Source organism: Schistocerca americana, chromosome 9, assembly GCF_021461395.2.
Source record: "Schistocerca americana isolate TAMUIC-IGC-003095 chromosome 9, iqSchAmer2.1, whole genome shotgun sequence".
NCBI classification, from domain to species: Eukaryota; Metazoa; Arthropoda; class Insecta; order Orthoptera; family Acrididae; genus Schistocerca; species Schistocerca americana.
This window is the reverse complement of record NC_060127.1, coordinates 80,486,000-80,630,178: the sequence shown is the minus strand read 5'-3', so window position 1 is coordinate 80,630,178 and position 144,179 is coordinate 80,486,000. Positions and strand designations below refer to the sequence as shown.

Sequence of the window (144,179 nt, the reverse complement as noted above, 5' to 3'; positions counted from 1 at the left end):
TTATTACTACTCTGCCAACGGTTGTCATACGGGTGGTGTCTGTTTTGGTCACGATATGTGTTGTGAGAATAGCCTTGTCGTGTCCAGTTATTATTTCTTTCATCGTGGAATTGTGACAGATGTGACCTGTAATTGTTGTGCTCCTGTTTCCGCGTTCCCCGATTGTCAGTGTCAATTTCCAATTCTTGTAACAGACCCTGAAAAGCTTCAATGTCATCTTTGCAACGTCCTGCTAAAATAATATGTCGTAAATGTTCAGGCAATTTGATTAAGCAAATGCGGATGAGTTCTGAGGGGCTGTATGGGTTTGAAAGATATTGATTCTTATGCAACATGTCTTCAAAATATTTCACAAGACTGGAAAATTCAGATTGTTCGAAATGTTTCATCATTATGATGCCATGTTTTACTCGGTCTTGTGTGGCTTGAGACCAATATGCTGAGAGGAAGGCATGGTAAAACTCTCCTTCACTGTGGCAATCGTGAATGACTGATCGCATTCTTACAGCTGGTTCATTCTCTAAATAGCCACACATAAATTCTAATCTGTGTTCTAACGACCAGTTGGGAGGAAAACAATGAGAGAATTGATGGAGCCATGCTTGTGGATGAATGTCGTTGCCAGAATTCTTAAATGTTTTGAATTTACGTATAGTAATGAACAGCTTATAGTCAAAGTCATCATGTCGGCGAGTCGCATATCGGTCATTGTTACGTCGTTTCGGCGGTTCCATTTCAAAATTCGATGCGCCTTGCCAATTTCTTTCATAATTTCCGAAGTGTCCGGTGTTATTATTTTGTGGTTGTTCCGTATTTCTATGTCCCTCTTCCCGTATTGGAGCGCGAGTGTCCTCTGAAATACGTAATTCTTGTATTACCTGCGTCAACTGATCTTGTACTTCCCGGATTTCTCTTTTGTACTGTGTATTGATTTGATTTTGATTTTGTTTGAATTTTCTTATTTGTTCATACTCTTCTGTGTCAGTGAAGGCTACGGGTCTTGTGTCATTCAGATCATCATCTACCTTTGTAGATAAGTTAGTTACCTGATCCGAAAGTTCGGCTACTTTCTCCGATAGTGTACTTATTTCCTCCATGTGTCTTTCTGAACCAATTTTTAGGATATCTACTGTGTCCTTTAAGTTTTCCTGAGTTCTTGCAAGTTGCGTAACTGAATCGGTAGATGCAACTGAGTCAATTTTAGCTTGCAAGGTCTCATGATTTTCATGAACAATAGTTTGCAGTTCTTTTATGGCTGCTTCGTGATTCTGTAATACATTTTCATGACGCGAAAAAATAGGTTGGAAATGCTCACAAATTTGTGTTTTTACGTCATTACAGACCTTTTGACATTTCGATTCGATGTTATGTAACTCAGTGGTTAAATCTTCACGTGTTTGTTCAAGTGTAGTGTCTAACTTTTGAAGATTTTGTTCCATTGTGTCTAACTTTTTGAGATTTTGTTCCACTGTGTCTAACTTTTTAAGATTTTGTCCCATTTGTCTCTGATTTTGTTCCATTTGTTGCATTAGTTGCAATAATAATGTGTTAGTGTCTGGAATCTGTTTCTCTACGCTTTTCGGCAGTGCATTTGCACCGGCAACATTCACATTTTGACAAGCAGAAAATGCGTCTTGACTTATTTGAGAAAACGGTGATAACCCAAAACCTGAATCTAAAGTATTTGCGAAATTGTGTCCTGTCATTTCGGATTCCTGAGGCGAGCTGTTGCCGACCGATCGATCGATAATGCTTCCCTGTTCACTGCCTGTTTCACTGTCTACACCATTGTTTGCAGCCCGCTCCATTTCCCTATGCACAATTACCAAATTACTACTTTGAACATCAGTTAATTCATTACTCGGTGGCGCTAACACACTGCTTTCATTTTCACTGTCATTTCTCAGTTTACTTTGGAGCCTAGTATTACGTTTTTCACACGCCATTATTGTCACAATATTTCACACGACAACACAGAAAAGCACAATTTGAAGAGCAAAAATAAGAGAACACATTAACATAACACTGAAAATAATATCTAGTTAATTGCAGCTGCGAAATACTTGGTGCAAATCTACATGCATGCTACAACTGTTTTACTGTACAACAATGAAAGACTGCAACTACAAAGGAGATTTTCTCTACAATTACGCGCTAGAAATAAACAAAATCTACACTAATTACACAAACTACAACAAAAGATCAGAAGATTCCAGTGAGGTATCCTCGGCTAAGGGTCGACATATGAAACTTCCCCTTTTGAACAATTACAAATGACTGTGCTTAACCTGACACACAATATTTTTTAGCGCAACGCAATCTGACTTTCAAAAAATCCCTACGAAAGAATGGCCCTGACTAACATTAACCTATACGTTTCACAAATCACTTACCTCACAAAAATCTTCGCTGCTCAAGCTACTGCAATACAGAGAGCGCCACTACTGCCAGCTAAATAAAAGATTCAAATTACTGAAGGCACTAACTACTGATAGGGATAGTTAGCAAATGAAAGATATTAATAGAGAACAAACAATGTATTTCCCTTGATATCATCATATATAAATATAGCAGTTCATGACAAATTTCAAAACTCCGCCATCTCTCTCCCCACATCCACCACTGCTGGCGTCTCACCTCCAACTGCGCAACGCTACGCGCTGTTCACATCCAGCTGCCGCTGCCCAACACTACAATGGCAGACAACAATGCAAACTAGCCACAGACTGCACACAGCACAGCCAGTGATTTTCATATTGAGCGCTACGTAACGTTGCCAATAAGAAAACATAAACAGCCTACTTACATAGAGAAAACATAAACAGCCTACTTACAAACTTGACATTTGAATTTCACAGGACGGACATATAATTAGTGAAACTGCACAGTTAAAATTTATAGGTGTTCAGATATATAGTAATCTGTCGTGAAAAGCCCACGTTCAGGATCATATTCAAAGAGTTAATGCTGCCATTTTTACTATTCGAACGGTAGCAGAAGTGAGTGATCGTTTGACGCGAAAATTAGTCTACTTTGCCTATTTTCATTCGCTTATGTCGTATGGTATTATATTTTTGGGTAACTCTTCCCATTCTTAAGGGATATTTTTGGCTCAGAAAACGGGCAGTTCGGGCAATAAGTGGTGTGAGTTCACAAACCTCTTGTCGACCTCTGTTCACGAGTCTGGGTATTTTGACATTGGCCTCTCAATATGTATATTCCCTATTGTCGTTTCTTATTACCAGTATTACTTTATTCCAAAGAATAAGCAACTTTCACTGGGTTAATACTCGGCAGAAACCAAACCTGCATTTGGATCGGACCTCCTTAACTCTTGTGCCAAAAGGTGTGCAGTATACTGCTACACCCATTTTCAATAAGCTGACACTCGAATTCAAAAATCTCAGCAGTAATCCACGCCCTTTCAAATCGAAACTAATAACTTTCCTCATGGGTCACTCCTTCTATTCTCTCGAGGAGTTCCTTGAAAAATTAAGCTAATTCTTATTGTATTGCTGCTAGCGTTTACTCAAACTTATGGACTGACTTTTGTAAGGTTCATGATCATTTATTTTATCTGTTATTACTTCTATGATGTAATTTCATGTACTGACACGTTCCTTGACCTTGGAGATTTGCTCCTCAATTTGATCCTGCGGAACTTGATGGGTAAATAAATAAATCCAGAAATACCATTAAAGATTATACAAGGAAAACCAGGTGTGCAGAGAGGACGTGGTCAACTGGAAACTGGATGGCAAGACGGAATGATTGAAGACCTTCGGATGATGGGCTAGAGGAACTGTAAAATGCTAGCAAGGGACCAGGATAAATGGAAGGAGATAAATGAATAGGTCAAGACTCCTCATGGGTTGTAGACCCCCACAAGAAGAAGAAAAAGCACGCGTTCATAAATTTTGGTGTGTTAAATCATCCGTCACTTCTCTCGACTTTCGAAATGAAGTTGTTTCCAATTGTTTGGTAAACCTGAATCTCCCCTCAATGCGGTATTTTCTGTAAAGGCCGGCCTATGCGGCCGAACTGTTCTAGGCGCTTCCTTCCAGAACCGCACTGCTGCTGCAGTCGCAGGTTCAAATCCTACCTCAGCCAAGGATGTGTGTGATGTCCTTAGGTTAGTTAGGTTTAAATAGTTCTAGGGGACTGATGATCTCACATGTTGAGTTCCATAATGCCTATAGCCATTGAACCATTTTTCTGTAGACATGTCCATTGTAAGTAAGCTGAAGCAGAGTAGCCTTCATGAGCTTACATGGTAATAACTGGAGGGAAAAACAATATATTTTCGCGATATGCTATTCAGAAACTCTACAGAACAAGCTACTGCGACAGACTACACAACGGTTCAGGTGCTGCCAGCGTCCATTCCTCATGATGGCCGAAAAGAACGAAATAGGAGAGTATGCTCCGTACAGATGCAAAAAAGGCAATAATTTTGCCCTCGCTTCACTTTGGTGTTGACCAGGGAAAGAAATGGCCAACAGCGTGTAGCGCCGGAAATGCATATCCTCCAATTTCCATCTATTGTACCATAAAGTTTTTCCTTATTTTGTTGCCAGAAGATATGACATTTCTGTGTCTTTATATATTGTAATTGTTTATGTCGATGTATAATTGGTTTGTTTTGCAAATACACTCCTGGAAATGGAAAAAAGAACACATTGACACCGGTGTGTCAGACCCACCATACTTGCGCCGGACACTGCGAGAGGGCTGTACAAGCAATGATCACACACACGGCACAGCGGACACACCAGGAACCGCGGTGTTGGCCGTCGAATGGCGCTATCTGCGCAGCATTTGTGCACCGCCGCCGTCAGTGTCAGCCAGTTTGCCGTGGCATACGGAGCTCCATCGCAGTCTTTAACACTGGTAGCATGCCGCGACAGCGTGGACGTGAACCGTATGTGCAGTTGACGGACTTTGAGCGAGGGCGTATAGTGGGCATGCGGGAGGCCGGGTGGACGTACCGCCGAATTGCTCAACACGTGGGGCGTGAGGTCTCCACAGTACATCGATGTTGTCGCCAGTGGTCGGTGGAAGGTGCACGTGCCCGTCGACCTGGGACCGGACCGCAGCGACGCACGGATGCACGCCAAGACCGTAGGATCCTACGCAGTGCCGTAGGGGACCGCACCGCCACTTCCCACCAAATTAGGGACACTGTTGCTCCTGGGGTATCGGCGAGGACCATTCGCAACCGTCTCCATGAAGCTGGGCTAAAGTCCCGCACACCGTTAGGCCGTCTTCCGCTCACGCCCCAACATCGTGCAGCCCGCCTCCAGTGGTGTCGCGACAGGCGTGAATGGAGGGACGAATGGAGACGTGTCGTCTTCAGCGATGAGAGTCGCTTCTGCCTTGGTGCCAATGATGGTCGTATGCGTGTTTGGCGCCGTGCAGGTGAGCGCCACAATCAGGACTGCATACGACCGAGGCACACAGGGCCAACACCCGGCATCATGGTGTGGGAAGCGATCTCCTACACTGGCCGTACACCACTGGTGATCATCGAGGGGACACTGAATAGTGCACGGTACATCCAAACCGTCATCGAACCCATCGTTCTACCATTCCTAGACCGGCAAGGGAACTTGCTGTTCCAACAGGACAATGCACGTCCGCATGTATCCCGTGCCACCCAACGTGCTCTAGAAGGTGTAAGTCAACTACCCTGGCCAGCAAGATCTCCGGATCTGTCCCCCATTGAGCATGTTTGGGACTGGATGAAGCGTCGTCTCACGCGGTCTGCACGTCCAGCAGGAACGCTGGTCCAACTGAGGCGCCAGGTGGAAATGGCATGGCAAGCCGTTCCACAGGACTACATCCAGCATCTCTACGATCGTCTCCATGGGAGAATAGCAGCCTGCATTGCTGCGAAAGGTGGATATACACTGTACTAGTGCCGACATTGTGCATGCTCTGTTGCCTGTGTCTATGTGCCTGTGGTTCTGTCAGTGTGATCATGTGATGTATCTGACCCCAGGAATGTGTCAATAAAGTTTCCCCTTCCTGGGACAATGAATTCACGGTGTTCTTATTTCAATTTCCTGGAGTGTATTATTTGTACTTTTACGCTGGGTCTTGCCTAGGGAAAACTATGCTATCGGACGACTACATCGATAGTTTGTGTGGAGAACCAAAGTGTTTAGGATCTTTGGTAGGGTTAACTCTGCCGCCTGGAGCGCGGGCAGAGCGGAGTCTGGCTGGAGTAGGGCGGTGGAGCAGGTGTGTTGTGTGACACTCCCAAGAATTACCGCGCTTTCGGGGTTTGACAGCATGTAATTGCGCTCGACTTGCTATGATAGTTTCTGACACGGTGTCGAGGACGGGAAGCAATAGCTGGCGCACATCAAGAGCCCGTTTCGCCTGGTAACAGTGTCGAGAAGAAGGCGCGCCAACATCCATCTCCTCGATCGACGACTTCAAAACGTCAATCAACCAACAAGGAAGACTGGAAGCACATAAAGTTTTGGAACTGTATGGCAGACCTCAGCTTTTCAAAATATTCCATTAGCAACACTAAAATACAGCAACTTAGCATGAATCTTTGTTGCTCATTGTCCCAATTGCATTACCAAGCAGGGTCCCTTCCTTTTCAGAAATGAACTCGAGTGTCGTTGAAATTCAAACGCCTGCATCAAAGTAATATCATTCGATTTCACTGCTTTAATTTCAAAGTTCAGCTAAGGTATTCATAGCTGGCTACAATATTTAGATTACACAAGCACAAATTAAGAGTGCAAGTTTTGTTACCATATTTTAGCTTACCTGTGACTGCAGCTCAGCTTGGTACGTACTAAATTTTACTATTGTTAATTGTTCAGAATCATTTAATTCAAGTTCAAAGTTAAATCTCTTATTTCTAATTTGAGTAGATTCAAGTAGCATTTGAAATGATTGTTGCAGTAGCCCAAGACTAACCTTATTTTACTGAATTTCGTAGTGCTTCAGAAACAAAGTTCACTATTAATTTCAGTCACTAAATGAACTTTTAATTTTCCGGTTTTATTAATTCTTTTGCTAAATTAAGCCAGAGTGTAGCGAAATTTATTACTTCTTACAAACATTCAGTTTTCACACAACACGTGTCAACCTTCAGTTGCCACGCTTTTAGTGCTAATTATATGTGCATTAATCTTTCATTTTCGGTTATTATAGTAGTCCATAGGTCTGGCGACCGTAATTTTCCACAAATCGCAAATATTTGATTAACGCCAATTAAATGTTAATGTAACGGCCACACATTTACTTTCTTTATTAATTTTACCCTTTCCTCAAAATTAATTTCCACCAATCTCATTTGCATTTTTCCTTTCATTTAGATGTAACCCTTTCCTCCCTCTTTACCGACAAATTAACTTCGGTGATGATTGCTCTTCCCAAATTTCCATTAGCTACACGCGGTTTAATTTTTCACTGTCATTAACGTCGATAAGTGAGGGGGAGGTTACAAGCTCTACATAGTCCTGTTCGCCACGCAATGTGCAGTGGCTGGCAGACTGGCGATGTCTGTAGACAGCCCACTCGCAGATTATCCAGCGTTGCACAATTTCTTGTTATTCCAATTGTTATTTTATGTGTAACCCCACCAGAGCCAGGCTCTGTCTGTCACAATCCAGAACAAAGGGGGAGTGATAGAGGACAAACATCTCTCTAAAAAACCTTGGTTCAGCTGGCCCTGATGATGATACCTTGTGAGGGCCCTTGCCAGGATGACAATGACGATGATCAACGGTTTTGAAGGCGGAAGACGACAACCACGTCCCAATGATGGATAAAGCGGGTGAACTATCTTCATTTAGCTGCGCCTGTTCTTCAGAGGAGTGGCTGCGAAGGGCGTCTCATTCCAGAGGAGCAGCCTATTATCGATCTCCAGGGCTTACAACCTCGGTTCCTTTACCAGGAAGGATTTGCCCAAACAACACTAGTTTCAACAACGAAGCATCATGGAATGTCGTCACAAAAAGGACACTATTCCAGGTAGTACCTCTCTGAGGGAATCCACAACTCTTAGGAGCACAATCAAGCCTATGGATTCTCTGGAGCCTGAACCTACACTACTGGCCATTAAAACTGATCCACCAAGAAGAAATGCAGATGATAAACGGGTATTCGTTGGACAAATACATTATACTAGAACTGACATGTGATCACATTTTCACGCAGTTTGGGTGCATAGATCCTGAGAAATCAGTACCCAGAACAACCACCTCTGGCCGTAATAACGGCCTTGATACGCCTAGGCATTGAGTCAAACAGAGCTCGGATGGTGTGTACAGGTACAGCTGCCCATGCAGCTTCAACACGATACCACAGTTCATCAAGAATAGTGAATGGCGTATTGTGATGACCCAGTTGCTCGGCCACCATTGACCAGACGTTTTCAATTGGTGAGAGATCTGGAGAATGTGCTGGCCAGGGCAGCAGTCGAACATTTTCTGTATCCAGAAAGACCCGTACAGGACCTGCAACATGCGGTCGTGCATTATCCTGCTGAAATGTAGGGTTTCGCAGCGATCGAATGAAGGGTAGAGCCATGGGTCGTAACACATCTGAAATGTAATGTCCACTGTTAAAAGTGCCGTCAATGCGAACAAGAGGTGACCGAGACGTGTAACCAATGGCACCCCATACCATCACGCTGGGTGATACGTCAGTATGGCGATGACGTGTACACGCTTCCAATGTGCGTTCACCGCGACGTCGCTAAACACGGATGCGACGATCATGATGCTGTAAACAGAACCTGGATTCATCCGAAAAAATGACGTTTTGCCATTCGTACGCCCAGGTTCGTCGTTGAGTAAACCATCGCAGGCGCTCCTGTCTGTGATGCAGCGTCAAGGATAACCGCAGCCATGGTCTTCGAGCTGGTAGTCGGTGCTGCTGCAAACGTCGTCGAACTGTTCGTGCAAATGGTTGTTGTCTTGCAAACGTCCCCATCTGTTGACTCAGGGATCGAGATGTGGCTGCACGATCCGTTACAGCCATGCGGATAAGATGCCTGTCATCTCGACTGCTAGTGATACGAGGCCGTTGGCATCCAGCACGGCGTTCCGTATTACCCTCCTGAACCCACCGATTCCATGTTCTGCTTACAGTCATTGGATCTCGACCAACGCGAGCAGCAATGTCGCGATACGATAAATCGTAATCGCGATAGGCTACAGTCCGACCTTTATCAAAGTCGGAAATCTGGTGGTACGCATTTCTCCTCCTTACACGAGGCATCACAACAACGTTTCACCAGGCAACGCCGGTCAACTGCTGTTTGTGTATGAGAAATCGGTTGGAAACCTTCCTCATGTCAGCACGTTGTAGGTGTCGCCACCGGCGCCAACGTTGTGTGAATGCTCTGAAAAGCTAATGATTTGCATATCACAGCATCTTCTTCCTGTCGGTTAAATTTCGCGTCTGTAGCACGCCAACTGCGTGGTGTAGTAATTTTAATGTCCAGTAGTGTATTTTGGGACTTTGAACGTCAACTCTCTGTAGAAAGTTGGGAAACACGAAGAGTTGACGATGATGGACAAACATGACGTAGCCATCTTGGCCAATCAAGAAACCAGATACCTAGATGAAGACACAATGGACATTGAAAGTTACTGGATTTATAAAGGCAAAAGGGCATTCAAAATAGGTAAGAACATGCTTGTACTCGGCAGAGCTTTTGTTGTTCATAAAAAGGTTGTCAGTTCAATTGTGGAATTCTCCAGCCCTTCTGAGAGACTTTCTATGCTAACTCACAGCTGTGGTAACAAAGAATACACACTGATCAATCCGCATGCACCAATCAATGAAGACAACAGAGGTAATCCCGAGAAAGTTGAACAGTTCTAGGACCTTCTTGAAGAACAGTTAGAGAAAATACCATCTAAGAACATAAAGATCCTACTAGGCGACTTTAACGCTCAGCTGGGAATAGAACGGCAATTCAGATCAAGAATTAGAACGTATTCTGCTCGCAAGTTGAGTAATAGAAATGGTATAAGACTCGTCAATCTGTGTCGATCCTCCAATCTTCACACAATGTCAACATTTTACAATCACAAGCCAAGTAAACAGAAGACTTGACGATCACCAGGCAATGTGTGTGGAGAGAAACATATAGATCATGTAGCAATCTCTAGGAGAGCAATTGAGGAAATAATGTATGTTTAAGTACAGAGAGGTGCCCAGTTTGACTCGGATCATTACCTCTCCAAGATCAAAATGACTTTCATCCATCTCAATAAGGCCGTTAAAACCGGAAATAAAATTAAGAAAAAAGGCATTGCGAAACTCAAAATCAATCAAAACGTATTGGAACAATACCACCAGCAACTGACATTTGAATCTCATAAATGGACAGACATTGCCTCCGAGATCCAACAAGCAGCTAATATTGCAATCCTGACAGCTAAAAAGAGAAAGCACAGTTGGTGGAATGAGGTTTGTGATGAGGTGGTGGCCCAAAGAACAAATGCCTGGAAAAATTGGAACTCGACCAGGAGACCTGAAGATTTTGATGTATTCCGTGAAGTTCGAAAATATGTAGCCAGAACTCTACGAAGGGCTAAGCGCTTGTATGAGAAACAGCAGTTAGAACAGATCGATCAGGATTTCCGGAGAAACAATGCCAGAGACGTCTATCAGACGTTCAAGTTAAATTTGAAAGGATACCGAGCCCCTAGTCTTTGTTTCAGAGACGAAAATGGAAAGCTCGGACTGACCAAGAAAAAAAAAACTGCACGATCATGTCTCGTTATTTTGAAAACCTACTTGATTGTGACGAACCTAAAGAAAGATTCCCTGTACGTGCTCCGATCCACAAACTACCCAACTCACCTCCACCTAGTAAAGAGATCAAAGTGATCATCAACAACCTTAAGAATGATAAGGCAGCTCGAGAGGATTCAATAGTGGCGGAACTACTGAAGGTGGCAAATAATGAAACTCTGGATGTACTAGTCCAACTTTTTGAGGAGATCTGGAGAACTGGGATGCTACCAACCGAATGGCGGTCAGCTTTAATCCATCCTCTACAGAAAAAAAGGCGATAAAAAGAATGTCAATAACTACAGGGGCATTTCATTAGTATCTGTTCCATATAAGATTCTCTCCAAAGCAATACAGAATAGAAGGTCATCTTGACCAACCGATTGGGGAATATCAAGCTGGTTTCCTAAAGGGCTGTTCTTGCCCAGAACAGATCTTTAACCTGAAGAACATCATCAAGTACAAAAAAGTGAAGGAAATAACTGTGTGGTCATGCTTGTTGATTTTCAGAAGGCATATGCCTCCATCGACCGAGAGGCATTAATGAATATTTCGGAAGAGTTTGGGGTGGATAATACATCAAGAAAGCTGATCAAACAAACTCTCACTAACACAGGGTCAAAAATAAAATTTATGGGTGAGATCTCAGAACCCTTTACAATCAGAACGGGCGTAAGACAATGAGATGGACTCCTTTTCAACTGCGTCTTCGAAAAGGTCATTCAAAGGTGGAGAAGGTTGTTAGCCCAAGAAGAAACAAATAAAGAGCGGTTCAGACTTGGTTCTAAGAAGAAAAGGGTGTTGTTGCTTGGCTTTTGCGGATGACCTGACTATTTTTGCTAGCAACATACAGTCAGGAATCGACAAGATCAATAGGTTGACGGAAATTGCTGAAAAAATTGGACTCAAGATCTCTATTCAAAACACAAAATATATGACGAACATCTGTGATGGACCTGAATGATGATCACCAATCTGGAAAAAATCGGACGAGTTAAGAATTTCAGGTATCTCGGCGAAGTCATCCAGGAGAATGGATTAGAAGAAGAAGCAATTAATGTCAGGATGAGGTAGTTAGACTAGACATATCAGCTGACAAATAATACTTATAACAAGAAGTCTGTCAGTATAGGGACCAAGTTCCAACATTATATGGATAATCGTAGGTAATGGACAATGGCGAATGAGAGAAAATGGGAACTTGTACAGCAAGACAGAACCTATCACAGCATCCATTAAGAAGAGACGATTGTTATTTTACAGTCATCTCATAAGGATGGACGGTGACCGACTAACAAAAAGAATATGGAGTTTCATCCAATCTAAGAAAACAAGGCCGAGATGGTTCGAAGAATGTGAAAAAGATCTTAGGCAGATTGGTATCTCAGAGAGAGAAATTCCTGACAGGAACAAATTTAGAAGATTAATGAACAACTACCAATGTTTTAAAATGGCATCAACGTCCAAAAGACGGAGAGGACCTTTGTCCGAAGAGCATAAGCAGGCACTTCTTGGTGTGCTCAGAAGATACTGGCAGGAAGTAAAAGCTCGACCTAGATACTAAAATGAAATTGGTTGTTACCACGCAGTCCATAGAGGTTCAACTCGTAGTTTGATGGAAATTGCTGCAAGTCGTTCAGCTTTTATACTTAGCAATCAGACCCTCAAACCACCACCTTCGCCTTAGGGAATAAATGGCATTTGGACTGTCATCAGTCAACTCAGATACCGTAAAAACTACAAATTCCATACAAATACTCGTACCCTGGGACTATTTTTAGAGCTTATCATCTTCTACACCCGCGCCTGGCCTCTAAGGATGGGGGGAATTTTACCCCACCGTAATTTGTTTCAACATAGCACGTCACACTCGCGTCAAGATTGGCTGAAATTGGAACAGACACTCCAGAGTAACACTTTCACACAACCGCATTCCAACCAACACTAAACTTATGGTGCTGGGGATACATTGTCCACACTGTAACTTCCTCCTTGTGGTATGGGAAGTATGGGAAGTATCTGAACAGATCAAAATTTAAAATACGAACATACAGATTTTATTGGTACTGTGCATGAATGATCTTGTTTTTTGCATTTTAGATCATTGATTGTAGAATAACTTATTACATCAACGATCGCTAGATACATAAAATATTCACAGTACCGATTTCGGAAAATAGTTGCCGTTTTTGGATGTACTTCATCCACAGAAAGCTTCGTACAGACAAATAAATAGGCACTTTGAATATCATAAAGTTGTTTAACATTCCAATGAATGCACATATCGTCCTACTGCATTAAATATGGATATGGAAGAAAAAGGGGGGGGGGGACATCTCCCAGTCCCTGAGCGGAGAAAATCTCCAACCCAGCCGGGAATCGAACCCGGTCCCCTCGGATTGACATTCTGTTGCGCTGACCTCTCAGCTACCGGGGGAGGACATGGATAGAAATAATATACACAATAAGATTATTTCCATAAATTACATCAAACAGATTGTACTTACATGTAATCACACTATGGTTTAAAATGTCTGAGCAAAAGTGCTCTCGTCAAACAGAAATGTCACAGGAATAAAAACTATAATGTAAAAGTATAGCATGATAGCCAACCAGATAAAATACTCCGTCAAATACACTAATGGCCATTAAAATTGCTACACCACGAACATGACGTGCTACAGACACGAAATTTAACCGACAGGAAGAAGATGCTGTGATATGCAAATCATTAGCTTTTCAGAGCATTCACACAAGGTTGGCGAAGGTGGCGACACCTACAACATGCTGTCATGAGGAAAGTTTCCAATCGATTTCTCATACACAAACAGCAGTTGACCGGCGTTGCCTGGTGAAACGTTGTTGTGATGCCTCGTGTAAGGAGGAGAAATGCATACCATTACGTTACTGTTAGCAGAATATGGAATCGGTGGGTTCAGGAGGTTAATACGGAACGCAGTGCTGGATCCCAACGGCCTCGTATCACCAGCAGTCGAGATGACAGGCATCTTATCCGCATGGCTGTAACGGATCGTGCAGCCACGTCTCTATCCCGGAGTCAATAGATGGGGACGTTTGCAAGACAACAACCATTTGCACGAACAGTTCGACGACGTTTGCAGCAGCACGGACTATCAGCTCGAAGACTGTGGCTGCGGTTACCCTTGACGCTGCATCACAGACAGGAGCCCCTGCGATGGTGTACTCAACGACGAACCTGGGTGCACGAATAGCAAAACGTCATTTTTTCGGATGAATCCAGGTTCTATTGACAGCACCATGATGGTCGCATCCGTGTTTAGCGACGTCGCGGTGAACGCACATTGGAAGCGTGTATTCGTCATCGCCATACTGGCGTATCACCCAGCGTGATGGTATGGGGTGCCATTGGTTACACGACTCGGTCACCTCTTGTTCGCATTGACGGCACTTTTGACAGTGAACGTTACATTTCAGATGTGTTACGACCTGTGGCTCTACCCTTCATTCGATCCCTGCAAAACCCTACATTTCAGCAGGATAATGCACGACCGCATGTTGCAGGTCATGTACGGGCCTTTCTGGATACAGAAAATGTTCGCCTCCTGCCATGGCCAGCACATTCTCCAGATCTCTAACCAACTGAAAACGTCTGGTCAATGGTGGCCGAGCAACTGGCTCGTCACAATACGCCATTCACTACTCTTGATGAACTGTGGTATCGTGTTGAAGCTGCATGGGCAGCTGTACCTGTACGCGCCATCCAAGCTCTGTTTGACTCAATGCCCAGTGGTATCAATGCCGTTATTACGGCCAGAGGTGGTTGTTCTGGGTACTGATTTCTCAGGATCTATGCACCCAAATTGCGTGAAAATGTAATCACATGTCAGTTCAAGTATAATATATTTGTCCAATGAATACCCGTTTATCATATGCATTTCATTTTGGTGTAGCAATTTTAATGGCCAGTAGTGTATAATGACAACCGCAAGATCGCTTAGGACCAAGAGCGGCATAATAGAGCCGCTACCGTCAGACTAAACGGCTAACACGCCGAGGCAGCCACGAGGGGGACACGAAAACAGATTCGCGGCGTCTAGCAGGAAGTAATCGAAATACAGACACTTTAAAGAAAATGAGGCATTTCATGGACAATTTTAAACATTACTGGTAACAAACAGGAAACAGTGTATGAAAATCACTACATAACGTGAACAGTCTTTTTCTACAAAAGGAAATATTCTTCGTGTAATATACAGAGAAAACATTAGATTGGAAAGAAAAGCGATGTTTAGGAGACTACATTGAGGAGAGTATCGCCAATCAGACAGTTTTCCTTTGCGGCTCTATAGATCGAAAAAAGTCTTTGTTGCGTAATTGCAACTGTTCTTTAAGAATGAGACAGTCCTTCAGAGATAGGTGTTTAAAAATTTCTAGCTCTTCTAAGATGTTAAGTTCAAAGTCGTTTCCTGTCTGAGTGCAAGATCTGGACGTCTTTTACATCTTTAGGATGATGCCCTGTGACTAATAAATGATCAGTGAAAGATGAATTATGCCTTTTTTCCATAGAAGGTGTTCCTTGACTTTTATCGAAATAGTTCGGCCTGTTTGCCCTAAGTAACAGGTTGTACAATTGTCGCACATAATTTTATAAACACTAGAATTTTGCAAAGGGGAAAGCATAGGTTTCGAACCCGCCAGGTTAGCCGAGAGCGCTAACGCGCTGCTTCCTGGACTCGGGTAGGCGCGCCGGCCCCGGATCGAATCGGCCCGGCGGATTAACGACGTCGGCCGGTGTGCCGGCCAGCCTGGATGTGGTTTTTAGGCGGTTTTCCACATCCCCCTAGGTGAATACTGGGCTGGTCCCCACATCCCGCCTCGCAGACATATGAAGACTTTCGTACTATTCCACGGATTACGCAAGTCGCAGACAGTTGGGGTACACTGATTCCGTCGCGGGGGGTACGAGGTGGCGGCAGGAAGGGCATCCGGCCACCCCTTCCACTAATATTGCCAAATCCGGTTAACCATGACGACCCTGCCCCGCTGCGGGAAAAGGTACAAGCGAAAGAAAGAAAGCATAGGTTGCAAGTCATGCGTGATGTTATTTTTTAAAAGATTATTAGTTTGTTTGTTTTGTTGTGGTTTTAGGGCGCAAAACCGCTACGGTCATTAGCGCCCGGTCTGTGACTTAGGAAAAGCTAAAAAAACGAAACTGGAAACCAGCAGCAATGGGAGCAAAACTTAAAAAAGTGGGGAAAACCAAAAACAGAAGGAAAGCTTAAAAAAACCACTATAGAAGGGAGGTTGTTTGTCCCCAAAAAGAGCTTCAAATTACTGACGTCATCTCACTGGCACTAATGAACTCGAGAACGCGATCGGCTGATCGCATGTCATCTGCTAAATTGGAAGAGATATCTAGTTGAAAAGGCAACTTTATAGCTATATTTATTTTTAAGCAGACGCTGTATTTCGTAAGAAGAAACTGGTCCCAGAAATGGTACAGAGAGGTTTTTTTTTTTCTTTTCATTAGGTTCATTATTAGAAATGCCTGGGATGGTGATTCTTTTCTGTTTTCCTACTAAAAATATTATCTACTATGGAAGGGTCATAGCCATTGTTGACTGCAATAGTTTTAATCTGGCGGATTTCAGATTTGAGATTTTCGCTAAAAATGGGGATGGAGGTGGCTTTATGAATAGACTTTTTTATGAGAATGTGGGTGTGATTTTCTTGTCATACCAGGAATGCCACTGAAATCACACATGAATGCTGTGTTTCATACAGTTGTAAGATACACACATTATGATGTGAGGCAACAACCTTGATCACATCCTCATATATATCAATTGGTAAATACATACTCCACGCAATATTACATCAGTGTTTTCTTTCTAGCTAACATAATCTGAGATTGCTTTCCTTTGGAGTGCTCCACTGTGTATTGTGACTTGACTTTTACGATAGTTTCTGATTTATTGCGCAGTATCAAAACTGCTGTTATGACCCCACTGAGGTCAACAACTTCCAAACCTGAGACAAGTAATTTTTGTCATTCTAATATTCAGTACACTAAAATCCATGTAAATCAACAATTCTGGCCTTTGTAAAAAAAGTTAATATTTATTGTATAGTGTAATTTGTGAACATGGTATAGAGTGGGATAACGAAGCACTATATGTAGGGAGAAGGCAGAAAAGAGTTAACTGAAGAGGGAGACAATGAAATAGAAGTATAGAGAGAAGAAGAGCTTAGTTCAACTTGCAAAATCAAAACACCTGTACGAAGTGAATATCAGTGTGGTAGTGCAGCCACTGGAGAGAAGTATGTGATTGCACCGAATGGTCAAGCCAGCAGCCATATTCCTCCTGAAATGCTACAGCCACTCGGCAAGTTTGCAACAGCTAGGGGCTACAAAACTGTAATACTGAAATGTGGAATCAATTGCATTTTAAGAGTTGAATATTACAGGTTTTTGGAAAAGTTAAATGTTTGTTTGATAGAGGAGAATGAGGGCTTTCAAATAAGCCATGTCACTCTTGAAACAAACAGTTATTAATCATTTCATTTGTGTGGCCATATTATCCATAGATGCTTTACAATTCCTGAGGGTATTTTCATTCTGTCATTGCAACTACAAGAAAATGCGTGTTTTTTTTTTCACCTGATGCGTTTCACTTTATTGAGGTAAACCATCACCAGTAATCTGTAATTAAAGATATTTATAATTTGATTTGTTTTCAAGGTCGAAAAACAGCCATTAGCAATGTGTTGCTTTTTACTTGTGATTTCCGCATGTAGACAAGAAATCAAGCAGGAATCACAATAAGTAAAATGCAACATATTTTCAATGAATTGTTTTTCGGTCTTACGCATAAAACATGCTTGCAGCCTATGGAATGCCCTTACTTGTCTCTCGCAGTGCCAGCATCGCAGGTGTGACCAAAGCCCTGCTCGGCCAGCAGGGACAGCAGTGACAGCTTGTTGCTGTCTCGGATGCGGCCGGAGCACAGCGGCTTGCCAGGTTCCTGCAGCTCATCTCACATGGAGAGCACCACTACTGTACTTCACTAAAAATGGGGATCGAGGTGGCTTTATGAGTATACTTTTTTATGAGAATGTGGATGTACTGTAGTGAAAGGTATAATTTGATCAGAACTGGTTTCTTTACGGAAGATATTGGAGCTAATTGGACCATTGAAATAACTCAAGTTTATAGAATCACAGAATTTATTGATTATATCACAAAGTACCATATATTAAATAAATTTGATTGTCCAGTTGACCAAGTAGCACCATTTTAACCTTCTCATGTCTGAGTGGACGGGAACACTGGACACCGGATATGGTCCAGACTGCTGATCAGAACTGGTTTCTTTACGGAAGATATTGGAGCTAATTGGACCATTGAAATAACTCAAGTTTACAGAATCACAGAATTTATTGATTATATCACAAAGTACCGTATATTAAATAAATTTGATTGTCCAGTTGACCAAGTAGCACCATTTTAACCTTCTCATGTCTGATAATTGACGTGGATGGGAACACTGGACACCGGATATGGTCCAGACTGCTGATCAGAACTGGTTTCTTTACGGAAGATATTGGAGCTAATTGGACCATTGAAATAACTCAAGTTTACAGAATCACAGAATTTATTGATTATATCACAAAGTACCGTATATTAAATAAATTTGATTGTCCAGTTGACCAAGTAGCACCATTTTAACCTTCTCATGTCTGATAATTGACGTGTACGGGAACACTGGACACCGGATATGGTCCAGACTGCTGATCAGAACTGGTTTCTTTACGGAAGATATTGGACCTTATTGGACCATTGAAATAACTCAAGTTTACAGAATCACAGAATTTATTGATTATATCACATAGTACCGTATATTAAATAAATTTCATTGTCCAGTTGCCCAAGTACCACCGTTTTAACCTTCTCGTGTATGCTGATTGACGTGGCCGGGAACACTGGACACCAGAGATGGTCCAGACTGGTGATCAGAACTGGTTTCTTTACGGAAGATACTGGAGATAATTGGACCATTGAAATAACTCAAGTTTATAGAATCACAGAATTTATTGATTATATCACAAAGTACCGTATTTTAAATAAATTTGATTGTCCAGTTGACCAAGTAGCACCATTTTAACCTTCTCATGTCTGATAATTGACGTGGCCGGGAACACTGGACACCGGAGGTGGTCCAGACTGGTGATCAGAACTGGTTTCTTTACGGAAGATATTGGAAATAATTGGACCATTGAAATAACTCAAGTTTATAGAATCACAGAATTTATTGATTATATCACAAAGTACTGTATATTAAATAAATTTGATTGTCCAGTTGACCAAGTACCACCATTTTAACCTTCTCATGTCTGATGATTGACGTGGATGGGAACACTGGACACCGGAGATGGTCCAGACTGCTGATCAGAACTGGTTTCTTTACGGAAGATATTGGAGCTAATTGGACCATTGAAATAACTCAAGTTTATAGCATCACAGAATTTATCGATTATATCACATAGTACCGTATATTAAATAAATTTGATTGTCCAGTTGTCCAAGTACCACCGTTTTAACCTTCTCGTGTCTGCTGATTGACGTGGCCGGGAACACTAGACACCAGAGATGGTCCAGACTGGTGATGACGCATGGCTGATGCTGACAGCAGGTGACGCAGACTGCAGATCCAATTGGTGCAGGCCACAGGCGATGACGGCTGTAGACGTGGACGTTGAAGATTTGATGTCGGATGTAGGCGGTCGAGGCTGGGGGTTTCCCAGGCTGTCAGTTGTGACGTAATTAGATGGCGAGGCCAGCGCCGTCTCTGGCTGTAAAATGTGCTGGCCGTACGCTGAGCCTATAGGAGATGTTACCATACATCCACGCATAGAATTTGCTCCATTGACAGCCATATCCAGTTAATTGTATTTTCGAAGTGCAGAATTCACCAGTGCAGCGTCACACCGTCGTTCTGGAGGTGGAATAAAAAAGTTCTTGAAATTTGAATAAAGCAACTTGATGACTGGAACTTTCGGTGGATCGGCAGCTGGAGCGTTCGATGCAGCGTACGGTATTAAATATCTGTCACTCTTTTCTGCAGTGCCTGTAGATTTCGTAGCGGCGGATGTTAAAAACCTGATCTGGTCCTTACTAGGCTGAGCCTCGAACAGGTCGTAGATTACTAGCCACTCCGCAAATTCGGTCATTTTGAGCACTGGTGATCGACTCTAGGGCGGTTGCCGCAGCAACGCGTACCGCCGCCAACAATCTAATACTGAACTCTGATCCTTGAGTTTATTCCGTTGTTCCGAAATCTGTTATTTTTCTCCGAGTTTGCAGTAGTCCACCTGATAGCACGAAATAGCGCCGTTCGGTCTAACCGCGACGAAATAATCTGTTCAAACTAGCAGTGGTAACACCGAATTAAGCGCTATTTTCGAAATGTCTCCCTACAGTACAACATTTCTTATCATCGCCATGTGATGTAACCACATACAGGGCGGTCCATTAATCGGGACCGGGTCAAATATCTCACGAAATAAGGGTCAAGCGAAAAAACTACGAAGAACGAAACTCGTCTAGCTTGAAGGGGGAAACCAGATGGCGCTGTGGTTGGCCCGCTAGATGGCGCTAACGGACATCAACTGCTCCTTATTAAATAGGAACCACCATTTTTTATTACATATTCGTGTAGTACGTAAAGAAAGATGAATGTTTTAGTTGGACCACTTTTTTCGCTCTGTGATAGATGGCGCTGTAATAGTCACAAACATATGGCTCACAATTTTAGACGAACAGTTGATAACAGGCAGGTTTTTTAAACTAAAATACAGAACGCAGGTATGTTTGAACATTTTATTTCGGTTGTTCCAATGTGATACATGTACCTTTGCAAACTTATCGTTTCTGAGAAGGGATACTGTTACAGCGTGATTACCTGTAAATACCACATTAATGAAATAAATGCTCAAAATGATGTCCGTCAACCTCAATGCATTTGGCAATACGTGTAACGACATTCCTGTCAACAGTGAGTAGTTTGCCTTCCGTAATGTTCGCACATGCATTGACAATGCGCTGACGCGTATTGTCAGCCGTTGTCGGTGGATCACGACAGCAAACATCCTTCAGCTTTCCCCATAGAAAGAAATCCGGGGACGTCAGATCCGGTGAACCAATCCACCTGTCACGAAATACGCTACTCAATACCGCTTCAGCCGCACGCGAGCTATGTGCCGGACATCCATCATGTTGGAAGTACATCGCCATAATGTCATGCAGTGAAACATCTTGTAGTAACATCACTAGAACATTACGTAGGTAATCAGCATACGCTGCACCATTTAGATTGCCATCGATAAAATGGGGGCCAATTATCCTTCCTCCCATAATGCCGCACCATACGTTAACCCGCCAAGGTCGCTGATGTTCCACTTGTCGCAGCCATCGTGGATTTTCCGTTGCCCAATAGTGCATATTATGCTGGTTTACGTTACCGCTGTTGGTGAATGACGCTTCGTCGCTAAACAGAACGCGTGCAAAAAATCTGTCATCGTCCCGTAATTTCTCTTGTGCCCAGTGGCAGAACTGTACACGACGTTCAAAGTCGTCACCATGCAATTCCTAGTGCATAGAAATATGGTTCGGGTGCAATCGATGTTGATGTAGCATTCTCAACACCGACGTTTTTGAGATTCCCGATTCTCACGCAGTTTGTCTGCTACTGATGTGCGGATTAGGCGCGACAGCAGCTAAAACACCTACTTGGGCATCATCATTTGTTGCAGGTCGTGTTTGACGTTTCACATTTGGCTGAACACTTCCTGTTCCTTAAATAACGTAACTATCCAGCGAACGGTCCGGACACTTGGGTCATGTCGTCCAGGATACCGAGCAGCATACATAGCACACGCCCGTTGGGAATTTTGATCACAATAGCCATACATCAACACAATACGACCTTTTCTTCAATTGGTAAACGGTCCATTTTAACACGGGTAATGCATCACGAAGGAAATACCATCCGCACTGGCGGAATGTTACGTGATACCACATACTTATACGTTTGTGACTATTACAGCGTCATCTATCACAAAAAAAGTGGTCCAACTAAAACATTCATATTTCTTTACGTACTACACTAATATGTAATAAAAATGGGGGTGCCTATTTAAAAAAAAACGTAGTTGATATCCGTTTGACTTATGGCAGCGCCATCTTGCGGGCCAACAATAGTGCCATCTGGTTTCCCCCTTCAAGCTAGACGAGTTTCGTTCTTTCTAGTTTTTTCGTTTGATGCTTATGTCGTGAGATATTTGGCCCAGTCACTATCAATGGACCACCCTGCATATCGTTATTGGCTCTAATACAATGAGCGTTCCATAGTCGGAAGACATAGGTAGTTTAATCTGATTTACCATTTCGCTTACGCACATTCGGGATTTCTTAGATGATAGAACTCAACACGTTGTTCTTAACTCGACGAAATCCACAGATGTAAAGGTACTTTCTGGAGCACTCCTATTGTGTATTAAAGGGCGCATACTAAACGGTCCAGTCACATTAATATGACCACCGCCTGCATTCCACGTCAACGTCCATTACCCACTAACAGACAGCAGGTGGCAGTACTAGCAGTGAAGGGTATACGTAAAGCATGTCTGGGAGAAACAGAACAGACTTTCTCGTAATGCGGAAATGAAGCGACTTATCTGACGTCCAAAAGGGCATGATCATTGGTTTTTCTGACCAAGGGTGGAAGGATTTTCGAAACAGCTAACATTGTAAACTGTTCGAGTATCGCCACAGTTAAAGCATGTCGTGCAAGGGAAAATAACACTTTCCAAGAGAGGCAATGAGGAGGTTGTGGTGCATCACCGACCATAGATGACATAGGTGAACGACAGCTGTGGAGAGGTGTATGGGCGAATAGACGTGCAGCTGTTGACCGAATGACAGCCAGGTGAACCAAGGGGCTACCAACGGTGTCTTCCCAATGACCATTACCAGCCATGGGCCTCCGTAGCAGTTGCCTCGTTCATGCACCCATTGTATTGTATTGTATGTTAACCAGGGACCTAGAAACGACGGGGAGGCTCTGTCCCCGCCGCAGCCGCAGTGGTCCACAACCCCACGACGACCACCGCAGTCCACTTCGCCCCTCCGCCACCTGTGACGTCACTTGTGATAAGTTATCCGTTATATTCAAAGGACGTCCGTTGGGATTCGTTACGTCACATACAAAGGAAATTATATATATATATATATATATATATATATATATATATATATATATATATATATATTTTTAATTTATCAGCATGATTCTTTCTCTCAGGGATATTATCTTTTCTTATCACTTTTACTTACGTGCATAAGTAAATATGAAACGGGTTCTTGAAGGGCCTCAGTTATTCATGTACCAACTCTTTAGATTTTGAACGTGATGACTAAAATATAGTTGCCGTTAACTGAATTCAATGTAATTTTTTTAATCTCTATTTATTGATTGCAAAGCAAGGCTTGAGAGAATTTCGATTGTTGCCGTGTGTAACATTACGAGTCAAGACAGCTGTAACGGAACTTGAATAGCGTAAAGTTATCGTTAAAAACGCACGCCGCGCGATTTGTTATGATTTGGTCGGTCATAACAGTAGTAACATGCTTTTGAATACAATTAAAATACAACGGCGATACCTGTTTAGCGTTATTGGAAATAATATGTAATAAATTAATGAGTAAGGTAGCCGATCCTATATGAAGAGGTAAAATTGGGCATATTAAGGTGTTTTGCTTTATATCGACTAAGCCGATGATACGGCGTCCTTTTTTTTCCGTTTACTCTTAGAAGAAAAAAAGAAAACCAGTAACGAAGTGCTATTTGTGCGTTGTGAAAAATATAGGGGCGAATTTTAAATAGCTACAGTGTATAATCAGACTAACAAATGGACATTCAGTTACGCGAAATAGCGGACAGTGTAGTGTGGTCATTAAATTGAGTACACCTATAGGGCGGTCAATTCCAGGATAAGTCTATTCGCGTCTCACGAGGCACGCGGTATTGAGACCGGTTTTTTTTATTATATCACGGAGAGCGGGCTTCAATTTATAAAAAGGAGAAAAGCTGTATCATTATCATTGACTGTTGGTGTTATGCAACCAAAACTGTTCATCAAAGGGTTTCGGTGAATGAGTGGTGAATGCGAAATGAAACTGAGAACGAAGTTATGTTAAATAAAGCAGAAGAGACAAGACAGTTTGGTCGTATCTGTTATTATTCCATAAACCGTAACATTTATTCTCGTTGTACGAAGCCTTTATAGACGATCGTTATGGCAATTTGCTTTGAAGGGATCTCGTTACGAGTTAAGTTTTGGGGACCTGGTCAACAGGGGATAGTTCGTAGTTCTTAACTACTGCAGCTATTCAGGAATCAGGTGCTACCGTGACCGTTGTGTGTTGTCAATGGCTTAAGGTCATCATATCTCATGCTCTAAGATTGACGCGCCTTTCCTCTTGGTATAACGGTGTCTCACGGTAACCACAACGCCGACGGCGAAGGAAGATACGGTAGAAGTGGCGCCACAACGTGCGGCTCGATCGAGGAGGATTGCTGCATCGAGTCGAGTGTCATCCGTATTCACGAACCCTAGAGTTGGAAAATATTGCAGCAGTGGAGCGGCCAAGATAAAACTTACTGAACTCATGGAATCTGTATAGTTTAAAAACGTGAACTTTCACGTAAATTAATTATCTGTTGCAATTTAAAAAGGTTCTTATAACGAAATCTCTCGCATTTACATTTACTGTTAACACTGAAAAATAAATTAATACTGCGGCGCGTAATGGCCGACCAGAGGCTGCATAGGAAGATGAGCTTCTCGCAGCGCAAATTACTGAAAAAATGCTTATTAAAAATAGTTAGCCACTGCGAGCATTTGAGGTGACAACTATTACAAAGAAATTCATTTTGTAATAATAATAATAATAATAAGTTTATTTTAGTAATAAATACAAATAACTTACATAAAATACGTGTAGCCGCTCAATGGCTGCCTTCCGTATAGCGAAACAAAAAGTGTGTGTACCACAAAATACGTCCTCCCTCCTCGGCCGTACAATCGCGTCTCTTCCGATCCTTTTTTATTTTCGTAGACATCAAATAAAGCTGCTATCGCTGCATATCAGTTGTTTCAAGAACATTAACTATACCTTTTACATTAATTATATTCATAAAATATGTAAACTACGATTTACAACCGCTAAAAATGTCAATGTTTATGTGACGTGCCGTCACTCGCCCCACACCGAACCCGGGGTTATTGTGCGGTTCGGCCCTCGATGGACCCCCCAGGGAACGTCTCACACCAGACGAGTGTAACCCCTATGTTTGCGTGGTAGAGTAATGGTTGTGTATGCGTACGTGGAGAACTTGTTTGCGCAGCAGTCCCCGACATAGTGTAACTGAGGCGGAATAAGGGGAACCAGCCCGCATTCGCCGAGTAAGATGGAAAACCGCCTAAAAACCATCCACAGACTGGCCGGTTCACTAGACCTCGACACAAATCCGCCGGGCGGATTCATGCCGGGGACCAGGCGCTCCTTCCCGCCCGGAATCATGCACTCATACTGACTGTCGTTAATCGGTGATGAAGGCTAGAATTTGCACGCCAGGCTCGCAACTGTACATCCACTGAGTGGCGAAAGACGGCCTTTCAGATGAATCACGTTTTATGCTCAATCGCGCAGTTGGCGTGAATGTTGTGAAACGTCTGAAGGCAAGCATCCTGCGACAATGGTCGGGATGTTCCAGGCTGGAGAGTATTCCCTGGTTGATCTCGTCATTCTGCACCCGCCAGGGTAGCCGAGAATGCCAATACTCTGCTTCCTGGACTTGGGTAGTCGCGCCGCCTCTGTTCAAATGGCTCTGAGCACTATGGGACTTAACATCTATGGTCATCAGTCCCCTAGAACTTAGAACTACTTAAACTTAACTAACCTAAGGACATCACACACATTCATGCCCGAGGCAGGATTCGAACCTGCGACCGTAGCGGTCACGCGGTTCCAGACTGAAGCGCCTAGAACCGCACGGCCACACCGGCCGGCGCCGGCCCTGGATCGAATCCACTGGCGGATTAACGACGAGGGCTGATGTGCCGGCCAACCTGGATGTGGTTATTAGGCGGTTTTCCACATCCCGAAAGGTGAACATCGGCCTGGTCCCCACGTTCCGCCTCAGTTTCGCAGCTCGCACACATCTGAATACATTCGCACTATTCCATGGATTACACTAGAAGCAGACAGTTGTGCCGGCCAGTGTGGCCGTACGGTTCTAGGCGCTTCAGTCCGGAACTACGCGACCGCTACGGTCCGCAGCTCCGAATCCTGCCTCGGGCATGAATGTGTGTGATGTCCTTAGGTTAGTTAGGTTTAAGTAGTGTTCATCGGAGGTGAGGGTATCATCTGGAGTGCCCCAGGGAAGTGTGGTAGGTCCGCTGTTGTTTTCTATCTACATAAATGATCTTTTGGATAGGGTGGATAGCAATGTGAGGCTGTTTGCTGATGATGCTGTGGTGTACGGGAAGGTGTCGTCGTTGAGTGACTGTAGGAGGATATAAGATTACTTGTACAGGATTTGTGATTGGTGTAAACAGTGGCAGCTAACTCTAAATATAGATAAATGTAAATTAATGCAGATGAATAGGAAAAAGAATCCTGTAATGTTTGAGTACTCCATTAGTAGTGTAGCGCTTGACACAGTCATGTCGATTAAATATTTCGGCGTAACATTGCAGAGCGATATGAAGTGGGACAAGCATGTAATGGCAGTTGTGGGGAAGGCGGATAGTCATCTTCGGTTCATTGGTAGAATTTTTGGAAGATGTGGTTCATCTGTAAAGGAGACCGCTTATAAAACACTAATACGACCTATTCTTGAGTACTGCTCGAGCGTTTGGGACCCCTATCAGGTCGGATTGAGGGAGGACATAGAAGCAATTCAGAGGCAGGCTGCTAGATTTGTTACTGGTGGGTTTGATCATCACGCGAGTGTTACGGAAATGCTTCAGGAACTCGGGTGGGAGTCTCTAGAGGAAAGGAGGCGTTATTTTCGTGAATCGCCACTGAGGAAATTTAGGGAACCAGCATTTGAGGCTGACTACAGTACAATTCTACTGCCGCCAACTAATATTTCGCGGAAAGACCACAAAGATAAGATAAGAGAGATTAGGGCTCGTAAAGAGAAATATAGGCAGTCATTGTTCCCTCGTTCTGTTTGGCAGTGGAACAGGGAGAGAAGATGCAAGTTGTGGTACGAGGTACCCTCCGCCACGCAACGTATGGCGGATTGCGGAGTATGTATGTAGATGTAGATGTAGTTCTAAGTTCTAGGGGACTGATGACCTCAGATGTTAAGTCCCGTAGTGCTCAGAGCCATTTTGAGCAGGCAGTTGTGGTACACTAATTCCTTCTCGGGGGGTACGGGGTGGCGGCAGGAAGGGCATCTGGCGACCCCTTCAAATTAAAATGCCACGTCCGGTTAACCAGCAGACCCCGCAAGTCGGGATTAATGCATGGAAAGAGAGAGAGAGATCTCGTCATTCTGGAATGCGCGTTAGGTCGCCATAAGGATGTCTCTCTCCTTGAGGACCATGTCCACCCCTTTTCCTAGGCATTAAATCTGTGGGCTGTGTAGACATTATCGCAGATTATGTGCATCCCCTCATGCATGATATCTCCCATGATGGCAATGGCTCCTTCGACCAGGGTACAAAGCCAGACTAGTGCTACAGTGGTTTAAGGAACATGATAAAGAAATTACATTGACTTATTGGCCTCCAAATTCACCTGATCTGAACCCGATGTACTGCATTTGGTGGTTTGAAGAGCATCAGGATGAGCTAATGTATTCCGCTGGCCATCACTATCCCCTGAGTAAAACGCAGTCGAGAGTCTGTGGGACTCCCTCGACTGGGCTGTCCGTGGCATGGATTCTCAACTGAGAAACCTCGAACAGATAGTCACCACAACACTGGAGTCAGCATGGCTCCACATCCCTGTGGGTCCCATCCAGAACCTCACTGATTCACTTCCCGCAGGTCTCATAGCAGTCCACGCTGAAAAAGATGGTTATTCTGGCTTTTGACAGGTGGTCACATTAACGGTTCTGGACGGTATATTTGCAACATATACGCAGTACATTGACCAGCCAAAATACTGTGCACACTTGCTTAATAGCGTGTTGCTCTACCCTTGGAAGCAATAAAGCAATGTAGCATTGGCTCATTGGCTTAACAAATCCTTTTTAGGTTCCCAGAATTATTTACCTACAGCCATGTCCCCCCCCCCCCCCCTCGCCGTGCAGGTGGCCGTACTGGTTAACCGGACGTGGCATGTTAATTTGAAGGGCCAACCACAACAGAGGGGTATCTGTTGAGAGGCCAGACAAAACGTGTGATTCCTGAAGAGGGGCAGCAGCTTTTCAGTAGTTGCAGGGGCAACAGTCTGGATGATTGACTGATCTGGCTTGTAACACTGACCAAAACGGCCTTGCTGTGCTGGTACTGCGAACGGCTGAAATGAAAGAAAACTGGCGTTCTATGGATCGGAGGGTGGAATGTCAGATCTCTTAATCGGGCAGGTAGGTTAGAATATTTTAAAAGGGAACTGGATATGTTAAAGCTAGATATAATGGGAATTAGTGAAGTTCGGTGGCAGGAGGAACAAGACTTTTGGTCAGGTGAATACGGGGTTATAAATACAAAATCAAATAGGGTCAATGCAGGAGTAGGTTTAATAATGAATAAAAAAAATAGGAGTGCGGGTAAGCTACTACAAACAGCATAGTGAACGCATTATTGTGGCCAAGATAGACACGAAGCTCATGCCTACCACAGTAGTACAAGTTTATATGCCAACTAGCTCTGCAGATGATGAAGAAATTAATGAAATGTATGATGAGATAAAAGAAATTATTCAGATAGTGAAGGGAGACGAAAATTTAATAGTCATGGGTGACTGGAATTCGAGTGTAGGAAAAGGGAGAGAAGGAAACATAGTAGGTGAATATGGATTGGGGCTAAGAAATGAAAGAGGAAGCCGTCTGGTAGGATTTTGCAGAGAGCATAACTTAATTATACCTAACACTTGGCTCAAGAATCATAAAAGAAGGTTGTATACATGGAAGAATCCTGGAGATACTAGAAGGTATCAGATAGACTATATAATGGTAAGGCAGAGATTTAGCAACCAGGTTTTAAGTTGTAAGACATTTCCAGAGGCAGATGTATACTCTGACCACAATCTATTGGTTATGAACTGTAGGTTAAAACTGAAGAAACTGCAAAAAGGTGGGAATTTAAGGAGATGGGACCTGGATAAACTGATTAAACCAGAGATTGTACAGAGTTACAGGGAGAGCATAAGGGAACAATTGACAGGAGTGGGGGAAAGAAATACAGTAGAAGAAGAACGGGTAGCTCTGAGGGATGAAGTAGTGATGGCAGCAGAGGATCAAGTAGGTAAAAAGACGAGGGCTAGTAGAAATCCTTGGGTAACAGAAGAAATATTGAATTTAATTGATGAAAGGAGAAAATATAAAAACGCAGTAAATGAAGCAGGCAAAAAGGAATACAAACGTCTCAAAAATGACATCGACAGGAAGTGCAAAATGGCTAAGCAGGGATGGCTAGAGGACAAATGTAAGGATGTAGAGGCTTGCCTCACTAGGGGTAAGATAGATACTGCCTACAGGAAAATTAAAGAGACCTTTGGAGAAAAGAGAACCACTTGTATGAATATCAAGAGCTCAGATGGAAACCCAGTTCTAAACACAGAAGGGAAAGCAGAAAGGTGCAAGGAGTATATAGAGGGTCTATACAAGGGCGATGTACTTGAGGACAATATTATGGAAATGGAAGAGGATGTAGATGAAGATGAAATGGGAGATACGATACTGCGTGAAGAGTTTGACAGAGCACTGAAAGACCTGAGTCGAAACAAGGCCCCCGGAGTAGACAACATTCCATTGGAACTACTGCCGGCTTTGGGAGAGCCAGTCCTGACAAAACTCTACCATCTGGTGAGCAAGATGTATGAAACAGGCGAAATACCCTCAGACTTCAAGAAGAATATAATAATTCCAATCCCAAAGATAGAAGGTGCTGACAGATGTGAAAATTACCGAACTATCAGTTTAATAAGTCACAGCTGCAAAATACTAACACGAATTCTTTACAGACGAATGGAAAAACTAACAGAAGCCAACCTCGGGGAAGATCAGTTTGGATTCCGTAGAAACACTGGAACACATGAGGCAATACTGACCTTATGACTTATCTTAGAAGAAAGATTAAGGAAAGGCAAACCTACGTTTCTAGCATTTGTAGACTTAGAGAAAGCTTTTGACAATGTTGACTGGAATACTCTCTTTCAAATTCTAAAGGTGGCAGGGGAAAATACAGGGAGCGAAAGGCTATTTACAATTTGTACAGAAACCAGATGGCAGTTATAAGTGTCGAGGGACATGAAAGGGAAGCAGTGGTTGGGAAGGGAGTAAGACAGGGTTGTAGCCTCTCCCCGATGTTATTCAATCTGTATATTGAGCAAGCAGTAAAGGAAAAAAAAGAAAAATTCGGAGTAGGTATTAAAATCCATGGAGAAGAAATAAAAACTTTGAGGTTCGCCGATGACATTGTAATTCTGTCAGAGACAGCAAAGGACTTGGAAGAGCAGTTGAATGGAATGGACAATGTCTTGAAAGGAGGATATAAGATGAACATCAACAAAAGCAAAACGAGGATAATGGAATGTAGTCGAATTAAGTCGGGTGATGCTGAGGGAATTAGATTAGGAAATGAGACACTTAAAGTAGTAAAGGAGTTTTGCTATTTGGGGAGCAAAATAACTGATGATGGTCGAAGTAGAGAGGATATAAAATGTAGACTGGCAATGGCAAGGAAAACGTTTCTGAAGAAGAGAAATTTGTTAACATCGAGTATAGTTGTAAGTGTCAGGAAGTCGTTTCTGAACGTATTTGTATGGATTGTAGTCATGTATGGAAGTGAAACATGAACGATAAATAGTTTGGACAAGAAGAGAATAGAAGCTTTCGAAATGTGGTGCTACAGAAGAATGCTGAAGATTAGATGGGTAGATCACATAACTAATGAGGAGGTATTGAACAGGACTGGGGAGAAGAGGTGTTTGTGGCACAACTTGACAAGAAGAAGGGACCGGTTGGTAGGACATGTTCTGAGGCATCAAGAGATCACTAGCATTGGAGGGCAGCGTGGAGGGTAAAAATCGTAGATGGCGACCAAGAGATGAATACACTAAACAGATTCAGAAGGATGTAGGTTGCAGTAATTACTGGGAGATGAAGAAGCTTGCACAGGATAGAGTAGCATGGAGAGCTGCATCAAACCAGTCTCAGGACTGAAGACCACAACAACAACAACAACAACTATGTTACTCAACTCCTCTAAATAATGTGTTGGTGTTTCGTGGGCCCTGCTAAATAATGGGTTGGTGTTTTGTGGGCCCTGAACTGGTGCCCTATATCTCGCCAGATGTGTTACATCTGGTACAGACCAGGTGAATTTGGAGGCCAATAAATCAATGTAATTTCGCTATCACTCCCCTAAAGCCACTGTAGCACTAATCTGGCTTTTTGACTTTGGCAGTTATCCTATTGGAAGGAGCTGCTACCATGAGGAGGGATATCAGGCATAAAGGGATGCACAAAATCCATAGTAATGTCCACACAGCCCACAGATTATTACCACAGATCCATGGAAATCCAGGTGAATATCCCCATGCCCCTAAAGCCGCGCGTCTGTGGTGCAATACTTGTTTCACGCATTACGAAATAGTTTCGCTTTCTGTAACTATGCACTAATGTCAGCTGTTGGCTACACATGAAAATTTGTGACGGACTGACACACGAACCCAATTTTCCTGCTTATCGCAAGCTGTCGCCGTAACCACTTCGGCTATCCCTGCACTCCTCCAGGACGGATTCCAACTTCCATATACCACATAATGACATCTACATCGACAGCTACATCATGCTCCGCAAGCCACCTAATGGTGTGTAGTGGAGGGTATTTTTGGCACCACTATCTGATCCCTCCAACCCTGTTCCACTCGCGAATAGTGCGTGGGGAGAGTGATTGTCGGTAACAGCGCTTATGCGTACACAATTCGTGATTTCCGCACAGGAAGACAAATATTATATCGTCATTATAACCCAGTGAGGCATGGATACATCATCGATGGCTATAATGTCTGTCTTTATACAGTGTCTGTATGTTGACAATACAATGTCCTCCGTATAGGCATGCTTGTGTGTAAACACAGAAATTGTAGCCCTCACAAATTAAATATAGCAACTGGAGCATTTCGCTACTCTACATATTTCTATCTAAGAGCGAGTGTGTTCGTTTCGCACAGATTTTATCTGCCCACAACAATTTCAAGTAGACTTGCCACACAGCTGACGTAGTACAGGGAGACAATTTCTGGCCAGGTAAGGGAACCGATAGTAGCATGCGCGGCAGTTATTGATCAGCAACGTTTGGAGAAATTTCATATCAACCTTTATGTGGAAATATGCGGACGTGGAGTAATAAGATACTCACAGCACCATAGCGGTTGGGTTGGGTTGTTTGGGGGAAGAGACCAAACTGCAAGGTCATCGGTGTCATCGGATTAGGGAAGGAAGTCAGCCGTGCCCTTTCAGAGGAGCCATCCCAGGGAAATCACGGAAAACCTAAATCAGGTTGGCCGGACGCGAGATTGAACCGTCGTCCTCCCGAATGCGAGTCCAGTGGCACCATTAGGACTCGGGCTATGCGTGAAGGGCGGTATCATAAATTAGTCCAAAACTAACAACATTAGTATCGAACCAATGCCGTTTGGGGTAGCTAGGGTGATTGGTGACGGTACTGGTATCATTTAACCCAAAGGTGTAGTGGTTGACCTGTGAAGCTCGTATTAGAAAAGCAAACCATTTTGAACCGCTCGGAGCAATTTGAACCAAAGTAGGAGAACATGACGTAACATTGGGATTAGTTAGAAGCTGATTATCTAGGAGCTGATCCTCCTTGGTACACAAAATGGGTCAGAACACTGTTGCAGAAACAACGAAACAAACATGCCAAATTTAAAGAGACGCAAAATCCCCAAGATTGGTTTTTTTTTACAGAAGCTCGAAATTTAGCCCGGACTTCAATGCGAGATGCTTACAACAGTTTCCACAACGAAACTTTGTCTCGAAACCTGGCAGAAAATCCAAAGAGATTCTGGTGGTATGTGAAGAATGTTAGCGGCAAGAAACACTCAATGCCTTCTCTACGCGATAACAGGAGATACTATCGAAAACAGTGCTGCCAAAACAGAGTTACTAAATACAGCCTTCCGAAATGCCTTCGCGAAAGAAGACGAAGTAAATATTGCAGAATTCGAATCAAGAACAGCTGCCAACATGAGTAATGTAGGAGTAAATATCCTCGGAGTAGTAAAGCATCTTAAATCCCTTGACAAAAGCAAGTCTTTTGGTCCAGACTGTATACCAGTTAGGTTTCTTTCAGAGTACGCATTAGCTCCATACTTGACAATCATATACAACCGTTCGCTGGACGAAAGATCCGTACCCAAAGACCGTAAAGTTGCTCAGGTCACACCAATATTCAAGAAAGATAGTAGGAGAAATCCACTTAATTATAGGCCCATATCATTATCGTCGATATGCAGTAGGATTCTGGAACATATATTGTGTTCGAACATTATGAATTACTCGAAGAAAACGGTCTTTTGACGCACAGTTAACATGGGTTTAGAAAACATCGTTCTTGTGAAACACAACTATCTCTTTATTCACATGAAGTGTTGAGTGCTATTGATAAGGGATTTCAGATTGATTCCGTATTTCTAGATTTCCAGAAGACTGTCGAAACTGTACCATACAAGCGGCTTATAGTGAAATTGCGATCTTATTGTATATCGTCGCAGTTATGTGACTGGATTTGTGACTTCCTGTCACAGAGGCCACACAGTTCGAAGTAATTGACGGAAAGTCATCGAGTAAAACAGAAGTGATTTCTGTCGTTCCCCAAGGTAGTGTTATAGGCCCTTTGATGTTCCTTATCTATATAAACGATTTAGGAGACAATCTGAGCAGCCGTCTTAGATTGTTTGCAGATGACGCTGTCGTTTAATAAAAAAGTCAAGCAGAAGATCAAAACAAATTGCAAAACGATTTAGAAAAGATATCTGAATGGTGCGAAAAGGAATCCGTTAAACTTCGGTTGAACGATAAATCAGTCAAATATAAAGGCCGTAAATTCAATTAAATACCTAGGAATTACGATTACGAACGACTTAAATTGAAAAGAACACATAGAAAATGTTGTGGGGAAGCTTACCCAAAGACTGCGTTTTATTAGAAAGACACTTAGAAAATGTAACAGATCTACTAAGGAGAATGCCTACACTACGCTTGTCCGTCATCTTTTAGATTACTGCTGCGCGGTGTGGGATCCTTACCAGATAGGACTGCCGGAGTACTTCGAAAAAGTTCAAAGAAAGGCAGCACGTTTTGTATTATCGCGAAATATGGGCTTCCATAAGATAGCACGCAACTTGAATAATCGCGGCAGCGGGCTAGTAAGCATAGAGCCCGCTGCTGTCGCCCACCTCCCTCCCCGCGACCGCCAACAAACTCACAGCAGCCGTTAGGTTAGGTTAGGTTAGTGTTTTTTAACGTCCCGTCGACAACGAGGTCATTAGAGACGGAGCACAAGCTCGGGTTAGGGAAGGATGGGGAAGGAAATCGGCCGTGCCCTTTCAAAGGAACCATCCCGGCATTTGCCTGATACGATTTAGGGAAATCACGGAAAACCTAAATCAGGATGGCTGGAGACGGGATTGAACCGTCGTCCTCCCGAATGCGAGTCCAGTGTGCTAACCACTGCGCCACCTTGCTCGGCACAGCAGCCGTAATTAGGTGTATTTGGACAACTGCGATCGATATTATCGGAAATATTCTAGAACTTAATACATCCCAGTTAATTAATTAATCTAGTGTAGTACTTCGTGACGTTGTCCAAACATCGATATCTTGTCCTACAGACCTTCACAGGTCAACTGCTACGTCTTTGGAGCAAGTATTTCCTCGTGATGTTCTGGGTTATCGGACATTTGTGATCACTATGTCTCAAGTTCGTGGTGTTGGAGAAACGTCTACAATTTTTTTTATTGATAATTGAATTGAAATGTGATAATTGATTGAATGAGATTGAAATGAGATAGGATTTGGGATGGACATCATTAAAACACAGGCGTTTTTCGTTGCGACGGAATCTTCTCACGAAATTCCATTCACCAACTTTCTCCTCCCAATGCGAAAATTTGTTGATACCGACCTACATAGGGAGAAACGATCACCACGATAAAATAAGGGAAATCAGAGCACGTAAGGAAAGATGTAGGTGTTCGTTTTTTCCGCGCGCTATACGAGATTGGAATAATAGAGATTTTTGAAGGTGGTTCGATGAACCCTCTGCCAGGCACTTAAATGTGATTTGCAGAGCATCCACGTAGATGTAGGTTTAGAAACCGGGCAACGCTGGTTAATCAGCTGGTATGATATCTGCGAGGGCATCGTGAAAAGTAAAGCCTCCGAATTTTTTTACATGAAAACTGTTGAAGCTTGCCGGCCGGTGTGGCCGAGCGGTTGTAGGCGCTACAGTCTGGAACCACGCGACCGCTGCGGTCGCAGGTTCGAATCCTACCTCGGGCATGGATGTGTGTGCTGTCCTTAGGTTAGTTAGGTTTAAGTAGTTCTAAGTTCTAGGGTACTAATTACCTCAGAAGTTAAGTCCCATAGTGCACAGAGCCATTTGATCCATTTTTTTGCTGAACCTTTTTAAATAAAACAAACGTTATTAACACTCTACTTGTTTATTCTTCATGTCTACATATTTGCAGCCGTCTGCCTCTAGAGGGCCGAGAATCCTACCGTGTTACACGCTGGTGTGTACTTATCTATGTCTGTGCATGAGGAACAGCGTGTTGTAACAGAGTTTCAAATTAGAATAACTCGACGACACATGGAGCACCCTCTTCTCTCTTCTCCAGTGTGCCAGTACCAGAACTCACACGAATGCCGAGACATCTGCAACAATCCGTCACCTTGGGTTCCCATGTCATCGATCATCCTCTATACAGTCCCGAGTTGGCGCTATCCGATTTTCGTCAGTTTCCAAAACTTAAATCAAACCTCCGAGGACTTCACGTTGATAGCGATGAAGCGTTGCAAGTAGAGGTGAGGTTGTGCCTCCGTCAGGAAAGTCAAACATTCTGCAGTGGCGGTATCAAGAAATGTGTCTCTCGTTGGGAGAAAGGTGTTCGTCGCCAAGGTGAGTACGTTGAGAAAAATACGAGGGGCGTTTGAAAAGTCAGTGAAAAACTAATAACTACTTCAGTGTTTGGGGTAAACCTTTTTTATTTTTCGACATAGTCTCCTTTTAAACTTATACACTTCGTTCACCGTTGTTATAATTTGTTGATCCCATCCGAATAATAGGAATAGTCCAAGTCTGTAAAATAGCTATTAGTTGCTGCAGTGACCACCTCGTTCGAATAAAATCTTTGTCCCGCCAGCCATTTCTTCAAATTGGGGAACAAATAGTAGTCCGAGGGAGCCAAGTCTGGAGAATAGGGGGGATGTGAAACGAGTTGGAATCCTATTTCCATTAATTTTGCTACTACAACTGCTGAGGTGTGTGCTGGTACATTGTCGTGATGTGAAAGGACTTTTCTGGGGTCCAATCGCCGGCGCTTTTCTTGCAGCTTGGTTTGCAAATAGTCCAATAACGATGAGTAATATGCACCTGTAACAGTTTTACCCTTTTCCAGATGGTCGATGAGGATTATCCCTTGCGAATCCTAAAAGATAGTAGCCATAACCTTTCCGACCGAAGGAATGGACTTCGCCTTTTTTGGTACAGATTCTCCCTTGGTAATCCATTGTTTAGATTGTTCCATGGTCTCAGGAGTATAGTTATGTACCCATGTTTCATCCACAGTGACGAAACCACGCTTTAAGTCCTGCGATTTCTTCCTGAACAGCTGCAATCCATCATTGCAACGCTCCACACGATTCCGTTTTTGGTCAAGCATGAGCAATCGCGGAACCCATCTTGCGGATAGCTTTCTCATGGAATTTTCAAACGCCCCTCATATGTAGCCATGAAGAATAAAGGTGTAGAATGTTAATCTGTAAGTAGTCTGTTTATGTTTTCTTATTGGCAACGTTACATAGCGCTCTGTATGAAAAATCACTGGCTGTGCTGTGTGCAGTCTGTCGCTAGTTTGCATTGTTGTCTGCCATTGTAGTGTTGGGCAGATGGATGTGAACAGCGCGTAGCGTTGAGCAGTTGGAGGTGAGCTGCCAGCAGTGGTGGATGTGGGGAGAGAGATGGCGGAGTTTGGGCATTTGTAAGACTGGATGTCATGAACTGATATATATAATATGACTTTTGAACAATATTAAGGTAAATACATTGTTTGTTCTCTATCAAAATCTTTCTTTTACTAACTGTGCCTATCAGTAGTTAGTGCCTTCAGTAGTTTGAATCTTTTAATTAGCTGGCAGTAGTGGTGCTCGCTGTATTGCAGTAGTTCGAGTAACGAAGATTTTGTGAGGTAAGTGATTTGTGAAAGGTATAGGTTAATGTTAGTCAGGGCCATTCTTTTGTAGGGACTTTTGAAAGTCAGATTGCATTGCGCTAAAAATATTGTGTGTCAGTTTAAGCACAGTCATGTATAATTGTTAAAAGGGGACGTTTCATATGGCGACCCTGCCAGGATACCTCCCTGGAATCTTCTGATTTTTTTCTTGTAGTTTGTGTAATTAGTGTAGCTTTTATTTATTGCTAGCACGCAATTATAGAGAGAATTTCCTTTTTAGTTGTAGTTTTTCATTGTTGTACAGTAAAACAGTTGTGGCATGCATGTAGATTTGCAGCAAGTATTTCACAGCTGTGCTTGCAATTAACGAGATATTATTTTCAGTGCTACGTTAATGCGTTCTCTTATTTTTGCTCTTCAAATTGTGCTTTTCTGTGTTATCGTGTGAAATACTGTGACACTAAAGGCGTGTGAAAAACGTAATACTAGGCTCCAAAGTAAACTGAGAAATGACAGTGAAGACAAAAGCAGTGTGTTAGCGCCGCCGAGTAATGAATTAACTAATGTTCAAAGTAGTAATTTGGTAATTGTGCATAGGGAAATGGGGCGGGCTGCAAATAATGGTGTAGGCAGTGAAACAATTAGTGAACAGGGAAGCATTATCGATCGATCAGTCGGCAACAGCTCGTCTCAGGAATCCGAAATGACAGGACACAATCTTGCCAATACTGTAGATTCGGGTTTTGGGTCCTCACCATTTTCTCAAATAAGTCAAGACACATTTTCTGCTTGTCAAAATGTGAATGTTGCCGGTGCAAATTCACTGCCGAAAAGCACTGAGTAACATGTTTCAGACACCAGTGCATTGTTATTACAGTTAATACAACAAATGGGACAAACACAGCAAAAGCTTCAAAAGTTAGACACAATGGAACAAAATCTTCAAAAGTTAGACACAATGGAACAACACCAGAGACAAACACAGCAATAGTTAGACACAATGGAACAAAATCTTCACACCACGCTTGAACAAACACGTGAAGATTTAACTACTGACTTACATAAAATAGAATGGAAATGTCATAAAGTCTGTAATGACGAAAAAACACAAATTTGTGAGCATTTCCAACCTATGTTTTCGCGGCATGAAAATGCATTACAGAATCACGAAGCAGCCATAAAAGAACTGCAAACTATTGTTCATGAAAATCATGAGACCTTGCAAGCTAAAATTGACTCAGTTGCATCTACCGATTCGGTTACGCAACTTGCAAAAACTCAGGAAAACTTCAAGGACACAGTAGATACTCTGAAAATTGGTTCAGAAAGACACATGGAGGAAATTTACGGAACAGCCACAAAATAATAACTCAGGGCACTTCGGAAACTATGAAGGAAATTGGCAAGGTACACCGAATTTTGAGATGGATCAGCCGAAACGACGTAACATTGACCGACATGCGACTCGCCGACATGATGACTTTGACTATAAGCTGTTCATTACTACACGTAAATTCAAAACATTTAAGAATTCTGGCAACGACATTCATCCACAAGCATGGCTCCATCAATTCTCTCATTGTTTTCCTCCCAACTGGTCGTTAGAACACAGATTAGAATTTATGTGTGGCTATTTAGAGAATGAACCAGCTGTAAGAATGCGATCGGTCATTCACGATTGCCACAGTGAAGGAGAGTTTTACCATGCCTTCCTCTCAGCATATTGGTCTCAAGCCACACAAGACCGAGTAAAACATGGCATCATAATGATGAAACATTTCGAACAATCTGAATTTTCCAGTCTTGTGAAATATTTTGAAGACATGTTGCATAAGAATCAATATCTTTCAAACCCATACAGCCCCTCAGAACTCATCCGCATTTGCTTAATCAAATTGCCTGAACATTTACGACATATTATTTTAGCAGGACGTTGCAAAGATGACATTGAAGCTCTTCTGGGTCTGTTACAAGAATTGGAAATTGACACTGACAATCGGGGAACGCGGAAACAGGAGCACAACAATTACAGGTCACATCTGTCACAATTCCACGATGAAAGAAATAATAACTGGACACGACAAGGCTATTCTTACAACGTAAATCGTGACCAAAATAGACACCACCCGTATGCCATCCGTTGGCAGAGTAGTAGTTACAGAGAAAGATCGCATTTCCATAGTAACGAATACGACAGAGATAAACATAGAAACAGACAATATGGGAACCAAAACAATTATTATCAAGGGAGACAGAATAACTTCAGGCGCAACAGTTCATCGCGCAGTTACGATTCAGGGAGAAATTCTCCACCACGTGAGCAACAAGAAAGAAATTATGGAATCTACCTACATGCTGACAGACGATATAATCGTAACGACAGACCTGAATTTCATCAGAACTGGTGGGATTCAAACAGAGCAGGGCACTCTCGACAAGATGAATTTGTAGAAGTTAGGTCTCCTAATCCTAACGATGCGCGCCAACAAAGGAACAGACAATGACTCGCACTGCAAGCAGCCACGTGCGCTAACCTTAGGGAAATTTTAGTATTCGTTACCGACGTATACCGCATGATAATTTCGTTCAAGTTGAAACTCTGCGTACTAGGAAGGGTAAATGACTGCATCACTTTTAACATGTAAAACTGTTTATTGAGAGATAATCTGTTTTTTTAACTTAATTTTTGCTACAAAATTTTTCACTTTACATTACTAGTATGCTTTGTCAGACTTAGAATCTGTTAAGATGTAACAATGTTTGAAGTTAAATATCCAGTCAAGAACCAAGAGAACTTATTTAAACAGAAATTACGAATGCATTGTTATTGTGAACAGATGACACAGTGTTATTGTGTGTCTACATTCTTGCTTGTTAGTTGCACGATTACGTAATGACTATAAGGCTCACATACTTAGAACATTTACCAGTACTGCTAATGAGATTTTAATGCAACATTTTGGTTTACTTGAAAATATATTCTGGATTTAAAGTACTTTCAGTGAGATACCAGATGACACAGTGGCTAGCTTATGTGACAGCTACACGATTTTATCATGACGCTACTAATGAGTGACAATTTACAATGTTGCTTTTGCAGTGTTTCTGTTTTATATCTGCACAGTTTTTCTGTATTATTCTGGAAAGAAAAACATGTTTTAGTAGTAACTTTTGTGGTATAGCTACAATGAGACTGCTGTTACCGTAGCACAACAATACGTTACAGCACAGTACTTTCTTCATCACGGCAATAAGCGTAATAACTAAGATATCTATAAGCAAAGCATTTCACTTTTGTTTATCATGAGGTAAGTACATTGGCTTCTGCAGAACTTAGCTTTCGGAGGACAATAACTACGACACTTCCACAGAGATTATCTTACAGCAAGACGCACATTTAGCGCTACAGGTCACGTATTTGAGTGATTGATTTTGTACTTAAATCATTTATTTTAAAGATATTTGAAGTACAATGATACAAAGGTTTTCCGTGATACATTTCATTCCATTGCTGTAATCTGTAACACCTGAGGGTATAATTACATTAATCCTCAGAGGGGTACATGTTTACTTTGCGTACCATGTGTTTGGCAAGCACAAGGAGCCCTAGCTAATATGGTATTTGCTTACACAACTTTACACATCGGTACCATATTCCTCTAACACATAAATTACACAGCTATCTGATCATTTAACTGAGAGATAAACTTTTTTAATACATCAGTGACACATGTTTACACAATTACACAGTTGGATAAATTCAAACTTATGAAACTGTATTTTGTCTGTACGTTGTGAACTGTTCATATTTTTTCGGAACCATTGTGATACTATGAGAGCGTTGAATGATGTATTTGGTAAGGAAGCATGATTTTAAAGTACGTTTGAGTTAGATGACACTATTGAAATGAGCAGAGAATATTTTTTTGGGTTTGAAATTGTTGGAGGAAGCTACGACGTTTTTGAGATTTGACTGAGGTGTTATGCTGTTATTATTACGACGACGATGTGTATTATGCTGCTGAGGTATGTTTATGATTAATAAGCTGATGCTATATCAGTTATTTGATTATGCTATGTATCTGTTATGATGAAATATTGAAGAAGTGTCGACGAATATGTATATGTGTAATAAGGTAAGGAATAATGAGTAGTGGTTAGGGACTCTGGCTTGTGTTAAAGGATGTTGGAAACCAAGAATCGTACTTTAAGAGTTATGAAATGTATGTATATGCGTAAATGTATCACAACGCCGACGAAAATTTTTTGGACACTGTTATATATATAGGATTTTGTTTCTACACACTTGCAACGCAAATTCTCGACCCGTGAAATTTTGTATATGATACTGCCACTGTAGTGCAAACTGGTGTTGTAAATATTTTGGTAAGATAGTTAAGAGACCTTCACGTAATGCGTCGTGGACACAACGCATTACGTGGGCAGCTGCGCGACAGTCGCCTGGAAAAAAGCCATTAGTGTGTGCCTTTCAGAGGCACAGGTGCGAAAAAAAGAGAGACCATTATCCTCGCTATTGACATTTCTTTGTCGAAAGCATCGCAAATACGACACGCTCAAACTTGAAAACATATGATTATACTGTGGAGCTCTTAATTTATGATATTTACTAAAATGCCTAATGAAATAATGAGAAACATTTTTACATCTATTGTCTTTCTAGTTGAGAGATTGCTCAATTTGTTTAATATCTAGTTTCTAGCTGCCCTGCAGCATTGGTTAAAATAAAATTTTATAGATGTACTAATATAGATATTTTATGCTTACAGATCCAGTAAATACTAACTTTATGATGTACTTAAAAAAATGAAGGAACACAAAAAGACATTTCCCTTCACAGGAATTGCATACATAATTTCCTTTTCAAGTACATGGTAATATTTTTTTATAATAAGTTGTTGTGGTGCACCACTTTAATTACATAGACACTAAGATGTGACATAGATATTAGACATGGCAATCTTTACTGTAATGTTTTCTTCCAATTGAGCTTTGTCATGTTTAGATATAAGTTATTGCATTTGCTGCTGCTCTTTGCCAGGCATAATGTTACTGAATTTGACTTTGTATTACTCTGTTAAGCCAGTTTTACTACTGATTTATTTTTATTGTTTGCTGCACATTGCCTTATATTAGTTGTAATATTGCAATTGCTTTGCTAATTTCTATAATGCTTCTGGCTTTGCCAATTTGCATTTTTGTGTCATTGTGGTTTGTGTTAATTTGTTATGTGCTGCTGCATTGCCTCGTCCCTTGGTATATATATCTGGGCTCAGTAGATTTAAGTTAGCTTAAGAGGGGGTAGACCATATAAGAAACTGACTATGGACAATAGGGAAAGAATGCATTGAGAAGTTATATGAAAAAGATTTGGGCCAAAATGAGTATTGTACACTGAGAAATAATTATTTTGAAAGAAATATGAATAGAATACAGAAAGTAGGTATAGATAGGACTTTTTGGGAATAATGATGAATGAAGGGAGATCTCCAAGAAGTAAAGAAAGTTTTGTTTGCAAAATACTGCAGTAAAACAGACCCTGTCCTTTCCTTTTGTATTATTCTGCTATATGTTTGTGTACCCTTGTGTATTTGTGTTCATCCTGTATTTATGTGTTTATCTGATACGATTTATGTTGTAGAATTTTTCTAAAACTCAGCTACATTCACTATGATGAGGAATACTGTTATCCTCAAATATAATTTGCATTAATAATGTGTTATTTACTTTGTAAAGATGTTTAGACATTATTTATCTGTTCTGTTTTTTGCTCATGTGTGAAGTTGATGTTTCAAAAGTTATTCTGATGTTTTATGTAGGTACTTATAATTCCTGTAACACTGATGTATATATTATTTCGATTCTTTTGTAAAGCCTGTATTACTACAAATGTTATCTGTATTATTATGTTTTTAATGATGTTTTCTGTATCTTTGTAATTGTATTCTCAAGTTATAAAATTGTAATTGACACCAGTTCGTCAAATTAAGTAACTTGTAAGTTAAATTTCACTGGTCATAGTATATGGACAATATGTGTCAAGTAGGGACTGATAGTGTTTGCACATGTGTTAATAATTCAGCAAGGGACTGATTAACAGCATTGCTGGTTCTAAGGACAATTCCAAAAACTTTGTGCGTGCACAAGTGGTGGTTTATGGACTTGCTATATTCTCCGCAAGACTCTTCGATGGTGATTGTGCACCTGCACAGTCACAACAGATGGCTGCTGGCCATCTCTATAAGGACTACAGTGGGTCTGCATCTTTGATGACCCACCAATACCATTATTTCTACCAGGACTACAGTGGGTCTACACCTTTGCTGACTCACCAGTACCATTATTTCTACAAGGACCGCAGTGGGTCTGTACCTCTGGTGGCCCACCAATACTACAATCTCTACCAGGACTACAGTGGGTCTGCACCTTTGATGACTCACCAATACCATACTCTCTACCAGAACTACAGTGGGTCTGCTCTTTGATGACCTACCTACCAATATTCTTCAAAACTTCGACTGACTCTGAAGTGAGTTTGCTCTGTTGTGGCCCATTACCTGTCAGCATATCAAGAGTCAGCACTGTCTTTCCGTTGGAAGGACAACACTACTTCTTCAAGACTGCATGGAAATCCACTACTTCCATGTGCATTGTCTTTTACTGCTCAGACTTTGAGAAAAAAAAAACCACTGCAATTTTACTGTGAGGAATGATCAGGACTGTCTTTAAGGACTGTGAGAAAATTTTAGCTTTTGACCAACATTGTATCAATAAGTGTGTGCATTTGATTTCTTTGTTATTGTAATTGTGAAAATTTTTTTAACAAAAATGTATTGGCCAGTGCCCAAAACAATTTGTAAATATTTTTGTGGGGAGCATGGGGGCTATGTAAGTAGACTGTTTATGTTTTCTTATTGGCAACGTTACATAGCGCTCTGAATGAAAAATCACTGGCTGTGCTGTGTGCAGTCTGTCGCTAGTTTGCATTGTTGTCTGCCATTGTAGTGTTGGGCAGATGGATGTGAACAGCGCGTAGCGTTGAGCAGTTGGAGGTGAGCTGCCAGCAGTGGTGGATGTGGGGAGAGAGATGGCGGAGTTTGGACATTTGTAAGACTGGATGTCATGAACTGATATATATAATATGACTTTTGAACAATATTAAGGTATATACATTGTTTGTTCTCTAGCAAAATCTTTCATTTGCTAACTGTGCCTATCAGTAGTTAGTGCCTTCAGTAGTTAGAATCTTTTAATTAGCTGGCAGTAGCGGTGCTTGCTGCATTGCAGTAGTTCGAGTAACGAAGATTTTGTGAGGTAAGTGATTTGTGAAAGATATAGGTTAATGTTAGTCAGGGCCATTCTTTTGTAGGGATTTTTGGAAGTCAGATTGCGTTGCGCTAAAAATATTGTGTGTCAGTTTAAGCACAGTCATGTATAACTGTTAAAAGGGGACGTTTCAAATCAATTTAATTTTATTCAGGAAGTTTTAACAGTTTTCACATAAAAATGCGGAGGCATTGCTTTTCGGCTCGCCCTCGTACTTAAATACGTACTCTGCAAGGCGCATTAGAGTGCGTGGCAGAGGGTTCTTTGTACCACCGCCTGTCCTCGCGTGAGATACACGCTCTAGGTACCATACCTTAATTGTTGCGTAGTATGAGGCCAATGTCGGAACTAGAAACGTTCTCAATAGCGTCTCGCGAAAATATTTCTTCCAGCTGTGTATTACTGTAAAAGCGTACGGAGAATTAGCTAGGTCAGGACACAAGTCAGGAAGACAAAATGGTAGATATCGAAATAGATAACAGAGCGATAGAAAAACAATTAAAATCACTCAAAAGAGGAAAGGCCGCTGGACCTGATGGAATACCAGTTCGATTTTACGCAGAGTACGCGAAGGAACTTGCCCCCATTGTTGCAGCGGTGTACCGTAGGTCTCTAGAAGAGCGTAGCGTTCCAAAGGATTGGAAAAGGGCATAGGTCATCCCTGTTTTCAAGAAGGGACGTCAAACAGATGTGCAGAACTATAGACCTATATCTCTAACGTCAATCAGTTGTAGAATTTTGGAACACGTATTATGTTCGAGTATAATGACTTTTCTGGAGATTAGAAACCTACTCTGTAGGAATCAGCATGGATTTCGAAAAAGACGACCGTGTGAAACCCAGCTAGCGCTATTCGTTCACGAGGCTCAGAGGGCCATAGACACGGGTTCCCAGGTAGATGCCGTGTTTCTTGACTTCCACAAGGCGTTTGTTACAGTTCCCCACAGTCGTTTAATGAACAAAGTAAGAGCATATGGACTATCAGACCAATTGCGTGATTGGATTGAAGAGTTCCTAGATAACAGAACGCAGCATATCATTCTCAATGCAGAGAAGTCTTCTGAAGTAAGAGTGATTTCAAGTGTGCCGCAGGGGAGTGTCGTAGGACTGTTATTATTCACTACATATATATATATATATATATATATATATATATATATATATATATATATATATATATATATATACAGGTGCAATGTGCTGCGAATACACAGAGACAAAGATTCTTTATCATTTAGCTACAATATAGCAGGTCAGCAACTGGAAGCAGTTAATTTCATAAATTATCTGGGAGTAGGCATTAGGAGTGATATAAAATGGAATGACCATATAAAATTAATCGTCGGTAAAGCAGATACCAGACTGAGATTCATTGGAAGAATCCTAAGGAAATGCAATCCGAAAACAAAGGAAGTAGGTTACAGTACACTTGTTCGCCCACTGCTTGAATACTGCTACCGATGTGGGATCTGTGCCAGATAGGGTTGACAGAAGAGATAGAGAAGATCCAACGATGAGGAGCGCGCTTCGTTACAGGATCATTTAGTAATGCCGAAAGCGTTACGGAGATGGTAGATAAACTCCAGTGGAAGACTCTGCAATAGAGACGCTCAGTAGCTCGGTACGAGCTTTTGTTGAAGTTTCGAGAACATACCTTCACTGAGGAGTCAAGCAGTATATCGCTCCTTCCTACGTATATCTCGCGAAGAGACCATGAGGATAAAATCAATGGGATTAGAGTCCACGCAGAGGCATACCGACAATCTTTCTTTCCACGAACATTACGAGACTGGAATAGAAGGGGGAACCGATAGAGGTACTCAAAGTACCCTCCGCCACACACCGTCAGGTGGCTTGCGGAGTATGGATGTGGATGTAGATGTAGAAGAAACGCAATACAAAACACCACATACAATGAAACAAAAACCTGGCGTCTAAACGCATGGAAACAAATGCAATACAAAAGTCCAGACAAGAGACAGATGATTTCACAGATCGTAACACACGAAAGTGAAACGGCAGGAACGGTAGTAATTCAGCTTCTCCAAGAAAATGGATATTGAAATAAACGAAAGGCGCCGTTATTACACATCTCGAGATGGAAGCGTGAGCCTCACGTTTCCCATAATCGCAAAGTGACTGACATACGTAATTTTACTTTCAATTTTGTCACGAGGGCCGAAAGTGATAACAGGATTTCCTGCCACAAACACTGAGATGGGGGGATCATGCTTGCATCTCGGGATATTCAATAGCGTTGCGTTTCGTTTGTTGCAAGCGTTAATTTCGCCTTGCAATTTCTCGGCATGTAATTGACGTATTGTAAGGCAACCAACGCCATTATATTATAATTTTTCATATTCTTGATTGCATAAGAAATAATATGGTGTGTCCATCTAAAAGACATAAATTTTTGTTGAAACTACTATTTACTGCCGGTCTGTGTGGCCGAGCGGTTCTAGGCGCTGCAGTCTGGAACAGCGCGACCGATACGGTCGCAGGTTCGAATCCTGCCTCGGGCATGGATGTGTGTGATGTCCTTAGGTTAGTTAGGTTCAGGTAGTTCTAAGTTCTATGGGTCTGATGACCTCAGCAGTAAAGTCCCATAGTGCTCAGAGCCATTTGAATTTGAATATTCGCTTACGCTTTAGAACATCTCATAGTATTTATTTTCATGAGCCCCGGTCTTATATTTGTGTCATACAGAAAAATTCGGCATCCTGCAACTGAGTCAGGAAATCTGTTCCGGCGTAGAAGACAAGCGCCGACACGACGGACAGGAATGGCAGAGCAGAAAGGGCTGTGAAGTAGACGTCGGCCAAATAGTACGCTGACCGACCCCTGTCCGCCCCCGGTAGCTGATTGGTCAGCGCGACAGGATGTCAATCATAAGCGCCCGGGTTCGATTCCCGGCTGGGTCGGAGATTTTCTCCGCTCAGGGACTGGGTGTTGTGTTTTCCCAATCATCATCATTTCATCCTCATCGACGAGCAAGGCGCCGAAGGGGCGTCAAATCGAAAGACTTGCACCCGGCGAACGGTCTAGCCGATGGGAGGCACCAGTCACACGAGCGACCCCTGTCTAGCACGACACGGAGACAGCTGCGGCCTCTAGGCGAAGAGAACATAAGCCGCGCCGCCTGGTCCCGGCCATGTTGAAAACTAAGCCGTTCTACCAGCTCTGAAGCAGCGACTTAGGAATTGTGTAATTTCACTTGCATTAGGCACTGTCTACACTGGTGAGACTCCTTATTTGTTTGTCGCCATTTGCTTGCGATACAACACTGTAAATTCTCAAAGTTAAGTACTATCATTTATATTACTGTAATAAAAATTCATTGATACGATTTGTTTGAATTGTTGTCTGGCGACGCGGGAAATCAGGTTTCCTAGGCACCCCATATTCGACAGAGACAACAAAATCAATCCTGAAGTGTGCAAAAGCACATCAAATGGTTCTGAGCACTATGGGACTTAACTTCTTAGGTCATCAGTCCCCTAGAACTTAGAACTACTTAAACCTAACTAACCTAAGGACACCACACACATCCATGCCCGAGACAGGATTCGAACCTACGACCGCAGCAGCAGCAGCGCGGTTCCAGACTATAGCGCCTAGAACCGCTCGGCCACCTCGACCGGCGCAGTAGCACATCAGGAAGTAACCATAGTACCGTGTATGTGTGTCACAACTGGGTAGCTTGATATTTACCAGAATTTCCCTCTGTTTCCTTTTCCAGCTGAACTGCATGAGGAACATTCTGATCGCTGGACTTCTGGAGCGAGTCTTCATAATAGAAAATCGCTTTACGTCGTACAACTGTTGTCGTGCAATCAGTGTCTGGTTTATTAAAGTCTTGTTGGTGGTTTGGTCTTCAGTCCTGAGACTGGTTTGATGCAGCTATCCATGCTACTCTATCCTGTGCAAGCTTCTTCATCTCCAAGTACCTACTGCATCCTACATGTACATCCTTCTGAACATGTTTCGTGTATCCATGCCTTGGTCTCCTTCTACGATTTTTACCCTCCGCGCTTCCCTCCAATACTAAACTGATGACCCCTTGATGCCTCAGAATGTGTCCTACCAATCGATCCCTTTTTCTAGTCAAGTTGTGCCACCAATTCCTCTTCTCCCCAATTCTATTCAATACTTTCTCATTATTTATGTAATCTACCCATCTTATCTTCAGCATTCTTCAGTAGCACTACGTTTCGAAAGCTGCTATTCTCTTCTTGTCTCAACTATTTGTCGTTCATGTTCCACTTCCATATATGGCACCCTCCATACAAATACTTCCAGATATGACTTCCTGACACTTAAATCTATACTCGATGTTAACAAATTTCTCTTCTTAAGAAACGCTTTACTTGCCATTGCCAGTCTACATTTTATATCCTCTCTACTGCGACCATCATCAGTTAGTTTGCTCTCCAAATAGCAAAACTCATCTACTACTTTAAATGTCTCATCTCCTAATCTAATGCCCTCAGCACCACCTGATTTAATTCGACTACATTCCAGTATCCTCGTTTTGCTTTTGGTGATGTTCATCTTATATCCTCCTTTCAAGACACTGTCCGTTCCGTTCAACTGCTCTTCCAGGTCCTTTGCTGTCTCTGACAGAATTACAGTGTCGTTGGGAAACCTCAAAGTTTTTATTTTTTCTCCACGGACTTTAATACCTACTCCAAATTTTTATTTTATATCCTTTACTGCTTGCTCAATATACAGATTGAATAACATCAAAGATAGGCTACCCTGCCCCACTCCCCTCTCAACCACTGTTTCTTTCGTGCCCCTCAACTCTTATAACTGTCCTGTGGTTTCTGTACAAATTGTAAATAGCCTTTCGCTCCCTGTATTTTACCCCTGCCACCTCTACAATATGTCAACATTGTCACAAGTTTTTCTAGGTCTACAAATGCTAGAAACGTAGGTTTGCCTATCCTTAACCTATCTTCTAAGATAAGTCGTAGGGTCAGTATTACCTCACGTGTTCCAACATTTCTACGGAATCCAAACTGATCTTCCCCGAGGTCGGCTTCTACTAGTTTTTTTCCATTAGTCTATAAAGTATTAGTGTTAGTATTTTGCAGCCGTGATTTATTAAACTGACAGTTCGATAATTTTCACAGCTGTTAGCACTTGCTTTACTTTGGATTGGAATTATTATATTCTTCTTGATGTCTGAGGGTATTTCGCCTGTCTCATACATCTTGGTCACCAGATGGTAGAGTTTTGTCAGGGCCGGCTCTCTCAAGGCTATCAATAGTTCTAATGGAATGTTGTGTACTCCCGGGGCCTTGTTTCGAATTAGGTCTTTCCGTCCTCTGTCAAACTCTTCACGCAGTATCGTATCTCCTATTTCATCTTTATCTACGTCAGCTTTCATTTCCATAATACTGCCCTCAAGTACATCGCCCTTGTATAGATGCTCTACATACTACTTCCACTTTCCTGCCTTCCCTTCTTTGCTTAGAACTCGTTATCCATCTGAACTCTTGATATTCATTCATGTGGTTCTCTTTTCTCCAAAGAACTCTTTAATTTTCCTGCAAGTCTTATAATGATCAGAAAAGAGAAAGCAACTAAACAAAAATGTTTCACTTCACAAACTGAATAAAACGCGACGTAGCATAGGCCCAGGATACAGAAAGAATGTAAAAACGGCGCTAGCAAACAACGCAAAAAGGCAGTGAAATGAAGGTTTTAAGAACACTCAGGAAACGATGAAAGAAGGAAAACGCAAATATCTCAAGGTTAATGAAGGATTTCGTTATCTGAAAGTGTTTAAGGGAAGTGGTAGTTTCGTCATATGGGAGATCGAAATCAAAATTTTGTTTTCCTACGGGAGATCTTTGTGACATTGTGGGTGATACTGAACCACTTGAAAAACTTGACACAGGAAAAGAGAAGATATGGCACCAATGGGACAGCAAGAAGAGAGCGTATATACGGTAACGAGAACAATCAACTAAAAGGTAAAACCACGTGTGTTGCGTTGTGAAACTACCAAGACTATACGAGAAACATAACTGTAATGTACGGAAGAGACGCTTCTCAAAGACCTCAGCAGTTATTCTAACGTCACTTCACCTATCTGTTCTAATACCTTTTTGGGTATGACCAAATTCCAGTTCTCATCTTCTACCATATGGCATTTAAATTTAGTGTAATATGTCGCAAATGCCGGAACTATAAAAATTCTCAATAGCATTTCGCGAAAAGACGTTTTCTTCCAGCCACGGAGAATCAGCTAATGAGGAAGGCGCAGCTGAATTAATTTGCACTTAGCTTTTTGATGTTGAAGTGCTGGTGATTTCTGCCAGTCTGCTGTTGCTGCTTCTTGTGCAAGTTTATAAAAATAGCATGTAGAAAGAGGTTTGTCGTTTGTCTTCAAATAAAAAGTCCTGGCCATCATGTCATTTCCCACCATATGGTTTACTTCCAAGTCCTCATACACTTTTACCGCTGGTTACAATATTCATATGTATTAGTGATGACAAAAGGTTTTAGAGCGACCCTCAAAACACGTCCACTTCCTACCATCCCAGAAAACCAAATGAGTCGTCTGCACGAGACGTCATGGACTTCGTGAAATCTCCAGGTTCAGGTTGAAGTTGTTATTTTGATTTTTGTTTAGAAGCTTTTGAGACAGTTTAATATCCTTACAAAAACTAAAAAAATGTGAAACTTACAGGGTGAGAATAACGCTTACAGTAACTACTGGCAATTATTTACGAGAATATAGTGTTTATATTATGTTGACAGTGGTAGACGTAATTTGACTTCGGCGTATTTTCCACTCTGATTGCTAAACAGGTGTTTTGCAGTTTTGTGTTTTTCTACAAATGGGTTACATATGTTTTATGTTCCATATCAGGCTACAAATAATAAAAGTAATTTTGTTGTGAGCAGTTTTGTGAATCAATGACGCTTTTTAATTCGAAATTACGCCACAATTTTGAGATTTAGCTATTTTCTATTCGGGATAGAACTGACGTACGCTAGAAAGCACTTCAGTGCCTTTGTCTCCTAAGCTTTCGGATGAGACAAAGTTTCAAAAGATGATTTAATTAATAATTTAGCAATATTGCACAATTTGTAATTTTCGTCTTTTGGTTCGTTATTGAAATTAACATGGTTATTTCTAAGGTGTCAGTTCTCAGAGGTTTGTTCTCATGTAACATACGTTTCGTCTGATAAAAAAATTTTTGTTTTCTTGATAACTGTGTGGTTTCAAATTTGCTTGAAGATAATGTTCGAAAAGCTGTAACATCCATCATATATTTCTTGTATATAGAACTTTTATAGGGTGTCTTCAAATGTTATCTGTCGAAATAGTGAGTGAACAGGTTGAACAGATCCTGAAGATAAACTAGAAAGTTTTACTGAATCTGCCGATACCATCTTCATAATGTTACATAATTCAAGATTCTTATAGCAACTAAAGCAATTACTCTACAGAATATAGCATTTGAATTAAATCAATTCCAATCAGAAGGTATGACAGATTCTATTTTTCCAGACGAATTCAAAAAATTTCTCGGGTATAGGATTCATTAGCCAATAGTGAGAAGTCTACGGCAAATCTAAATGCAAGGCTCGTAAGAGAAGGCTAACGACCGAATCGTAATTGTCAAGGAGGTAGTCTTACCTTTAAAGTACGTTTTAACAAAAATAAAGGAAAGGATCCGTGAGTGACAGATTTGCACTTTTTGCAGTAGAATGCAATAATCCTAACAAAACAAGAAGTTGCTGTATATGTAAGAAATATAATCACAGAGAAGATAAATGCTACTACAAAAACAAAAAATCAGAGCAAGAAACAAAAATGAGACCTTTCAAGCACTGTCCTCACTGCAAGAGGACAAACAACCATCGTTATGTTAATAACAGAAACAACCTCACAAAAGCAGCATTTTTCGGCTTTGAAGTAATCAGAGATCAAGCTATTGAAGAGAAACAGAAAATAAGACATCACTGAAGATGATAAGAGAGAAGTCATCACTGAAGTGACATAGGAAGAAGACATGAATAAAGGAAAACAGCAAAGGAGACTCTGCATTTCATGCATATGAATGCAACAAAGAAAAAATTTCTTGAGAAGCTAACAAGAAAGAAGAAATAGTGATGGTCGGTGATAGTGCTCCTGCAGGACATATGTGTTATGAAGTGGGCAAGTTAAAAATGTGAAAGACTATGACAGAGTTGTAAAAGCTGCCAAAGAAGGTGGATCAATGAAGATAATAGCACCAGGGAACTTTGTGCGTGAAACCTGTATCCTCAAGGACGTTGTGTACGATCTTTGACTGTACATAAGTAATCTGATATCTGTGAATGCCAGGCATTTCACTGAAAATGATTTCAGATAATATGGCATTAGTTACTGAGTCACTTGATAGTGCCAAAGAATAAATCACAGAACTACAGAAACAAGGAGGCAAAAAAGGACTAAAAGTAGCATTTGAAAAAAACACATTTCGTGGCAAATATCAGTGATGCTGCTGAAAATCTAAAAACTTTTGAAATTCATACCAACACAATATCTAAAACAGTTTTAAATATCTAGGTAAAGGGATAACAAGCAAAGCAAGAGGAAAGATAACCATATAAAATAGAGTATGTAAAATGGAAATGGCACTCCAATTGACCAAAAACATATAGAACATAAAAACTTTGTTCTGGAACACAAAATTAAGACATTATCAAACAGTGGTAAGGCCTGGAACACTGTATACAGAAGAAACACTTAAACTAACAAGATTTTTGGATCTCGAAAAACTGCAAAAAGTTGAAAGAAGAATTCTAAGGAAAATACTGCGACCTAGAAGTGATACTAATGTTGGATACAAATTAAGATCAGAGGGCTTTATTTGAAAATGGAAAGTCGAATTGATATGATGAGGAAAAGAAGATCACAGTTTTATGGCCACATACACCGAATGGATAGCAACAGACTGACCAAGCAGATCTTTAAATTACTAAAAAAAAAAAAAAAAAAAAAAAAAAAAAAAAAAAAAAAAAAAAAAAAAAAAAAAAAAAAACAAAAAAAAACAGGAAACTTTTTAGAGAAATAAATAGAAAAGGTAGGATGTCAGAAAAGAAAGAGGTCTGAAAGAGGTAGAAAGTGGTCCCAGGAAGTAAAGGGACGACAAGAGATGAAGGAAGTGTGGGAGCCACGAAAATTAAAGAAGCAAAACCAAAATCGATTTCTCGTACCCTCCAAAAGAGTTGTTCGGATAAATAAAAAAAAATTCTCAGTTATGTTTGGCAAACATTTAGTTGGAATTTATAAAGAGAAAATGCACATTTTAGAAGCGTCAAATCCAACAAATCGATTTATGAAATGTCAATTAAACCAGGAATGCAGTCACTTCTTGCAGAAGGAGGACAGCAGAATGGTGCAAGATGCTTGGTCATCAGGCACAATTCAAGAAAATGTCTGATGGGGTTCCAAATAGTTCATGCTCAGCACAAATATTGTATGAAGCTTGTGTGAGAGCTGAGCTAACAAGAAAGCCATTTTATACTGTAAGAGAAAAAGTGACAATACCACCTCAAACAATACATACTGTGTTTTTGTAGAGAGATACATCCCCTGTATTTAATGGATACATATACTACATGAGGATGTTAGATGATTTCATTCTGTTTCTGTAACCTCTTTGTTAAAATATAAGCCAGTGGCTGTAACATTCATAAGAAAATATATGCTGGACAGAGAAAATCAGTACAAGAATAATATGTGATGAAGATGGTGAGTACACTCTTTGTGATTTTAGGAACTGAAGTGAAGAAAAACGAATTGTGCTGGACTGTAGTAGCCGTTATAGTCCTCAATGGGAAATCAGTGAGACTTTATCTGAATAAGAAATGAGCAAGAAAATAGCTATGATCTTTGACAGCTAACTGAAGAATGATCTATGGGAGAAGCAGTGATCTCAGGGACACATTTATACATCTACATCTACATGATTACTCTGTTATTCACAATAAAGTGCCTGGCAGAGGGTTCAATGAACCACCTTCTAGCTGTCTCTCTACTGTTCCTCTCTCGAACGGCAAGCGGGAAAAACGAGTACTTAGATTTTTCTGTCGACCCCTGATTTCTCTTATTTTATCGTGATGATCATTTCTCCCTATTTAGGTTGATGCCAACAGAATGTTTTCGCAATTGGAGGAGAAAACTGGTGATCGAAATTTCATGAGAAGATCCAGTCACAACAAAAAACGCTTTTCTTTTAATGATTGCCACTCCAATTCATGTATCATGTCTGTGACACTATCTCCCCTGTTTCACTATAATACAAAACGAGCTGCCCTTCTTTGTACTTTTTCGATGTCATCCGAAAGTCCCACCTGATGCGGATCCCACACCGCACAGCAATACTCCAAAATAGGGCGGACAAGCATGGTGTAAGCAGTCTCCTTAGTACAGCTGTTGCACCTTCTAAGTGTTCTGCCAATGAGTCGCAGTCTTTGGTTTCCTCTGCCCACAATATTATCTACGTGATCGTTCCAATTTAGGTTATTTGTAATTATAATCCCTAAGTATATAGTTGAATTTATAGCCTTCATATTTGTCTGAGATATCGCGTAATCGAAATTTAGCTGATTTCTTTTAGTACTCATGTGAATAACTTTACACTTTTCCTTATTCAGAGTCAATTGGCACTTTCCACACTTTAATCAATAGAAGTTCAACTATCAATTAAAGCGTTACAACTGCAGAAAAGTCTCTTCGGAGACCAGATCTATCAGCACTTCAAACTTTTGGATCAAGAATTTCTACGAAAACATCTAGGCCACTTGAAGAAACTAGATGAAAGAAGTAATCCCTAATTCCTGTTGCGTATGCTCCAAATAGCTGCAGACGGTTTGATGTAGAAGGAAGAAGTATTGCTGTGTTAAGAGATCCAGAGCCTGAAAACGATAAAAGAAACCATAGAGAAAAGTTGTTACGGTATTGGTTGTCAGCGGTTTTTAACTAGAAAAGAATGCAGACTTTAACAAATAATTCAGCTCAGTAGTAAATGTCTATTCACTAAGATACGTAATTGTTTGTTACGGCAGTAGAGAAAAATTTTGATATGAGAGTGTCTGATGGAAAAGGAAATTTGATGAGGAGATTTTTATGAAGATACTCGCAGAATGTCCGCTTCCGTAGCTGAGTGGTCAGTGCCGTAGCTGAAGGGTCGGTGCACATGACTGCCATGTGGGGGATTCATGTTCGACTCCTAGTATTGCCAGGGACTTTCCCTTGCTGAGAAGGATAGAATGGGACGCTGATTGCGAATTCTTTGACATCAGCCGTATTAGGTATAGATATACCGCCTATTAGTAAGACATGAAAATTTGTGGCGAAACGAATCTCGAACCCAGATTACCCGCTTTTTCAAGAGCAGTTTCCTTAAAAACTTCGGCTATCTGTGCACGCTCCCCAGGTCGATCCAAAGCTCCATGTTGTTGTGGTGGTCTTTAGTCCTGAGACTGGTTTGATGCAGCTCTCCATGCTACTCTATCCTGTGCAAGCTTCTTCATCTCTCAGTACCCCTCAACCGAGCGAGGTGGCGCAGTGGTTAGCACACTGGACTCGCATTCGGGAGGACGATGGTTCAATCCCGTCTCCAGCCATCCTGATTTAGGTTTTCCGTGATTTCCCTAAATCGTTTCAGGCAAATGCCGGGATGGTTCCTTTGAAAGGGCACGGCCGATTTCCTTCCCAATCCTTCCCTAACCCGAGCTTGCGCTCCGTCTCTAATGACCTCGTTGTCGACGGGACGTTAAACACTAACCCCCCCCCCCTCCCAGTACCTACTGCAACCTACATCCTTCTGAATCTGCTTGGTGTATTGAACTCTTGGTCTTCCTCTACGATTTTTACCCTTCACGCTGCCCTCCAATACTAAATTGGTGATCCCTTGATGCCTCAGAATATGTCCTACCAACCGATCCCTTCTTCTAGTGAAGTTGTGCCACAAACTCCTCCCCAATTCTATTCAATACCTCCTCATTAGTTATGTGATCTACTCATCTAATCTTCAGCATTCTTCTGTAGCACCACATTTCGAAAGCTTCTATTCTCTTCTTGCCTAAACTATTTATCGTCCACGTTTCACTTCCATACATGGGTACACTCCATAGAAATACTTTCAGAAACGACTTCCTGACACTTAAATCTATACTCGATGTTAACAAATTTTTCTTCTTCAGAAACGTTTTCCTTGCCATTGCCAGTCTACATTTTATATCCTCTCTACTTCGACCATGATCAATTATTTTGCTTCCCAAATTGCAAAACTCCTTTACTACTTTAAGTGTCTCATTTCCTAATCTAATACCCTCAGCATCTCCCGACTTAATTCGACTACATTCCATTATCATCGTTTTGCTTTTGTTGATGTTCATCTTATATCCTCCTTTCAAGACACTATCCATTCCGTTCAACTGCTCTTCCAAGTCCTTTGCTGTCTCTGACAGAATTACAATGTCATCGGTGAACCTCAAAGTTTTTATTTCTTCTCCATGGATTTTAATAGCTACTCCGAATTTTTCTTTTGTTTCCATAAAAAAATGAAGAAAAATCCATACTCCAGTCCAGTGAAGTAACCACCAATTTATGGACTCAACACTGAATTTATTGTGTACATCACATAACATCACATTTTACAAAACTAGGCAGCGTTAAGTACATGGACACCAGAGGAGATGCAGTCTGGGCTGCGGTTTACTGCTGATGTTGACAGAAGCAGAGCAGGCGACGCAGAGCGCAGCTGCAGACCTGATGTTGACTGGAGATGTTTAACATCACTGTGGCCCCTTCCTGGTTTACTGGGCACATTTTTGCATAGTTGGTTTCTTCTCCAACACCGCATTCAAATTTTCCGAGCTGATAGTAACATGTAGGCAAATGGAATTGTCTTGTGTGACGATTATACGTCCGTCGTGCGGAATCCGCTATGTATCCGACCCCCTCATGTTCTGGAGGAAGGATCAGAAAATATTTCAAACCTGAGTGAAACTTGACAAACGGAAATTTAGACAAAGAAGTTGGCCGAGCTTCCGGTATTAACCATTGAACACTCTTTTGCCGTGTAGTTTTAGATTTTCTAACAGGCGATATAAAAGCGTCGATTTTGTCCTTGTTTGATACAGATTCGAAGAATTTAGAATAAACTGTAGACTGCATGACTCGCCCTGGAAATTCTGCCATTTTGTAGATCAACCGCCTATTGGTTACTATAGTAACACACTCATTGTCAACAATAGCAGACTGTTTGCTGGTCCAGTGGCCATTCCGTCATTGCTACCTCGGATAAATTCTAGTGACCGATACCACCCGTCGGCTTTGACCAATGACGTCACACGTAAGGCAAAGATGCTGCAATCGACAATCTATGAATGTAACGGACCATACTCGTAAACAAACGAATGGAGCATGCCGTAAAATAATACATTTAACGAGACTATTATTTAAGCGCGAATTTCATTTTAACGAGTTGAAAATGACTGAAATAAATAAGAACACGAGAGCAATTACGAGTGCGTACATTATATTACATTTTCCACACGTACTGCGAAAACGATGTAAATAATGAACCGTCGAATAGTTGGAATCGGTAACTAGAAGCAACCTATGTAGGAGGTCATTTCTAGTTTCGGATTCCAGTATTACTGTTTGTTGCACAAAAATCTTATAACATATCAGAAACTTGCTTAAAAAATGAAAATTTTTACACACATTACTGCGCACGCAAAGAAATAAAACACAAAAATGACCAAATCCTGGAACCGACAACTGTACTACACGAATGTCACACCAGGTACAGTAATTCCAAAAAAACACTCAGTAACGCTGATACATGAGGAATGAAAGTAAAAACAAGAGCAGTATGCTGAAAACATGGAAAAGGAAAACATAAAAGTGGCTCCATAAAAACAAACTTACCGCATATGAACTTCCAAAGGAGTCACAGATTGAAACTGACACGAACGTAATAAGGACATAACAAGAAATAATAGTGTTAGAAGGTGAGGCTTTAACGAAAGAAGCAAAATCCAGAAGAACTAATGAAAAAAATAATAAGAAAGAGAAACTGCCAGGCACGAAAAAGGTACAGCCCAAATCATTTCCTCCCTACCACCCGCCCTCAATCAGACCCAAAATTTTAAAATTAAAAGAAAAAATGAAACCACGAGTCAATCACATAAACCCTCCGGCAGAGACACAGCAATACCCCTCGGCGCACCATTGTAACCAGAAAATATTAAAACGACAGAAAAACCTCCCTACAGAGAAACCAAAAAAGTAGCACTCGCACAATACAGAAACATAAAAAAACGCAACGTAAAACAAGAAAAAAGTATCAGACCCATCAACAACTAACTAACAAAACGAGGCTTGTACATTTTGCTGACTACTTTCATAAAGGCAAGAAATAAACAGTAACCTTTAGGGATACTCTTCCCCCAACAGTATTAATCTAAATGACCTTGCAACACTGAAATCCTTCTCTTTCCCCGACCGGCAACAGATTTTACAGCCCTCCAATACCCCTCGATAGTATTAGTACATGCATCCGTCCTGTAATCTTTAAACTGAATATTTTGATTCACGACTAAATGAGGATAACACCTTTCACCCAACCCCATGTACGCAGCAAACCCATCCGACATGACTACAGAACCTTCTTCAACATATTCTTCTATTAAAGATGTCAAGACTTCCTTTGTCCAATTTGGTACAACTCTAAATACAATATCAGCACAATCTTTCAAAAACTACTACTCCAAAAACCCAAAGCCCAACAACCTCGTGCCCCCTTTCGTACTTTCTCTTTCCAAAATGTGACTCATCTACTTCAACTATAACCCCCGCCCCCCGCACCCCGCCCCCAGTGACCCCCTATACTTCATAAATTCCCCGCAGACTTGTCTACAAAACGAGAACCTGTCGACTACAGTGCCACACGTAACCCCTGCTTCGTGCATGACAGATTTGCAAGAATATCGATCTTTCGAAGCACATCCTTCTGCGTATGGATCTCCATAAGTTATTTCTTCTGCACCTCCACGGAAATTCGTGATAGCCCAACCTTCGTCAAAATCATATAATTTCCACAGACACTGCACTTGCAAAATTCACCAATGACGCCCAATGATTGCAAAAAATTTATTGTTGATTTACTGTCACTCATTTTGTGCAGCAGAATTTTCGCAGTGAAAACAACTGACTCATCCATAACGAACAGCGTGAGAAATCCAGACCTTATAAATCACGAATACTTATAAATCACGACTACTTTGAGTAATAAAAGATGTCTAAAACAAATTACTACATGAAAACAAAACAATCTAAATCGAATTTTTAAAATGCTCGCGTAACGAGGAAATCCAGAGAAATAATTTAACGTTCATCGACAGCAATCTGCGGCACAAACAAAATAACATCACACATTACGTCATTGGTCAAAGCCGACGGGAGGTATCGGACGCTAGAATTGACCCGCTACCTCTGTTATTTCTCACTGTAGCTGCAGCAACCCGCTCTTTAAGAGTAATTAATACCGATTTATCTTCGGACATTAAATAAATTAGTTCACAGACCAGTTCTGAAACTGAACTGTGAGGAAGCTTTCTAATCATTGTAGACAGAGCAGCCAAAATTTCCCTGACTACAAGACGCCTCTGCATTGTGATGCCGCGTGACGGATGAAACCGCTGTTGGTTGTGATTCCCCTAGTAGACTGAGTCGCAGGTGAGCGGACATCCAAGTGTCGTCTGGTATAAGCTGGTGGATTCACTTCACGACATCCCTTTCACACGTTCATTGGACTGACCATACGTTAGAAGTGTTGAAATGAGTAATGATATCTTCTTGTACGAAAACTTCGTTTACGATTCTTTTTGTTGGGTTAACAGGACTGGAATGACGTGTACTGTAATTTATTTGCACCATTCGAGGTTATGACAAACTTACGTCACTTATAAATCCACACAACCGGTTCCGCAAACTTTGAAGTTGCTTCATCTGGTGCAAATATCTGTACAAAATATTTTTTTTAATTAATGCATTTGTAAGTTACCTGAAGAAATACAGCTACAGCGGACCATCGCATATTTCATTCAGTTTCATTTTAATAGTTTTAACAAATTTATTTAAAAAAAACTGTTCGCTGTATGAACTGACAAGCAATCATGTATAATCGAGGAATGATTTAGAATATGACACGGCAAAGGAATGTATTCGTGATTCTGCCAAAGTTATTAGTGGCTACGATTCAGGGACCGTCGATGTTCATGAAAATTTTAGCTGAATGCTGAAGGAGAAAAAAAATATACTTCAGGAAAATAATGTGGAGTGTAGTCGTGGATCCATAAGAATTAGTTAGAGAAAATGAAGTGAAGAGAGATTTAAGGGCGACAGCCGTTGCAACATGAACACTTCATTTCGTTTCTCAAAGTTAATGTAACAGAATATCCTATATTAGTGTTATATGTTTATTTAACAGCTCTCTCAATATTTCAGATACAAAAAATTTATCCTCTCAGAAGCCTTGTATAAAGAATGTCTGCTTTTACCAGGCATCATCAAGGTAAACGTTGTACTCCACAGTTTATGAAGATTATTCGCCTTCTTTATTTTGTTGTCAAGGAGTTTATGATCATTTTGTACGATCGCTTCGTATCATGAATGAAGAACCACTCTACGTCTTATGGAACAGGGCACCAGCATATACAAGCAGTGCGTCCGGAGCACGGCAGCTACACCAAGCGGGGGAAGTCCACCTGGCGAACGACTCCTTCGTTGGCCACACACACTGAGCCAGAGCGACCCTCCCGGATGACTCGAGTCAGCGCTTCGGCGATGAACTCAGGCCTGCAAACAATCGGCACACACCGTCAAAGTGTCATATGTATGCCGCTACAGTCTACAGCTTACTACCTACATCCATGTACACTGTGAGGTGTCAGGTCAGAGGGGTGTTCTGAACACAATTTCGACACAAAGCAGCTCAATGGGCTGTGGAGTGGAAGGGGTAGGCTAGCAATAGAACAGTACATCACCATTGACTAGACACTCATTTATTGAACACACAAGTCAGTTATTACTCAAAAGGAACAATCAGTACAAATTACAAAATAATATTCTTTTCCTTTAAGTCACACAAATATTTAAACAGGCAAATAGCAATCATTTAACTGAAAGCCTTTTCAGAAAGCAAGACTAGAAAATTTGAATGTTGAGTTAAAATCATATTTAAATAGGCTCTGACCGAGCACATATTTTAAAACGAAATACTTCCTTTAAGGAACCAGCGATCAAAATTAATTACATAATCCTCAACAACCATATTACATCAAAAACATTTAAGATTAAACAGTAATATATAACATCCGAGAGCTGCAGACCCAAGTTTGAAGCAGCACGTTTCAGATGGACTGCACTGCAACAGTACAATACAAGTCCCTCAGAGGATCTCCCCAAACAGGAAGTTATGGCCGCAATCGAGAAAATATCAACATCATTCCATGTACAGATCTAAAACAAACTAAGAGCTCTCTTAAGTTTGCTACAGTTAATTCCCTTTCAACATGACATACATCACAAGTCTAGCCCTAGGACGGCACCGACACCCCGCAATTTAGCACACGAAAAACTACAGCGATGCACTCATCACGTATCCTTACAAAATCCAAGAACAGAGAGCCAGCTCCCCAATAGCGGAACATTTAACCACGCGCAGCGCGCGGGTTTGCGGGATGCTGATCTCGCCCTTAACCTCAACACCAGTTCAAATACTAGTCAGCCTACAATCTTGAACCACCATACACATTCCTTCAGTTACTGCATAGAAAGCCAATGTGATAGGCAAACAGAGCACCATATGACAAAAGCTTACGCAGTTTCCTTACTAGACAACCCTTATGAATAGTAGCCGTAATTTTTTTTTTAAAACGTGAGCAACCCACAATCAAAAGACAAACAACGCCAATCATAAGGACAGTAGCACATAAGCAAGTAGCAATGGTAACTTCTGGTTAGATTGGCTACAAATCAGCGCGTGATTTAACACACCCGAGAACAGTCTTTACAACATAACCATCAATACAATAGCAAATTACTCACACGTGTACTCCCCCACGATTTCGATTCGCAAAGCCATAGACAAAACGTGGAGAACGTATCACTTAGACCAACATAATGGTGCTCCCTCAGTTACCCCAAATAACTGACTCTCTTAGTTGCACAGCAAAGAACCAGACCTAATGAAACCACCACAGTTTTCGCCTCTAAATTGTCACAGTACAAGTGGGACACAATCACAAATGCAATTTTACATCAGCAGTTCCCGTATAGTCAATACAAGCGCCTGATTTTCACCCGTTTATAAAGGCAGGCAGCAACATCGTACGGAAAAGAGCGTAGACAAGAGCTCTTCCCAATTCTCTTCTCCGGAAGCAGCCACCGCAACTCTCGGGAACCACTGGGACATCCAATGCAAAAATCGTTACTCCTTCACACAAATTACAGGACGTCCGCTTCCCGCTGCTTGCTACGGCTCCGTTCAGAGCCAACTTGTGTATCTCCATGCGATAGGTCCGGTCCCACACTCGCTGCGTCAACCCGACAACCGTCTTCCACCACGTCCTAGAGCACCCTCCCCCCCCCCCCCCCCCCCCCCAGGCCACAGGACCTCGGCTCGTTACTCCTCGCATAGGCCCTAGAGGGCGCTGCTTACCGCCCTGACTGTGGCAGGAAAGATGAACCACCAGAGTGGCACTATCGATATGAGCCACCACGGCTCACACTGGTTTACAAAACTAAAGCAACAAACGGAAATTTTGCAAGGTTGCGTTTATTTTGCCATAAAACAGTGTAGACAAAAATGTTCTTCTTTTTCCAACTTAACGGATTTTCACGCAGATTCCGACAACTCGTTAAGGGGGTCAGTATGGAGTGTGACCACCTCTGACAGCAATACAAGCTCGACAGTGGCTCGACCTGCTGTGAATGACGTCATCAAACTTACGTTGAGGCAATAACGCCCATTATTCCTGCAGAGCTGCTCGCAAGCTTTGGAGAGTGGGTAATGGATGCTGATGAGATGCAGCCTCTCTCCCTAGCGGATCCCAGTCATACTGCGTGGGATGCGTGCAACATTTTCCTTTTCCGAGAAAACATCAACCACCCGTTCTCTAAGAGGTCACCGAGCGAGATGGCGCAGTGGCTAGCGCACTGGACTCGCATTCGGGAGGACGACGGTTCAAACCTGCGTCCGGCCATCCTGATTTAGGTTTTCCGTGATTTCCCTAAATCGCTCCAGGCAAATGCCGGGATGGTTCCTTTGAAAGGGCACGGCCGACTTCCTTCCCAGTCCTTCTCTAACCCGATTAGACCGATGACCTCGCTGTCAGATCTTCTTCCCCGAACAACCCAACCCTCAAAGAGGTCGAGCATTATCATTCATCAATATCTACATCTACATACATACTCCGCAATCCACCATACGGTGCGTGGCGGAGGGTACCTCGTACCACAACTAGCATCTTCTCTCCCTGTTCCACTCCCAAACAGAACAAGGGAACAATGACTGCCTATAAGAACCTGTACGAGCCCTAATCTCTCTTATCTTATCTTATCTTTGTGGTCTTTCCGCGAAATACACTCCTGGAAATTGAAATAAGAACACCGTGAATTCATTGTCCCAGGAAGGGGAAACTTTATTGACACATTCCTGGGGTCAGATACATCACATGATCACACTGACAGAACCACAGGCACATAGACACAGGCAACAGAGCATGCACAATGTCGGCACTAGTACAGTGTATATCCACCTTTCGCAGCAATGCAGGCTGCTATTCTCCCATGGAGACGATCGTAGAGATGCTGGATGTAGTCCTGTGGAACGGCTTGCCATGCCATTTCTACCTGGCGCCTCAGTTGGACCAGCGTTCGTGCTGGACGTGCAGACCGCGTGAGACGACGCTTCATCCAGTCCCAAACATGCTCAATGGGGGACAGATCCGGAGATCTTGCTGGCCAGGGTAGTTGACTTACACCTTCTAGAGCACGTTGGGTGGCACGGGATACATGCGGACGTGCATTGTCCTGTTGGAACAGCAAGTTCCCTTGCCGGTCTAGGAATGGTAGAACGATGGGTTCGATGACGGTTTGGATGTACCGTGCACTATTCAGTGTCCCCTCGACGATCACCAGTGGTGTACGGCCAGTGTAGGAGATCGCTCCCCACACCATGATGCCGGGTGTTGGCCCTGTGTGCCTCGGTCGTATGCAGTCCTGATTGTGGCGCCCACCTGCACGGCGCCAAACACGCATACGACCATCATTGGCACCAAGGCAGAAGCGACTCTCATCGCTGAAGACGACACGTCTCCATTCGTCCCTCCATTCACGCCTGTCGCGACACCACTGGAGGCGGGCTGCACGATGTTGGGGCGTGAGCGGAAGACGGCCTAACGGTGTGCGGGACCGTAGCCCAGCTTCATGGAGACGGTTGCGAATGGTCCTCGCCGATACCCCAGGAGCAACAGTGTCCCTAATTTGCTGGGAAGTGGCGGTGCGGTCCCCTACGGCACTGCGTAGGATCCTACGGTCTTGGCGTGCATCCGTGCGTCGCTGCGGTCCGGTCCCAGGTCGACGGGCACGTGCACCTTCCGAGGACCACTGGCGACAACATCGATGTACTGTGGAGACCTCACGCCCCACGTGTTGAGCAATTCGGCCTCCCGCATGCCCACTATACGCCCTCGCTCAAAGTCCGTCAACTGCACATACGGTTCACGTCCACGCTGTCGCGACATGCTACCAGTGTTAAAGACTGCGATGGAGCTCCGTATGCCACGGCAAACTGGCTGACACTGACGGCAGCAGTGCACAAATGCTGCGCAGCTAGCGCCATTCGACGGCCAACACCGCGGTTCCTGGTGTGTCCGCTGTGCCGTGCGTGTGATCATTGCTTGTACAGCCCTCTCGCAGTGTCCGGAGCAAGTATGGTGGGTCTGACACACCGGTGTCAATGTGTTCTTTTTTCCATTTCCAGGAGTGTACAAGTTGGCGGCAGCAAAATTGTACTGCAGTCAGCCTCAAATGCTGGTTCTCTAAATTTCCTCAGTAGCGATTCACGAAAAGAACGCCTCCTTTCCTCTAGAGACTCCCACCCGAGTTCCTGAAGCATTTCCGTAACACTCGCATGATGATCAAACCTACCAGTAACAAATCTAGCAGCCCGCCTCAAAATTGCTTCTATGTCTTCCCTCAATCCGACCTGACAGGGATCCCAAACGCTGGAGCACTACTCAAGAATAGGTCGTATTAGTGTTTTATAAGCGGTCTCCTTTACAGATGAACCACATCTTCCCAAAATTCTACCAATGAACCGAAGACGACTATGCGCCTTCCCCACAACTGCCATTACATGCTTGTCCCACTTCATATCGCTCTGCAATGTTACGCCGAAATATTTAATCGACATGACTGTGTCAAGCGCTACACTACTAATGGAGTATTCAAACATTACTGGATTCTTTTTCCTATTCATCTGCATTAATTTACATTTATATATATTTAGAGTTAGCTGCCATTCTGTACACCAATCACAAATCCTGTCCTGCGTTTCGCAGGATCGATGCTTTCTAAAGCCGTGCTGATGCATGGACAGCAACTTCTCTGTCTCAAGGAAATTCATTATATTCGAACTGAGAATATGTTCGAGAATCCTGCAACAAACCGATGTTAAGGATATTGGTCTGTAATTTTGAGGATCCGTCCTTCTACCCTTCTTACATACAGGCGTCACCTGCACTTTTTTCCAATCGCTCGGGACTTTACATTGGGCAAAAGGTTCGCGATAAATGCAAGCTAACTAAGGAGCCAATGCAGTAGAGTACTCTCTGTAAAACCGAACTGGAATCCCATCAGGACCTGGCGATTTATTTATTTTCAACCCATTCAGCTGCTTCACAACCCCAGGGATGTCTATCACTATGTCCTCCATACGGGAACTGTACGAGACTCAAACGGCGGTATGTTTGTACGATCCTCCTGCGTGAAAGATTTCTCAAATGCTAAATTTTAAATTTCAGCTTTCGTTTTGCTGTCTTCCGTTGCCAGGCCAGACTGATCAGTGAGTGACTGGATGGAAGCCTTCGACCCGCTTACCGATTTTACGTAAGACCAGAATTTCCTTGGGTTTTCAGCACGATCTTTTGCTAAGGTATGACGGTGGTAGTGGTTGAATGCTTAATGAGGTCTGGGTCCACACCATCTCGCAACAACCGCACATGAGGTACCAAGATTTCGTCGTGATACCTAACAGCAGTTAAACCTTGCCTATTCACCTGTACAATTTCATGAAAAGTTGTTTGAGTGGTCAACATAATCCCTGCCCACACCATTAGGGATGCTCCTTGGTACCGTGTCTTTCCACAATGTTTGGGTCCCGAAATCGTGTTTCACATTCCCTCCAGATACAAATGCTTAGAGAATAATTCTCCAGACTAAATCAGGACTCATCTGCGAAAAGAACATTGGACCACTGTTCCACCATCCAGTGGCATGCTGACGACTCCACTCTAGACGTTCCCTTGTGTGAAGACGCGTCAGAGGTAGACATACAGCAGGTCTCCAGCAATAAAGGCCAGTGTGCCAAAGCCTTCTGTACACCGTTTGCCTCGCTATAACACGTCCAGTGGATGCTGCGAGGTCAGACGTCAGTTACCGTGCAGCACTACGGCGGTACCTTCGCACCCTTACAACCAAATAACAGTCCTCTCTTTCTGATATCAAACAAGGATGCCCCTGGCCTGGTCTTCAGGATACTGTTTCATTCTCCATAAACTGGCGCCACATCCGAGGAATTAAGCCATCAGGCCACACCAGTTTCCAACTGTCCTGCTTCCATTCTTTTTATGACCCTCCACCACAGAAAGTTTGGCAGGCGTCTTCTTTGTGCCACATCACCCTGTCTGTGACTGTATACACAGCGATTGTGGATGTGGGGCTAACCAGCACACACTACCCCGTTTGATAGGTGCCCTGACGTCATCGTTGGTCGTGGTTGTCCGTTAATGGGAATTACACTTACCGTGCTTAACAAGATTGTACAGACATCTCTTGTCACCTTGATGATTATACCATGAATTAGACATAAAACAACCAAACAGAAGATTGTTGCTTTAATTTTGGACACCATTGTATATGTTGTTGTTGTTGTGGTCTTCAGTCCTGAGACTGGTTTGATGCAGCTCTCCATGCTGATCTATCCTGTGCAAGCTTCTTCATCTCCCAGTACCTACTGCAGCCTACATCCTTCTGAATCTGCTTAGTGTATTCCACTGTATCCATTGTATATAACTCAGGGATAACCAACAATGTTACAGTAAAATATACATGTTACAGTAGTGCTGAAGTGGGCAAATCTTTCAATTACGCTGAAATCTATCCTGTGCAAGCTTCTTCATCTCCCAGTACCTACTGCAGCCTACATCCTTCTGAATCTGCTTAGTGTATTCCACTGTATCCATTGTATACAACTCAGGGATAACCAACAATGTTACAGTAAAATATACATGTTACAGTAGTGCTGAAGTGGACAAATCTTTCAATTACGCTGAAATCCTAAATCTGTCTTATTGCAAAAAGAGAAAATCAAATGGGGGAAGTTCTGCCACTGGATCTTAGCAGCGAATGATCGAGGAGCCTACTGCTTAATTACCAGCACTTATTTGGCTGTTTCGCTTCACATATTGAATGTACCTTCAGCAAGACAATTCACCATCCCACTGCCTACAAATTCCTACTTGCACAGAATCTGCTTAGACCTGACATCGAGAAATTTCGCTGTATGGTTACCATCACTGTCGCTGTACCATCGCCACATTCTCATGATCACCATCACTGTATCATCTCATGTTCTGCGGTAACTCATCTTTACGAAAGAAAGTCTTCATTGTACAAAAACGTGCTGGGAGAATAATGTGTGGTGCTCACCCACGATCATCTTGTAGTCATCTATGTAAGGAGTTGGGCATTCTGACTACTACTTCACAGTACAGTTATTCCTCCATGAAGTTTTTTGTAAGTAATCCATTACAGTTCAAGAGGAGCAATGAGGTACACAATTACAATATCAGAAGGAGAAATGGCATTCATTACTCTACATTAAGGTTGCCTTTAGCAGAAAAATGGGTCTACAATGCAGCAACAAAAATTGTTCATCACTTACCAAGTGATAACAAACTGAGAACGTTTCTCCTTGGCCGGCCAGGGTGGCCGAACGGTTCTAGGCGCTACAGTCTGGAACCGCGCGACCGCTACGGTCGCAGGTTCGAATCTTGCCTCGGGCATGGATGTGTGTGATGTCCTTAGGTTAGTTAGGTTTAAGTAGTTCTAAATTCTAGAGGACTGATGACCAAAGAAGTTAAGTCCCGTAGTGCTCAGAGCCAGAGCCCGTTTCTCCTTGACAACTCCTCCTATTCTGTAGAAGAATTCTATTATTGTACTGTGTAAGAGGTGGTGACTAGGAATCACTAACTCACATCTGTATATCTTGCTTTCTTTTTATATATTAAAAAACTTCTAAATTTTCAGAATGTAATGGTATGTACAAATTAATTTGCAATATGAATGTATAGTGACTTGTTAGATGTCATTATGATCTGTTGTGCTAAATGAGCTATGGAACATGTTACTCACTAATTAACTCTCCATCAACATCACCATCAGCTTACCACACTGTCACAATTATTGTCACCACACTGTGATCATACTATCACCATCACTGTCGCTATTGCCATCACTTTGGCATCACCATGCTATCACCATGTCCATGTTTGTCACTATCTCCATCACCCTGCAATCAGTGTACCATCACTACAGTCAGAATCGTTGTCACTGTCAGCACACTTCTGTCACTGTCACCATCAATGTCACTGTCACCACAACACTGTGCTATCACTATCAACATCACCATCACTATCATCTTCTTCATCACTGTCACCACCACAATCACAGTCATCGTGTGTCACCATACCATGACTGTCACCATCACCATACTGTGACCATATTGTCACCATCATCACCAGCATGCCATCACTGTATCATCAACAACATGATCACTGTCACTGTACTATCATCGATCACTGTGACTGTTGTCATGGAATAACTATAACATCACCACCAACATGACCTTCACTGTTGACATCTTTGGCACTATCATTATCACTCATTGTCACCATCACCATCACTGTACCATCACTGTACCATCACTGTCACCATCACCAATACTGTCACTGTCACCACCACAATGACCACCACCTTACCATCAGTGTATTGTCCTTGTCAACATCGCCATCACCATCATTTTTGTCACTGACACTGCACCATCATCATCACTGTCATTGTTACTATCACCACACAATCACAATACCACCACCATCACTGTCAATGTCACCTTCACCTTCACCATTACTTTCATCATTGTCGTGACTGTCACCATCACCAATAGCATACCAGCACTGTATGACCTCAGTCACTATCATCAACACTTTGACTGTCAGTGTCACTGTAACTGTCACCATCAGCATCACCCTAAAGTCAGGGTACTGTCATTGTCAACATCACCATTACTGGCACTGTTACTGCACCACCATCATCAATCTCACCACACCATCACTTTACTGTCACTATCATATTAACATCACCTTCACCATCACTATCACCACCACAAACACTCTCACTCTCACCATCGCCATTGCCATTCCATCACTATACCATCACCATAATCATACCATGACCACACTATCACCATCATTGTCGCCATCACCGCCATTTTTTCTATTTGCCTCAAAAGCAGCAACTTGGATGCAGTTAAACTGCATGGGTGGATGTGTATGTGGGGAAACTTAACACACTGGGAAACTTAACACACTTCTATAGGGTATAAGGGGCAGTAGACTTTTTTTTAGTTTTAAAGTTGGCCAGTCTGGGGAGGGAGGGGCGGGGCGGCCAGACACCCCAGGCCTATGTATAGTCTCCATCCATCTCTCTTTTTCATTTCCATTGTCTCCTCTTTTGCTCCCACTGCCACTATCTCCATCCATATCTCTTTCTCTTTTACTGCCACTGGTTCTCAATGGCCTTCACTATCTTCTCTCTGACTCCCACTGTTATTGTCTGCATCCAACTCTCCTTCTCTTTCACTTCCACTTTCTCTCTTACCATCACTCTTTTTTTTCTCTCTCACTGCCACTGTCTCTCTTCCAACATCACTGTGTCTCTGTTACTCTCATTTAGCACCTGAAAGCGCCAATATGTTCGCATCCCAAAATTTTTGATAAGTAAGACAAAATGACGATTGAGGCAGCTGGTTCCCCACTTTTTTGCCACTGTCCTCTAAAAAGAAACATATCCGCCTTCCTTGTTCTCTGACAGTAGCATTTTTCAGCTGGTTCCCTCTTTTCCCTCTTAAAGCAGGGTGTGCTGTTTATATAAAATGGTCTGTAGATCAGTAAAGTTTTGAGAGTTTCAACAAAGATAAAGAGTCAGCCGTCAGCTGCAAGTAATATTGCAGGCGTTGTATCTGGAAAACCTTTGGTTATAGCATGTTCGTGGAATGTTGCATTAAGCAGATCTTTCATTGGGCTAGCGACATGAGGGGCTGCCCGTCTTGCATGAAAACAGTGGTTGCCATTTAGCTGCGCTCTTCCAAAGCCGGAGTCACAAGCTGCACAAGGAGGTCTCGATGATGTGCAGATGTCACGGTGCACCTGGCATGCCCTCTGGGTGATTTTCTTCAAAGAAGAGCGGGCTGAGAATGAAGGAGTCTGTGAAACCACACCACACAGTCACATACGACGAGTGCAATGGTTCTTCATGGACGACACGCAGTTGAACAGTGCCCCAAATTCTGTACTCTGTGTATTCATCACCCCCTGACGACAATGAGGTTTCAGTTGCTGTACCATATGGATCTTGTATGGGTACTAGTGTAAAATAGATCACAAAAATTCCCGCACTGTTGTCCGGGAGGCAGAGAATTCTTGTGACACTGCAGGGGCACTAGCATTACCTGGGCCACATGCTGCATGGTCAGTTACAGCAACAGCAACTTCGTCGACAACTTTCTCTGAGATAGAACGTCTACCTCTTCCAGGTGCCACCCAAGCTCATCATGAGTTCGGTTTTCATTACCATCTGCTGTAAAGCATTTAATGATATCAACCTCTCCTCAGACCTTTCAGTCAGCGACACTCTCTCAGTGCAGCACAGTAACTGGTCCTGTTCTCATAAAATAGCGCACAGGGTCTCTTCTTGACGGTTAGAGCATGTCATATGACAGTGTGGATGTCATAGAGTCATACAAACAGTCTACAGTGTCAAATTTGCACCTCCTGTCCAAAATTGGAACTAATTTTTCCAGTGTAAATCGATTCCGCATTCTCGTATTAGCATATCTGCCAAGTTTTGCAGTCTTACAGCCCACACTGGACCTGTGTGAGTAGCTGCACTTTGATTATATCCACCCGGTACGAATGGAGCTTGCGACAAAGTCACTTCATTTCACACTGAATGAAATGGAAGTAGGTTAAGCGCAAGCATAAGAATAATGGAAGAAACTTGTGCATTCGGAGCAGCAGAGGTACAACGCCACAGGGCTACCACACAGTACCTGTTGATGTGAGCGGCAGACAGGAGTTGGGCCAGAGGCTGCTTGATGTAGTCGTGCATCAGGTGTTCCAGAGAGTCCAGCAGCAATGGTGACTCAGTAGGGCCCGGACACAGCGCCACCACAGACACGCCCGTCTTATCCGTGTACGTGGCATCCTGTAACAGGGCGACTTTAACGTTCTATGTACAGTGCAGAACGGACGTCTGAGGTCATTTCTACTATATGATCCTAGTAGAAGGCACAACTGCTAAAGCTGTGTCATTCCCCGCCCCCCCCCTCTCCCTACCCGTTCATCCCCTCCATGAAATTATCTTTCTAGATTTTTTTTCCCCACAGATTTAGCGGATTTTATAACTTATGTAAGTTGGTTTGGTAGAAGTCAAGCATTGTTGAAACTTGTGTGAGGTATAACAAATATTATTATGAAGTGCATTTGAAAGTGAATACAGACGTATAGAAAAGGAGAGTGACAAAACCTGCAGAATGGCTGAACAAAAATGGCTAGTGGACAAATTGAAGGCTGTCTGTAAATGTGTACTTGACTTGGGTAAAGACTTATGCTGCCTATGGGAAAATTAAAGAGACCTTTCGGGAAAAAAAGAGAGGCAGCTTTATCAGTATCGAGGGCTCAGACAGAAAACTAGCACTTAGCAAAGGAAGGAATGCTCAAAGATGAAAGAAATATACATGGTGTAAGAGGTATAAGTGCAGATATTTATGTTGGTGACTGAAAACAGTGTACTGAACAACAGTAGATCTGTATTCACTTAATTCACAGAGTAATACTTGTAATTATTAGGAGTACTGCGTTGTTAGGTTGGTTAGTACCTCCAGGTGCATGTGGCAAGACCAAGTGATAAGTGGCTGTTTTTCCCCTAGTAGCAGGTCAGGAGCTGATCTGTGAAAGCGTGGATGTAAAATGGTTAGACTATACTGACAGGCGTAGTCCACTTGGTGGTGCAGTGACAACCATGCAGAAAACATCATGTTTCATGTGTCGTGTCTGTGGGAAAACAGCTAGACACAGAGGAAAAACAACTATCACCCTGAAGTGGGTATATATTAAGGTACCAATGATCATAATATTTGTACTTACACCCTCAATACGTTCTACACAAGGGATATACAAGGGTAAACTTGAGAGCAATATTATAGGAAGAGAAGAGGAAGCACGTGAAGGTGTGATGGGAGATAAGATACTATGATAAGAATATGACTGCGCATTGATGGACCTAAGCCGAAATAAGTCGCGTGGCATACATTACATTCCACTAGAATTATTGTGATCTATGTGAGAGCCAGAAAAATCTACTCCACCTCTTATATAAGATACGCTATGTGATCAAAAGAATCCAGACACCTTGAAAGGGTCCTGTAGCCACCTTTCATTAGTCCGGTAGCCCATTTTCATTACCATTTCTCTTTCTTTTCCTTGTTCCTCTATTCTCTTTACTCTCATAGTGGTGTGATTGAATGAATGTGGTTGTGTGTCACGTTGCTAGACGGTGGCGTAGTCTGCTGCAGAAAGTCTGCGATAGTCGTACAGATTCAGCAGCAGTTGCACAGAATAGCCAACTCTCGTAGTGGTCAAGTCGGCAAAGAGGTTTCCGCTACTTGTGAGAAATCCACCTGCGTTAGGTTGGTGGCGGAAATGGCATCTTGGGGTTTTCCGGTCCACGCGGAGCGTGGAAGAGGCTGGAGAAGTGGGAGGCAGTCTGCCGCCGGTACGGGATGCGTCCACTGCTGTGCTCCAGTCGAAGAAGGGTGAGTTAGACTGACCGCGTGGCGCGTTGTTACTTGGCGAGGGGAGAGCTGTTAGCTTTTGGTCTCGCTTTTCAACTCTGAAAGATTGCTTTGCCTTGTCGCAGCAAGGAATGCAAAACTTTGGCAGGTGCTTCACTTAGTAAATTTCTATAGCAGACTTGGATCCGCCGGAAGAGCGCCACACAAAGGTGTCGATAAGAAGTGAGCACTCGCTTCTGTATGAATGTCTGTTTGCCTTCAGCTTTCATCTTTCTAAATATTTAGAGCCTTGCCTTCTGGTAAATTTTCCTTACTTTCCGTGTCTTTCGTCCGTGGGGAGCCAACCACGTGGTAGAACATTATAGTTGTTGGGCTACCGGCATCACTAACTGTCCGATCGCATGTTTGTTTTAGAAAATGTTAACATGATTGTATGATGTGATATTGTTGGAATTTGGCACTATACCTAGAAATTGTGCCTCCACAAACCACGTGTTATCAGGAATCGTGTACATGCCTCACATCCTTAGTTTAGGAATAAATGATTTTATCTACAATTTTCTCTTGTGTTCCGAGATTACGTTTTTGCGCCTAAGCCACTCACCTCGTAGCTTTCCCATTAGCACATCCAATGCGTTTCCTTATGCACAGGTCCAGTGATTAGTCTCCTCTTGTATTTTATAACAAACGCTTTAGATTAAGTCATATTTTCAGGTGTGTTGCTGGGAGCTGATCTTATGCAGTGTTCATGCATTTCCTATTTTATTTTAAATGTTTGATTTTCGTGAACAGCGCACGGGCAATACTAATAATTACATCGTATCCGCTGTGAGCGACCTCACAACGTATGCATTTTTTGTGAGTTTTTGGTCTGTGATCAAATTAATTTATTTTCCGACTCGACCAAATCTTTGATTAGTTGTGTGATTTGAGTCGGTGGCGACCCTATTCTTCTCACGTTGATTTCATAAGCAATAAGTATTTCCATTCCCAATAATAAGGAATAACCCGTAGTAACGTGGTTAGTTACACATGGCTTACCCTGCTCACGGATTTCGGTAAACCAGAGATCTTCTGATGCGCAGTGAGGATTAGTTATTTTCAGTTGGATGTGCTAATTGGTATATTGTTTTTCTGTAATACAGAATTTATGTGAATTTATGATATAGGCGTGCATTTTCTTACATGTTTTATTTTGTATATGTATTACTGTATAGACATTGTGATTTAGTATTCAATTGTGTTACAAGTTTGGGTTGATTCTTGTCCTGTGGCGTGTACCGGTGTCATATAGTAAATCTTGGGTGCTTTGTGGGGACTGTGAGTCCATTAGGAGACTTTGGCATTATTCTTGTTGTATTTTGGAGCACGGAGTAACTATCCTTATGATGGAGACGCGTAGCTGTTCAGGGAGCCGCGATCGGAAAAACCTGCCAGACAATAACCCTGAACAAGGACGAGGTCAAAACGTCGAGTCCGACCAGGAACGAAACGCGGAAAACGCAAGTACAAGTGTTGTCCATCCTGAGCCCACTGTAGTGATTTCGAATCATTTGATAGATTCAAATTCATTACAGGCTATGCTACGACAATTACTAGACAGTAATAGGAGACCTATCGAGGAAGTGAATAAAAAACAAGCAGAAGAAAATAGGAGGCATATCGAGGAAGCGAATAAAAGATTGACTAGTGAAATAGTACAGGGTGTTGGGGAGAAACTGGCGATCATTGACCAACGCATCTCCGCCTTAGAAGAGGGGCAGCAAGTCATTAGCAAGCAGGTGATGGAGCAAGAAGAAAGGTTCGCTAGGAATATACGCATACTAGCAGAACAATGCCAGAGTGAACAAGCGGCTCTTGAGTCCCGAGTAGGACAAAATTCCGCCAGGGATCTCCGCACGTTAGCAGAACAATGCCAGAGTGACCACGCGGCTCTTGTGTCCCGAATAGAGGACACTGCGGCTAAGTGCCCGGTCCACCTTAGCGCGCAGGTAGAAACCCTCAGCCAGGCGATAATAGCTCTCGAGCGAGAGCAAGGGCTTACGCAAACAAAACAAGACACGGCCCACCGAGAGATGCGAGAAGAAATAGCCAGGATCTCAGACGCAGTGGCGCGTAAATCTGACAATAATAGGGAAACGATTACCTCGTCATCAGCGGATGCAGACGAAATACGGTCGATAACGAAATGTCTGCGCGGACAGTGTGAAATAAAAATACAACAAAGAGGGGTTACCGAGGCAATATGTGAGCGCATTGCCCGTTTAGAACTTCACCTAAAAGGGTTAAAGGCCCATGAAGTTGAAAGAAATGAACGAAAGGGCCATTATTCCGACGATGATACCGGGAACGAAGGCGAATTTGATCATCGTTATGATCACGGATCTCGTACCAGGTGGGAACGGCGCGGATCCCCTCAGGAACGTTCGCCAAGGGAAACTCACGAATTTGACTTTAAACATTTTCTGACGGTGAGGAAGTTTGAAGTCTTCCGTAAATCGGCTACGGGGATTCACCCGCGGGCCTGGTTACAGCAGTTCGAGTTCTCCCTTCCTCCTACGTGGCCCAGTGCGCACAAGATGGAGTATATGTGCGGCTACCTCGAAGGTGAGTCAGCGGCGCGGATGAGGTCAATTGCACGCAATTGCTACACTGTTGGGGAGTTTCGACAACACTTCCTGTCGATCTATTGGTCAGTGGCAGCGCAAAGTCGTGTAGCCACCTTTCATTAGTCCGGTAGCCCATTTTCATTACCATTTCTCTTTCTTTTCCTTGTTTCTCTATTCTCTTTACTCTCATAGTAGTGTGATTGAATGAATGTGGTTGTGTGTCACGTTGCTAGACGGTGGTGTAGTCTGCTGCAGAAAGTCTGCGATAGTCGTACAGATTCAGCAGCAGTTGCACAGAATAGCCAACTCTCGTAGTGGTCAAGTCGGCAATGAGGTTTCCGCTACTTGTGAGAAATCCACCTGCGTTAGGTTGGTGGCGGAAATGGCATCTTGGGGTTTTCCGGTCCACGCGGAGCGTGGAAGAGGCTGGAGAAGAAGCAGGAGGCAATCTGTCGCCGGTACGGAAAGCGTCCACAGCTGTGCTCCAGTCGAAGAAGGGTGAGTTAGACTGACCGCGTGGCGCGTTGTTACTTGGCGAGGGGAGAGCTGTTAGCTTTTGGTCTCGCTTTTCAACTCTGAAAGATTGCTTTGCCTTGTCGCAGCAAGGAATGCAAAACTTTGGCAGATGCTTCACTTAGTAAATTTCTATAGCAGACTTGGATCCACCGGAAGAGCGCCACACAAAGGTGTCGATAAGAAGTGAGCACTCGCTTCTGTATGAATGTCTGTTTGCCTTCAGCTTTCATCTTTCTAAATATTTAGAGCCTTGCCTTCTGGTAAATTTTCCTTACTTTCCGTGTCTTTCGTCCGTGGGGAGCCAACCACGTGGTAGAACATTATAGTTGTTGGGCTACCGGCATCACTAACTGTCCGATCGCATGTTTGTTTTAGAAAATGTTAACATGATTGTATGATGTGATATTGTTGGAATTTGGCACTATACCTAGAAATTGTGCCTCCACAAACCACGTGTTATCAGGAATCGTGTACATGCCTCACATCCTTAGTTTAGGAATAAATGATTTTATCTACAATTTTCTCTTGTGTTCCGAGATTACGTTTTTGCGCCTAAGCCACTCACCTCGTAGCTTTCCCATTAGCACATCCAATGCGTTTCCTTATGCACAGGTCCAGTGATTAGTCTCCTCTTGTATTTTATAACAAACGCTTTAGATTAAGTCATATTTTCAGGTGTGTTGCTGGGAGCTGATCTTATGCAGTGTTCATGCATTTCCTATTTTATTTTAAATGTTTGATTTTCGTGAACAGCGCACGGGCAATACTAATAATTACATCGTATCCGCTGTGAGCGACCTCACAACGTATGCATTTTTTGTGAGTTTTTGGTCTGTGATCAAATTAATTTATTTTCCGACTCGACCAAATCTTTGATTAGTTGTATGGTTTGAGTCGGTGGCGACCCTATTCTTCTCATGTTGATTTCATAAGCAATAAGTATTTCCATTCCCAATAATAAGGAATAACCCGTAGTAACGTGGTTAGTTACAACCTGGCTCAAAATGACTTACAAGTTCGTGGTGCCCTCCATCGGTAATGCTGTAATTCAATGTGGTGTTGGCCCGCACTTAGCCCTGATGGCAGCTTCCGCTCTCGCAGGTCAACCAGGTTCTGGAAGGTTTCTTGGGGAATGGCTGCCCATCCTTCACGGAGTGTGCACTGAGGAAGGTATCGCTGTCCATCAGAGAGGTCTGGCATGAACTCGGCGTTCCAAAACATCCCAAAGGTGTTCTGTAGGATTCAGGATTCTGTGTAGGCCAGTCCATTACAGGAATGTTATTTCGTGTAACCACTCCGCCACAAGCCGTGCATTATGAACAGCGTTGAAAGATGCAATGGTGATCCCCGAATTGCTCTTCAACAGAGGGAAGCAAGAACGTGCTCAAAACATCAGTGTAGGCCTGTGCTGTGATAGTGCCACGCAAAACAACAAGAGGTGCAAGCCCCCTCCACGAAAAACATGACCAGACCATAACGACACCGCCTCTGGATTTTACTATTGGCAGTACACACGCTAACAGATGATGTTAACCGGGCATTCGCCATACCCACACGCTGCCATCCCATCGCCACATTCTATACCGTGATTCGTCACTCCACACAACGTTTTTCCACTATTCAATGTTTAAGCTCCTTATATCAAGCGAGGCGTCGTTTGGCATTTATCGGCGTGATGTGTGGCTTATGAGCAGCCGCTCGAACATGAAATCCAAGTTTTCTCACCTCCCGCCTAACTGTGATAGTATTTGCAGTGGATCCTGACGCAGTTTAGAATTCCGGTGTGATGGTCTGGATAGATGTCTGTCTATTACACATTATGACCCTCTTCAAGTGTCGGCGGTCTCTGTCAGTCAACAGACCAGGTCGGCCTGTACTCTTTTGTGCTGTACGTGTCCCTTTACGTTTTCACTTCACTATCACATCAGAAACAGTGGACCTAGGGATGTTAAGGAATGTTGAAACCTCGCGTACAGACGTATGACACAAGTGACACCAAATCACCTGACCACGTTCGAAGTCCGTGAGTTCTGCGGAGAGCCCCATTCTTTTCTCTCACGATGTCTAATGACTACTGAGGTCGCTGATATGGAGTGCCTAGCAGTAGGTGGCAGCTCAATGCACCTAATATGAAAAACGTATGTTTTGTGGGGTGTACGGATACTTTTGATCACATAGTGTATATGAGACAGGAAAGATACTCTAAGAACTCAGGAAGAATGTGATAATACCAATTTCAAAGGAGCCAGATGCTCACATGTGTGAACACTGCCAAACCACCAGTTAAATAAATTATAGTTGCTAAATACTGCCACGAATTTTTTTACTAAAGAATGAAAAAACTGATAGAAGCCAACCTCGGGGAAGGTCATTTTGTGTTTTACAGATATTTAGGAACCCATGAGGCAATACTGAAGAAACGACTTGTCCTGTAAGATAGGTTGAAGTGAGGCAGACCTATGTTTATAACAATTCTAGATTAGCAGAAAGTTTTTCACAATGATGACTGGACTACACTCTTTGAAATTCTAAAGGTAGCGGAGTTAAAATACAGGGAGAGAAGGGTTATTTACAAGTTGTACAGAAACCATACTACTGTTGTAAGAGACGAAGGATATGAAAGGTAGGGCATAGTTGGGAAGGGAAAAATACAGAGTTGTAGCCTATCCCAGTGTTATTAACATGCATTTTGAGCAGGAAATGAAGGAAACGAAGGATACATTGTGAAAGGGAGGCAAAATACGACAATGAAATAAAAATTGTGAGGTCTGTCAGTGTCAACGTAATTCTGTCAGAGGCAACAAAGGACTTGGAAGAGCAGGTAAATGAAATGGATAATGGCTTGAAAAGAGGTCGCAAGACTAACATCAACAGAAGTAAAACAAGGGCAAGAGAATGTAACTGAATCACATCAGGTAGAGTGACTAGGGCCTCCCGTCGGGCAGACCGTTCGCCGGGTGCAAGTCTTTCGATTTGACGCCACTTCGGCGACTTGCGCGTCGATGGGGATGAAATGATGATGATTAGGACAACACAACACCCAGTGCCTGAGCGGAGAAAATCTCCGACCCAACTGGGAATCAAACCCGGGCCCTTAAGATTGACATTTTGTCGCGCTGACCACTCAGCTACCGCGGGCGGACATTACATCAGGTGATGCTGAGAGATTAGGGAATGAGAAACTAAAAGAAACAGATGTGTTTTGTCACTCGGGCAGCAGAATAACTGACAACGAGGGAAGCAGAGAGGATATAAAACAAAGACTGACAACGGCACAAAAAACATTTCTCAAAAAGAGGAGTTTATTAAAATCTAATATGAATGTGTTAGGAAATCTTTTATGAAGGTTTTCATCTGCCGTGAAGCCTTGTATGTCAGAGAGACGTGACGATAAGGAGAGGGAACAAGGATAGAATAGTAGCTTTTGAAATGTGATGCTATGGGTTGGATGCGTACACCGAAAAACAGATTATGAGGTGCTGAATCGAATTGGAGAAAAAGAAATTTATAGTACAATTTGACCAAAAGAAGGGATCGTTAGATTGGACACATTTGAGGCATTAGCAATCGTCAATTTAGTATTGGAGGCAAGTGTGGGTGGTAAGAATTGTAGCAGAAGATCAAGACTTGAACATAATAAGCAGATTCAAATGGGTTATGTTGTAGCTAAGCAGAGATGAAGCGGCTTGCATAGTCGGCATAGCCTAGTGTGGAGAGCTGCATCAAGCCAGGCTACAGAGTAAACACCACAGCAACAGAATAAATAACATATTTTATGTTCTCGTCGTAAAGTACGAGGGCAGTTCAATAAGTAATGCAACACATTTTTTTTCTCGGTCAATTTTGGTTGAAAAAACCGGAAATTTCATGTGGAATATTTTCAAACATTCCCGCTTCGTCTCGTATAGTTTCATTGACTTCCGACAGGTGGCAGCGCTGTACGGAGCTGTTAAAATGGCGTCTGTAACGGATGTGCGTTGCAAACAACGGGCAGTGATCGAGTTTCTTTTGGCGGAAAACCAGGGCATCTCAGATATTCATAGGCGCTTGCAGAATGTCTACGGTGATCTGGCAGTGGACAAAAGCACGGTGAGTCGTTGGGCAAAGCGTGTGTCATCATCGCCGCAAGGTCAAGCAAGACTGTCTGATCTCCCGCGTGCGGGCCGGCCGTGCACAGCTGTGACTCCTGCAATGGCGGAGCGTGCGAACACACTCGTTCGAGATGATCGACGGATCACCATCAAACAACTCAGTGCTCAACTTGACATCTCTGTTGGTAGTGCTGTCACAATTGTTCACCAGTTGGCATATTCAAAGGTTTGTTCCCGCTGGGTCCCTCGTTGTCTAACCGAACACCATAAAGAGCAAAGGAGAACCATCTGTGCGGAATTGCTTGCTCGTCATGTGGCTGAGGGTGACAATTTCTTGTCAAAGATTGTTACAGGCGATGAAACATGGGTTCATCACTTCGAACCTGAAACAAAACGGCAATCAATGAAGTGGCGCCCTACCAAGAAAAAGTTTAAAGCCATACCCTCAGCCGGTAAAGTCATGGTTACAGTCTTCTGGGACGCTGAAGGGGTTATTCTGTTCGATGTCCTTCCCCATGGTCAAACGATCAACTCTGAAGTGTATTGTGCTACTCTTCAGAAATTGAAGAAACGACTTCAGCGTGTTCGTAGGCACAAAAATCTGAACGAACTTCTCCTTCTTCATGACAACGCAAGACCTCACACAAGTCTTCGCACCCGAGAGGAGCTCACAAAACTTCAGTGGACTGTTCTTCCTCATGCACCCTACAGCCCCGATCTCGCACCGTCGGATTTCCATATGTTTGGCCCAATGAAGGACGCAATCCGTGGGAGGCACTACGCGGATGATGAAGAAGTTATTGATGCAGTGCGACGTTGGCTCCGACATCGACCAGTGGAATGGTACCGTGCAGGCATACAGGCCCTCATTTCTAGGTGGCGTAAGGCTGTAGCATTGAATGGAGATTACGTTGAAAAATAGTGTTGTGTAGCTAAAAGATTGGGGAATAACCTGGTGTATTTCAATGCTGAATAAAACAACCCCTGTTTCAGAAAAAAATGTGTTGCATTACTTATTGAACTGCTCTCGTATTAATGATATGTAAGTTATAAATTACAAATGAAAGAAAATTTACTAGAGTATATCCACTTCCATGAAATGTGTTTTACTATCATTTTATTATTCATTCCCTTGAGGTGAGGATAAGATATGCTGATTATGTTATTAAAGTAAAGTTCAGCAGTTGTGTCGCATTCTATGGGCAAAATAAGGTCACCGGCCAAAAGTTACTCACCCTTAGAGAAATCATCACAAGCATCATTTAGTACCGTGGAATTCCGCCCCTCGAGCTGATAACCGCCGCGCTTCGGCTACGAAGTGAGTCGGCAATGTTGTGTCGGTGCGGCGGATCCAAGTAAAGCCCCGCGCAGAGGATTTGACCGCTCGGTTCCACCAAATTGCGGGGATGCTGATGTCAGACTTTTACTCCGTTCCAACATGATCGACAAGCTTTTATGGGTTCAAGTCAAGTGATTTTGCAGGCCAGTTGATATGTAATAGGGTGGGGTAATGTTCAGAAAACAAGTCACATATTCTTCCGGCCCTATTGACCCTGCTGTTGTCGTCTTTGTGCGGCTGTGTAAGCAATGGCGTCTTGCGAGGTCACTAACTCCAACTGTTCATTGCATGCACTTCCTGCCGCAATATTCTGTCGCTAAGGTAGGTATTACGCTATCACATTTCTTTAACAAAGAAATATGATCAAATTTCTTTGACGAACATCTTTGACATGGCGCTAAAAAGCAGTATTACACTGTCATCACATTTTTCGTCAACGCTGAAGATGGCGGACAATAACAACTTGCTATTAAGCACTGTAGTTGCTTGTATCACAATTACATTGTGTGTGCATTTGGAAGAGAAACGTCGGAAAAAAAGGAAGCGTACTTGGTTGAAACCATGGATTTTCGTCGAGATAATGAAAGCACTCAGCGAAAATTATCACATTTGCAGTGGGGCCGTCAAATCTTAAATAAATTACTTACACTATGTAAGTAATCAAAAGTATCCGGCACCCACAAAAACAAACGTTTTTCATATTAGGTGCATTGTGCGGCCACCTACTACCATGGAACTCCATATTAGCGAACTCAGTAGTCATTAGACATCGTCAGAGAGCAGAATGAGGCACTCCGCGGAACTCACTAACTTCGAACGTGGTCAGGTGATTGGGTGTCACTTGCGTCATACATCTGTACGCAAGATTTCCACACTCCTAAACATCCCTAGGTCCACTGTTTCGGATGTGATAGAGGTGGTGGTGTTCTGGTGTGGTCGTGTTTTTCACGGAGGCGGCTTGCACTCCTTGTTGTTTAGCGTGACACTGTCACAGCTCAGGCCTACATTGATGTTTTAAGCACCTTCTTGCTTTCCACTATTGAAGAGCAATTCGGGGATGTCCATTGCATCTTTCAACACTATCGAGCAACAGTCCACAATGCACGGCCTGTGGCGGAATGGTTACACGACAATAACATCGCCTATGGACTGGCCTACACAGAGTCCTGATCTGAAACCTATACAACACCTTTGGGATGTTTTGGAACGCCGACTTCGTGCCAGGCCTCACCGACCAACATCGATACCTTTCCTCAGTACAGCACTCCGTGAAGAATGGGCCACTATTCCCCAAGAAACATTCAAGCACTTGACTGAGCGTATGCCTACGATAGTGAAAGCTGTCATCTAGGATAAGGGTGGGCCAACACCATATTGAATTGCAGCATTCCCGATAGAGGGCGCCGCGAACTTGTAAATCGTTTTCAGTTAGGTGTCCGGATACTTTAGTCACATAGTATATGAATAGAAGAGAGCGTATTACAACATTTGCTCAGTAAATTGACTGCTCATATTACAAAGCAGAATAGTCCCTTGAGAAATGCTATATGTGTAGAAGGCAGGCTCACCGTAACACTGCGATTTCTTGCTACAGGAGAGAGCTACTCTAACCTATAATACGGCACTCGAAATACCACAGTGCACATTAACCAAAACAATTCCAAATGTGTGTGAAGCGATTTGTATAGCACTGAAGGATAAATATCTGGAGATAAAAAATGATTAGTACGCTCTCTGGGCATAGAAAACTATTTTTATTTTTGAGTAATTTAATTAATAGAATTATTCTCCTAACAACTACAAAATTAATAAAAAGTACGAACCAGATAAAGCACTTTTTAACTTGTGGCTTCCAGAGTTCAAAAATAGACAAATTATAATGGAGAGCTATGAATTTTTTTATTTTGCAGTGTCTCGTCCTCCGTTGCGGCTTGCTGGAAATCTGTTTGAATATTTACCTGGTACAGAGGTGGATGGCTGTAGCTGTGATTGTGGACATGAAGTCGCCTACAGCATAATCCACCTTCCCATCAGCACACAACTAATAGCATGTACTGTGCCCCTTGCTCCCTCCCCCCTACCCCTTCTCTCACCCCCGTAGAAGCAAGATTGTTATAAAGAGTCGAAGGAATATGTCAACTAAACTTTGCAGTCATGTTTACAAACACACTACAAACGTCAAACAGCTGTAGCGATGCCAGCAGTCTAGGCTGTTACATTTCACACTGCAGTGAACGGAAGACAAACGACTTTTACGATCAAATCTACGACGAGGCCCTAGATTTGATCATATTTCTTTGATGAAAGGCAAGGTTTGATAAAATTCCCTGTTGTTGTTGTTGTTGTTGTGGTCTTCAGTCCTGAGACTGGTTTGATGCAGCTCTCAATGCTACTCTATCCTGTGGTAGCTGCTTCATCTACAAGTAAACTACTGCAACCTACATCCTTCTGAATCTGCTTAGTGTATTCATCTTTTCGTCTCTACGATTTTTACCCTCCATGCTTCCCTTACACACTAATTGGTGATCCCTTGATGCGTCAGAACGTGTCCTACCAACCAGTCCCTCCCCACAAATTCGTTTTCTCCCCCATTCTATCAAATACTTCCTCATTAGTTACATGATCTACCCACCCAATCTTCAGCGTTCTTCTGTAGCACCACATTTCGAAAACGTCTGTTCTCTTCTTGTCTAAACTATTTATCGTCCATGTTTCACTTCCATACATGGCTACACTCCATACAAATACTTTCAGAAAAGGCTTCCTGACACTTAAATCTGTACTCGATGTTAACAAATTTCTCTCCTTCAGAAACGCTTTCCTTGCCATTGCCATTTTACATTTTATATCCTCCCTACTTAGACCAATATCAGTTATTTTGCTCACCAAATTGCAAAACTCATTTACTACTTTAACAGTCTCATTTCCTTATCTAATTACCTCAGAATCACCTGATTTAACTCGACTACATTCCATTATCCTCATTTTGCTTTTGCTGATGTTCATCTCTCCTTTCAAGACACTGTCCATTTCGTTCAACTGCTCTTGCAGCTCCTTTGCTATCTCTAACAGAGTAACAATGTCATCGGAAAATCTCAAAGTTTTTATTTCTTCTCCATGGATTTTAATTCCTAGTCCAAATTTTTCTTTTGTTTCCTTTACTGCTTGCGTAATATACAGATTGAATAACATTGAGGATAGGCTACAACCCTGTCTCACTCCCTTCCCAACGACTACTTCCCTTTCATACCCCTCGACTCTTATAACTGCCATCTGCTTTCTGTACAAATTGTAAATAGCCTTTCGCTCCCTGCATTTGACCCCTGACACCTTCAGAATTTGAAAGAGAGTATTCCAGTTAACATTGTCAAAAGCTTTCCCTAAGTCTACAAATGCTAGAACCGTAAGTTTGCCTTCCCTTAACCCATCTTCTAAGGTAAGTCGTAGGGTCAGTATTGCCTCACGTGTTCCAACATGTCTACGGAATTAGAACTAATCTTCCCCAAGGTCGGCCACTACCAGTTTTTCCATTCGACTATAAAGAATTCGTGTAAGTATTTTGCATCCGTGACTTATTAAGTTAATAGTCCTGTAATTTTCACACTTGTCAACACCTGCTCTCTTCGGGATTGGAATTAATATTCTTCTTGAAGTCTGAGGGTATTTCGCTTGTCTGATACATCTTGCTCACCAGATGGTAGAGTTTTGTTAGGCCTGGCTCTCCCAAGGCTGTCAGTAGTTCTAATGGAATGTTGTCTACTCCGGGGGCCTCGTTTCGACTCAGGTCTTTCAGTGCTCTGTCAAACTCTTCACGCAGTATCATATCTCCCATTTCATCTTCATCTACATCCTCTTCCATTTCCATAATATTGTCCTCAAGTACATCGCCCTTGTATAAACCCTCTATATACTCCTTCCACCTTTCTGCTTTCCCTTCTTTGCTTAGAACTGGGTTTCCATCTGAGCTCTTGATATTCATACAAGTGGCTCTCTTTTCTCCAAAGGTCCTGTAGCCAGTATCTATCTTACCCCTTGTGAGATAAGCCTCTACATGCTTACATTTGTCCTCTAGCCATCCCTGCTTAGCCATTTTGCACTTCCTGTCGATCTCATTTTTGAGACGTTTGTGTTCCTTTTTGCCTGCTTCATTTACTGCATTTTTATATTTTCTCCTTTCATCAATTAAATTCAGTATCTCTTCTGTTCCCCAAAGGTTTCTACTAGCCCTCGTCTTTTTACCTACTTGATCCTCTGTTGCCTTCACTATTTCATCCCTCAAAGCTACCCATTCTTCTTCTACTGTATTTCTTTCCCCCATTCTAGTCAATTGTTCCCTAATGCTCTCCCTGAAACTCTCTATAAGCTGTGGTTCTGTCAGTTTATCCAGGTCCCATCTCCTTAAATTCCCACCTTTTTGTAGTTTCTTCAGTTTTAATCTACAGTTCATAACCAATAGATTGTGGTCAGAGTCCACATCTACCTTTGGAAATGTCTTACAATTTAAAACCTGGTTCCTAAATCTCTGTCTTACCGTTATATAATCTATCTGAAACCTTCCAGAATCTCCAGACTTCTTCCATGTATACAACCTTCTTTCATGATTCTTGGAACAAGTGTTAGTTATGATGAAGTTATGCTCTGTGGAAAATCCTTCTTGAAGTCTGAGTTCCCTATTACACTATAAAATATCTTTGATACAAACATCTGACATACCGACTTCGACAAAGAAATATTATAGTGTAACACCGGACTAACAGTTGTGGATGGACCTTCATCCACTGCCTATAGCAGTTCCTGTCGGGTTTGGTAGCTGTTTCGATTCAAAACCTTTGAAACGCGTCTTCGATCCGTCTCAGATAGAACCTTTTTCCGACCACTGTTCGAATCGTGGACATGCATGTTACGCCACTGCTCGGAGCCACGTTGAACAGTCGCCCGCGAAACATCAACAAATGCAGCAGCTTCACACACTGTATGGCTACTGTCACGGCCAGACACGATCGCCCGTTTTTGCAACTCTGTTAAGCCCTTACATTTACGCATTGTTCGGTACAATATCCACTTGAAGCTCAAATGTCCCATTCGTCGCTACTCTCTTATGCTCACCTACAGGCAGAGCGTGTGCGGTTCAGACGTGACTGGAACGTTATGCTTTATGTAAAGGTTTAACGATTCATCTAGGCGTGTGCGCCTGGGTGACTAATGTTTTTTTCCGGCTAGCTTAGCTAAATTTGACTGTCTGCTTTTAACCATGCTCAGACTTAAATTACGATGGCATGCTGAAAAATAAATCTTTTGAATTTTTTATTCCGTTCTTAATTTCGCTTGAGATATTACATGTCATGCATACCTGTCGACTTTCCCGCTTCACTGGCAGAAGTTGCAATCCCATTCAACTAGACATCTCAGAATTATAGTGTGTAATATGGCTGTGTAACGTAAGTACAGGGCTATTACAAATGATTGAAGCGATTTCATAAATTCACTGTAGCTCCATTCATTGACATACGACACACTACAGATACGTAGAAAAACTCATAAAGTTTTGTTCGGCTGAAGCCGCACTTCAGGTTTCTGCCGCCAGAGCGCTCGAGAACGCAGTGAGACAAAATGGCGACAGGAGCCGAGAAAGCGTATGACGTGCACGAAATGCACTCACATCAGTCAGTCAGAACAGTGCAACGACACTTCAGGACCAAGTTCAACAAAGATCCACCAACTGCTAACTCCATTCGGCGATGGCATGCGCAGTTTAAAGCTTCTGGATGCCTCTGTAAGGGGAAATCAACGGGTCGGCGTGCAGTGAGCGAAGAAACGTTTGAACGCGTGCGGGCAAGTTTCACGCGTAGCTGTGGAAGTCGACGAATAAAGCAAGCAGGGAGCTAAACGTACCACAGCCAACGGTTTGGAAAATCTTACGAAAAAGGCTAAAGCAGAAGCATTTCTTAAACAGGAGATTGGAAAACCGATGGATCGGTCGTGGTGGAGATCATGATCAACAATTCATGTCATGGCCTCCACGCTCTCCCGACTTAACCCCATGTGATTTCTTTCTGTGGGGTTATGTGAAAGATTTAGTGTTTAAACCTGCTCTACCAAGAAACGTGCCAGAACTGCGAGCTCGCATCAACGATGCTTTCGAACTCATTGATGGGGACATGCTGCGCCGAGTGTGGGAGGAACTTGATTATCGGCTTGATGTCTGCCGAATCACTAAAGGGGCACATATCGAACATTTGTGAACGCCTAAAAAATTTTTTTTGAGTTTTTGTATGTGTGTGCAAAGCATTGTGAAAATATCTCAGATAATAAAGTTATTGTAGAGCTGTGAAATCGCTTCAATCATTTGTATACCGGAGCGTGAGAAACAGCATGGTTTAATCGAGTTTCGAATTCGGAGTGTTGGTCCACACGTGGAACATCGTCTCCTCCAGCACGGCAATGCCAGACCCCTCGAGCTCTGCGACATCTGCAGCTGTCCGACGCCTTGGGTTCACTGTCATCGATCACCTCCCATTCGGTTCAGACCTAGTCCATCCGATTTTCGTCTGTTTACTAAACTTAAATAACGCCTCTTAGGACTGCAGTTTGATAGTGATGAAGCGGTGCAATCAGAGGTGAGGTTTTGACTCCGTCAACAAAGTCAGACATTGATAAACCGGTTTCTCGTCGGAAGAAACGTGATCGTCGTCAAGGTGAGAAATAAATATTTATACGTGAAGAATAAACGTGTAGAATGTGAAACGTCTCTGTGAAGTCGTTTCATAAGACGCTTGTCGAATTCGGTACAATTGATTCACTTTACTACCTGATTTTAGCTCAATTCATGAACTCTTCCAGAAAGACTGAGCACTCAAATAAGACCTATTGAATATTGTATGTGTGTTTTAATGTGGGGTTTCGGTTTTGTTTTGTGGGAAACGCTGAGTTGGTCATCGTCTGCTGGGAGCAGACGATGTTGCTTCTCGTTCGAAGGAGAGCACAGGATGACCAACTTAGGTTTCCAATACCTGAACAGATAGGTTTACCCATCTTAGTCGAAGGCTGTGTCGAAGGCTGTGTCGAAGGCTGGTAGCTTCCGCTGCACGGGGAGCTAGGTAATCTCGAAAGAGAAAGCGGCACTCTTCGGTGAACGCTTGGTGAGTACGGATCGTAGCTTTTAAGGTGATACGAAGCAGGTTGAGTTAGGACTTCGTTATGTTTAACTGTTGAAGTACTTAAGAACTTGAACTTAGCTGAAGCATGTGAAGCGAGTTATTTTTCCGAATGTGCCATAATTATATTTCTTTAAATAGGCGATTTTTGGGTGTTTGAGTTAAAAGTGTGGAATTTACTTTGTTCATTTTGAACAACGATGAAGTAGAACTTCAAATGGTAAATTTGATTAGGAAAAGCTGGTTAGGACCACTTCAACCGTACGTTAGTGTAATACTGTGTCGAAGCGAGTATGATTTTTAATGGCTCTGAGCACTATAGAACAGAACTACTTAAACCTAACTAACCCAAGGACATCACACACATCCATGCCCGAGGCAGGATTCGAACCTGCGACCGTAGCGGTCGCGCAATTCGAGACTGAAGCGCCTAGAAGCGCTCGGCCACACCGGCCGGCATTGATTTTTAATATTATATTTTGTGGGAGTAGCTTTTGTCTTTGTGTGTCGATTTTGTGCCACGTCTTTAGTAATCAGTGACCCTTCTGGTCCACCACGGCACCGCAATAGGCTTTATTTTAACAGTTTGCTTGTTTAATGAGCTGTAATTTCTGCAAGAATATCTGTGCTTTCGTGCGCTTTCTGCAAAGCAGCACAACAGTTTGATTCGGAATGCACCAAGTGCTACAGTTCGGCCGTTTGTAAGCAGCAGACGCACTTAGTACGTTCAATAATAATCACTCAACCTCGTGCATTGGTTAAACCTCTGTTCAGAATAGTGCGTGCGCACAATCGTAATGTGAATCCCACTGAGATATTTTTATGGTATGAATGCAAAGGCGATGATAGTTTTATTGTCTCCCACCCCCGTCTTTTGTGTTTCTTCTTGCTGTAGTTAAATTGTGCTCTGTTACATTCTCACGTAATTCTTACTTAAATATTTCTAGCCAGGTGTCAGTTATGTGCAGTTAGGATGTGCAACCAAATACTTAGATACAATAAATAATCTACGTGAAAGATAAATACTGTGGTGTTGATCTTACCCGCTTCTCCGATTTCCATCCTGAATTAATCAAGTTGCTTCATGCACGACATGGAGAGCTGTTTATCTGGCTACTTAAAGAAATTTGCATACTTATAATTAAATTATTATAGTAATTAAACTAATAATTTTCCAGCTCCGTTTATTTCTAAATGGTTAGGAAGGGCTTGGGCTGGTAGCGACCCTGAATTTCTAAATTTTTATCATTATTTGTGTGAGAGAAGCAGCGAGAAATGCGAGATAACGTATATGGCTCGATGAGAAACGTCGTAAAGACAATAATGTTAAGGAACTTAAAAACTTTAGCAGATTTCACATAAAAATTTCGGAGACGTTGCTTTTTAGCAAGCCCTCCTAGACTTTTTTTTATCAACTTCGTCGTACTACAACCGCATTCTCAAAATTTTGCAGCGATTGACGTTGTCATAGATACCCTCTAAGCTATTTCGATAAGCAGCTCTTAACCCACAGTTCGAAAAAAAACTTTGAAAATAGGAAAACGAGAAGTTCTGTCAGCGCTTTTCATTAACTCTTTCACCTTGAACTTGAAAGCAACTATTTCGTTATCTGACTCCACTGTGTCAACATTTGTGCTATATTTGGCATGAGAAGAAGCTGCGAAGATTTCAAGATAAGATACAAAGCTTTCATTTAAGGCAGTGTTCGTCAAACTTTTCTGCGTAAGAGGAAAGACTTAATATGACACCTCGTGCTGCATGGGAATGTTCGTGGACGGGGGTAGGAGGAAGAGTCTAAATTGGTCACTCAAAGAATAATTCAATTCTCATCAAAGCCTGGTTACTGACAGAAGCCACTTAAACATTTTGAAAGTTCATATTATAGCGTGTCACAGGAGAGATTTTCAAGTGAAAAGAAAAATAACATATTGGAACTATATGCACTTTTATGGAGGCTTACATAGTGGCCAATTTTCTGTACCTAAGCGGGTACTGTGGCAATTGCCATCACTACAGGATCCATGTTTCTTTTTCTTATTTCCGGGCACATTCACGGTATGTGAAAGCATGTCAATAGGCTGTAGGAGACTGTTCTCCATCGGAATTTCGTATTAGGCCATATACAGGGTGTCCCAGCTATCTTGTCCACCCAAAATATCTCTGGAACAATAACAGCTATTGGAAAACGACTTTCACCGGTATCAATGTAGGCCTGGGGCCCATGAATGTACATATTTGGAAACATTCCAAAACGAAAGCATATGTGTTTTTTAACACAAACTTATGTTTTTTTAAATGGACCTCTTATATTTTTTCTTCAGAAATCCATAGCATGACAAAGCACATACACAATGGCGTTGATTGCATCGCAATATTTCCATTATATCCCGAGATATTGAGACGCGAAGTTGACGCTTGAAACACCCGACATGCGCTGCTAGCGCACGTCCTGAGGCTCAGTCGTGAACCCCATGCTGCCCATAATCGCGATGTGATTGACATGTGTAATCACACCTCCATACTTATCAAGAGGTCCGAAACGAATAATACGGTCTGCTGACATCCTGCATTAACGTCGTACATTCCAGCAGGTATTTATCCCATAGGCTAGGGGTGATGCGGTTCTGTAACATATCTGTGTACCGCAACGATAGTCACAAAGTTAACTTCGCTTATCGTTAATCCTTTACTAAAAAGGTAATGCCGTTCAACGTTAAAACTTTACTTTACTGTAGATCTAGCGCAAGTGACAGTTAATCACTCACTCGTAATAGTAAAATTCATGTTGATGGTTTTAGTGAAACGAGTAAGTGGACTAAAAGTTTTACCGTTGTTTAGGTAAAAATGTTTTGATTTGGGAAATTCAGGTAGGACATAGAAGATGAATTTAAACATGTTTAACCAATTAGTTTTATTATCACATAATTATCACTGTTATGTTTATCTAATGCCTTAAATGACAAATTGTTGCAAACAAATGTTTCTTAACATCACTGGGTAAAATGGCCCTTTTTAGAAACTTCCACTGTGATACCAGCACTACATACTAAACATAGCGTTCACATCTCATGCTCAAAGTGATGCCCATTGGCTTGCATACATAGGGTCGCTCTGCAGATGAAGGATGCCCTACTTCGTGCTACTGTTTCCTCTTTGATGGCTGTACAAGCATCAATAATGCGTTGCTTCATGTCCTCTGGTGTTGTTGGTTCATGTTGGTAAACAGCATCCTTCACTGCTCCCCAAAGAAAATAATCCAGCGGTGTAAGGTCCGGAGATCGGGCAGGCCACCTAACTGGGCCACCTCGTCCAATCCACCTACCAGGGAACTTACGGTTCAGAAGCCGTCGTGCTCGTAAGGCGTTATGTGCAGGGCATCCGTCATGCTGATACCACATGACCATTCTCCGGTTCAGGGGTACGGTGTCCAAGAGAACAGGAAGATTGTGTCGTATAAATCTGGAGTATTGTCTGCCATTTTGGATGCCATTTATAATGAAAGGTCCGATAATGGTATCTCCAATAATCCCACACCAAACATTAACTTTCCACGGACGTTGATGCTCTACCTGACGGATCCATTTTGGATTGTCTGCGGACCAATAATGCATATTACTCATATTGACAATTCCTTTGTTGGAGAATGATGCCTCGTCGGTAAAGAGAACATCTGCAAAAAAATTTGGATTAGTCAGAAGTTTTTGCTGAGCCCACCGACAGAATGTTACCCTATTGCGGAAGTCATTTCCATGAAGATCCTGGTGTAAATAAACATGGTAGGGATGAAATTTATGACGTTTAAGAATACGCTGTGGACTTGATTTCGACACACCAACTTCACGTTCAATTTGAGGTGTGCTGGTTTGAGGATTCACAGCTATGGTAGCGAGCACAGGAACTTCAGCACGTTCATCTGTGCGTGTTCTAGGACGATGTCGAGGTCTTGGATTTAAGCTTCCCGTTTCACGTAGACGAGATGTGAGACGGCCAAACATCCGGCGCGAAGGCGATGGCTTGTCAGGGAATCGTCTTCTGTACAGTCGTTCTGCCTGAACAGCATTTCGTCCACCTGCAACAGGGTACAGTACAGGTATGTAGAGTAGGGTAGAAAACAGACATATTAACTTAATAATCATAATGTTCGCTAACAGTACTATCAACAAACAAGCAATCTCAACGTATTTCCCGTCAACGTACATTCTCCATAGATCAGCAGCATTTCTACCATATCTTCATGTGTGTACATTATACTGTACAGTATAAGTTCCACAACACAACGTTTATTCACAATGTGTACTACCTCCGTGCCGTCACTAGATTACTTTGATGCACGACTACACTGGCAAGCGGTGTACTGCACGCCAAAGCAACAACAAATGGGATTCTCGGAGGGTGGTGGAGTACAGGAGTTTGCATGGGTCGCAAATCATAAACAAGGTGAAGTGGTAACTGTGGCAGTAGTGGGAACTACGTTGGACACTTGACTAGGTAGAGCCAGGCCCTGCGCGACAGGCACAATGGGTCATATAACGCATTAGATAAACCTTATTTTGGGTGTGCAGGATAAATAAGACAACCTGACGGGTGTACAACGATCGGTACTGGTTCATATTGTGTACGCAGATACGTAAAACGTGCAAGAGGGAAACCATTATGTGCTTATGAGAGTTGATGGCAGCAGACCGTATTATTCGTTTCGGACCTCTTGATAAGTATGGAAGTGTGATTACGCATGTCAATCACATCGCGATTACGGGCAGCATGGGGTTCACGCCTGAGCCTCAGGACGTGCGCTAGCAGCGCATGTCGGGTGTTTCAAGCGTCAACTTCGCGCCTCAGTATCTCGGGATGTAATGGAAATATTGCGATGCAATCAACGCCATTGTGTATGTGCTTTGTCATGCTATGGATTGCTGAAGAAAAAATATAGGTCCATTTAAAAAAAAACATAAGTTTGTGTTAAAAAACACATATGCTTTCGTTTTAGAATGTTTCCAAATATGTACCTTCATGGGCCCCAGCCCTACATTGATACCAGTGAAAGTCGTTTTCCAATAGCTGTTATTGTTCCAGAGATATTTTGGGTGGACAAGATAGCTGGGACACCCTGTATAACTACAGAGACGGTTTTAAGTAATGTAACTTATTTAACTCGAAATTATCACAAAGTGATAGAATGACTGATGATGGCTTTGTATGGGACCAAACTACTAAGGTCATCGGTCCCTAAGCTTGCACACTACTTAATCTAACTAAACTAACTTACGCTAAGGACGGCAAACACACTCATGCCCGAGGGAGGATTCGAACCTCTGACGGGGGGAGCCGCACGGACCGTGACAAGACGGCTTGACCGCGCGGTTACCCCGCCCGGCCATTGATGTTTCAAGCATCTTCTTCCTTCCACTGTTGAAGAGCAATTCGGGGATAGCGATTGTATCCTTGGACACCATCGATCACCTGCTCATAATGCACGGCATGTGGCGGAGTGGTTACACGGAAATAACATCCCTGTAATGGACTGGCGTGCACAGAGTCCTGACCTGAATCCTATAGAACATCTTTGGAATGTTTTGGAACGCCGAGTTCGTTCCAGGCCTCACCAACCGACGTCGATACCTCTCCTCAGTGAAGCACTCCGTGGAGAATGGGCTGCCATTCCCCAAGAAACCTTCCAGCACCTGATTGAACGTATGCCTGCGAGAGTGAAAGCTGTCATCAAGGCTAAGGGTGGGCCAACACCATATTGAATTCTAGCATTGCCGATGGAGCGCGCCACGAAGTTGTAGGTCATTTTCAGCCAGGTGTCCGCATACGTTTGATCACACAGTGTATATTGGTAAAGAGCTGTGGCAGATTTCTTGTTGCGTGCTGTTGAAAGTCGCCGTGTTTATTTGCAGGGTCGGCCGCCAACCTCCACAGCATGTCTCAAACTCCACGTCGACGTAGTATAGCTGAAACTTTCTGTAGTAAATAGAATTACTAGAAAGAGTAATATTTACGTTCGAGTCTCATCTAGTTATACCAGATGATCAAAAAGTCAGTGTAAATTTGGAAACTGAATAAATCACAGAATAATGTAGATAGAGAGGTACAAATTGACACAGATGCTTGCAATGACATGGGGTTTTATTAGAACCAAAAAAATACAAAAGTTCAAAAAATGTCCGATAGATGGCGCTTCATCTGATCAGAATAGCAATAATTAGCATAACGAAGTAAGACAAAGAATTTCTTTACAGGAAATGCTCAATATGTCCACCATCACTCCTCAACAATAGCTGTAGTCGATTAATAATGTTGTGAACAGCACTGTAAAGCATGTCCAGAGTTATGGTGATGCATTGGCGTCGGATGTTGTTTTTCAGCATCCCTAGAGACGTTGGTCGATCACGATACACTTGTGACTTCAGGTAACCCCAAAGCCAATAATCGCACGGACTGAGGTCTGGGGACCCTAGAGGCCAAGCATGACGAAAGTGACGGATGAGCACACGATCATCACCAAACGACGCGCGCAAGAGATCTTTCACACGTCTAGCAATACTTTTTTTTTTTTTTGGTTCTAACAAAACCCCATGTCATTCCAAGCATGTGTGTCAATTTTTACCTCTCTATCTACATTATTCCTTGGTTTATTAAGTTTTCGAATTTATACTGACTTTTTGATCATCCGGTACATCAGAGATGAGCACTCTATTTTTTCCTTGAATACAACTTTTACTTTTACTATCGAGTTGTAATATGTAATATTCACAATTATAAGTCCCCTTCGTCTTTATCGGAGCAAGAACAAAATCGGGGTCATTAACACTACATTCGACAAAAGAGATAATAAAAATCAGAGATAATGAAATGATAGTGTTCGCTTTTCTTATGCAAAGAGTAACGTTTTAGGTTCCTAAACACAGCGCAGTATCTGACACCGATATTTCCGTAATAAAAAGTGATATTACACAACGCGCGATATCTACGCAGTGGGCGAACCTGTTCTTGAACGACCTCGCCTACTGCAGATCTCATGTACAGACATGCTGCACTGTTATTGTTAATACAACGCCAGCTCAAAACACTTGTCCACAGCATCTGATTACTGCAAGACACTTCAACGCCTCTTCACAACAAGAGACAAAACAAGATGCATCTAATGCGGGACACCATCTTATACGTTTGTCCACCGTGTGGCAACATGGGCGCTTTACCACTTGAACAGCTGGTGACGTGGTAGGGGAAGCCGGCTCGCCATTGGTGTTACCTGGCAATGGCGTAACGTCCCATCTCGTGAGCCAAAAGTCTCAAGTCGCAACTAATTTTAAACACACTACAGATTATGTTGTGGTTTATGAGTCTACGCACCCATGAATGAGCCTCTACTCCATAGAAATGTTCGTTGGAAGGTTTTCAGACTTGTTTCGCCCGTTCTGCAATAACTCCCACTTGAGTTTTGCAAGACAAGCAACTAAAGGTTCAAATGTGTGTGAAATCTTATGGGACTTAACTGCTAAGGTCATCAGTCCCTAAGCTTACACACTACTTAAACTAAATTATCCTAAGTACAAACACACACACCCATGCCCGAGGGAGGACTCGAACCTCCGCCGGGACCAGCCGCACAGTCCATGACTGCAGCGCCTCAGACCGCTCTGCTAATCCCGCGCGGCGACAAGCAACGCGGTTGCAAGACTTGCAGGTACAACATTGTCGAGTGCCTACTTGTTTGCTATGAAGGCTGAGTTCTAACTGACCCCTCATAGAGATAAATATTACGCAGTATCATTGTGCCATTCTTGGGCACTCTCTCACAATATATTGACACAATATTATTGTGAGCATATGAGGGCAGCTTAACAATATTTATCTATGACACTGTAAGCTGGTCATTTCTGTAGCTCAGAGATAACCGAAATGAGTGTCCCAACACGCTGGGGTGTCGAATAGTGGCGTCAAGGGTGACACAAAACAAGTTAACTCGGAATGCAATACAAAAGAAAAGCTTGTGATAAAATTATAAAAAATACACTCCTGGAAATTGAAATAAGAACACCGTGAATTCATTGTCCCAGGAAGGGGAAACTTTATTGACACATTCCTGGGGTCAGATACATCACATGATCACACTGACAGAACCACAGGCACATAGACACAGGCAACAGAGCATGCACAATGTCGGCACTAGTACAGTGTACATCCACCTTTCGCAGCAATGCAGGCTGCTATTCTCCCATGGAGACGATCGTAGAGATGCTGGATGTAGTCCTGTGGAACGGCTTGCCATGCCATTTCCACCTGGCGCCTCAGTTGGACCAGCGTTCGTGCTGGACGTGCAGTCCGCGTGAGACGACGCTTCATCCAGTCCCAAACATGCTCAATGGGGGACAGATCCGGAGATCTTGCTGGCCAGGGTAGTTGACTTACACCTTCTAGAGCACGTTGGGTGGCACGGGATACATGCGGACGTGCATTGTCCTGCTGGAACAGCAAGTTCCCTTGCCGGTCTAGGAATGGTAGAACGATGGGTTCGATGACGGTTTGGATGTACCGTGCACTATTCAGTGTCCCCTCGACGATCACCAGTGGTGTACGGCCAGTGTAGGAGATCGCTCCCCACACCATGATGCCGGGTGTTGGCCCTGTGTGCCTCGGTCGTATGCAGTCCTGATTGTGGCGCTCACCTGCACGGCGCCAAACACGCATACGACCATCACTGGCACCAAGGCAGAAGCGACTCTCATCGCTGAAGACGACACGTCTCCATTCGTCCCTCCATTCACGCCTGTCGCGACACCACTGGAGGCGGGCTGCACGATGTTGGGGCGTGAGCGGAAGACGGCCTAACGGTGTGCGGGACCGTAGCCCAGCTTCATGGAGACGGTTGCGAATGGTCCTCGCCGATACCCCAGGAGCAACAGTGTCCCTAATTTGCTGGGAAGTGGCGGTGCGGTCCCCTACGGCACTGCGTAGGATCCTACGGTCTTGGCGTGCATCCGTGCGTCGCTGCGGTCCGGTCCCAGGTCGACGGGCACGTGCACCTTCCGCCGACCACTGGCGACAACATCGATGTACTGTGGAGACCTCACGCCCCACGTGTTGAGCAATTCGGCGGTACGTCCACCCGGCCTCCCGCATGCCCACTATACGCCCTCGCTTAAAGTCCGTCAACTGCACATACGGTTCACGTCCACGCTGTCGCGACATGCTACCAGTGTTAAAGACTGCGATGGAGCTCCGTATGCCACGGCAAACTGGCCGACACTGACGGCGGCGGTGCACAAATGCTGCGCAGCTAGCGCCATTCGACGGCCAACACCGCGGTTCCTGGTGTGTCCGCTGTGCCGTGCGTGTGATCATTGCTTGTACAGCCCTCTCGCAGTGTCCGGAGCAAGTATGGTGGGTCTGACACACCGGTGTCAATGTGTTCTTTTTTCCATTTCCAGGAGTGTATTCGTATCTTCCTTTAGTGTAACCATAAATAACGTATTAAATGACTGATAGCTATACTGAAGTCCACTATTTTGTGCATATAACTTCCAATTATGTCGCTACATGTCTCCCTCCTGCTGCTGTCCATTGGCACTCTTTATGGATCCATGTCTTAATAAGCTTTTCAAGTGGCGACACTGGGAGATTATAAACTTGTCCTTCATACTGCTTCATTTTTCATTCGTGACGTGTGTCTGTCTATTCAGAGGGAAAATACCGGGTGCTCAAAAAGTCAAGGCCGCGAGGGATTAGCCGAGCGGTTTAAGGCGCTGCAGTCATGGACTGTGCGGCTGGTCCCGGCGGAGGTTCGAGTCCTCCCTCGGGCATGGGTGTGTGTGTTTGTCCTTAGGATAATTTCGGTTAAGTAGTGTGTAAGCTTAGGGACTGATGACCTTAGCAGTTAAGTCCCATAAGATTTCACACACACACATGTTCAAAAAGTCAGTATAAATTTGAAAACTTAATAAACCACGGAATAATGTAGATAGAGAGGTAAAAATTGACACACATGCTTGGAATGACATGGGGTTTTATTAGAATAAAAAAAAAACAAAGTTCACAAAATGTCCGACAGATGGCGCTGGACAGCAAAACATCAGTGACTGCCCATGACGATCGTGTATAAAAGAAGCTATAATGAGAGAGAGAATCAGATGCGCCAGCAGTCGCAGCATGTTGACGTTACCTGAAAAGGCGCTTTTAGTGAAGCTGTATTATCAGAATGTGGAATGTGCTAGTTCAGCGTTACGATCCTATCGCCATAGGAAGGGGATTCGAACGGGTAAAGGTCCGTTGACAAACGCAGCTGTGGTGAGAATGATTTCGAAGTTCGAAGCCACGGGTTGTTTAGATGATAGACCCCGTAGTGGCTGACCGAGCACAAGCCGTAATGCTGCTGAGGCAGTTCAGGAAGAAATGGAGACTGTACCGGGTTCGTCTATGCACGGGGAGGTCAGCACTCGTGCAGTCGCACGTCGCACCAGCATTCCATACACTACTGTTTGGTTGACACTTAGGCGTACCCTCCGATGCTATCCGTATAAAATCCATAGGCATCATGAACTATTATCTGGCGATTTAGTGAAGCGGAGGGCATTTGCGGTGTGGGCATTTCAAAAGATGGCGGAAGATGACGATTGCTTGAGTAACGTGTTGTGGACCGACGAAGATCATTTCCCGCTCCGAGGGTCTGTCAACGCCCACAACTGCAGAATTTGGGCTACCGAAAATACTAGAACTGTCATGGAAACTACATTGCACGACGAGAAAGTCACGGTATGGGTTGGATTTACCACCTCTACCGTTATCGGGCCTTTTTTCTTCGAGGAAATGCGTGATTCTGGTTTTGTACTTCTACCGTGACGGGTGAGAGGTACGCCGATATGTTACAGAATCGCATCATCCCCAGCCTGGCTGATAAACACCTGCTGGAACGAACGATGTTTATGCAGGATGGCGCTCCACCCCATATTGCTAGACGCGTGAAAGATCTCTTGCGTGCGTCGTTTGGTGATGATCGTGTGCTCAGCCGCCACTTTCGTCATTCTTGGGCTCCCAGTTCCCCAGACCTCAATCCGTGCGTCTATTGGCTTTGGGGTTACCTGAAGTCGCAAGTGTATCGTGATCGACCGACATCTCTAGGGTTGCTCAAAAAACAAAAAACAAAAAACAAAAATCCGACGCCAATGCCTCACCATAACTCCGGACATGCTTTACAGTGCTGTTCACAACGTTATTCCTCGACTACAGCTACTGTTGAGGAATGATGGTGGACATATTGATCATTTTCTGTAAAGAACATCATTTTTGCTTTGTCTTACTTTGTTATGCTAATTATTGCTATTTTGATCAGATGAAGCGCCATCTGTCGGACATTTTTTTAACTTTTGTATTTTTTTGGTTCTAATAAAACCCCATGTCATTCCAAGCATGTGTGTCAATTTGTACCTCTCTATCTACATTATTCTGTGATTTATTCAGTTTTCAAATTTATACTGGCTTTTTGATCACCCAATTCTTAGTCGTATGTATGAACTTTAGGATGCAATGCTGCAGTTGTCGACAGCTCGTGGTCGTGCGGTAGCGTTCTCGCTTCCCACGACCGGGTTCCCAGGTTCGATTCCCGGCGGGGTCAGGGATTTTCTCTGCCTCGTGATGACTGGGTGTTGTGTGATGTCCTTAGGTTAGGTTTAAGTAGTTCTAAGTTCTAGGGGACTGATGACCATAGCTGTTAAGTCCCATAGTGCTCAGAGCCGTTTGAACCAATGCTGCAGTTATCTGAGCAAGAAAACAAAACCAAGCTTCTGGATGCAGTAAGAAACGAGCTTTGCTTCCTTATTTACATGTAACTAGCTTTGTGTCTGACTCTTCCTGCCTCTGGCAGTCGTCCTCACCCTTCCACCTATATCCGTTATCTCCTCCTCCCCCTCCACCTTTGTCCATTTCCTCTGACCCCTTTGTCTCACCATATCTTCCTCCCCCCAGCCTCTCACCACATCCTCCTCCAACTCCACCTCCCCCTCTTCCTTTTCCACTTCCTACCACCCCTCTATGCCTTCCACCGGCTTCATGCATCGCCCCTCCTTCCCTCTTTCTGTCCACTCCCTCCTCCTCCTCCTCCTCCTCCTCCTCCTCCTCATTCTGCCCATACTCACCACCACAACTTTTTTCAGCCATGCACATGTAGCCCCTGCAATACTATTCAATAAAGCAGGATGATACTTCTCCTGCAACATTCCCGTTATGCAGGGCAGACTAAACATCAGGGGTATGAAAATAATTTATTTCCTCCTAATGTACAGATCACCATGCAAAGAAGAGCGATAAAGCAGACCAATACTACCCCAGCGTAACACACCTGATGGCAGGGCAACCTACGTGTTGTGGCCTGGAAAACCATTTCTTGCCTCTGCCCTGCAAATCAGGTTGCTTAGGCAGGGCGATATGGTTCCCACAAAACACACCTGTTGTGAAGGCTAACTTATACGCTACGGACTGGAAAAAACACGTTTTTGCTCACGTCTCCACTCCTGTTTGTGCTAGGACGTTATACCTTGCAGTGCTGGTATTAGTGGGGCCATCTGTTTCTGTTTCAAATTTAGCTGAAATCTCTCTAGGGGTTTGGGAGGACATCCAAGACATACACACATACACTATGCTTCACATAAAAAATAACAGGTATTCAACAAAATAAATTCTAGTCTACAGGGTAAGGGTGCAACTCACTTTACTGCCACAGACAAAACTGTAAGCTTAAGAGACAAATTTGGGATAAAGTTGAGAAAAACGAAGTAAAGCAATTTTGAAACAAACTTAGTAACAAAATACAACCATTTATTCATGACCATTTAGTTTAATTGAAACGAAGATTGAATGGATATTTCCCAACACTAGATTAAACTACCATGGCTGGATAAGAAATCATTTTGCACTTTTCAGTACTTTGAATTTGTTGAGGACAAGTAAGTGGCATATGTGAAGATAAACTGCACGTTAAGACTTGTAGATTAGTATCTGTTTCATTGAGTATTTTAAATAAACCAGAAAGGAAAGCTTGTTTTGTGCTCCAGAACCATATGTGTGCAACTTTTCTATTTCTATTCAGCAAGAATACTCTCACCTATGTAAACGAGCACTCATCATTTTGCTACAGTTTTCCGCAACATATTCGTGTGTAAGTGCTTTTTCTATAATGACTAATGTAGAAACAATTAAACATGAAAGTTTTGAGAACGTCAGATAAAGAAATGCGCGTGAATTTGTTCTATAAAAAAAATGGCTTTGAGCACTGTGGGACTTAACTTCTGAGGTCATCAGTCCCCTAGAACTTAGAACTACTTAAACCTAACTAACCTAAGGACATCATACACATCCATGCCCGAGGCAGGATTCGAACCTGCGACTGTAGCAGCAGTGCGGTTCCAGACTGTAGCGCCTGGAACCGCTCGGCCATCCCGGCCGGCTTTGTTCTACACCCGAGGTAAAATTATAGACGTGTAATGCTCATCAAAGCCCAAATGTGTCATTTAATTCATAATAGTACTACAAAATGGTGCATAATTTACACGGTCCAGTCACATTACTGTGACCACATGTAAAAAGCCTGAATAATCACCTTTCGCAGCGTGCATGTGCAGAAAGAGAGTCAATGAGGTTCTGGAAGGCACGAACGTAGATGTGGACCCAGGGGGACTCCAGTGCTGTGGTCAGCTGTGCTAGGTTTCTCAGTTGAGGAGTCAAGGTGCAAGCAGCCCAGTTGAGGTGGTCGGACATTTTTTGTTTTTTTGGTCATCAGTCTACTGACTGGTTTGATGCGGCCCGCCACGAATTCCTTTCCTGTGCTAACCTCTTCATCTCAGAGTAGCACTTGCAATCTACGTCCTCAATTATTTGCTTGATGTATTCCAATCTCTGTCTTCCTCTAGAGTTTTTGCCCTCTACAGCTCCCTCTAGTACCATGGAAGTCATACCCTCATGTCTTAGCAGATGTCCTATCATCCTGTCCCTTCTCCTTATCAGTGTTTCCCACATATTCCTTTGCTCTCCGATTCTGCGTAGAACCTCCTCATTCCTTACTTTATCAGTCCGCCTGCTTTTGATGACCTCCTTGCTCCGTCCGTCATTGGTTATTTTACTGCCTAGGTAGCAGAATTCCTTAACTTTATTGACTTCGTGACCATCAATCCTGATGTTACGTTTCTCGCTGTTCTCATTTCTACTACTTCTCATTACCTTCGTCTTTCTCCGATTTACTCTCAAACCATACTGTGTACTCATTAGACTGTTCATTCCGTTCAGCAGATCATTTAATTCTTCTTCACTTTCACTCAGGATAGCAATGTCATCAGCGAATCGTATCATTGATATCCTTTCACCTTGTATTTTAATTCCACTCCTGAACCTTTCTTTTATTTCCATCATTGCTTCCTCGATGTACAAACTGAAGAGTAGGGGCGAAAGGCTACAGCCTTGTCTTACACCCTTCTTAATATGAGCACTTCGTTCTTGATCGTCCACTCTTATTATTCCCTTCTGGTTGTTGTACATTTTGTATATGACCCGTCTCTCCCTATAGCTTACCCCTACTTTTTTCTGACTCTCGAACAGCTTGCACCATTTTATATTGTCGAAGGCTTTTTCCAGGTCGACAAATCCTATGAAAGTGTCTTGATTTTTCTTTAGCCTTGCTTCCATTATTAGCCGTAACGTCAGAATTGCCTCCCTCGTCCCTTTACTTTTCCTAAAGCCAAACTGATCGTCACCTAGCGCATTCTCAATTTTCTTTTCCATTCTTCTGTATGTTATTCTTGTAATCAGCTTCGATGCATGAGCTGTTATGCTGATTGTGCGATAATTCTCGCACTTGTCAGCTCTTGCCGTCTTCGGAATTGTGTGGATGATGCTTTTCAGAAAGTCAGATGGTATGTCGCCAGACTCATATATTCTACACACCAACGTGAATAGTCGTTTTGTTGCCACTTCCCCCAATGATTTTAGAAATTCTGATGGAATGTTATCTATCCCTTCTGCCTTATTTGACCGTAAGTCCTCCAAAGCTCTTTTAAATTCCGATTCTAATACTGGATCCCCTATCTCTTCTAAATCGACTCCTGTTTCTTCTTCTACCACATCAGACAAATCTTCACCCTCATAGAGGCTTTCAATGTATTCTTTCCACCTATCTGCTCTCTCCTCTGCATTTAACAGTGGAATTCCCGTTGCACTCTTAATGTTACCACCGTTGCTTTTAATGTCACCAAAGGTTGTTTTGACTTTCCTGTATGCTGAGTCTGTCCTTCCGACAATCATATCTTTTTCGATGTCTTCACATTTTTCCTGCAGCCATTTCGTCTTAGCTTCCCTGCACTTCCTATTTATTTCATTCCTCAGCGACTTGTATTTCTGTATTCCTGATTTTCCCGGAACATGTTTGTACTTCCTCCTTTCATCAATCAACTGAAGTGTTTCTTCTGTTACCCATGGTTTCTTCGCAGCTACCTTCTTTGTACCTATGTTTTCCTTCCCAACTTCTGTGATGGCCCTTTTTAGAGATGTCCATTCCTCTTCAAATGTACTGCCTACTGCGCTATTCCCTATTGCTGTATCTATAGCGTTAGAGAATTTCAAACGTATGTCGTCATTCCTTAGTACTTCCGTATCCCACTTCTTTGCGTATTGATTCTTCCTGACTAATGTCTTGAACTTCAGCCTACTCTTCATCACTACCATATTGTGATCTGAGTCTATATCTGCTCCTGGGTACGCCTTACAATCCAGTATCTGATTTCGGAATCTCTATCTGACCATGATGTAATCTAATTGAAATCTTCCCGCATCTCCCGGCCTTTTCCAAGTATACCTCCTCCTCTTGTGATTCTTGAACAGGGTATTCGCTATTACTAGCTGAAACTTGTTACAGAACTCAATTAGTCTTTCTCCTCTTTCATTCCTAGTCCCAAGTCCATATCCTTCTGTAACCTTTTCTTCTACTCCTTCCCCTACAACTGCATTCCAGTCGCCCATGACTATTAGATTTTCGTCCCCTTTTACATACTGCATTACCCTTTCAATATCCTCATACACTTTCTCTATCTGTTCATCTTCAGCTTGCGACGTCGGCATGTATACCTGAACTATCGCTGTTGGTGTCGGTCGGACATATTGGGTTTAAATCCATGAGAGTTTGGTGGCCAGGGGAGTACGGGAAACTCATCTTCATGATCTTCAAACCATGTGTATACAGTGGGAGCTGTGTGGCACATTGCACTGTCTGGCTGGTAGATGCCATCATGCTGAGGATTGGATTGGATTGTTTGGGGGAAGAGACCAAACAACGAGGTCATCGGTCTCATCGGGTTAGGGAAGGAAGTCGGCCGTGCCCTTTCAAAGGAACCATCTCAGCATTTGCCTGGAGCGATTTAGGGAAATCACAGAAAACCTAAATCAGGATGGCCGGACGCGGGACTGAACCGTCGTCCTCCCGAATGCGAGTCCAGTGTGCTACCACTGCGCCACCTCGCTCGGTGCTGAGGAAAAACAAGCTGCATGTAGGGGTAGATATGACCCCCAGGAATAGAAGCATGCTTGTGTTGATCCATTATGCCTTCCAGAATGACGAGATCAGCCTGAGAACGCCACAAGGAAATTCCCCAGACCAGAAAGATCCATCCTCCAGCCTGGAACCTTCCGACAATTGTTGCAGTGTATTTGATTTCAGATGTTTCACGCCGTGCACGCCAATGGTCATCTCTCCAATGGACCATATGACTCAGTGGACGTCCAGTTGCAGTAGTCACTTGCAAATTACAGCCTTGGACAACGGTGAACAGCAGTCACCATGGATTCATGAATCAGGTGCCTGCTTCTCAGGGCCAAATGCAGCAAAATTTCTTGAACGATCGTTGAGGAGACACTGTTCATAGTCCCTTGATTCATGTGGGCCATCAGCTGCTCAACATACAGATCTCTGCAGCTGCCATTCACTCCTGTCATCTGTGGCTTATCGTACATCACAGTTGCCTCAGTGCTGGTTTTGGACAGCGCCTTTTTGCCAAGCACAGTATATTTTCGTCACTTTTTTCTGTTTTCTGTCTTTCCCTTAGTTTCTCTAAATTCGTAGAGGTATGTACCGTCTATGCAACTAAATGAAGACAGTTTGCAGGCCGGAGTGGCCGAGAGGTTCTAGGCGCTACAGTCTGGAACCGCGCGACCACTACGGTCGCACGTCAGAATCCTGCCTCGGGCGTGGATGTGTGTGATCTCCTTAGGTTAGTTAGGTTTAAGTAGTTCTAAGTTCTAGGGGACTGATGACCTCAGTTGTTAAGTCCCATAGTGCTCAGAGCCATTTTTTGAAGACAGTTTGTTTACTGCCTTCATTTAGTTGCATAGATGGTACATACCTCCACGACAGTATATTTTAACCACAGCAGTATGCAACAGTTTACCAATTTAGCCTTTTCGGAAATTTCTCCACCCTTGGCTCAAAAGCCAATGATCATGACCAATACACTGCTCTGTTTCCACATTACATCAATAACTGCTCTGTTTTCTGCGTCACCCCCCCCCCCCCCTTACGGACCCCGACACACTTTATACGCCCTCCACTGCTAGTACTGCCACCTGCCATCTATGAGTGGTTACTGCGCATTAGCGGCGAACATGGATGGTAGTCATATCGTAAGGTGTCCGGATTTAACAGACCTTACATGAACTATATCCATAATGACAGTACAATGCAGTATGAGATCCTCAGAAAATAATAATTACATTATATCAACAAAAGGCAATTGCACTTAATCTCACGTACCCGAAAACTAACACAACAATCTCTACCAATATATGGACAGTAGCATGAAACAAACAGGTTAAAGTGAAATGCATTATGAAGACTAACCAATCAGGTGGATAATGACATCGTAAAACTCACATTAGTAAGGGAATGGCGAGCTTCAGCACAGAAAGGGATAAGACCAGAACAATACATTATTCCTTTTAGCATAAATAAGACCGTGACCCAGAAAGAAAAAATAAAAATGTGTATTCACCCTAGAGAGATACTGATTGGCTGAAGCCATACTTGGGGACGCAGACGCGACACGGTGGGGAGATCTCATTATATAAAAGCATTTTGAAACCTAAAATTAAGGCTCTCTCTCTCTCTCTCTCTCTCTCTCTCTCTCTCTCTCTCTCGTCTCACGGTGGACCGCATAAGTGTGTGAAAATAAGCGAAGGCGTTGAGCGTTTGCTTTCTGCAAAGTGAGGATGATACACTTCATATATCATGGCGACAGATAGCAAAGCGGTAGTTAAATATTCCTGTGGGAATTTTTGCGGGCGAAGAAATTGAGCACATCACTCCAATGCATAGCTAGTGTGCAATAGCCATTATTTCGACTGGAGAAAGATTAAAATTCTACAGAACGCAGGAAAGTTGCGACTGAGTGAATTCAGTCACGTCAGAGTAGGGAATTAACGTTTCAGATCCAGCATGGAGGTAACACCATTGCAGATGCTGCTTGGTAAAGTACCATCGTGCATTAGGCCTCAGTAAATGTTGAGTCTAGATTTTGCTCATTCCAACTTGCGTACACTTTGACCATTGAATATCGAACCTACCCTCGCACTGAGTACATGAGAGTTTTTTCATTGTTTCAAAAAGTAAATTTATTCTCCACCAACTCAGTGCATTGACCAGCTACGACAATGTAGATTCAAATGAGCTGATGAGAATTTTTAATATTCATTCTTACCCGTGATAAAAAATTTTTATGTGTGGAGATACCAATTTTAATAATCATCATTTCAATATATCCAAGAATTAAATATTTTGTTACTAATTATCAAAAGTAATTGAACATGATTGTTGTTTATCACTTGACGGTTGAAAGCAACAGTTGATAAATTACATGTAGAATAAAAAAGGGAATAACTGTTTTGTCTTCCTAGAGTAGACCCCAAACTTCATTTTGGGTACTTGACAGCAGCATTTCCAATGACTTTTGTTATGATCTGCATCTGATATTAGCTGCTTTACAGGGCCAGAATGTCTGTTTGACATGCTGGGCTTGAGAAGACAGTTCAGAGGTTTTGTCCAATTGCGCGCTAAGTGGTAAGCTAAGTTTGCACACATTAGTACACTCACTGTGCAGATAGAAAGGTCAGACATATGACAGCATTAATGTGACTGGATCCTGTATAATTATACTGTACTTAGAATCAAACTTTAAAAATTAATTTTTCTTTTAAATATCATTTCTCACAATAGAACCTCATTTATTAATACACTGGTGGGAAAAAAATTAGTGCAACTTGGAAGACGATGTAGATTTTGATTCGATGATGGCATAGCATATACCACCTCAGGGATAGTAAATGTACTGATAATAGTGTCAACGCCATCCACCAACAAATAGTGTAGTGGTATTAACTACCACAGCATACGTGTCTATCTTTTAACAGGGAATTCTTACAGGCAGAAGGCTCAGTGTGGCGCAAACTTGTGAAGCAATGAGGCAACCATGTCATGGAGATGCTTTCTACAGCCAACGGAGCGATTTTGAAAGGGGTCAAACTGTGGCCTTCTGAGTGGTGGGATCGTCCTTTCAGTGAATTGCCGCACAAGTTGGACGTGCTGCGTCAATTGTGCAACGATGCTGGTATCGGTAATCACGTGAACATTATCACAAATGTAGATGAGCTTCTGGGCGTCCACACAGCACAGTATTGAACACGTAACAGTGGCAGATCGAACAGCTACCACAGCACGGGTAGGAGGGCTTGCGAGCCCTGCCGTGCCATCATGAGCTGTTGTGATCCAGTTACTAACAGTGGTACTACAGGCACACGCAGCTCTAGCCCGTCTTCCAGTCACTCCACTGTATTGATGTGCACAGCTCAACTAGTGTCGCCAGAGGATCGCACGGAAGATCGAATAGAGCGCCGTGGTCTTCAGCGACGAAAGCAACTGCATGCAAGTGATGGTCGTTTGTGCGTATGATATAGCCTGGTGAATGCTGTACCGTAGAGTGCATTCACACAGGTCACACCGGCCCCACCCCATGCCATTGTTGTTTCTGGTGGGAACGCTAACCAGCGCTTGGTAGGTGCAGAATATTGTTAGACCCGTTCTTTTGGCGTTCTTGCAACAGGACGATGACGTGTTTTTCCAATATGATGATGCTCGCCCACACACATGTCCGTAGCTCGTGGCCTAGTGGCTACCATTGCTGCCTCTGGATCACGGGTCCCAGGTTCGATTCCCGGTCAGGTTGGGGATTTTCTCTGTCAGGGGACTGGGTGTTTGTGCTGTCATTTCACCATCATCATTCGTGACAGTGGTTATATTGGATTGTGAAACGATTGGACTGCGTAAAAATTGGGACTTTGTTCAGGCGCTGAGGACTGCACCGTCGAGCGCCCCACAATTCAAACATCATCATCATCATCGCCTTCACACTCCCCGTGAAACTTAATGGGCTCCACAGGATGTGCAGCAACTTCGATTTCCAGCATGATCTCTGGACACGTCTCCAGTCAAGGAATGTGGGGTATGATGGGATGAGAAGTGACTCGCGCTACTGTCAATGAATGGATGTTACTGAACTATGTGAACAGGTCAGGCAGCTGTTCAGTGATGTATCCCAGAACAGTATTCACAATCTGTACTATCGATTGGATGCCAGACTCAGTGCCTGCACTGCCGCCCGTGGAGGATACACCATGTGCTAATATGAGTATTTCAGCATGTGTCGATATCTGGTACCTCAGTACTGCTTGTGCTATTGGTCTGTAAATGTAATCATTTCATGTACTCCACATGCACTGTTGCAACAACATATCTTGAGTGAATTGGAAACCTCTAAAAGGTAAACTGTTTGTTTTTTTCACCAGTGTATAAGTGGAAGATTGTCTCGTGAAACTATATGTATTGTGAGAGTGTCTGCCATGAATATAATTTTGGAAAGCTCTGTTCTAGAAGTACGATTTTGCGACTGGTGGTTACTTACTCCATAGGCACGGGTGAGGGCGGCGACGGCGGCCTTGGTGGAGCAGTAGACTGGCGCCAGGAAACTCGGCTCCAGGCCTGCGGTCGAGGAGACGTTCACCACCAGCCCGCCCCTGCCACCCCTGTCTCTGCCCATGTACTGGAAGGCCAGCAGCACGCTGCCGATGGTGCCCTTCTGCAAACGACAGTACCGCTGATGACAATCCTTTGATGATGAAATACACTGATGAGCCGAAACATTTAGACTACAACCCACCTTGAGCCTGAATGACACCCGGTGGCAATGTGGGCACAAAAAAAGGGCAGGAAAGTAACAGGTGCAAAAGTGAAACAGGTGATTTTAAACCTCCACCAGCGATACAAATTTACTTACAGCCATATAGCAGAAATACAACATGAATTTCCAATGCTTGCAATTTTTAATGCCCATCACTCGAACATGACATCATGTAGGTGGTCACCATTTACCTTCGCACACCTCTCAACTCTGTTACAGAAATTGGATACCGTATCCTGCAAGAATGGCACTGGAATTCCATTAAATTCTTGCCGAATTTGATCCTTCAGTTGCTGGTCGTGTGTGGTGTATCACACCGGAGGATCTGAGCTTTCAAATGACCACAAATCAAGAAATCACTAGCTCTCAAAGGTCAGCGGACCTTGAAGGCAAGGAAATGTCCCCATCTCGGGGATGAGATGACCGGGAAAGATTATCTGTAGCGCGTTAATGGAATGCTGGGAGGTGTAGCAAGTGACCCCATCTTGTTGGAAGAATGTGTTTGCGGTTACAGGACGATCACCAAGCTGCCGCACTAGGAAAAGGTTCTGTTGTGTCTAGACAAGACAGCCTAGACACAATGAGAGGAAGCCGAAAGGCACGCGCTTAAACTCACGCAGGCTGGCGTGAGGTCTGAAACAGGATACGTAATGAATGCTATAAAGAAAAGTACGTAGCTTCTGGAATACTTAACTTTAATCCACATTTGTAGAACATCGCTCTTGATGATACATTAATAGAATCTCAATATCAATTGAATTCGGCGCCTTGCTAGGTCGTAGCAAATGTAGCTGAAGGCTACGCTAACTATCGTCTCGGCAAATGAGAGCGTATTTGTCAGTGAACCATCGCTAGCAAAGTCGGCTGTACAACTGGGGCGAGTTCTAGTACGTCTCTCTAGACCTGCCGTGTGGTGGCGCTCGGTCTGCTATCACTGACAGTGGCGACACGCGGGTCCGGCGTATACTAATGGACCGCGGCCGATTTAAAGACTACCACCTAGCAAGTGTGGTGTCTGGCGGTGACACCACAGGTTCAACGTGCAAACATAACGTCCTGCATTCACAGTAACAACTTTGCCGTGATTGTCTTCAAAAGAATAAGGCCCTGTGATACCAAGCAATGATACGCTACACCACATTACCATTTTCTGATTGCGAAGTGGCGTTTCACGAAGCATTTCAGGATTTTAATGTGATAAATATCTAAAGTTTTGCTTGTTAGCGAAACCTGACACATAAAAATTGGTGCTATTGTTCACGATTATTCTGTTACACAGACCTAGGTTGGCATTCATGAGTTCCAATCATTCCTTCCAAAAGTGTAGTTTCTTTGGCAGATCATGCACATTCAGTTTTTTGCACTAAAATTAAAATCCGCCCCAACAGGCCATGAAGGCCCAACGGTACTGACCGGCCGCCGTGTTATCCTCAGCTGACAGCCATCACTGGATGCAGATATGGAGGGGCATGTGGTCAGCGGACCACTCTCCCGGCCGTATGTCAGTTGACGAGACTGGAGCCGCTACTTCTCAATCAAGTAGCTCCTCAGTCCGACTCACTGAGCTGAGTGCAGTCCTCTTGCAAACAGCGCTCAGCAGACCAGGTGGTCACCCATCCAATTGCTAGCCCAGCCCAACAGTGCTTAAATTCGCTGATCTGATGAGAACTGGTGTTACCACTATGGCAAGGTTCTTGTACTATCTGTATTTTGCATGGGTGGTACTGCAGTTCCTTGTGTAAATGCTGTACACTGCAATCAAATATATCAAGTTGCAGAGCATGGTTCTGTGCAGAAGCCTGGGACATCAGATGAGGGCTTCTTCCACTCTTGCAGCATTATCTGCTGTGTGCGAGAGTTTTGCACTTCAACCGAATTTCGCACTGTATCGCCCATTTCCTCAAAGCTCTGTACCCACACTCTGATACAATGTGCCACATGACTGGGGTAGAGCACGCAAGACTGTAGTGAGCACGAAACGCATGCTACGTGGCCATGTAGCTGTTGTTGGTTTTGCAAAACGCTTTTATAACAACAAGGTGTTGTTCACCGGTCCACAACGCCTTCTCGACTGAACATCGATATCAGGGTCAGTGGCATCGTAACGGGCTATTTCCAGGGTTGCCAAATCGCTTGTTTCACTGCCACACTTGTTATCTATGTGGAACAGAGACGAATAGGCAATCATTCTAGGGATGAAATGAAATGTCGTGTGGTGAGAACCTCCCGGCGTGTAGACCTGATCGCCTGGTTCAAGTCTTTTCAGGTGAAGCCACTTCAGTGACTTGCGCGTCGATTAGGATGAAATGATGATGATGAAGACGACACAAATACCCAGTCCCTGAGCAGAGAAAATCTCCAGCCCAGCCGGGAATCGAACCTAGGCCCCCTGGCATGACGCACTGTCCACTAAGCTACGGTGGTGGACATTCGAGGGGTGATATAACAGCAGATGGACGAAGACATTGACATAAGCAACTTTCAGAAAGGGCAGAATGTCAGGACCAGCACCTGGGAATGAGCATCTCTGAAACGGCGAAGCTGGTCAGCTTTTGGGTGCTGCTGTCGTGGACATCTATGAAAAGTGGTCGAAGTATGGTGAAACCATGAGTAGGCGACATGGTGTTATACAACACGGTCAGAACTTCGCCTGCTCTGTAAAACGGGATAAGTGGCGAACTATGGCACATATGAGGATAGAGTATAGTGCTGGTGCAGTTTCTGGATACACCTTTCAGCCAACATTGTTGAACATGGGGCTCCACAGTAGACGACCCATATGTGATCCCATGTTGCCCCAACGACATCATCCATTATGCTTGCAGTGAGCGTAGGATAGTATCGAGTTCAAATGGTTCAAATGGCTCTGAGCACTATGGGACTTAACATCTGTGGTCATCAGTCCCCTAGAACTTAGAGCTACTTAAACCTAACTAACGTAAGGACACCACATACTTCCATGCCCAAGGCAGGATTCGAACCTGCGACCGTAGCGGTCACGCGGTTCCAGACTGAAGCGCATAGAGCCGCACGGCCACACCGGCCAGCTATTAGTATCGAGATTGGATCATAGATCAATGAAAATGTGTTACCTGGTCGGATGAATCACTTCTCTTGCTACAGCAGGTCAGTGGTCATACTTGGATACACAGTCGTCCAGGTGAATTCGGTCGATTTTGAAAAAAAAAAAAAAAAAAAAAAAAAAAAAAAAAAAAAAAAAAAAGAAAAAAAGCGAGCAGGAATCGAACACGGTACCTCCAGTGCAGTAGTTGTAAGCCTTTACCGCTGTGCTACGCTGAATTGCTCCGAATATGTGTATTGTTACAGGTGTTCAAAGCACGCAATGAACTCAAAGGCTGGATTCGAACCTGCGACCGTAGCGGTCGCGCGGTTCCAGACTGAAGCGCCTAGAACCGCTCGGCCACCCCGGCCGGCCCAATATTATAGAACAAGCAGGTAATTATAGATGTATAGTTTCTGGTAATAATAATAATTTCCTGTCGCTAAATGGTCTGGTACAATTCTTCCAACTTGCGCCAGTTCGGCGACGTGCATAACCATAACCTACCCTTGTAATTCTACTGCAAAAAGGGGCCTACAGTTTAACGTGGAATCAAAACCAAATGTCGTTTCTTGCAAGCTTCCTCATCACTCAGAGGTGAATGCTAGGTTAAAAGACAAACTGAAAAATCCTTGGTCTGATCAGGATTTGATGCTGTGATCTTTCGGTTTCCAGGTAATGATGGACGAGCTGGCCTGACACTGCATCTCCTCAATATTCGCTGCTCTCTGGAGTTGTGACGGCCATTTATCTTTCTGCTTTTTCCGACAGATACCGCCACCTCCTTAGCTGGCCAACTCTTAGCTAGCCCCCATCATTACCATGAAATTTAATTCCAAACGCTAGTTAAATATAGAACAGATAACAATACATACATTACACACTTACCTCTATTTATCGTTAGTAAATTATATACAAATACCTTCCTCGTGAATCAGTCTATGTATTAGTGAAAACTGTATCAAAATCCCTCCAGTACGTCTCGAGATTAGCCCAAAAGTACAGACAGAAACTGCGTCGGAGACTTTGGTTTATATGAGGGGCAGTCAAAAGAAAACCGAACACCAGCCATATCGGGACCATGGAATGAGTCCACTCAAAAACAATCACCACATGCTTCAAGAAATTTGTCTCCCAGGTAGATGAGATGATCAATTCCTGTTTCGTAGAACGCAGTCGGCCACAATCGCACCCACACTTTTACTTCCTAGTCCGACTGCAACCGATGCCCACGCATGTCTTTCTTCGGGTCGCCAAAGATGTAAAATCATACGGTGAAAGATCTGGGGGGATGTTGCAGTGTTTCCCAACCAAACTGCTGAAGCATAGCCTTCGTCCACTTGCAGTGTCGGACGGGTGTTATTGTCCAACACGATGATTCCGTCCAACAGCATTCCAACAGCCCGAGGGCAAACGGCGATATTAACAGTGGAAAAAACCCACCAAAGAAATCCAAAGCTATTCACACAAGATCCGGAAGGTAATGATGACTTACCTTTTTGACTGTAGGGGTCCTCTGCTCATCGAGTTCCTCGACCATGGAACCATGCGCAGCGCTATGAAGACACTCTGCAGAGACTGGGACGCGCCATAAAGTCAAAACGCCCGAATGCCTTCATACGGAATCATCATGCTGCACGATAACGCCCGTCCCCACACTACCAATTGGACGAAGGCCACGCTTCACTGATTTGGTAGGGAAACACTGAAACATCCCCCGTACAACCCCGATCTTTCACCATGTTATTTTCACGTGATTGGCGACATAAAGAAAGACAGGCATGAACGTCCGTTTCAGTCGGACGACGAAGCACAAGAATGGATGTGGTTGTGGGTCCATCAGCGGCCGACCGCATTATATGAAACAGAATTGGATCTCTTAGATGGTCCCGTTGCGGCGGATGTTCGGTTCTCATTTGACTATCCCTTATAATCTCACGTTCGGAAAAGACAGAACATCTTCAACGATTACAGATTGGACATTCGTTCTCACAGGACAGGCACATTAGTATGTTCCACTGAAATGATTATCATTTCAGTCTCATCGGTTCAGGATGTATCCTGTTACCTAGTAGACATAGGGTCCGCCATGAGCCCCAATACACTATGTGATCAAAAGTATCCGGACACCCCCAAAAGCCGGCCGGTGTCGCCGATCGGTTCTAGGCGCATCAGTCTGGAACCGTGCGACCGCTACGGTCGCAGGTTCGAATCCTGCCTCGGGCATGGATGTGTGTGATGTCCTTAGGTTGGTTAGGTTTAAGTAGTTCTAAGTTCTAGGAGACTGATGACCTCAGATGTTAAGTCCCAAGTGCCCAGAGGCATTTGAACCACTATTTTGAACACCCCCCAAAACAAACTTTTTCCATATTAGGTACATCGTGCTGCCACCTACTGCCGGGTACTCTATACCAGCGACCTTAGTAGTCATCAGGCAACGTGAGAGAGCAGACTGGGGCACTCCACGGAACTCATGGACTTCGAACGCGGTCAGGTGATTGGGTGTCACTTGTGTCACACGTCAGTACGCGAGATTTTCACACTCCTAAACGTCCCTAGGTCCACTGTTTATGATGTGATAGGGAAGGGACATGTACATCACAAAAGCGTACAGGCCGACCTCGTCTGTTGTCTGACAGAGACCGCCGACAGTTGAAGAGGATCGTAATGTGTAGTAGGAAGACATCTATCCAGACCCTCGCACAGGAATTCAAAACTGCATCAGGATCCTATGCAAGTACTATGACAGTTACGCGGGAGGTGAGAAAACTTGGATTTCATGGTCGAGCGGCTGCTCATAAGCCACACATCACGCCGGTAAATGCCAAACGACTCCTCGCTTGGTGTAAGGAGCATGGGCGATTAAACAGTGGAGACACCTTGTGTGGAATGACGAATCACGGTACATAATGTGGTGATCCGATGCCAGGCTGTGGGTATGGCGAATGCCCGGTGAACGTCATCTGCCAGCGTGTGTAGTGCCAACAGTAAAATTCGGAGGCGGTGGTGTTATGTTTGATCGTGTTTTTCGTGGAGGGGGGCTTGCACCCATTGTTGTTTTGCGTGGCACTATCACAGTACAGGCCTACATTGATGTTTTGAGCACCTTCTTGCTTCCCACTGTTGAAGAGCAATTTGGGGATGGCGATTGCATCCTTCAACACGATCGAGCGCCTGTTCATAATGCACGGCCTGTGGCGGGGTGGTTACACGACGATAACATCCCTGTAATGGCCTGGCCTGCACAGTGTCCTGACCTGACTCGTATAGTACACATTTGGTACGTTTTGGAACGCCGACTTCGTGCCAGGCCTTACCGACCAACACCAATACCTCTCCTCAGGGCAGCACTCCGTGAAGAATGGGCTCCCATTCCCCAGGAAACCTTCCAGCACCTGATTGAACGTATGCCTGCGAGAGTGGAAGCTCTCATCAAGGCTAAGGGTGGGACAACATTATACTAAATTCCAGCATTACCGATGGAGGGCGCCACGAACTTCTAAGTCATTTTCAACCAGCTCTCCGGATACTTTTGATCACATAGTGCCCTGGACACGCAGCAACTGCGATTTACGGTTGTACCCAACAGCACTCCATACCATAAGAGCTTGAGTTGGTGGTGTACGTCTTGTGCGAATGCAGTCACTGGGATGGCGCTCCCGCTATCTGGAACGAACCAAAATGCGGCCATCATTTTCGAACAAACAGATCCGGGATTCTTACGAAAACACTATCTGATGCCATTTCTGTCCCCAGTGATATTCCACACGCCGTTGCCGTCTAGCGGGTTTATGCGCACGCAAGCCGCGCCATAATAAACAGCGATGGATGTCACCGCGGATAGTGTACAATGTGTTTCACTGTTGTGCCAGAGCTGAAGAGAACGCATATATGTCCTGCACTGCCATTCGGATGAAGTGTCGATCTTCTAGTTGGGATGGGGGGTGGAGGTGAGTGGTGAGCGGGATCTAGGTCGTGCGACCTCACACGTGTCGTGTTCTAAGGCCTTCCGTGAACCATTCCACGCACACTCGCTGCACTGCCTAAACATTTTGTCCCACACGAACAGCAGTTTCGCGGATGGATGCATCACATTCTCCCAAGCCAATAACGCACCCTCTTTCAAACTCAGTAGTTTGAAGGCGCGCTTCGCGCAAATATCTGCGATGCATCCTGTACGTCTACTCAAGTCACACTGATCCGTTATTTTTCAGTTTATAGCGACGAGACCTGCAGCCAGATTATAGCGTTAGGTGGTGTTGCGCCGCGATATCGATGTTGACCTTGAACACGCGGGCCGGCATGATTCAAATGCTAATCATTTCCGCAGAACATTCTAATGTACACGTCCTACGAATATGAACGTCCTATCACTAGTCGTTAAAGGCGTTCCGTTTTCCTGAGTATGAGTGTAGTATGTATAGCCTATTTCAGAAACGTTTTTCTTGCTATTGCTATCTCTCTTACTCTGGCTTTAGTCAGTTCTACAACATTAAGTGTCTTGGGGACAAATACGGGGCTATTACAAATGATTGAAGCGACTTCATAAATTCACTGTAGCTCCATTCATTGACGTATGGTCACGACACACTACAGATACGTAGAAAACCTCATAAAGTTTTGTTCGGCTGAAGCCACACTTCAGGTTTCTGCCGCCAGAGCGCTCGAGAGCGCAGTGAGACAAAATGGCGACAGGAGCCGAGAAAGCGTATGTCGTGCTTGAAATGCACTCACATCAGTCAGTCATAACAGTGCAACGACACTTCAGGACGAAGTTCAACAAAGATCCACCAACTGCTAACTCCATTCGCCGATTGTATGCGCAGTTTTAAGCTTCTGGATGCCTCTGTAAGCGGAAATCAACGGGTCGGCCTGCAGTGAGCGAAGAAAAGGTTGAACATGTGTATCTGGACGTGCTGGAAAATTGGCTCATGCCACAACTGGAGACCGACAGCGCCGACTTCATCTTTCAACAGGATGGTGCTCCACCGCACTTCCATCATGATGTTCGGCATTTCTTAAACAGGAGATTGGAAAACCGATGGATCGGTCGTGGTGGAGATCATGATCAGCAATTCATGTCATGGCCTCCACGCTCTCCCGACTTAACCCCATGCGATTTCTTTCTGTGGGGTTATGTGAAAGATTCAGTGTTTAAACCTCCTCTACCAAGAAACGTGCCAGAACTGCGAGCTCGCATCAACGATGGTTTCGAACTCATTGATGGGGACATGCTGCGGCGAGTGTGGGAGGAACTTGATTATCGGCTTGATGTCTGCCGAATCACTAAAGGGGCACATATCGAACATTTGTGAATGCCTAAAAAAACTTTTTGAGTTTTTGTATGTGTGTGCAAAGCATTGTGAAAATATCTCAAATAATAAAGTTATTGTAGAGCTGTGAATTCGCTTCAATCATTTGTAATAACCCTGTATATGAGGCAAACAATGGTGTCAGACTATAGTACAAGGAAGACCTGCTGGCCAGCCGGGGTGGCCGAGCGGTTCTAGGCGCTACAGTCTGGAACCGCGAGACCGCTACGGTCGCAGGTTCGAATCCTGCCTCGGGCATGGATGTGCGTGATGTCCTTAGGTTAGTTAGGTTTAAGTAGTTCTAAGTTCTAGGGGACTGATGATCTCAGAATTTAAGTCCCATAGTGCTCAGAGCCATTTGAACCATTTTAAGGCCTGTCAAACGGTTCTGGAGACTTACGAGGTTGATGTCGACCTCCTGCCGCCACACGCTCTCTCGCAGGATGCCCGCGCTGTTGACGACTATGTCCAGCCGGCCGAACGTTGACTTCGCAGTCCGGAAGACCTCTGCAACAGGGAGGCAGGCTCAGCGCTACAAAGAAGCTCCGATAGACACGCAGTTGTTACAGTTGTAGAGAGTAATTAGATACATCCTCGCTGGACACCATTTCTGCAGTAATGAGCTTGTTAAGGTTTAACGTTTCAAGTTAATGAATGTTGATTATATTGAGCCTTGAAGCTGCGCCTAAATATTGATAAAACTACACTACTGGCCATTAAAATTGCTACACCAAGAAGAAATTCAGTTGATAAACGAGTATTCATTGGACAAATATATTATACTGGAACTGACGTGTGATTACATTTTCACGCAATTTGGGTGCATAGATCCTGAGAAATCAGTACCCAGAACAACCACCTCTGGCCGTAATAAAGGCCTTGATACGCCTGGGCATTGAGTCAAACAGAGCTTGGATGGCGTGTACAGGTACAGCTGCCCATGCAGCTACAACACGATACCACAGTTCATCAAGAGTAGTGACTGGCGTATTGTGACGAGCCAGTTGCTCGGCCACCATTGACCAGATGTTTTCAATTGGTGAGAGATCTGGCGAATGTGCTGGCCAGGGCAGCAGTCGAACATTTTCTGTATCCAGAAAGGCCCGTACAGGACCTGTAACATGCGGTCGTGCGTTATCCTGTTGAAAAGTAGGGTTTCGTAGGGATCAGATGAAGGGTAGAGCCACGGGTCGTAACACGTCTTAAATGTAACGTCCACTGTTCAAAGTGCCGTCAATGTGAATAAGAAGTGACCGAGACGTGTAACCAGTGGCATCCTATACCATCACGCTGGGTGATGCGCCAGTATGGCTATAACGAATAAACGCTACCAAAGTGCGTTCACCGCGATGTCGCCAAACACGGATGCGACCATCATGTTGCTGTAAACAGAACCTGGATTCAGCCGAAAAAATGAAGTTTTGCCATCGTGCACCCAGGTTCGTCGTCGAGTACACCATCGCAGGCGCTGCTGTCTGTGATGCAGCGTCAAGGGTAACCACAGCCATGGTCTCCAAGCTGAGAGTCCGTGCTGCTGCAAATGTCGTCGAACTGTTCGTGCAGATGGTTGTTGTCTTGCAAACGTCCCCATCTGTTGACTCAGGGATCGAGACGTGGTTGCACGATCCGTTACAGCCATGCGAATAAGATGCCTGTCATGTCGACTGCTAGTGATACGAGGCCGTTGGGATCCAGCAGGGCGTTCCGTATTACCCTCCTGAACCCACCGATTCCATATTCTGTTATCTCTACCAACGTGAACAGTAATGTCGCGATACGATAAATCGTAATCGCGATGGGCTACAATCCGACCTTTAACAAAGTCCTCCTTACACGAGGCATCACAACAACGTTTCATCAGGCAACGGCGGTCAACTGCTGTTTGTGTATGAGAAATCGGTTGTAAACTTTCCTCATGTCAGCACGTTGTAGGCGTAGCCACATTGTGTGAATGCTCAGAAAAGTTAATCATTTGCATATCACAGCATCTTCTTCCTGTCGGTTAAATTTCGCATCTGTAGCACGTCATCTTCGTGGTGTAGCAATTTTAATGGCCAGCAGTGTATTAAGTCTGCCTGGGTAAGATGATGCAAAATGTTGTGATCAACTTTTCAGGTGTGAAAAGGAAACATTCACTTTCCGTTCGAAGCCGTACAGCCCAGAATCTGTATGATAGGCAGGCAAAATCACCGTGAGCTTCAAGACAATCGTCCCACGGATGCACCAGGTTGAAGACTCCCGTTTGGTAAAGTACCGTGTCCTCATGCGTGAAGAAGTCCGTAACTGCCTGCTGCACATCCTCATCAGACCGGAATCGTAGGCCCTTCAAGGCCATTTCTAAGGGACTGAAGGCGTCATACTCGGATTCGGTGAGGGGAGGGGGGAGGGGGGAGGGAGATGAGGAGTATAGGGCGGATGCTCGAGAGTCTCCCACTTTGAGAGGTTCCATGCCCTCTATTGCATGTCACCTCTCATTTCATCAATTTTATGAACGTCCTATGTCACTGAACGGTGGTAACGGACCAAATAAGGTTATTGTAATGAGAGTATTTGTACTGAGAGCTCAAAAATACTTTTCACTTGACCCCTATGCATGTTGGGTTACTTCCCTGTGTGGCCTGTCCGAGGCGAGCATCGGAGGACGCGGCACACTGCATTTCCGGTTGGGGGCTGCACTTCCTCGAATTCTGTGGGGTTTGTACAATAGGCTTCAGCGCCTGGCGGAACGACTGACGTCGGTCGAGTTTCGCCTACTGTATGTAGGGCGAAACGACCTGTGAGACGTCTGAGTGTCGCCGCAGTTTATGTGTTTACCGTTCCGGCACATCTAGAATGAAGACTCCTGGCACCGACTGGCTGCATTGTCCTCTTGATTCTGAGAATACTTGTGGACCATGCCCTGCTGGGTACGACTGTCTGGCGCCGGATGGCCGGTGGTCTAGGCAGGTTGTTTCCGTAGCCGGTCAAAGTACAGTGCCCTCAGCTGAATAGCACAGCCATGATGGTTCAAATGGCTCTGAGCACTATGGGACTCAACTGCTGTGGTCATCAGTCCCCTAGAACTTAGAACTACTTAAACCTAACTAACCTAAGGACAGCACACACATCCATGCCCGAGGCAGGATTCGAACCTGCGACCGTAACAGTCGCACGGTTCCGGACTGCCCGCCTAGAACCGCGAGTCCACCGCGGCCGGCCAGCCATGATGGGTCAACTTAAACTGTGGCTAGTTGACGTCATAACGCCCTGCTCGGAATTGGAGGGAACGGTTGCTATTGGCGTGAATGATGTTCTGAGGGACTGTGGGAGAATTTTGAATTCAGCACTGAATGCTGATTCACAGTTTTCGAGGGAGCTGAGCAATGTTGGCTTCGCTCTAGCGTCGCACGGGTTCTGGGACTCGGGATCTGATCTTCGTGGGAGTCGGATGGTCTTGCGACTTAGTCGCACTTTTTCGACAGAACTTAGAATTCTCTGACAGCGTTCGGGGCCAGGGGTTGAAACAGAGTTGCTGCACCGCAGATGCCGACACCTACATCATCAGAACGTTGCCTACCGACGACCTGCGACAGATTTCAGGATTGGTAAGGTATTTTGCGGCTCCAGCACTGTAAGACCTATAATTTGTATACTGAAGCCCTCAGCAGCACGCGCGCTTGCGTTGCTACAACCCCACCTTGCTTGTTTCTCCATGTCATCCCATTTGAGCTCTCACTACTAATCACGATACTACAATATTGTCAGGAGAGTAATATTTGATTGATTATGACCTCCAGTCACTATCGTCAAGCTATTGCATCACAGAGAGTAGGAGCGCCTTGTTCTCGAGCCAACTCTTATTCTCAGTTCAGAATATCCTATCCTTTAACCTACTGTTTGTGTCGATAATCATGTGCCTTTATGTTACGATGTATAATAAATCTCATTGTAATATTTAATCCGCATATCATTTCGTAGATATATGCAGAATCCCATTTCCTGTTATTTATTATGATAAAGTTCTCTTTTTTATCTGAGTAGATTACGATTTTTATTAAATTATTGTGAATGAGCACTCCTTATTTTCCCAACTATCAGCGGTCACCATGCTTTCCTTCCGTTACCATTGTGCATAATTATTAATTAGGTAGTTGATAAGGAGGGGGTCGAGTGCATGTCTCGTCCTCATGCAAAATTCGTCAGAATTAAAGAGGTTCAAACTCTTCTCCACCCCAGCATCTTGCAACTTGAGTTGGCGTAACTTTCGCGTTACAACATTTGCGATATTGGAACATTGTCCAGCGTATTCTGATGAATAGCACCATTGCAAAACAGTGAGTTTCGGCAGACATGTTGTCCCATACACATCCTTCATTCTCCGATGGATGTCTACTGCTGTTGTCCTTCGGTAGCCAAGAAAAGAATGACAGCTGTGCTGTGTCCTATCTTGCATTCCTTCCCCTACCCCCCACCCCTCACGCCTCCTCAACCCAATCCCTAGGGGAGGAATATCATTTGGACTGCCATCAATGAGCCTAGCGGCCACGAAAACTATCGATGCTAACATCGATCGTTATCGAATAGCTCCCCACGCAACCACCACCCCTAGCGGTGGTATGAGGTATTACCTTCACAATATTGCAATGGTGCGGTTTGTTTTTGCTTAGTCCAGTATTGAGAACAAGTGTGTGAGGTGAAATGACAAGTTTAATGCCGTCCTACTTCTCACCAAATTACAGCTTTTCACACAGTTTTCAACTCGACAACATAAAAACAGCGCAATGGATAACGCATCTTGCCAACATCAAAAAGTGAAATAAGTTTATACACTACAATGTTAAATATTAACTCTCCGAAAGAACATTAACACTAACCACAATATTATGAAAGTTTCATTGGAAGTTTCTTTACATTAATGCTAAGCACAATAATATGAAAGTTTAATTAGACGTTTCTTTACAAAATTACTCCTAAACATACGGTATGATGTTGGTCAGTACTACGAAAATCGTCCAATACCTGTTCAAAGGTCGGTACTATTTAAGATGACAATCAAGTCTACGGTGGATGGTTGGTCAAGTGACAAATTTGAGCGCAAGATTACCCAAGGCCGCTAGAGTTTACAGTGGATGCAAGCTGGTGAACCAACAAAGGTTATGCTTCTGCACGCAGTATTTACCTTAAGCTGCAGCGTGCTGCTGTCTGCAAGGCCGCTCACTCCCACTGGAATTCCTACAAAACTAATCTGGCCTTTGCTGAACTTCCCAGCAGAAACTTTCCCTATATTTCCCGTTATGCAAGAAAACATGTACTCAGCCCTAGTCATATTATGTGACGATATAAATGCGCTTGGTTGGAGCAGCGTGCATATTATAGTGCCCTCTTAGTTCTCGCAAGAACAATTAACTGATTTGGCTGACTCGTATCTCCACAGTTGGAGCTTAACATTGCTACTGCTAATTCTTTAGCTGGAGTGCAGCCGCTGTGATCGCAGTGTCCACACAAATTTCTTCTCTGCGTCGCACAGAACGTTAAGCGCTCTGTTCTGCACTTGACGTCAGTTTAGAGAAGACTCACCCATTACAAAATTTCTCTCTTGTCCTACTCATGGCAGAACTGCCTCCCTCCACTTGGGTTCCTTTCTCACATCACGGCTTTTTTCGACCAATAGGAGCATTCCTCTTATTTTGTAGAAACACACTCTACCAATCACAACGAGACTTCAGTATTTTTCTCCTTCGTAGTGCATTTGCACCAATCGGATATTTTGTGCCCATTCTAGGCACCTAAAGTACATTGACCCTTCCGTGTGTTGCACTCGCTGTACGAAAATGCGTCACTCTTTTGTTCGTATCCCATTGGAATTCCGAAACGCAGTTTTCTAAAGCTTCTTCTCTGCCCTTGAGCAGATGCCATCGCTACAGGCGGCCCTCCAGCTTGAATCACCTGGCCCGTGGTCGCTGTCCTCTTTCCTGCCACCCCTTTAAGTGGTTTCTGGCACAAAGCCTGTATTTTGCCTGATTGCAAGGCCATAGCAGTTCTGAATGTGGTCTATTATGGAATCAGTCAATCTTCCTCTGCCATCCAAGGTTTTCCCATCATCTAGTTTTTTCCCTTTCATAACTGATTTTAACCTTCTCAGCCTGGCACCCATTCTCTTCTGCACATGTCCTATACATTCAAGTTTGCTTATATTTACACTGTTCCCATATGGTTTGCTTTCCAAAACTTCTTTGAATGCTTTAGAGTCACCATCTCCCAGATATTTGACATAGCGAACATTATACCACTGTGAAGAGCGATGAAAAATTTTCTTCACCCCAGCAACCTCCATGCCACCACTATTACCATAATAATTAGCAATACAGTCATCACTGTGTTCATTTTTCAGCCTGCCTGTGCACCTACAGTATTTAGACATTATTGCAACATCAATAACCTTGCCAGTATCAACACTAGTTGCTGTTACAACACCATTGTTGGAGGTGTGGCCCCTTTTCTGCCACGTGCCATCAAACGCCACTGTGAGGTCACGACTGCCGTCATTTTCTTCCACTGCTTCTTCCACAGCAACCTGCATTGACTTCTGTGCTACATCTTCAACTGCAGATCCTAGTACATAATTGTAAGCTTCAAACTTTGAAGGTGCACTTGGAAGATTTAGAACACCACATAGCATATCACCAGCTGCTTTGCCCTTACCAATTGCTCGCAATCCATAAACTAACCTAATATTTACACTATAAAGTTCAGTTTTCTTGTATCCATTATTTACAGTTACTGAAACCGAACTTGGAAACTTACAGCTGTATTTACAAACACTGCATATTAAATTAAACTGGGCAGCCAGGCCAACATGGGATTCTACTTTCAGAGAAACGTTTCCATGACATTTTTTGCAGCACAAACTGTTTTCAAGAGCTTCACACAATATATTCGTATCAATGAGTTCAAAAACTTCATTCCCTCTATCAAGTAAATTATATTTCTCTTCCAAATCTCTTAGTTTTTTATGAGAAGCACTGTTTTCATTTGGTGTAAGTTCGTTCGGCAAATCAGTAATAAGTGGATTCACATTTTCCAACAGTGATGATGATGAACTGCTTTGCTTTGCTAATGAATCATTATTTCTTTTCTTTTGCCAGTTCACACGCTTTTTAAATACTTTTGCTTTAGCTCTAGGCATTTTCACTGCGAAAAATGAAGCACTAAATAACTCAACAACAACTACTTTCTTATATCACACTGTTTACAAAACAGTCCCGCCACAAAGTCAAAGAGTAACTTGAGGAAACCAGAGAGAAACATTTTCGGGCAACTAGTGTATAAATAGTCGCTGGAAACCGGGATATTTGAATTCATGTCACTTTAAAGGTACTGCCAAAAAGTTCATGGTCAGCCACGAGAGACGTGTATAACTAAAGCGCAATACCCGATCTCACAAATATATAAAAATAAAATAGTTATAATTGTAGTAGAGCTATGTGTGATACGTCATTTTAAAGAGGAAACATGGCAGAATATAATACGCCAATAAAAAAAAATTCGATTTTTTAACCCAAAATCCGATTCCGTATCCCCTTAAGTGGTTTCTGGCACAAAGCCCGCAACGCGGCTTTGCTACGTTGTTGTGGAGCTGGCTTTTCAAAACTAAAAGCAACTCGACTGGCGTTCCCTGTTCTACCTTCCGCTCAAAGACATGCATTGTATAGGAATGGTGTGTTAATTACCGTCAATTGACTGTCATCCGTTTTTGCATTCTCATAACTGTCGATTTATGTTAGGTGTCATCTTCTCATTGCGATTTGTAAAGGTCTCATGTAAGGTGCGAATCTGACCATTTATTCTGCCACCTTACAATATTTTCTGGCAAACTACTAATATACAGGCATGACACAAGTGCAAATGAAATAGTTTTTTGATAATTGATTAAGGTGTAAATAGAGATTCACATATGTAGACTTAAAATCTCACTTATCATGGAAAAGTATTAGTCTTTCCTTTGTATTTTCTTCAACAAAAACATTTTATTCAGGAGTATATATATATTTGAAACGGTAAACTTTATACGCTAATACACACAGAAAACACGATACTTAAAGTTCAATATTTTTAAATATATGATTTTCAATACAGGTTTTTGTTGATATTTAAAGACTCCAAAAATGCGAGGAAACAATAATCATAGATTAATTTTTGGGAAGTAATAATTTTTAGCGCGAGTAAACAAGCCCTTACGTTCTATAACAATCTTCAAGACTATTATTTTTCACAATACATAAACACATTCCGCATTTGATGGACATGTCTCTTATTTTGGCATTGCAGACAGATTTCCTGCGTTTTGAGGTATTCCTGACTCAACAAATTTTGGTAATTTGGTTACACTGCAAAACCTAACTTCTAAAACTAGTTGCAACACAGCTCTTCTTGGCTTTTTTATCGTATTTCACACATCATTTACATCTCCACTGTCAGAGGAATTCGCTGTATGAGGACGTCCACTTCTCTTCTCTACTGGCCCACCATCTCAGCATTGTCATTAATTACCAGTCAGTTTCACCAAACTCAGCAGGACAGCCTTCAGTCACAAACGAGAATTCATCTTCTCAGTCAGATAAATCCGGATTGCTTTCATTAAGAAATACTTCTAATTGCTCATCAATTAATATTTCATGCACTGCTATAGAGTGTAGAAATATCGGTTATTTCAGTATTTCATTATCGAAGACGAAATTGAAATGAGCAAGTATGCATTATGACCCGAGATCCACATGCGAGGACATCCAGAAATTGTGTTATTTCAAAGTAAAAAACAAAATTTATGCAAATTGAATCCAGAATAGTTAGCCAAAGATGGGTAGAAACACGGATTTTCAGTCAGTTTAGGTATAATAGTTATTTTCAAACATTTTTGATTTGTACAAGTAACCGTTTCCTGAATGCCCCTAAGTGCAAAATAACATATGAATCGTTCCTTGCAACATGCTGCGCCCTGGTTTTAAAACTAAGAACTGAAAGGTGCATACTCGCAGATCATCAGTCTATTAGTGGGAAGGACCCCTATTTATGAACAAAAGAAAATAATGAGCGAAGGTTCACATGTATGGACTGAGGGAACGAAGAGGATGGGAATGGAATATCTTGTAAGCCTGTATGACATGGAGGCAGAGGAGTCACGTACTTAAGCTTTGCAATTTCACAGCTGCTCACCTTCCAGTGACTCGGAATCCGCCACGTTGGCTTTGACGAAGATGGCGCTTCCCCTCCCGAACTGCTCCTGCAGCTCTTCAGCAGCCTTCATACCGGCCGCATCGTTGATATCTGTAAGCATCACCTGCAGGACAAGACAAAGCAAGGCAGGAGAACCAGTCAGTGAGTTAGACTCCGATTAAAATCACTTTGTGAGTGACGTTTCAGCGAGTCGGGTGGTGGGGGGCAGCCGCCAGCCAATCGTAGTTTCTTCTTGAGCGCCAGGTGTGTGCTGTGCTGCCGTTTCCTAGGTACGTCCAGCGCCTTCCCACACACTGGCAACACGGCCACCCCATTCCCCCTCCTCACTGCAACCTGTCACTCACAAAGTAATTGTCTGCTCCTGGTAGCTGAGTGGCCAGCGCGACGGAACGTCATACCTAACGCCTGGGTTCGATTCCCGGCTGTATAAGAGATTTTCTCCACTCAGGGACTGGGTGTTGTTTTTAGTTTTAGTTATGTCATGTTCAGTAGATCATTTTCCCGATTATTTTATCGATATGATGTGGAACAAGTCAGATTACAAGACATATATACACAGGAATAGCGCTAATATTAATATTACTGAAATTTTTAGTTCTAGATATGCAACTACCTTTAGAGGTACCATTTTTTTACCATTTCTGAAACAGAAACTCATCCATGGAATAGAAGGAGTTGTCCAAAAGAAGTGATTTTAAGCTAGATTTAAAACTTGCTCTGCTACCTGCCAGACACTTACGTTGTTGGGCAAATGATCAAAGATTTTTGTTGCTGAATAATGTACTCCTTTTTGAGCAACTGACAGCTTCAATAACGGATAGGAAAGGTAATTATTCCCTCTAGTGTTGTACGTATGAACATCACTGTTCTTTGCAAACTGAGATGGATTATTTATAACGATTTTCATTAGCGAATATATGTACTCTGATGGTGCAGTTAAAATACCTAACTCCTTGAAAAGGTGCCTACATGACGTCCTTGGGTGAACACCACTAATTATTCTCACTGCTTTCTTTTGTGCAATCAATGCTTTATCTCTAAGTGGTGAGTTACCCCAGAAAACTATTCCATAAGATATTATTGAGTGGAAATACGTAAAGTACGTTAGGAGGCTGATCTGTTTATTACCAAGACTAACGATTATATGAAGAGTGAAAGAAGCTGAACTTAGTTGTTTGAGAAGCTCAGTAATATGCTTCTTCCAGTTCAAGTTGTCATCGATGTGAACACCCAAAAATTTGGAGAACTCTACCCTGTTAACTGACCCCTGTTCATATGCTACATTGATTGCCGGTATGACTCTATTCGGTGAACAGAACTGGATATAGTGAGTTTTTTCAAAATTAGAGTCCACTTTCTGAGAACCACTTAATAATTCTTTGAAAGACATCCTTAACAATATCTTCAGCTGCTTTATCTGGAATGGGATTTATTATAATACTCGCGTCATCTGCAAAAAGTACTAGTTCTGCTTGCTGGACGTTAAGTGAGGGCATTCACATGAATAAGGAACAGCAGAGGAACTAAAATCCAACCATGTGGGGCTCCCTTTGTGATAGCTCCCCATTCACTAGAATTTACCACCCTCCCAACATTATTTGTGCTACTCAGCACAACTTGTTGCTTTCTGTTCATTAAGTATGATTCAAACCAGCTGCGTGTATATCCTTCAATTCCATAAAACCTGAGTTTTTCTTGAATACATAACTTTTTCGAATATTTCAGAAAATGAAGTCAGCAATGAGATTGGTCTTATTTTCAATAAGTCTGGAAAAATTCCCTGTGCCAGCAAAGCATTACATATATCGCTAAGGACTCCACTTACTAAATTGTCCTTATCATCATCATTTCATCACCATCCACATGCAAGTCGCAGAAGTGGCGTCAACTCGAAAGACTTGCACCAGGTGAATGGTATACCCGACGGGAGGCCCTAGCCACACGACATTTCCATGTTTTTTACAAAGTAATTTTAATCACATTATAGGTCACAATGTCCTACACCCCAATTGTGCTCCAAATGGTTTGTCCTCAGCCACATGAAGCGTTCAGGATCCAATTTGTACAGTACACGAGCTACTAAAACACTTGTGCACACGCAGGTATCTGCGCATTGCGGAAAGCTATCGACACACGGACCACGCTGTCGAACGTCAACGTTGAGCGTGCCCAGTTCAACGAGCTGCTGAACGCCCAGGAACGATGTGACCCGTGCGTACGGTACGTGTGCCCCAACATTGTATACGCAATCGCAACGCGCTACAGCGACAGTTGTGGGATGTTACTGTTCTTAAATCACACGGTTTACGAATCGGGTGCGTGTAAGATTTCCATGTGACCTCTACTAAAATGCACATTTCCTCCATTGACCATATGCTAGTCACTTTGTTCTACCTGTAGTACACATAAATCAAAACTTCAATATCTGTTTACATGTTTTAAGGGAAAAAGGAAAGTACCATGTTCCATCAATAATGACAAATATTGCGATACAAATTTACAATAGTTCTCCACATAAGATAAATATTATTTCATCATTCCCACATTTTAGTGATACCCTAAGGTCATTGTTACTTGATCGCTGTTCCTAGCCAGTAGCAGAATCTTTACAATATGTGAATTACGAAATTAAAAAGAAGGGGGAAAATATCTTACTGCAAGTAGTGCAAGCTGTCCTGTAGATTAAGCCAATCGAACAAACTCACTCCTCAGACAAGGGTGCACATACATTTACATAACATCGAATGTTACAGTACATACTTATATTAAACTAATAAGAAAGCATCAGAACCTACTAAAACGCGAACGCCAGAAAAAAAAATTGACATGATGGGACGGGAACCACCACATCACTACCTTGATATTTACCGTTAGCGCTAACGCTACTCTCGGCACTAAACGAACAACAATTGTTTGATGGACAATCCAAGAATGTTGCCATTTGCTAAAAGCTTTAATCTTAGTTTTGTTACTAACTGAAATTTAACTATAACAAATTGTACCAAGAGTAGTGCATTTTTGAAGGATCCTCAATGTGTCATTGCCTGCAAATGGCATACTCTTCTAATACGTAAATCCTGGAGCCTAACTGTTGCCTTTGTGAGTTGCTTGCAGTTGCATTTGAATCTTACAAGGGAACCTCCCCATCGCACCCCCCTCAGATTTAGTTACAGGTTGGCACAGTGGATAGGCCTTGGAAAACTGAACACAGATCAATCGAGAAAACAGGAAGAAGTTGTGTGGAACTATGAAAAAAATAAGTAAAATATGCAAACTGAGTAGTCCATGCCAAAGATATGCAACATCAAGGATAGTGTGAGCTCAGGAGCGCCGTGGTCTCGTGGTTAGCGTGAGCAGCTGTGGAATGAGAGGTCCTTGGTTCAAGTCTTCCCTCGAGTGAAAAGTTTACTTTCTTTATTTTCGCAAAGTTATGATCTGTCCGTTCGTTCATTGACGTCTCTGTTCAGTGTAATAAGTTTAGTGTCTGTGCTTTGCGACCGCACCGCAAAACCGTGCGATTAGTAGAATAAAGGACGTGCCTCTCCAATGGGAACCGAAAACATTTGATCGCAAGGTCATAGGTCAACCGATTCCTCCACAGGAAAACACGTCTGATATATTCTATACGACACATGACAGGAATATGTTGTCGACCCACCTAACTTGTAAACTTGGCGAATGGGTAAAAAGGTTCTTCTACCTTGCCCGATTTAGGTTTTCTTGTGGATGTGATAATCACTCCCAAAAAAGTGATGAAATCACAAGAGTTTGTCTCATAAACTGCAACAAATGAATGCAACAGTTTCACAGTCGCACAGTTTTCCCTGTGCTCTGTCAAAACATATGTTTTTAACGTTTTCAAATTTTTCCGTGTGTACACCGTCAAATCCTGCATATTTCCAAGCAAATCTGAACATGTCCTGGAACTTTGGAGAGCGAAGTTGAATGTGTGTGTGTGCCTGAACTTTGATAGAAAAGAAAATATTGAAATTTTCACTCTAGGGAAGACTTGAACCAAGAACCTCTCGTTCCACAGCTGCTCACGCTAACCACAGGACCACAGCGCTACTTGGCTGGTGCTCTCCTTAATGTTGCCTATCTTGAACATGGACTACTCAGTTTGTATATTTTGCTTATTTTTTTCATAGTTCCACACAACTTCTTCCTGTTTTCTCGATTGATCTGTGTTCAGTTTCTCAAGGCCTATCTACTGCGCCAACTTATAACTAAATCTGAGGGGGGTGCGATGGGGAGGTTCCCTTGTTGGGAGGTTGCTTAGAATAACACAGTGTCGCAGGAGAGTGGTGATTTGCGTACTGTCGTGCTGAAATAAATGTTTTAGCCACACACACAGACTGATAACCATTGGTCTGACTCTATGGCCAACATGAGTGTGGTTTTAGGTGCTTTCCTATGATCATTTAAGCAAATGGTAGGCTCGTCACTACATCCGCCAAAGAAAATATGATACTAGAATAGCTAAAGTACAATAACACAAAGAACAAAGTTTACAAAATTTGCAGAGTGTGGCAAGCATGACTTCCCTCCCTTGGGTTAACTGGCACAGAAATGGCATCCGGTGACACGTTTAAGTAAAATAAATTTGCCTAATATGAAAAACAGTGGACCCTGCACAGTGAAACGTAAGTTGGGAAAGAGAGAAATTTTATTACAGATCAGTAAGCTTTTATTCTACAAGATAGTTATAAAGTACATGGAATGCTCCAAAACAGCAATACAGATTATTGGCCAAAAATAGAGTAACAAATGATTCAGTGTGTGGAAGACAAATCCTCAAAGCTTATTTTTTACAATGTTTTCAGATGTTATGTAACATAATGGTCTACGTTTCAGTGTAAAAGTTATAAGAAGTGATATGTGGGTCACCAGAAAGATTGCATTAGCTTCCATGGGCTGCAACGTGCCCATGTTGCCACATTCAGGTGAGTATAAATGGACATGCAAGTGGGTTGCATAGCAAAGGCAGACAACTGCAGCGGAAAACAGCACGGCACAGCAATAGCCGCCGCAATGGACGAAGGATTGTTACCACAGCAGGGCTGGTCTCTGTTATGACGACCACTAGCCACGAGAGAGAGGTACAAAAACTTCAGGGAGAGGCAAAAGTCTGGATACACACCTACAAAAGCCGAAATGTGTGAGGAATCATAATGGCTTCTGGTATGGTGTATCTGTAAGTGGCCGGCCAGTGTGGCCGAGCGGTTCTAGGCGCTTCAGTCAGGAACCGCGCGACCGCTACGGTCGCAGGTTCGAATCCTGCCTTGGGCATGGATGTGTGTGATGTCCTTAGGTTAGTTAGGTTTAAGTAGTTCTAAGTTCTAGGGGACTGATGACCTCAGACGTTAAGTCCCGTAGTGCTCAGAGCCATTTGAACCGTTTTATCTGTAAGTGGGGGCGCAACTTGTAAAAGCTATGGCGACAGAGGCGGCCATCCTGAAATCCGCCATCATGGATTTGGATTACATGTTTCAAATCGGAAGCGCGTCATGTGGCACATTATTTTGAATTGTCTGTTTCTCAGGAATACACATGTGAAATCTGTTTTCAGATATCATCATTTGTATAGTAGTTACGGCTTGTTAAAGTTTAGGACATTTGTCAGAGTCGGCATTACATCATATTCATAGTATGAAGGCTTTCACAACCGGATGACGTATCTTCTGATAAACCTTCCGGGATGTAAGGTCGTGGTCCATGAAACTCTTCAGCTCCTAACGTTTCGTCCAGAGCTGCGCTGGACATCTTCAGAGGGGTGTTTCTCCTCCGGTGAAACACCGGCAAGACTCACCGGAGGAGAAACACCCCTCTGAATATGTCCAGCGCAGCTCTGGACGAAACGTTAGGAGCTGAAGAGTTTCATGGACCACGACCTTACATCCCGGAAGGTTTACCAGAAGATATTACAGCATATTCTTAATATGGCGTCCATTGCGTTGGAGAAACAATATCCGGACACCCACAAAAACAAACGTTTTCATATTAGGTGCGTTGTGCTGCCACCTACTGCCAGGTACTCCATGTCAATGACCTCAGTAGTCATTAGACATCGCGAGAGAGCAGAATGGGGGGCACCGCGGAACTCACGGACTTCGAACGTGGCCAGGTGATTGGGTGTCACTTGTGTCAACCGTCTGTACACGAGATCTCCACACTCCTAAACATCCATAGGTCCACTGTTTTCGATGTGATTGTGAAGTTGAAGTGAAGGGACACGTACAGCACAAAAGCGTACAGGCCGACTTCGTTTGTTGACTGACAGAGAACGCCGACAGTTGAAGAGGGTCGTAATGTGTGATAGGCAGACATCTATCCTGACCATCATACAGGAATTCCAAACTGCATCAGGATCGACTGCAAATACTATGACAGTTAGGCGGGGTGTGAGAAAACTTGGATTTCATGGTCGAGCGGCTGCTCATAAGCCACACATCACGCCGATAAATGCCAAACGACGCCTCGCTTGGTGTAAGGAGCGTAAACACTGGACGGCTGAACAGTGGAAAAACGTTGTGTAGAGTGACGAATCACGGTATACAATGTGGCAATCCGATGGCAGGGTGTGAGTATGTCGAATGCCCGGGGAACGTCATCTGCCAGCGTGTGTAGAGCCAATAGCAAAATTCGGAGGCGGTGGTGTTATGGTGTGGTCGTGTTATAGTGGAGGGGGCTTGCACGCCTTGTTGTTTCGCCTGGCACTATCACAGCACAGGCCTACACTGATATTTTAGGCACCTTCTTGCTTCCCACTGTTGAAGAGCAATTCGGGGATGGCGATTGCATCTTTCAAAATGATCGAGCACCTGTTCATAATGCACGGCTTGTGGCGGAGTGGTTACACGACAATGTTCGCCCCTGTTAGATGAGTGGCAAGCGCGGTGGAATGCCACGCCAATGGGTCCGGGTGCGATTCCTGGCTGGGGAAGGAGATTTTCTCCACTTAGGGACTGGGTGTTGTGTTGTCCTCATCATCATTTCATCCCCATCTCCGATGGGCAAGTCGCCCAATGTGGCGTTGAATGCAATAAGTACTTGCCCTCCCGGCCCACAATTCCGTACGCTCATTTCCATTTTTACACGACAATAACATCCCTGTAATGGACTGGCCTGCACAGAGTCCTGACCTGAATCCTATAGAACACCTTTGGAATGTTTTGGAACGCCGACTTCGTGCCAGGCCTCACCGACTATATCAATCAGTGCAGCACTCTGTGAAGAATGGGCTATCATTCCCCTTCCGCAAGAAACCTTCCAGCACCTGATTGAATGTATGCCTGTGAGAGTGGAAGCTGTCATCAAAGCTAAGGGTGGGCCAACACCGTATTGAATTCCAGCATTACCGATGGAGGGCGCCACGAAGTTGTAAGTCATTTTCAGCCAGGTGTCCAGATGCTTTTGATCACATAGTGTATCAACATGCTACCAATCGTAATGCACCAAACTTTGATCGAAACACTAATCTAGAAATTGGTTTATACTGCAGCATGTGGAATTTCCTGCGACCATCGATGGTTATTACATGTGTTGTTGATCCTATTCTGGATAAACTTGGCTTCATCAGTAAAACGTACTAATGGAAGCAAGACACTATTGTCATTTAACCAGTGGTAAAGTTCAAGTCATGTGGTATTGTCGCCAATCAGAAGACTGTGAACTCGCCTCTGTTTGAAATGGGTACAAGTTTTCTCCATGTAACGTTCACCATACACGTGTTTGTGGAACACTGATATCTGCCGAAAGTCGCCGTGTGCAGGTAGGAGAACTGCGCTGCACCATTTCAACAATATGTTGCTATTCCTGCACAGATTGTTGAACTATATGGTTAGAAGAAAAATGGGTACTTGGAAGAATACCATTTTCACATAATGTGCTTAATACTCTGGTAAACACGCTACGATCAAGAATTAGATGTGTCGGAAAATGCCCACAATATTCTGCAACACTACCATCACAGAAGCTGTATACATACACCATATCTGCATAATCTTCACTGATGTAGATGTGTGGCATTTTATCCAGTGCCTATGGAAACACTGATGACCGATACTTAATGGACAACTGCATGTTCACCAAGCTAATTTAATGGCAGGAAGACATCCTGACCAAAGGGGTTGAAAGCAACGAGGTCGGTTGAGCTAGAATGAAACATCAAAGAGGTTAGGTGGGCAAGATACATATGTGCGTGCTACTAGCCCCAATACAAGTGTACTTCAAAGGTTTTCTACGTTGGAACTCATTCAGAATATGACTATGTCCGTCCATATGAAGTTTTTGGCTTCAAATGAGCTTTCCTGTCATATCCCTTAACAATGACTGCTCCTCCTGGGACATCCTTTATTCTAATGTTTATTCACATTGCAGAGAAACGTTTCTCCTATCTGATGTGGTTGCCATTAGCTGCATGTGTCTTATGACGATCAGCAATCATATCCTTCATAGCTCACCAACAGTAATTGACTCCATGTACTAGACAAATCAGCTTTTTCTATGTCCTAGTGGAATTGCCATAATGGCAGGATTCCCTGTTGTTGTTCGTAATGTAGCACAGACATTAGGTGAAACACAGTAACTACGAACAATTGAGAAGTGACTCATGGAATTGAGAGAGCTTGAGAACTGGAAGCAGCCACCTCTGAGACGCTGACGACACTGACCTTGGCTCCCCCGCCGAGCAGCACTCTGCAGAAGGCTCCCCCAAGCACTCCCCCAGCTCCAGTCACCAGGGCCACTTTTCCTCTGAGGTCCATCCTGAAATGCAAACACAACTCTTCAGAAACCCCTCTGTCCATAGTTTGGAATTCATGTGGATGCCAGAATATCAGCATACAGGTCTCGTTACACTCTTAGAAAACTCAAGTTACTTTACACACAAATGGTTTGAATCATATTTAACAAAACCGAATGCATAAAGTTATACTAAATAAGGTCTCAAAATGCTTTTATATAATGGGGATCTTCCCACCATGTCGCGTCTGCATCGCCACGTATGCCTTCAGCCAATCACCGTTTCGCTGTAGGTGAATACATTTTTATTTTTCTTGCTGGGTCGCAGCCTAGCCATGTTAATGACGTGCACCCACTCATCCTTGGTCCCAGCCTTATTTACGTTAGAAGGAATAGTGTACTGTTCTGGCCTTATCCCTTTCTGCGCTGAAGCTCACCGTTATCTTGCTAAATGGGAGTTTTATAATGTCATGAACCACCATGCGTTTCGCTTTAACTTGTTTGTTCCATGCCATTGTCCATATTGCTAGAGACTGTTCTGTTAGTTTCCGGTACATGAGATTAACTGCTATTGCCTTTTGCTGATGTAATATAATTATTATTTTCTGAGGATCTCATACTGTATCGTGTCATTAAGGATCAAGCTCATGTAAGGTCCATAAAATCCTAACACCTTACAAGTTACCCCAGAAAGTTACGCCATGCGACATTTATAAGTGGAAATAACCACAATATGTCAGGAGATTGATTCATCTGATTCCAAGGCAAGGAATTATATGATGGGCAAAAGTAACTAAACTTCATTGTTTGAGAAACTCAGTAATGTGTTTGATTCTGTTCAATTTTTTTATCAATACATACACGCAAATATTTGGAGCTTTCTGTCCTATTTACTAACCTGTGTTTATGTGCTGCATCAGCTGTTGGTATGACTCAATTTGTTGTACAGAACCGGATATAATGTGTTTTCTCAAAATTACGGTATCAGTTAATAACCCTCTGAAAAACATCACTGACATTTTATTCTACTGCTTTCTTACTAATGGGATTTGTTATAACACTAATACTGTCTGCAAAATCTGTTAATTGCGCTTGTTGAATATTAACTAGTATGTCATTCACATATACACCAATGAGCCAAAACATTATGACCACCAGTTTAATAGCATGTTGTTCCACTTTTAAAACACAGTACAATAGATATTCTGCTTGGAATACATTCTGCCAGTCCTTGACTTGATCCCAGAAGTATGTGGGGCCAGATGTCTCCGCACAAGTCAAACAACTTCCACAAATTATGGGATGGTACTTTGTGGGCACGTAGCTGGTGTCTGATATCTGTTCCAATAGGAACAGATCATGGACATTTGCTGGCCAAGACGTCGATGTGGATTCACAATAATGTCCTTCAAACCACTGTTGCACGATTCTGATCTTGCAACACGGACAATTATCCTACTGGAAATGCCATCGCTGCAGGAGGAGACTTCAAGAATGAAGCGATGCAGGCCGTCCGCAATGACGTTCATGTAGTTGACTGTTGTCACGATGCCTTTGATTACCGCCACAGATACCATGGAAGCCCAACTAAATGTACCTCATACCATAGTTCTGCCCTACCAGTCTGCATCTGTGAGGCAGTGCATGTTTCGTGCAGCCATTTGCCTCAATGACAGCATGTAAAGAGCTGACCATCGACTTGGTGTAACGAGAAATGCGATTCAATCGATAGGCGATACGTTTCTATTGGTCCAGAGCGAAAACTCAGTGATACTCTGCCCGCTACAATCATACGAGGGCTATCCACAAAGTACATTACGTTTTGGAATTAAAAATAAATAAAGTATTGAAATTTTTTTTTAATATATACAGATGAAAGCCACACTTAAATACTACTTTTCTACATAGTTGCCATTTAAATTAAGGCACTTATCGTAGCGATGGACGAGCTTGGAAATTCCTTCGTCGTAAAATTCGGCCGCCTGCGCCTTCAACCACGTGCTTACCTCTTCTTGAAGCTGTGCGTCGTCATCAAAACGCTGCATAGCCAACCACTTCTTCATTGCTGGGAATAAGTGGAAGTCGCTCGGTGCCAGGTCGGGACTGTACGGCGGATGAGGAAACAACCCCACTTAAAAGATTCGAGAACTTCACGAGTGCCATTTGCCGTGTGCGCCCGGGCGTTGTCGTGAATCAGCAAGATCTTTGAGCCCAACTTTCCCCTGCGCTTGTTTTGTATTACTCTTCTGAGGTTGTGCAGAGTTTGGCAATACCTTTGAGAGTTTATTGTAGTGCCTCTTTCCAGGAAATCCACAAAAATCACGCCTTTTCTGTCCCAAAAGACAGTCGCCACGTGGTTGAAGGCGCAGGCGGCCGAATTTTACGACGAAGGAATTTCCGAGCTCGTCCGTCGCTACGATAAGTGCCGTAATTTAAATGGCAACTACGTAGAAAAGTAGTATTTAAGTGTGGCTTTCATCTGTATATAATAAAAAAAATTACAATACTTTATTTATTTTTAATTCCAAAACGTAATGTACTTTGTGGATAGCCCTCGTAACTGATTGCAGTGGGCAATCATAGCTGACCATGTCATTGGGTTAACACAGGAACACGTATGTGTCATATGACGTGAAGCTCTAGGTTCAACAATAGCTTTTGAACAGCATGCTTCGAAACACCTGTACCTGCACCAGCATTGTACTCTATCGTCAGATCTGCCACAGATTGCTGCCTATCCTCGATTACACAGTGGGGTATCCTCCGACCTCCAACTTTTGTGATGAGACATGGTCGTCCAATACCATACAGCCTATTCGTTATTTCACCATTACACTACCTCTCTCTCTCTCTCGTCTCGTGGCGGACCACACAAGTGTGTGGAAATAAGTGAGGGCATTGAGAGCTTTGCTCTCTACGAAGTGAGGACAATACGCTTCACGTATTGTGGCGACAGATAGCAAAGCAGTAGTTAATTATTCCTGCGGGAATTTTTGCGGGCAAAGAAATTGTGCACATTGTTCCAACCCGCAGTGAGTGTGCAATAGCCATTATTTCGACTAGAGGAAGATTAACCTTCTATGGAATGATGCAGGAAAGTTGCGACTGAGTGAATTCAGACAAGGTCAGACTAGGGAATTAGCGTTTCAGATCCTGCACAGAGACAACGCCATTGCAGATGCTGCTTGGTAAAGTACCATCGCGCATTAGGCCATGGTAAATGTTGAGTCTAGATTTTGCTTACTCCAGCTTGTGTACGCTTTGACCACTGAACATCAAAAACTATGATACTAACCGACCCTCACATTGAGTACATGAGAGTTTTTTCATTGGTTCAAAAAGTAAATTTATTCTCCACCAACTCAGTGCATTGACCAGTTATGACAGCACAGATTTCAATGAGCTGATGAGCATTTTTAATAATCATTCTTTCCTGTGATAAAAATTTTTACATGTGTAAAGATAACGATTTTAATAATCGTCATTTCAATACATCCAGGAATATTTTGTTATTGAGTGTCAATTGAACATGATTGTTGTGTATCACTTGTCCCCTAAAAGCAACAGTTGATAAATTATACGTAGAATCAAAAAAGAAATTTACCACTCAGAAAGTATTGATTGCACAAATGCGAGCAGTTGATGGTGTTCACCTGTGGTCGTGAAGTAGGTATCTTTTCAAGGAGCTGGGCATTTTAACTGTTCCGTCCCAAAACATATTTTCACATTTTCGCTAGTGAAATTCGTCATAGTTTATTCATCACAGTTTGAGAACACAGCCCCCAAATTACAATTGTATAGGAAGAAATTACCTTTTACTAGAACTTTCAGTGACTCGGAAAGAAGTTCCGTTTGCAGCAACAATAAATGTTTGATCATGTGCCTAATAAGATGTAATGTCTCACAGGCAGCAAAGCAAGTTTTAAATCTAAACTAAAATCATTTTCCCTGGACAATTCCTTCTATTCTATGGACGAATTTCTATTTGCGAGGGTGAGTCAAATGAAAAACTTAAATTTTTTTTTAAATATTATTTATTGTGCAGAAGTGGTACAAAGCTGTATCACTTTTCAACATAATCTCTCCCCCGCTCAATGCAAGTCCTCCAGCGCTAACAAAGTGAATAAATTCCTTTAAAAAAAAAATCTTTTGGTAGTCCGTGCAACCATTCATGCACCGCGTGGCGTACCTCTTCATCAGAACGGAACTTCTTTCCTCCCATTGCGTCTCTGAGTGGTCCAAACATATGGAAATCACTTGGGGCACGGTCTGGTGAGTATAGTGGATGAGGAAGACACTCGTTTCCAGTTGGTGGAAGTGAACCCAGGTTTCGTCCCCAGTAACGATTCCTGCTAGGAAGCCGTCACCTTCTCGTTCAAAGCGCCGAAGAAGTTCTTCACAACCATCAACACGTCGTTCTCTCATTTCAGGAGTCAGCTGCCGTGGCACCCACCTTGCAGACACTTTGTGAAACTGGAGCACATCATGCACAATGTGATGAGTTGGCCCATGACTAATCTGTAAATATGTTGCAATATCATTCAGTGTCACTCGGCGGTTTTCCTTCACTATGGTTTCAACTGCTGCAATGTTCTGTGGAGTCACAACTCGTTGTGCCTGATCTGGAGGAGGAGGATCTTCCACTGATGTCACACCATTTGCGAACTTCCTACTCCACTCATAGATTTGCTGCTGTGACAAACGTGCATCACCGTACTGAACCTTCATTCGTCGATGAATTTCAATAGGTTTCACACCTTCACTACGCAAAAACCAAATAACAGAACGCTGTTCTTCCCTGGTGCAAGTCGCAAGTGGGGCGGCCATCTTTATACTGATACTGCGACGGTATGTGTGCATCTGCACTATGCTGCCGCCTACAGGCCATTCTGCACGCTGTAGCACGCTTACCAACTTACAGGGTAACGGCGCGAAATATCGATTTCTTATTACTAATTTAAGATTTTCGTTTGACTCACCCTCGTAAAAACTGGAAGCCTAAAAAAAATAGATCTCGGTTTTAAGTGTAGTTGCATGAGTAGGGCCGGCCGGAGTGGCCGAGAGGTTCTAGCCGCTACAGTCTGGAGCCGCGCGACCGCTACGGTCGCAGGTTCGAATCCTGTTTCGGGCATGGATGTGTGTGATGTCCTTAGGTTAGTTAGTTTTAAGTAGTTCTAAGTTCTAGGGGAGTGATTTCCTCAGAAGTTAAGTCCCATAGTGTTCAGAGCCATTTGAACCATTTGCATGAGTAGGACCACAAGGTAATGCCAGGTAGTAAGGGGTACAGCAATCAGTTGCATGATGTTTATTGCGTTTCTAGATTTCAATCACTGGGTGGCCATCATCAGGACTGAAAAACATGTCAAGAAATCGTTACGATAAGGTAACATGCATGCCTTACTAAATGAGCAGTTGTATAAGTTTTAAATGTTAGTCAGTCATAAAATACATACGAGTAAATGTAAGGTTAAACGTTAAAACCACTTGCGTATACACATAGTGTTGTGGACTGGCAAGACAGCCAATCCACTAGAAGGAAGCCGAAAGGAACGCGTTTAAGCTCACGCAGGCTGGCGTGAGGTCTGGAACAGGTCAGGGATATGAGACTAGCAAAAATAGTACGTATCTGTTGGAATACTTAACTTTAATCCATAATTGGTGAACATCGCTCTGGACGGTACAGGTTTTACAGCATCAATAGTAACTGGTAATGGCACCTTGCTAGGTCGTAGCAAATGACGTAGCTGAAGGCTATGCTAACTATCGTCTCGGCAAATGAGAGCGTAATTTGTCAGTGAACCATCGCTAGCAAAGTCGTCTGTACAACTGGGGCGAATGCTAGGAAGTGTCTCTAGACCTGCCGTGTGGCAGCGCTCGGTCTGCAATCACTGCTAGTGGCGACACGCGGGTCCGACGTATACTAACGGACCGCGGCCGATTTAAAGGCTATCACCTAGCAAGTGTGGTGTCTGGCGGTGACACCACATTCCTCCCCTGCAAATCGGCGGACGGTTGTGGCATAAGGCTTCCGCCCGCCGTGGGGAGGACCCCATGTTGATGTATGCGACGAGGTGGGGAGCCTAACAACAGGCGAGGCTGTGCCACCCGCACCCTGCCATTCGGACCGAGGGGAGCTAGGAAACGCCTGAAAACCTGCTTCGGGGTGCACGCCAACATGCGGTGTATGCGCCCGTAGAGAGACAGGAGGGGCCGAAGGGTCGACCTCCATTGAGCCGGGGCACCCGACGGGCGAAGACGACATCTGGTCCGGAGCGGGCAAGAGTTCCATAGCGGAGGACAACTGGTCACGGGAAGCGATCGGCGGCGCGTGACCCAGGGAGGCGCCCGGCGGTTGCAGCGACGCGTCCACTGCGGGCGTCGCCGGCGGGAGAACAGGCGGCGGCGGCGGCGGCGCGTCGCCATGGGGCAAAATGGAAGGCAGCGGCGGTAACACCGGGGGCTGAGGCGAGCCAGTAGATGGGTCCCCAGGGCGCTGACCGGACGGCACCGTCGCTGAAAGCAGACGGGGAGCGGCAGATCCCGTGCGACGACAGAGGCGCAGCTGATTGAGATGCCGACGCACCTCACCAGAGGCCCCCAAAACCAGATACATCGCGTGG

General features: G+C 43.3%; 1 protein-coding gene across 1 annotated transcript; it reads right to left on the bottom strand.

The window, feature by feature from the left end:
* Nucleotides 1-61,402: 61,402 nt before the first annotated feature.
* Nucleotides 61,403-137,582, bottom strand: LOC124551328 (15-hydroxyprostaglandin dehydrogenase [NAD(+)]-like). Its single transcript, XM_047126344.1, has 6 exons — nt 137,490-137,582; nt 128,797-128,920; nt 120,005-120,111; nt 110,956-111,129; nt 72,520-72,674; nt 61,403-61,703 (listed from the first exon to the last, which is right to left on the bottom strand). The coding sequence occupies exons 1-6, from the start codon at nt 137,580-137,582 to the stop codon at nt 61,589-61,591; spliced, it is 768 nt and encodes a 255-aa protein (XP_046982300.1). The 3' UTR covers nt 61,403-61,588.
* Between the last annotated feature and the right edge of the window lie 6,597 nt (nt 137,583-144,179).

What these genes read in the sequence shown, in the direction of transcription:
- LOC124551328 (XM_047126344.1), bottom strand. Translation starts at nt 137,582, where the DNA reads ATGGACCTCAGAGGAAAAGTGGCCCTGGTGACTGGAGCTGGGGGAGTG. An exon ending in TGCTCGGCGGGGGAGCCAAG is followed by an intron (nt 128,921 to 137,489) that starts GTCAGTGTCGTC and finishes CTTGTCCTGCAG; the next exon opens with GTGATGCTTACAGATATCAA. An exon ending in AGGAGGTCGACATCAACCTC is followed by an intron (nt 111,130 to 120,004) that starts GTAAGTCTCCAG and finishes TGTCGTTTGCAG; the next exon opens with AAGGGCACCATCGGCAGCGT.